Here is a 103,208-nt window from a genome sequence, read left to right as displayed (position 1 = left end):
CATTAGCAGAAGCGTTTGCGGTTGCACTTAGAGGGGATAAAAAATGTTACAATTGCGGAAAGCCCGGTCGTTTAAAAGCACAATGTTGGGCTAAAGGGAAACTGAGACAAAATCATTCGCAGTATCGACAACAAACTGTAACACCAGTTCGGGTTTGTGCAAGATGCCAGAAGGGTGGCCATATGGCTCGTGTTTGGCGTTCTAAATATCATAAGAATAGCTCTCCACTACCACCTATGGCGGGAAACGGCCAGCAGAGCGTGCCGGTGAACAGCACGACGACACAACAACTTGTGGGAACAAATTCACCTGGAGCCGTAAATCCACGAGGTTTGCATTCTTTACAGTTGTGGCAAATGGATGTAACACACGTACCTGAGTTTGGTAAATTTAAATATGTCCATGTGTCTGTGGATTGTTTTTCTGCAGCTGTATGGGCAACAGCGCAGACAGGAGAAAAAAGTCGACATGTCCAGCGACACCTGCGTTCAGCTTTTGCAGCACACGGCATTCCACTTCAGATAAAAACTGACAATGGGCCGTGCTACATCGCACAGAGAACTCAAAAGTTTTTTAGTCAATGGGGTATTGTACATACCACGGGTATACCACATTCCCCTACAGGTCAGGCAATTGTAGAACGCATGAATCAGACTTTGAAACGCCAACTGCAAAAACAAAAAGGGGGAGAGCAGATGGCTGCTACTCACGAACGATTGAACAAAGTTGTATATGTGTTGAATTACTTGAGATTGACAGATGGCGAAAGTGTACCACCAATTGTAAAACATGTGCAAGGCATGGTAGGAGATTAGTTTGACATTAATAGCAATGTTCAAGTTAGGGTTGAAAATGTTGAGGAAAATGTGTGGGAAGGACCATTTCAATTAATAACCTGGGGACGAGGTTATGCTTGTGTTGTTACAGACCACGGAACAAGATGGGTACAGCAAAGTGGGTAAAACCCTGGACAGTCGTTACATCCTTGGAAAAACGCTGAACCTAAAAGGACTCCTCCTCGCTGCATTCGGCCTGTTATGGGTGACACATATAAGTGAAGAATGGATGATCCAACAACCAAAACAGAATGTATGGGTAACTTTGGCGAACATAACGCATCAAGAAGCTATATGTCTTTCTGTCGCTACCCTTGAAAACCCTTTTTCTACCTGTTTGGTGGGGTTACCTCTAGACACCTGGCCAGATCCAGTGCCTGAATTTTCCCTTTGTACTAACCCACAATCCTGTGTCGATAATTGGGACGGTGTGTATGCACACCTGCCTCAAGTAATGCAAGAACCTCAAGAGTTAGAGTTGTTAGGATCAGTCATCATGAATGCCTGCGTGATGTTTAATTACACCTATAACACCACTCAAAAGGGTCAGAATGTAAATGCTATTTTGCCTGTATATAGAAATGCTACAGCTTGGTGTAACTATATCTATTCCAGAATATCACGCTCTTTTTTCTATTCCAGCTGCTTTACCTGTGGGGATGTTTTTAATTTGTGGGGATAGAGCATGGGGGTGAATTCCATCGAAACTTAACGGGAGGCCATGTAGCCTCGGACGACTTAAGTTACTAACACCCGATATCAATATGATTCACAGTAAAAGGCTCACGATAACTGACACAGGGTTAAGTGGATGGCTAGCAAGTTTGGGAATTACGGGATGGTTGAAAGATTTGCTTATGCATGGCTTAGTTATTTTAATTGTAATATTAGCAGTTGTAACGATTGTATCATGTATCATAAAAATAGTTGAACGTATGATTGCAAAAGCATTTCATGTAACTTAGCTTGCACAAAAAACAAAAAGGGGGAATTGTGGGAGATTTCATGGAAAATGGGGGACATTTCTTTGAGCCCGATTATTTAGAGTTAGCATAAGTAGGCCGCAGTTAGCATGAGTGGGCCAGAGTACGTGGCAGCTGCAGTATGAACGGACTTTGAACCACCAGAAAAACAATGGACATGAGGAACTTGGACAGTGGAGCAATTAATAAACAAGATAACAGAACTGCAGAGGCAAGAAGGAGCTGCAAGAGCTTTAACGCAATTAAGAAAGCTGTCATTTCGGCTTAGAGCATTTAGCTGCGGGATGGGGACTTAGGAGTTGGTTTGTATCTTTGTTAAAAATCAGGGTTTCTTTTATTCTTATGTATTTTATTAGGTATAATGTTGCTTTTACCATGTTTGTTTAATTGTGTTCATAGATCTTTGCAAAGGGCAATACAGCAGGTGTTAATTGACGAAAAACAAAAAAAGGGGTAATTGTGGACACATATTTAGCTAACGGTCGCAAGAGCATTCCAGATGCCTTTAGAAGACCTTGAACAGAATAAACAAGAAGACAAAAAAAGAAAGATGCCAATTAGAAGAACACAGGTGCGCATTCCACGATAAAGGGAACTTGGCACAAAGAACCTCAATTTGGCAGTTTATCTTGACCAATTAGACTGAGACAAGTTTCGCATGTTTTAGTTGGTATAACCAATTATGTCCTACGTTTATGCACGTGTACAGAGGTGGTATAACCAATTATGTCTTAGGTTTATGCGCGTGTACAGAGTTGATATAACCAATCATATTTTATGCTTGTGCGCGTGTACAGTGACTTTGCAGAATATGTGATTATAAATATGTGTGTGTTTTAGCAATAAAGGTCGTCTGCTTTCAACTTCACAGGCGTCCGTTTATTTCTACCTCCTGCACGTCCCCACTGTCCGTTTGTGCTTTTTGCCATCCCACCAGAACTGGTCTGAGCTATCTTGCTTTTGTCTCATTTCGCAGATCTGCAGGTTATCAAATGGTTTCCAGAGCTGTGTGAACCCTCTGACCCTGACAGAGTGGCCGTCTGTTGGGCAGCGATGGTCCCAGGGCTGCAGTTGTCCTGTAACAGGACAAGTGGGCTGAGCCGTCAGATTGAACTGTGGGCTGGTACTTCTCACATGGGTTGCAGTGGATGGTTGTGTGACTTATCTGCTTCCTGTTAGTGCATGATATATAATAGTGCTGGCTGTTCATCATGCTGGCTATCTCTGTAGGATGGAGAAAGAGGTAAAGCACAATTAACGGCACTAGTAAGTACAGCAGTTCTTATATACTTTATATGTTAGCATGTGTATCTTTGCGTGTATGCAGGGGGCATAAAAATACTAATGCTCTCAATTATTTATGTAAACACAAGAATAGCTTCCTATCCTGGCTTCATTTAGGCACCTTCACGTACTATTAATGGCTCAAAAATTCAAAGATCCCTCATTGCTCAGTAGGATTTGTTACTAACAGAAACAGTTCTTGGACTGTTCAGTACAGTGGGTTCTCTTGGCAGCACAGGGAGACAAAGTCCATGTAAAATCTGTCGATAATCAATTCTTGGTTGTTTGTAATGTTCAAAAGGAGAAAATAAATTGTAGACCATACCTCAGGCTAGCAGGTTTTTTTTTTTAATCCCATTTTGGGACTTTCTTATTTTCAGTGCTGTGGAAGTGCTCCTTGGATTCATCAAGCTGTCAGCAGAGTGTTTGGAAAATGATGTATTTTGCCATTGCTGCCATAGCACCTGCAAAATGTGATGCTTTTCTTGCTGAGAAACTCAAATATTTTAAATAATTATCAAAGCCTACCCAGAGTGCTTGATTGATTGATAGGATGTGCTTACATTATTGCTCTGAAACACAGCATGTCACTTGCATTGTTTTGTTCATGCATACTTTGGGATAGGCAATGGTCTGGTCTACCTTCTGTTTGAGGTGTTGTGGACATATTAACATCAGTGGTAAAAGGAAGTTATCTTACCCTTCATGAATTCATGGTATTTAAGTTTGCCCATTGGATTTGCCTTCAGTTAAGTATACAGTTAACCTCTTTTCATTCCAATTAGTTGAAAACTAAGGATTTCCTTCCTTCTGTTTTGAACTGATATGTAAGAGGAAATCCGTAGATGTTCCTGTTTTGAGTAAACCTTTTACTAAGGAGTTCTGCTTGTGCATTTAAAAAAGGAATAGAAAGAAAGAAAAAGGTGGTATTGATTCAGACGTAACACTAGAAGTAGCAGATCCACTTCTGAAGGTTTTGCAGCCAAAAAGCACAGTGCAAAAATGCTCTGTCCCTGTTTACTTTTAACCTCTGGTTTGTCTTGGATCTGATTCTTAGTAGGCGGTCTTATCTTACAGAAATTGCAGCCTCTATCGCCACCCCTTTTGTGGAAAGGGTCCTGCCTGTAAAAGCATGAAAATGCATCCTCCTGGGTTGCTGTTTTTCTTCTTAGCAGCATGCTTCACTCCTACAGCTGACTGCCAGAGTCAGAAGGTAAGTCTGTGAGTCTTTGTTTAAGTGTTCGTTGAACAGTTCTTCATATTTGGATGATTGTGTGTTATGAAATAGTCCTCCCCAAAACTGCCTTTTTTATTTACATTTAGTTAGGTGCAGAATAACATCCATAATTAAACTTTAGGACTGTAAGGTATCTTCTCTGCTTATGTATGGGTATGTGTGTAGTCTAAACTGAGGAACTAAAAATAGGGTTGAAGGGAGCTGCTTGAGTTTTAGATCAGATTAAATTTGTATTTATGTTCTGCACTGAATGCAAAAGTAGCAATATGAAAGGGATATACTCAGCATCTTTGTCTTCTGCTATTTTCAATATGTGTGATGGGAGCTTAGCATCTGGCAGGACAGGTCCATAAGTTTCCTAGGAGAATTTTATAAAGAAAAAAATTTTAAATCTCATCAAATTGTTGCTTTGCAACAGGGTAGATACCTTTGTTTCAAGTACATTTCCCAGCAGCTCCCCAATGAGGAGTGTGGAATAATTTCCATTTTGTTTTGATTTTGTTTCAATTTTGTTGATTTTCTGTTGATTCCTTTATCTCCATTCTTGTGTTTAGCAGCAGCATCCAGAAGAATGTATGATGCCTTTGTAAATCTATTCTCTAGGCTCCATGGCGAGGCATCCCATTTTCTGCAGGCTAGAATTCACACTAATTCGTGCTATATTGTCTTCTGCCATCGCCCTTCTTGTGTCCTGCTGTTGGAGGAATGAACTGGCCTACAAAGTCAGAAGTTGTGTGGGGCATTTGGAAATCTTATTCCCTGGGGATCGGAGCTATAGAAGGGTTGTCTTGTCTTGAATGACAAAGAGGGGCCTTGTGGGGAGTGGACAGACCTGTGCTAAGGAAGGTGCGTGTGAGTCTGAAAGACTTAATTTAGAAAAAGCCAGAGCACTGAAAAGATGCTTCAGTGTCAGAACTTGGAGTGGAAACTCTTGTATAGACCCTTTCATAAAAGGGCTATAAATGACTAATAAGCATACAAATAAGGTAAGAACCTCATGAACCTTTAGGCTTGTACGATCATTAAGGTGACTTGAGCACAAACATGAAGAAGTGTCTCTGCTGGTGTTTTTTGTTTGTCTGGAGGCATGGGTTCCAGGCAGATGGGTTCCAGTATAGTAGTGCATTCAGAGGCATGGGCTCACATCTTCAGCTGGTGTAAGTGGAAATTTAGGTCTCTTCACCTTGAGACACTGTGTTGATTTCTATAATCGCTGAGGTGTCTGGCTTGGTGTGAAACAGTTAAAATATCAGGTAATGAGTACCCACTCACAGAGAAGTGAAATATTTTTAATCACCTCTGGAGCAGTTTATTTAATCCAGGAAAAATAACTCCCTTTTAGAGTTTTTTCCCCAAAAGGTTCCCTCTTTGGAGAAAGAGAAGAAACATTTGGAAGGTTATAATGGGAGGTAAGGAAAACCAAGGGTCTGATGAAGTCTTCTCTGATAGTTTAGGATGGCCACTGGATCCGATTGCAGTAGAAGTGCTGTGATTCCACAAGAGGCCTCAGTTGGCTTGCAGGGGCCATCAAGAGACAAAAGAGAGATTTTGTGCCAGCTGTTTTTCAGTGAAGTTGCCTCAGGGCTCTGATTTGATGGCTCAAATATGACAGCATATCTATTAGCCTGATTTGGGTTTTGTATACCTCTTGGTATGGGCTGGGGTAGATGCAGCAGATGTGAGAACCGTGAAGGTTTTTCTGCTGGGCGGAGGCCAGTCCCAGGCTGTGCTAGAGGAGGAATGTAGGCAGGTGGGAAATGAGGGGAGTGCTCTCTGCATCCATGTGCCTCCAGTGCTCTGCAGCTGAGATTGGTGGGGAACACCCAGGGCAATAGTAGATCTTGTCTTATGTGATCTCTGAGCTTGATTGTTCATCCTCGTGCTGAAAAGTGTCTTCCTTGGACAAAGGCGAAGGGTTTGTGTGTCCAGGAGCCACTGGTCTGTTCAGCTAAAGTGTTATTGAGAAGTTCTTGGGGAGGTGCATCACTATAATGACTCAAGCATGTGTCTACAGCTCTGTTTTGTAAAGGGCAAATGCACTGGAAACTTGGTGATTCATTAGATAATGGCTGTTTCCAGAACTGGCTCCCAGGATTGTTGGAGCCGAACACTGACGTCCAAATGTGTTTTTCTTTCTTCCTTGAGATTTTGCCATGCAGAAGGATTTGTGTTACGGTTTGGAAGGAAAAGATAAAGGGCGAAATGAGGGGAATTAAACTAGCCCTTAAAAAACCCTCCCCAGCTTATTCTTTTGAGAATGGAATAAGAGAAACGTGAGCACTTGAGAAGTAAGGGACATCTGTGTCAGAGTGAGAGGAGGGAAGGAAACACTGCAGCATCCAGAAGCTCAGATATGTCTCAGCTTAGCACAGAGGGCAGTGGCTGCTCATGCACATGCATGTGTTTGAGCACGGGGAGAGAGCACAGTCCAGCCCCAGCAAGATAGAGCTCAGTGTGGACAGAGGCACCCTGGCTCTTAACTTCTTTCAACTACAGCTAGAAGTTCTTCTGCTTTAAAAGCCTCCTTTAATTTTGGAGCTGTTTGAGAGCACCAGTCTTCCTTTTCTGTTGTTTTGTACCCAAAGTGTGATACAGTCCAGGCTCACAACATCACCTGATCGGAACGGTGACTCTTTTCATCCCTTTTCGCTGGCATAGCCATCATGCACCTCACTGACTCTCAGCCCACCAGGCAGCATTGCTGCATCACAGGGACAGATATTCCCCCTCGCTGCTTCCTCTCCAGTGTCTTCAAACATAGAAACAGCGGTCACAGATGAGCCCAAGGGAGCAGTGCATCATTGTTTTCCATGAGGCTGTGCCCCAGGAGCCACCTCTGACTCAAACTCCTGTCTATCTTTCATCCTCTCCAAAACCTAAGTATCCAAACTGTCGCATTTATGTCCCTTGATTCCCTCTTCTGCTTTCCTAAGAAGCAAAACACTCCAGAAAATGACTGCTTCATCAGTTCTGTCACTCAAATAAGAAGGGAAATTTTTTTTTTTATCGTTTTCCGCACAGCTGTTTTCTTCCTCTTTCCTCCTGCCTGTTGCTGCTGACACAAGCGTATTTCCTTATAAAAAGGGGAAGATCTTACTGGAAAGCTGCCTAAAGTTCATGAAGTGTCCCAGGAAGGTAGGGTAGGGGGAATTCTACAATAACTATCTTGTCTTAGAGTCCTGCAAGTAATTAAAGATGCCAACAGGGAGGAGTAACAGCCCTTCTCCTCTCCCAGTGTCCCTCTCCATTTAGAAAGAGAGCCACATTGGTGAAGGAAAGAGAAGGAAAATGGAGCAATGTGTGAATAATGGTGTCTTCTTCCACCACCATGACGGAGAACACATTTAATGGCTCAGCTGTGTCTGACAGCTAACTCCTGATGTCTGGAAGTAAAGATGAAATAGAAGATTGGAGAGTTTTAATTTAGTGATTTGTGCTCTATTGTTTGTGTGGTCTTTTTCATACAGATGGGGTGCCTCAGACACCTGATAAAGGTTTGTGGGGTAATTCTGACAACATTAACATCATAACTCATGGGAAGATGTCCACCTCTGTGTTTCTTCCTTGGGCATCTTCCCATTCCTCTTTCTGAGGCATTGTCTCAGTGAAGGTTAAAGCTGGGATTTGATGGGACTAGAAAGGCAGGAGATGTACCATTCTGTCAGAACCATGTGCCTGGCTTCAACTGGCTCCTTTCAAAAGCCCAGCTTTAATCTGGAGTCCTAATTTGTACTTGAATCAGCTGGTTGGATGGACTTCTTCCCTACCCCATCAATGGCACTGCTGATCTTTTGAGACAGAGTACTCTGGAGGTAGCACCTCGTTTATTCATCCATATTGGCTGTCCTTCTGTTTTGAAAAAGGGGAAATCTCCTTTGGCTGCACTGTGTGCCAGTGGGGTGGAAACATAAGGAACAGCAAAGCTGATCTCTGTCCTGCTGGATAAAATCAGTAAAGCTGGTGCTCACAGGACACGGATAGGTGGATTTGGTGGATGTCGGATTGGTTTTCAGCTGTTGATAATGCAAAGGAGTCCTTGACATAACAGGTTCCTTTGGTGGGGATTCTGCCACCAAAGGAAGTGGAGGCTACTGTATGGTAAAGCAAGCCCTAGATGCACAACTAGAAATTAATATCCATGTGAAGGGCAACAACAGACACAGAAATCACTTTCTTCCTTGGGCAGCATTTTTGCATGTGTGGCTGCAGAAAATGGATCCATGAAGGTGAGAGAAAGCTCAACAACTCCAGGCAGGGGGAATGTGGGTGTGAGTCAGGAAACCATTCCAGGGCGATGTCCCTGTGGACCTGGGACTTGAGGGTTATCTCTCAGGAGGTTTTCCTGACAGGGTCTGCTGGCTACCATCTGGGAGGGCCTTCCTGAACTGTTGATAACTGATGGGAAGCCATGGGTTTCCTCCCTTGCCTTGAGGCAAATGCATGCATTTGGGCTTAAGTTCAGAGGAAGCAAAGCTGAGATTGCTGATGGGAATCCAAAACAAGGAGTTCTGGGCACTGGAGAGCTGCTACATTAACAGCATTGTTCAGGATTGGCTTAAAAAATCCCAGATCAAGGCCTCCTCCCAAAATTTGATCTAATGTTTTTATTTTTAGAAAATACAGTGCCTGTAGAGGCACAGTAGAGGTGAGCTGTGTGGTTTTTCCCCAGCCAGTGACCTTCTGGGGCAAACACAGCTCATGCCTCCCAGCTTTTCTCTGCCATCGTCAGTGGCAAACATTGTCTTTTTTTAAAATGAGCAATGAGGCTTCTGTGCAGTTGCTTGACTCCAGGAGTTTAGAAATTCAAGGAAACACTTTTGGGGTAAAATCATGAGCTTTAATGACAAGTTGGCATATGATGATGGTTATTGACTCTGAGACTGTACTGTTTTCATCTGCTCTGGCTGTGTTCCATTTGGAGAAGCAGGATTGCTGGATACAGGGGTACAGAAAAGCCCTGTGAGGAAACCTGAACCCCTGAAGTTATTCTGGTTGGGTGGAAGGACTCGTGCTGAATTTATCACCAGCCATGTGAATTATCCAAGTCTCCTACCTGATCTTCTTGCCAATGTTTATGGAGTCTTCTCACCTAGGGTCAAAGCATCAAGGGCCATCCAGGTGGTCAGATTGGTGCAGAGCACCTTTCCTTTTAATCCACCCCCCTGCACCTTCTTGAAGACAATTGCCATGAGAAATGTTTGTGTGAGCAGCTCCTGGGCTCTGGGAAATAGACTGAGCTAGTGCATTTGGTTCTTTGGACCTGTAGAACAGCAATGAAACCACCAGTGAAAAGGATCACATCAATGGCATGGAAGAGAAATGTTGTGTTGCATTTTAATTCGGTGTCTTCTGGCAAAGAAGCATTAATTTAGGGCTTGTCCTCACATACCACTACCACATGTTTATAAAAGATCAGCTTAAATTAACAGTGCACAGTTATGATTATTTTAGAAATGGTTAGAATTTTTGCTGTGAGGCGTAGGGGAAAGATGAGATAGCTGTGATGTGCCCTATTGCCTTCTAGCTGAGATCCAAGCGGAGTAGCATACAGCAGCACGACGTGATAGTTTAGCCCGTATGAGTGTGTGGTGTACACTGGTGACTGCCCTCCCCGGTGGTATCTAAAGAATGGTGCAATGTTGATAAAGATATTAAAGGTTGGCAAGATGAGTGGCTAGGGTAACAATTTAATTTTGGGCTTATTTCCATTCTGTTTTTTCTTTTTTAAGTTAAAATCCATGCGATGCAATATCAAGACGATGTTTACCTTGAATACAGCATGTACTGCTTGTGCCGCAGCACCTAAAATGGTGTGTCCAAAAGGCTGGTTAAAGACCACCCAAGGATTAGGAGTGAGGGACTGCAGGTAAGGCCTATTTCCTAACCATGTTAAGGTGTTGGTGCAGCTCTGCTATGCAAGGAGTAGTGTGTATGCTTTCAGGAGAACACATATGGTTTTTGAGCTCTAAAGCTCCAAGGAATTTTGATTTTAGATGTATAAAAACAGATTTATGGCCCCTATTGTTGTTGCTTTTGTCTCCTTGCAAATCCCATGGACTTTTTGCTGGGCATAAGGTTGTATATCCACAGAACAAATTACATGCTAATTACCTCTAACTTGCCCTAAACAACCTGAGTTTGCTAATCCTGATGTAGCAACTTAACACAGGTCTGTCTAGCATAGAAACCTAATTCAGACTCAGAATTCTGTAGTGGATTATTAGGAAAATAATATAATGATAGTTCCCCTTGTATATCCTCCCAGCTTCCAGCAATAATCCTCTGAACTTTTTACCTTCCTAGTTCGCTTTATGACAATTGCTTGTTCATGTGTTCCTTGCTCTTATTCTGTTGAGCTTGGCTCTAATAGGAAAAGAGTGAAGGAAAACTGAATTTACCAGGAAGTTTTTAAAAAATGAAACACTATAGATCATTGTTTGTGTATCTATTCAGTAGTGAATGTTAACTGTTAAAATATAGCTCCATTGTCTACTGTTTTCTGTGATTCACTATTCTGTCGAAATACTTTAAAAATAGCTGTAGCAGTTTTGCAGTTTATAGCAGTTTTTGCACAGACATGCATAGGAGTCAGATTGAAGCCAAAGCGGCAGTGCTATTGAGACAATTTCCAAGTTCCTTTTGGGAAGGATGTTGTGCCAAAAATAAAATGAAGCGTAAGAATAATGTGAGTGTATGCAGCTTTTCTGAGTGTTATCTGCTGTCATGGTGGTTGTTGGACAGAGCCAGGAATAGTTCTGTACTGCATACATGCCGAACAAGAGACACTGCCACCAAGGGCTTACCCTGTGTGTAGAGGTGATGGATGAATGGTTGAAAAGAAGATGCTTCTCTTGGGGTTTTAAGGGGTTTGTCCAAGATTGAATGGAGAACCTGTGAGCAACACAGCTATTAAATCCAAATTTCCAGCATCCCAATCTGGAATCTTTAGTGCAAGACAGAAAGGGACAAGTCCTGCAAGGAGATTTTGTTCTTTCAAGGTCATTTTAGGTGTGAAGTCAAATGTTGAGTCACCCTGGAGATCCTAACTTTGTTTCTATGCTGTCTAACCCTCCAGCATCCAAGGTTTCTGTCCTGATGCCCTCAGACTGCCCAAGGTCCTGTCTCATGTCCAGTCCCTGGCAGATTTCTTGTAACCGATCTTTGAGGCTCAAATCAATGGGCATCCTTAGAGAAGACATAACCCAAGTGCAAACTCTTGTGTGCATGTATGGCAGAGGGAATGAGTGCCCTTCTTCCATTCAGAGTTCAGTGCACTGCAATGTGATTGCTTAGAAACCCTCTAACAGGCGTTTGGTATGTTTGTGTTGCAATTATGAATCTTGGATTGTTCTTTTTAAGATACACTGTCAAGTTAGGAGAAAATACACTTTCCCAGCCAGGCTGCCATCACATATGTAAGAAGGAAATTGAGGAGAAAAAGTGCTGTCCAGGATTCTGGGGTACGGAGTGCTATGGTAAGTTTTTCATCTTTTTACGACGCTCTCTAGCTGTTGAGTAAGTCAAACCAGTTTTAAAAGGAAGCATTAAATCTGCATTGAGGTGATTAATTTTCATTATTCCTCAAACACTTACAAGACCTCTGTTATCTGTCTGGGAGGTTCAGAATATAATGGGGAAGGAATCTCTTTGCTTTGGATGAGTTGAATCCTCTTACATTTAACATATAACATAACCTCCTTTGGTGGAACTTCCTTTTGTCTCTTCTTTAAAAATAAGCTTTTGGAAAGGGATGTTTTTGTTCCTCTTTAAAAAAGTTTCCAAAGGAAGAGGAAGATATTTCTTTCTGACGTCCCTCTAGTCTGCAGTGTGTGTGCCACGTGTGCTTCTGTATAGTCTGGAGTTAGGCAGCCATTCAGCCACAGAAAATACTTAGCAATTCCAACCCAAGGTGAAAATAACCATCCCAAAGCTCCTACTCAGTTTTATGCCAAGTAATGAGAATTTGTTTTGTCTTGTCTCAGAAATCCAAAAGCAAGACCTACCAAGCTAAACACTTCTCATATGACTGATTGCTGGAATATGGAAGGACACTTTCCAGTCCTGCAGAAAATGGGAGATTGTTTGAGTGCTTGAGCCTGTTCTCACACAAAGTGGTTTGAATAAGCAACTGGCTTCATCTGAGGAATCACATGCCTAAAATTATCAGAAATAGTCCCCAGAATTTGGAGGTACCCCACTCCAAAGATGTGTGGACCATGTTTTTCTGAGCACACTTCCAGCTCTTCATGAAGTCAGGGAGAGCTGAAAATGCTCAGCATCTTTGCAAAACAGGCTTCTGTCTGTCCTGAGTTGCAAAACTGCCCTCAGGTGTTTGATACCGCCTCTCGCTGATGCTAGCAGCAGTGGCTCAATCTTAAAACATGTTTCAGTGCCTTTGCTGAAATTTAGTGAGTTATGGGCCATTGGGACTTTTCCTTAGACTTTCAATAAAAGGCTTTTCTTAGCTAGCAGCCAAATTGCTCCTTGGTGCCACTCCTGGCCATATTCACCAGCTCTGGGCCAGTGTTAGGTGTATTGGATAAGCAGGCAGGGACTTTGATCAGGAAGAGGCCATTGCTTTTGCACAACTGGAATGCCTGGGGGAAAAGGAGATGGAAAGGGGGATACAGTGCTGGTTGTTCAATCTAATCTTGTCTGGCCTGTCTCTTTGCCTGCTAGAGTGTCCGGGTGGCTTTCAAAATCCCTGCAATGGCCATGGGTCATGCTTGGATGGTATGCAGCAAAACGGGACCTGCATCTGCAAGGTCAGTGCATGATTTATTCTGAGGGTGATGTGCTTTTGTCAGAGGGAGTTGTATAGCATCTGTGCAGATGCTTTGGACGAAGGCTACCTTTCTGCCTGGAAGGTCATTAGCAGCTTCTTTCATTCCAGTATCAGTGTCTATGGTTTTCCTGGAGGGTTGGTGTGGTCTGCAGTAGCACTAAGACACTGATGGTGAAGGATCTCTAGGGAGAAATGAAGAAAGAATTGCATTAATTTAACACTCTGATCAGTTGAAATGATCAGTGTCTGTCTGTGGCTGCAAGAAGCCCTGAGATACTTGGCTTTTAATGAGCTGCACCTTTTCCAGGTTTGGATGATACACTTCCCAAATGAATTGGTCCTGCACCTTGGCAGGCAGATCCTCCCTCTCTCAGGAAAAGCAGGAGAGAATAGAAAGAGAATTTAGGACAGGTGTTTATTGTTTTCTTTACAGCTCCAGACTTAGTACAGCAAAAGCATAAACAATTCCTGCACATTTGATTGGTACAGAGTAATGTTTCTAAAATTTTTAGCTTAATGGGTCAGTGTCAGACTTGAAACTTTCTCTTATGAATTGTATGTTTTTACCGCTTCCTTAATTAATAGCATTGTGAGCTAAAACCCTACCTCTTGGGACCTTCTTTGAGAAAAGTGGGGTTTGGATTTAACTCAAAGATACCTTATATCAATTAAAATATATGCTGAAGGTGCCCAAGCCCTGTAAAATCAATGTGAAAAGTCCTATTGGCATTAGTGAATTCCAAATTCCTTTTTCAGAGAGATATCAGAAGCCAGCTGGTACATTCCTGTCTGTCTGTGATCAGGACATTGTTTCCTCAATGCCCACCAGAGTTTTGCTGGCATTTTGCATGCCCTTTGTGTGTCAGCTTACACTGTGATCTTCTTTGCCATGGGGGCTGGTTAATACTACTACAGCACTGGACAGATCAGTTTTTTTCAATGTATTGCTTCAGCTGTCACAGAAATCAGAAATGGGGAGAGACTTTGAACTATAACAATGTGTGGAACAATGCAATGATACAGAAAAATAACGTCTGGGACATTTTGGGGCCCTTCTAGGAGCAATACGGTGGTTTTGCCTGCCAGAATTGTCGAGGTGAAAATCGTTTTGGCCCAGACTGTCAGTCAGGTAAGGATGAGTAATTCAGGTGAAACCTCCACAAAAATAACTGAGAGCAAGGAAAGAGGAAGGGGAGGTTGAGTGAGGAAGGATGCTGGAGAGGAGGAGAAGGTGCCAGCTGGCAGTGTTCAATACCAGGTGTCTTGGCATTTTGTCTTTGTGCCCTTTTCCACTGTCCCATTAGACAAATGATTCTCAGTCTTTCACTCAAATCAGTCCATTTTTCCTATTGTAAATCTCTCTGTCCCCTTACCAGGCCTATCCCAGTTTCCTCTCTCATTTTAGCCAGACTGTTACCTACATCCCTGAAGCGACCCCCACTCACTTCACGACTGTTTTACAGACTTCTGTAACTGCTCCACTTGTCTCCCAGCTTCTTCCTTGTTGCCCTCCCTACAAAATTAAAATACACAGTGTTTCTTCTCATGTATGGCATTTTTGGAGGTGATTTGTGACCAGTGCAGCCTGGCTGTTAAAGGTGCCCTTTTTGCCCAGCCCCTGGTTCCCTTGTATCCATGCAGGTGAGATAGGTGTGATCTCGGTGGTTGTGCTTACACAATGACATTGATGCTGGGATCACGGATGTGTTAGGCTCTCATAACACTGCCTCTTTCCACATTGGCTGCAGGTGACTTAGAGGAGTGGGAAGTTAAAACACGTGCCTGAAAAGCTGGTCTAGATCTTGCATTCGGGGTTGCTCTTGCAGGGCTGCACTTTGTCTTCTTGACCCCAGGACATGCAGTTTGCCCTCTGTAAGCTCTGACTGGCATGGCCTTATTTTTGAAAGGAGCTATGTTTGCCGCGGATTATTGGTGGGAAATCAGGGTGCCAAGTCCCAGGGCAGTTGGCCAATGTATGCCTGGAGCCCTATGCACTGCCTTGTAGCTGAAGGTCAGGTTTGTCTGGACTTTTCTTGCAGTGTGTGACTGTGTGCACGGGGAATGCAACAGTGGCGTCGCTGGGAATGGAAGCTGCACGTGCTATGGAGGCTACACTGGCCCCAGGTGCGACCAAGGTAAATACATTGGTAGCTGCAGAGGGGCTGTTAGAGCTAGACGATGACATGGGCTTGGATGCATGTGTCCCAAAAGGAGCTGGGGGGGTAATTAATAGCTTGGGAATGTAGAGGGAAGATGATCTGAGCACTGGAGATCTAGAGAGAGGGAAAAGATGGGGTCTGTTCCCCACTCTGTGATAGTGGCTGAGATGTACCATCTCTTTGTGCCTCTGTTCTTTCTCTGGAAACCAGATAGATCCTTTCTTCTCTCTAAGCCTTGTGGGACCTGACTACCTGTAGGCTGCCAGTAATTTAGAGCTGTCCGCGCTACTTATATTCCCTGGCTTTTGTGCCAGCTTGGGGGCCTCTGGAAACCACATTTGCCTTCATTTCCAAATATTTTGTAAGGTAAGTTTTATCTTCCAGCAGTACCCTGCATTCTCAAAGGGAAACTCTCTTTGCTGTGTGATTCCAGAACTTCCCCTTTGCAAAGGCGTGACATGCGAGGCCAACAGTGAATGTGTGGTAAGGGATGGGACAGCAATGTGTGACTGCAAGCTGGGCTACAGAAAAAGTGGGAACACTTGCCAAGGTGAGAAACTTCTCTGTAACCCTAAATGGACCCCTGTTTGGAAAAATCTTATTGCACTGATATCTCTGGATGAATTTGAATATTGTGAATACAATGCCTACTTCACTGCGGAGGATTAAGAACCTGGTTTTTAGGAATCCCTTTAAGATTAAGGGCTAAGTTTTTGGCTCTCTTCTCACTTGGTCCTGAAAGCAAGAAATGAATTAGAGTGGCAGGTTCCATCCAGCACTCGCTATAAGTATGTACTGAATAACCATGACAATGGGATATTGGTGAGTCTATACCAGTTTAAATAATAAGGCTTGTAACTGGAGGATTTCTTCACTGATTTCAAATTTAAGTTTGTGAATTTGTTTTGTTAAAAGAAAGTCAATAAAATGCATGTGATTAGCTAGCTATGGATAGCTCTATTTTCACTGGCTTTTTGCAGTTTTTGCTGACCAAACTGCAGTTTCATACATCCTCAGATGATGGAAATTCAGAAGTAAATCCAAGCATCCTCTGTCACTCACACTTCTGTTACTGAAGTAACATAAAGAATGTGTCATCCAAATTCCTCAGATTAAAAAACCCAAAACATCTGCTGTCTGAAATTATTCTGTTTTCCTGGGAAATTTTAGAAGTTTAATAGTATAAATTCCTTATGTCCTGTTCTTTCCAGGCCTTTTGCATTCTGCTGTGCTGCAGTAAGTGCTGTTTTGAAAACAGAAATTTGGTTACTCTCACCTCTCGTCTCTTTAATTGCAGCTCTGGATCCTTGTGCTGCTTCTCCATGCTCCCCCTTCGCTGTATGTAAGGTTCTTGGACCACGAAAGTATCAATGTACCTGCAAAGATGGATTTCAAGGAGATGGGAAGATTTGCCAGCCCATAAACCCTTGTGTTGACAGCAATGGAGGCTGCCCAGAAAACTCTACCATTTGTGTTTACAGACGTCCAGGAGAGGTAAGGGCAGTAACAACATGTCAGCAACCTGTAAGGGTCTGAAGAATGGCCAGGTGAGAAGTTCTTCAAATGAGCTCACCATCATGTTGGTCAAATCTGCTCTTCTCACCTTAGATTTTGCAAAGGGAAACCAGACAGCTCTTTTGTATGGTGACTTGTTGGGTAAAAGGTGATGAATGCAAGTCTATAATCACTGTGTTGCCTTCCCTTAGGCATCTTGTGTTTGCAGGCCTGGGATGAGTAGGAGAACTCCTTCATCCGAGTGTTCTGTATTTCCCAACGATTGCCGGCAGTATTTTTGCGACTTGACTTCCACGTGTGAAATTAATTCTCAGGGGAATCCTAGGTAAGCCAGTTTAAAGGTTGTTATTAAAGAAGCTTATTCTGCAGCTAGAATGGAAACTGAGTTTGGATGAGCTGAATTTTGAAGAAACTGAGAGCTAACTGAGGAGAATGGGCCAGAGTCACCTTTTGAGAAGATCCTGTTTGTAACAAGCCCATTGAAAGTAGAGAGTTTTACATCAGTCATTGTAAATTTTGGCATGTGGGTCACAAGATGCTTTAAATCTGGGTCAGCAGAGTCCTGTGATGTGAACTGGAGATACAGCTCCCCAAGCTGGTGGTGGTAGTAGGGTATTATCACTCAATAATCAATTATTAAAAGGGAGATGTGTGACTTGTTTGCTCCCATTTGCCCACATTTGATTCTGAGGGTTAAGTCTTTGGCTGTCCTCCCACTCAGGCCTGTAAGCAAGAAATAAATTAGAGTTGCAGATTGACAGGGAAGGGGGAAGTTGACGGAAGAAACATCAGACCTTATTTAGTCCTCTGGAGCAGAACACCTAGAAGTTGATACCCCTTAGATGGGAAATATTGCCAGATCTAGGATTATTTTTGCATAATGGCCTCCCAGACACCAGAGAAGGCTTCACCGAGAATTTTGTGTGTTACCAAGAAAAGGTGGAGCTTCTCTGAGAGACTGAAGAGGGAAAGAGCAGTCCCATCTCCTTGACCCTTCCTTTCCAGTGCTGCTAAAACTGTTAGCATCCCCCTGCTCATTGTCTGCTCCAGGCCAGAACTGAAATACAGTGGCTTCCCTTTCTGAAGATACGCTAGCAAAGTGCAGGACCCGGTGTTCAGCATGGTCCCTGCCTTAGTATGTCTGTTCCCCAACAGCTGGCACTCAGCCCTCTGAGGCTGGAGTAATGTCAAATTCCTCCCGTGTCGCATGTCTTTGCATCCCTGAAACAGAAAGAGCTGAGCCGATACTTGGACAAAACCCAAACGGGAAAAAACATGGTTATCGTCCAATGATCTTAAGTAATCTCTGAGTAATGACTATAAATCCGTGTGAATCAGGACAGAGATTTTCACATGTAGATAAGCTTTTCTGGAAAAGTCATTAGCCTTTCTGGGGCCCTCATTAAGTCTAAGACGAACCGTAGCTAACTGATGTGCTTGAGCTGGCACTTCTCACTGAAGCCGTGGGGTCACATAGGAGAAGTTTGCTAGATTTTCACTTAACCTGTGGTTTTTACGCATTACCTAAAATTTTCAGATGCTGTAATGACTGGTACAGACTGAATATCTAGTTAGAAAGGTGTCGATAAATATATTGTGCCTACCTGTACCCTGAACTCTAGAGCAGACAATCCTTCTGTTGATTGTATCCGAGAAAGCATCTTCATTCTCGTTGGGTAGGTCCAAATTTGCTTGCACTCCAGCAGTATGCATCTTTTCTCCTGTCACTTAGTTTAGGCAGAAGTTACTAAGCTCTTACCTACACCTTAAAGCCGGGGTTTGTCTTTCAAGTGTAGATATTGAGATGTTGTTCTGATCACATTTGTTGAACGTGTTGCAAACTGTTTTTTAATGGTTTGTTATGTTTCATTCTTGTCTCTTAGCTGTGTATGTAAAGAAGGGGAGATTGGAGACGGGAGAAGTTGTTATAAAGATCTCTTGAGCGAGATAAATCAGCATAATTCACGAGGGAGGTTTGCTAGGAAATTAAACGTCGCCAAGAAAATGTTTGGTAAATGTCTTTTCAATTTGTTTGGGAAATGGAGCAAATGTGGGGACAAAAGTGTGTCAGAAAAGGTTAAAAGCCTTTCAGCATGATAGATCTATTTTGCAGTGTATGACCATGGGCTGCAAAACTAAACACATCACATCTCTGAACTCGTATTACCAGTTCTGGATTGTGAATTGAGGATACTGTTGCAGAGAGCACTGTGGACGAGTATTAGGTATTTGGCAGTCCTGGTGAAGGATGTACCATATCTGCAGAAGAAGGAAAACATGCCTTGGGGGTGTGATTCAAACCTGTTTGTATCAAACCAGCAGTGGGCCTCCACCTGCAGTATCTATGTTGAAGGCTCAGCAATCTTTCAGCTTTTGCTGCGTTTTCTAGCAGTGATGCTTGAGGCTGATGTGCCGTGGGTCCTCTGCTTAGTAGAACATCTACTAAGCCTTAAACAGCCTCCTTGCCAGCACGCATGTGTGAGTGGCTATTATAGAGATGAAAAGGCTTTATTCTATGTACCGTGGTGCTTTCTGAGTGAGGAATTGCTTTGCAAAGCATAGGCTGTTTTAGAACCCGTGTACTGCAAGTGTGGGGAGCGATATCTGCAAAGGTTAATTTTTGCCCCACTGTAATCCAAGGAAAGAATGAGAACCCTTTAGCTCATGCCAAAGCATATTTATGTTAGATCCCTTCTCCAACTCATGCTCTGCACAGTCTTCTCTATCTCCACTAACTTAAGAGAAGCATAGAGATAGGGCTCAAAGCTCAGCTTAGCTTTTGTGAATACCCTTCCCTGCTACGTATCAGTGTTGCCAACACTCATTTTTTGCATGTTTTCTGTAATGATTTGTGCTATGGGCAACCGCCTGAAAATCTATGGGTTCCTAACTCCTGTGCGGTGGGACTTAATACCTAATGACCTTTGTTGATGTGGACTTTGTTGATGGGCCATTGACGACTGAGTGGAGAGTGACAACTGTGGGTTCGTAGCAGCTACTCAAGAAGTATTTAGTTTCAGTAAATCCTGATGACACCCAAAAATTAGTTGTTTTAAGGGGAAGACAGAGGACACTTGGCCCAAGAATAAGGTAGTAAGCATGTAGGAACAAAATTATTATGAATATTCTGCAAATTCCAGTAGTGATTCAAAGTGGACCAAAGTCACCAGCAATCCTTCAGAAATCTTGTGGGCAACTGCTAAAACTAACAGCAACCAAGCTGGGCTGTGGTAGCAATATCAGACTCCCTCTGGTTCCTTGTAAACAAGTACTAGTTACTTGTATCAGGCCAAAAATGTCTAGATTGAATTGTGCTGTTAACAAGAGGAATAATTATTGCTGGAGTTAAATCATACGCCAAGTAAATACTTCTTGTTGCCACTCTTTTTACAGCTTCTGGTTGCTCAGTGTTGCTGACTAAATACGGGCCTTTCACAGTCTTTGTACCATCCCTTCTTCCGATTCACGATAGAATGGAATTTAACGTAAGTTTTCTTGGTTTTAGCAAATTTTTGCTGTCTTAGGCTTCTTTCCTGCCTGAGTTCTGCAGCCTGTAAAAACTGATTGACACATGAGAGAGGAACTTTGGAAGGCAGTATTTATAGAAGCAATCTCTTGGGAAGACTCTTCATTGTCTGGTTAAGTTGCAGTCTCATAGAGGATGTTATATCCCTCTCATTATTTTTAAAACCTCTCTCTCTCTTCAATATTGACAGAGTTTGTTTATAATGTCAGGAAGTGTAAGTTTTTCTGGCCATTCTTCATTTAAAGCTCGAACCTCCTGTGTGTGACTATTCTCATAACTTTAGGTGGCTTTTCACTACTTGAGGGTGGGGTTTTCAAAAGGGGCTGAGATTTGCATCAAAGTATTGGATTTTGGGCCTGTGGCCCTAGATGTGGGTATGGTATCAACTTCTTCAGAAGAGCTCATTTTATTAATGGAGACAGCACATATGGCAGTGCTGGAGAAAACTGCTATGGGAGCCAGGACAAGAGTTTGAGAATTCTAGGCTTCAGCAGGTCCTGCAGGTCATAATTTTTTTTTTTTTTAATAAAATTGTGTTCATTTGCAGTAGGTTTTGCACAGTTAAGCTCCCAACCAGGCTATTCCTCATGAGGATGAGAAGGTATATAAGCCATTTCTCCAGGACAGAGCTAAAAATTAGCACACGAGCTACAAATGTGGCTCATACAAGGTGCCTGTTGTGTTTCAGGTGGCAGCTAGCTTGCAGGTAGCACTTGGATATGAGAAAGTAAATGTCTTAAAAATAATCCAGACAGACCAACCCCACTTGAACATTACATTTTCAACTGGTTTAGAAATATCATTCCTTTGCTTGATAGCAAAGCTATCTATGCAGCAGCAGTAACTCATATATAGTCTAGGGAGCAACTCCTAACCTACAAATGCCAGGAACATTAGCTGTAAATTTACTAAATGTAAATTCAGCAGCTTAGACCACCTACGTGGTCCAACATAAACAAAGATTGTGTATGGGGAACTTCGGCAAGTTTTATAATCTGAAGCATGCAAGGATGGTTTTTAAATTGTCCAAATCCAGTAGGTTTCTGTCTAGGAGATTCCTCTGAAGTCACTTGCAGGTTAATCAGTCTTCTTGTGTTTGAATGTGCATACAAACAGAAGCAAAAGATTTGCCACAGTGCTACACCAGTGAACCAAAATGAAGAGGGAAGCTCAATCTTGTATGCTAAGAATTTCTCTGTGTGTATTAGCTGGGAGAAAGGTAATGTCATGGGTCTTTCAGTAAATGAGGTTCTTGAAAGAACATGTCATTTATCTTCTTTGTGTGGTCTTTATTCCCCAAAGGATACCACTGCTGAGCATTTGTGCAGAATGCACATCGTTCCTGGTCTGCATTTGGTAGAAGACATGATAAAAGCTAAGACTGTGTGGACCTTGTCAGGACATCGGCTAACATTCAGTAGCCAGGTAAAGGATCTCATGGACGGAAGTCCTGGACCGCAGCTTTCATGTAGGACAGACTGGAGCTTGAGCATATTTTCCTTGGTGCGCTTTCTTAACCATAAAACCTTTTTCTCTAATCAGCCTGCCTGTGATCAGAGCAACAAGCTCCTTTGTGGATTCCAAAGCAAGGTGATTTAAGACCTGACACCCCAAGCAACAACTTCTGTCTTGCAGGCAACCAATTAGCCAGAATCCATCTTGTGAATGGTCTTTCCTTGGTTTGTATATGTATTCTGGAGAAGAGACCTTTCCTCTACACTGTTAGCAGCCACAATGTTCATGTGGCTGACACGGAAGAGGCAGCAAAGTCTCTTCTCAGACTGAATGCTTCACCTTGGAGATTGTGTGCTTGGACACAGCCACATGCTGAATATTTTCCTCTTGCAGTTTCCCTTTTCCCCTCTTCCTATTTTATTTTTCTTAGTCATCCTAGCAAAGAGTTTTTCATCACTATGTTCTGATATGGAAGGCTTTTTTTCCCTTTTCCCTTTTGCAATTGACTCATATTTTCCAGCATCCACTGTTCTCTCTCTATCCTACACTTTTCCTGCACGCGTGCTCACAGCTGGCCAAGGGAGGGCCGTATGTTTCCTCTCTGAGGATCCAGCCTTGGCCTTGAGGTCTGGGTCATAATACACGCACACTGCATGCATCAAAAGGACAAAGTATTTGGAGCCAGGGAATCTGAGCTGAGCTTGTCGATGCTCCTTTTAAATTTCTTTCCTGTTTGTTTACTCAGGAGTCTTTTGATCTGGGAAGTCTGCCCTCCCTTTCCTTTGTTTCGGCCAGAATCCTCAGTGATGTGAACTGAAGTTCAGGGCAGGGAGGAGCAGTTCAAGAAATGCATGTCATGAAATGAAAAGCATGGGGAAGTTGTGCTTGCCTGAACTTGGATTATGGCTGCAGCACCAATATCTTGATGCTTAGTTTGTAGGTTACCCTTGGAACACCTCCATATGCCCAGCTTCAGTGCGTGGTTGTATACAATATAGAAGGACCAGATATGTGCCTTGTAATTCAGTGAGCCTGTCTGCTTTGGCTTTGTTCTGAAGACTCCTTGTTGGCAATATGAGCCAATAAAACTTGCAATCAAAGCTGTAGTTCCAGGATTGCCTCCAAATTCTGTACTCCGGTGCCCAGGAGGCACTGTGCCCCTCTCCTTGTACTTGGCAGACTGATGCAGCAGCTACTTTATGGTCAGTGCACCCTTTTGTGATCCAGAGCTGGGATCAGGCATCATTCACACTCAGACAAACTTAATTCTAGACCTGATTGTCCCAGATTAGGTCTTCTTTCTGTAATAAGACTTAAAAGTACTGCCCAGGAGCAAAATATTACCCCAACTCAAGTAGAGGTGGGATGTTTGTTTTACACCCAGGCCACCCCTTAAATTTACTTTTTCCACAGTAACTCGAGTTGTACCTTCATCTTGCTGATCCATAGGCAGAGAACACCGAAGGGAACAATGATTTATAGATCTATTGTGATAACACAGGTATACCACAAGAAAATAACCTTTTATTATTATCCAGATGTACAGCAAATCATTTCGATATCAAGACCTGCCGGGAGAACTGTACAATGTTTTGCAGTCGAACTTACCAGCAGCCAATGGCATCATGCATATCGTTAACACCCTAAGGAAAAAAACCAGCACTGACAACCTCAGAAACCCACAGGTACACAGACATTCGTATTTCTTCTGTTTTATGGGACAGTAGAATAAACACTTTAAAAAAATATATTTTCATCATTAAAATTCCAAATCTGTGAGGCTTTTTTTAAAGTGAAAAGCCTATTTATTTTGTTTTCAGCTCCTGATAAGACCTGCTAGGCACTATTATGTCAGCATACCATTAAAAGTAGCTAATAGCACTACATAAGCCAGATGCAGGCCTCACAATGATGCTTTTACAGTGCTTGGATGAGTAGAGGGTTCTACTTTCATGAGTAAGATCATTCATAGCAAATGAGCTCTTTTTCAGTCGTATCTTACAGAATACATATTTTACAGGTTAAATATTGAAAAAGCATTTTTCACATAATCAAATGAAGATTTTCTTTAATCAGTCTGTACTGCATTTTGAAATTAGAATCAAAAAGTTGTCTTTGCATTAAAAATATTTAAAATGAGGACAAATAATCATTAGAGTTTTGCATTTTGAAGTCATGTCTTGAATTTAAGACACTGAGCAGGGGTTTCAGGTTCAAGCGGCTAAGCACTTTTCCCTGTTAGCTGGGAGAAGTTTTTGCTGTAGCTACTACATTGCTATGCCTGAGCATTTTTATATTGTTTCTATATGCAGAAAGCAGGCCCTGTTACCTCCTACCTCCTTGCAAAAAAATTTCTCAGAGAATGACACAAGCTCTTGGATTTAGTAGGAGTTTGGTAGTAGTTTGCACTTACTTTACACCATTGGTAAAGATCACAGGTACCTGCAGGGAAGGGTTTGCAGCAATTCTGGGATGGCAGGACAGTAAAAGTGCTCCCTGCAGAGTTTGTCTTTCCCGGGATTCCTTCAGGCATTTGTTTCCCATTGTGATTGCAATGAAGGCTAGTCATCACCTCAGCCATTTTTGGCATCAAATCCCTTTGTACCAGTAGTGTCCCTTGGAAATAATGTTCTGTGCCTCTGCATGTTCTATGGGAAGCAGTTTCTGCCAAAACAACATGCAGTTTCCTGCAAATAAAAGTCAGACAAGTCCCTTCACAAGTTTTGATACTTGAAGGGACATTCCTCCTGTTACCTTTGTCTTCATGGGCAACGTGGCAAAAAGGCAGGCATCCATTTCCTCTGTGTTTTCAGGAATATGCATACGTATTGTATTTTCTCAGCATTGGGGCTCATTTGCAGGTGGTAGAGTGAACTCTTGTCCTCAAAGCACAGGGATACTTGAGATGACAGAGCAGCTCCACTGCCTACCAGCCCAGAATTTATTTGTATATCGCTGGAAGTATGTCTCCACTTTAATGATAGTGAGCAATTGCCTCTTCATTTAATTTAATCTGCAGATGGGAGTAGGAAAGCAGAAGGATGCTCAAGTGCATGGTACCTTGGAAAATCTAGTTTGTTGTGCATGGGAAAGACTTTGTGCCTAAGTTACTGCAGGCTCAGTCCTTGCTAGGTCGACTGGCCAATACAGAGGGTTTAAAGACTGTGAGGATGATGATCCTGTAGATCTTTACATGCAAACCACAAACATAAACTGGCCAAGCGCATTCCAGTACGTGCTCAGACCTCACTTCAGCCCCAGCCATTTTTCTCCTCTTTGTATCTTCTTGCAGAAAACCATTGGTGAGATCCTTGCTTCAATGGAGATCTTCAGTAGATTTGAAACTATACTGGAGGTAAGCATGTTTGTGTCTGCTCCAGGAAGGTGTGGCATTGCTGCTGTTGCAAAGCCTGCTGCTGTTTTTGTGGGGATTTTGAAAAACATTTAAATACATCTCAGTAGTTTGGCTTGCTTTCTGGATGCTTTTTTCTGTGTCATTTCTTATTTTGTGTGTTTTACATAAGCAAATGTAATGGAAAAGATCAGAGTTTTCACACCTATAGAGGATCTGGCACAAGCAGCAAGCATACACGCCTCTTTCCCATCTGCTTCCCCACCACCTCTTCCCCTCTCCCCTGGAGAGTCTGTTCTCCAAAGCATGTTTAGTTCTTGACCACTGTCAGGACAAAGAATGAAGGTTTCATGACTGCCCATGCCAGGCTAGATTGTAGCTACCTGGTTTTGCGGTGTAGATCTTTAAATAAAAGCAGTCCTTAGGTTATAAACCCTTGAGGCTGCTGCCCAGGATTTATTTAGTTACTATTTTCACTAAGGACATTAGTTCACTGATTTTCACTGATTTTCCTTTTACCTCCATCAGAGTCATCTGGATCTGCTCTAGCATTGCTCACAACAATCTTGGCCTGCTTGTTTTCAGCTCTGTGGCTGTTAGTCATTTACAAAATTCACCAACTGCAACTGTGATTATAGACTTGATCCTCTTTTTCTTCTCTTCAGGCAAAAAGATACAGTTTTAGTCTCTGTATGTGTCCTGTGTGTTTAAAGCACGCAGGGAGCATTAGCCAGTACTCCCTTGTACACATTAGCTGCATGCACATCTGTGGCTTCATTGTCCAAGCTATGTTTTTGTGGCATTTATACCTCTGTTATAGTTCATACCTATCCTTGGTGTCCCGTTGCCTCTTGTATACGTTTGCTTTTCAATAGCTCTGCCTCTAGTGGGTTGCTTAGCGTTTCCTCTCCCTTCCTGATAGACCCCCCTCACTAACTCATGCTAGATCCACGATGAAGTCTTTTATTGTTTTTGCAGAACTGCGGCCTGCCTGCAATACTGGATGGACCAGGCCCCTTTACTGTATTTGTACCCAGCAATGATGGTGTGGATAAGTTGAGAGATGGAAGGCTCATTTATCTTTTCACAGAGGTGAGAGCTCATAGAACTTTAAGACATCCTGAGCCAACTGTGTTGCACTAGGCTGTGCTGGAATGGTTTGTGCAATGTATCTGATCGTTGCTGAAAGTTGCTCTTCCTGGAAATGGCTAAGCCATGTCTCTGTTTCTGTAAGGCTTTGGGAGAGAAGTGAATGCTGTTGGAACCTGCAGTGAGAAACATTGTTAGCTAGATTGTTTAAATCTGACGTTTGGCTTGCTTTCCTCACCCTGGCTTTGGATGGGGGAAAATGAAGGAGCTTACTCGCTATAGTACCTTAGCATTGTCAGTCACGGTTAAAAGAAAATGTAGTTGCCTCCTCTTACTCCTGAGCATTGAAGGGGTATCTAATTCTTATGTTCTCTTCTTTCCTTAGGGCATAAATAAGCTTCAGGAACTTGTGAAACATCATATCTACACTTCAGCAGCGGTAAGGCAGGCAGCTCTAATTCCAGATAATTGGGGTCCTTCGGGCCAGCATGTTATCAACTGTGTGGTTCGGCATAGAGGTCAGAGTGTCGATGACTTCAGCTGATACTTTTTGGACTTCCCCTGGAGGAGCAGAGATGTGATTCAGGATCTGATGAGGCAAAATGTTTACCATGAAAGTGGTTGTCAAAAGGGACAGTTTGTGCTCTTCCATCACGAAACTCTGAGTTTGCTGGGAGTGATGGTGCTCCTTAGTTGGATGGCCTTTACAATGAAAATATTGTCCGGCAGAGTCTGCTGCAGGCAAATGTTCTCTTGTTATCACTTTAATTTGTTAAACTATTAATTAGGAGCATACCTTAATTCTGAACTTTCCAGCCTACAGTTTCCCTAAAACGCTAATAGCAGTAACACAAAAGTTATCGCCAAGCGAAGAATTGGTCCAAACTCCCTGCTCCTTTTCCTCTCTCCATGGGCTCCACTAGTGGCTAAAGTTAGAGATGGAGAACTGGTGCAAGTGAGCCTGTGATCTGACCTGGTACCGCCAATTCTTGCACCAACGTTGCTGTGTACTATTAATGGCAGGGTAAATAAAATCATTACAGTGCCTCAACAAGACATTTTCCCTTATACAGTAAACAAGAGAAATGTTTAAAGTTAGACTCAAAACCTGTGGAGGAAGTGAATACTCAAGCATTATGGTACAATGTCATGTCCTTCATTAAGAAATATCAATATTATTTCCATTCTTTACTGAGAAGCAAATGTCAGTCCTTGTGATTTTCCTAATACCAGTAAAGAAAATGAGCAGCACTTTGACAAAACAGCAAAACCTAGTTTTACTTGCAACTGATGAATAACAACATGGTAACAAGCTGAGCTACTCTTTAATAACCTGCTGGACGCAAAAGTAACAATTGTCTTGGTTCTCAGAACTTCTTACTTCTCAGATCATTAAGTTTCTCAGTACACTAGCTGCAGTTTACATTTTTTTCTGCCTTTAGAAATAAGCTTATTTATTAAGTCAAAATATGTTCTCTGTTATGCTTCTGGCTGAGCTTTCATTGTTTATTGAATACGTCCTGGAAAATCTCCTTATTAGTCTGACCCTACTTGCAGCTGTATTAGTAAGAGACACTGTTAGTGAGACTTGATTTCAGCTGTGCTCAACTGTTACTTACACAAGGAATGAAAACCAAGGCTGCAGCTGCCAGCACCGCTGTGTTTGTGGTATTGCAAACAATTCACACGAAGTCCTGGCTTTCCCTCTGACCCATTTTTTGTGTTTTAAGGTATTTCATGAAATGTAAATGTTAAAGACAAGTCCCCTTTAGAAGGTTTTTTAACTGATGGGAATCATGGAAGCATTCTGTAAGCTGTACTGAAATGACCCTGCTTTTTCATGGTACTGTCCCCTTGTGTTTTTATTTCAGGTGACTGTAGAGAAACTGATAATGATGCCACACATTGTTACTATGGCTAACCAGATACTTACCATCAACATCAGTGCAGATGTAAGTATGAATCAAACCCGTTTCGGGCAAACCCTCCTGTGTTAGGAGAGTGTGTGGATGTGGTTCTGAACAATGTGGTTTCAGCCCATCTCTGCTTCCTCCTCTGCTTAAAAATTAGACTTAAATGAGGTCATTGAATTAGTTTGCTTCTTATCCAACCTGTGACTCCACTAAGAGGCTTGACCATTTGTGTGGTTGCGCTTGCTATCGTGTACCACCTGTTTCCTGCATTGGCTTTTTGTAGTTGATACAGTCTAATGGGCTAAAATGCAGATAAATTATTTGTGTTTCTGCATCAGGGAAGAATTCTGATGGATGAATCGGGGATCCCCTTAAACATGCGAGACATTGTGGCATCAAATGGTATTATTCATACCTTGGACGGCATCTTCATCCCTCCTTCAATAATTCCCATTTTGCCTCACAGATGCAATGAAGAGCAACATAAAATTGTGACAGTAAGTCAGCTTCTCCCATTCTCACGCTAGCGGTTGCTGTAGACCCCACACTCACCTGGAAGGACAAAAGCAGGCTGTGTAAATTGCATTTGGGAAATGCGTTCTCTGAGAGGTCCCCTGATGTGAACTTAGGTAGTGTCAGCACCGTCAGTGTTTCTTCTTCTAGCACTTGGCACTGCTTTCCTGGAAATCAGCTAATGTTCCTTGCAGGCTGTTGTTCTTTCCTTGCACCCATCCTACCTTTGATTCAGAAGTACATTTGCCTTTTGATAAGGCCTTATATGATCTTCTTCACACCACAGCTGCTATCTCAGCTGACATTCATTTGTTCCCGTAGCTGTCAGCATTGGTGTCCTGTAGTCTGGACAGGAAGCAGTCATTCAGTAGCAGGAGCTACAAATGCTGTGCAATATTCTCACCTGAACAGTTTTGTATACCTTACTTTAGGTGCTTGCTCCATAATTTGATCATCGGTAGGTTCCTAAAGAAAGAGGATGAGGCTCTGAATAGGCAAGAGGTACCTGATTTGGAGAGACGCAGTTAATCCCAAGTGGCCAGAGGGTCCACATAACTTGCTGACTTAGTGAGGCCTGCTGCATGGATGCCCAAAGTGTTTTCCAGCATAGCTGCATGTCTAGTGGCTGATAAGGCTCACAGGGTGGAGACAGACCCCATCTCGCAGTCAGGTGCAAGCACCTCCTCAAGCCAAAGGAGTCATTTTATTTAAGTGATAAACTTACCCCATTTCAGAGTGTGGAAACGCCGTCCTAGGAATGTTTCTGATACATGTTGTGAAGTTTTGGATATATACCGGGAACAGTAGCTCTGTAGCATTCTTGGCATGGGGAATGGGTTCCTTTTGAGAAGATTAAGTTTTCCCCTTTTGTTTTCTTGACAGGGCTCTTGTGTGGATTGTGAGGCCCTCAACAACAGCGTTTGCCCACCTGGCAGCAGAGAAATGGTAAATATTTGTGGTTATTTCAGTAATTTCTTCTTTGCATGACATACAGACACTGATAGACAGTTTCTAACCCAAGCCACTTTCAAATAAATAGAAAGCAGGAAAGGCAGCCACTAGAGAGGCTTGTTAGAGGATACATACTCCCCACACATCCATGCTCTGTGATCCCAGACTGTCACCCACTAACTGCTCTGTGCTATTTCTTATTCTGAAGTCTGATTGCTGAATCAATGGAGAGAACTGTGAGACAGTCTGGGCTAAATGTAGACTTGCAGCTTTTAGGCTTTCCTGCTCACATGCTCAGTCTGCCAGCTCCTCCAGACTGCTAGAACCAAGCCTGATCCCACTAATACCATCCAGTACTACCACTACCTATGTCATGGCCAGAGAATGACAACAAGCTTTCTGCACTGTAGAGGGTGAGAAACAATTTTTTCTTGGCCTGTGCTCCCTGTTGATTCAGAGGTGAGCAGAACAAGCTGAAGGTGGAGTCAGGAGGAGGAGGCTGGGTGCTGGTGTTTGAGTTATCCCATGCTGAGTTTAGCAGAACAGCAAGTTCCAGGAAATCCTCATGTAAAGGCAAGGCCCAAGATGATGTTTGTGAAGGCCAGAGAGGTGTTCACCACTGTTAACTGTTGGGTGTCTTCTGAGAGATCTGACTTTCAGGAGAACTTGCTGATGCGGTCTCAGCATGCGTGTCTGAAGTAGGGCTCTGCAAAATCGCTAGCTGCTCATTTTCCTCTGATTGAGGCAGGTGAAGCCAGAATCATCTGGGGCCCAATTCTGTCCCTGTCTAATTCCATGACAGGTCACTGAGCATTGTTCCAAAATTATTTGCAGTCCTTTCCCCTCTCTCCGTCTCACCTCCCTCCCTCTTTTTCCTTCCCACCCTCACTCTTACACTCTCTCTGCCCCACTCTCCCTCCCTCCTGCCTCCCCCCCCCCCCCCCTTTCTCTTTCCTTCCCTCTTTCTTACCCTCTATTTCTCACTCCGGCCCTTTTGTCCCCCTTGTCTTCTCTCCCTCTCTTCCTCCCCCTCTCTCCCTACCCTCACCCCCTACTCTCATTCTCTCACTTATCATAGATACTATTATTTGAACAAGGGCAGCACCTTGGCTCAGACTTGGGGTCTTCTGGGAGCAAGGGGAAAGCGCTGTGTGCCTTCTTTCATGATAGGCATGCCATAAAGATATCTTGTTCACCTTGGCTCCTCTGTGAACTTCCTCAGCTCAGAGATAGGCATAGTTGCTCTCTGCAGCAAAAAGAGCAGAGGGGAAGCTTACAGTGCTGATGACTTGATTTGTTTGTACAGGAACCGACGCTTTTCCCAAAAGAATGTGTCTACATCCATGATCCACAAGGCCTGAATGTCCTGAAGAAGGGGTGCGCCAGGTACTGCAATCAAACCGTCATGGTGAGTGTGATGGAAGACCACATTCCCTTTGAAAGGAGCCCAGCTTTGCCCTTCCTCTTTCATCAGGAAAAGCTCTGACTCCTTGAGCTGAGAGAGGGCTGGATGGGAGCAAAAGGGAAGCTGTCCCATGCAAAGGGCTGTCCCCAGGACCATCACATGAACTGGCTACCTGCTTTTTCTTTGGCAAACAGAGAGAGCACAGGGTTACTAACCTGCTGCAAATGTTAGAAAGCAGGTCAGTTAAACCTGGGTACAATAAATAAATAAAATAAAGCACACCAGTTACAACCAACCAAGCTGGAGGAAGCTATGAGACAAATGATGCGGTGTTAGCCGTGGCATGTTTTCTCTGAGAGTGCCCTGGTTTTAGCATTTCACCCAAAGGAAGCTGAGCACAGGGAAAGTGCTGTAAGCTATGAAGTGATAGCATCCTGTTTATGAAAGGTTGTCAGGTGGTTCAGGAAAGTCGATCTTAGCAAGTTTATGGACCTCACATTTGTTTGCAGCTCCTGAGCTCTCACAGTGCTAACTATATGGAATGATTTGTGGGTGTCACATTGAATACTGCTGATTGTTTGTCTTGTGATTGTTCTTCCATTAGTCAGTTGTAACCTGCGATCCAGGACTGCTCCATCCCTCCAAAGGAACACAGTCCTCAGCAAGGATAAAGTAGGAGTGAGTGGGCCAGCTATTAAAGAAATAAAAGCTCATAGAAAACATGGACCCTATTTGTTGAAGTCTGAGAGCAGAAAATAGTGATCTATTCTGAGAAGAACAGGCTGTGAGCAGAAAGAAGGGTATTGTTGAAAAATAATTTAAGTGCAGGAGGATGCCAAATGAGACAGTCCATTTCAGTCCATGGCAGAGAGGAGGACTAGGATTTCAGAATTATGAGGGCAGGATGACTCCAGGCAATTCTTGTTAAGTCACGTTATACCTTACCAATTTTGCTTTTGTTTCAGAAACCTGGATGCTGCAAAGGATTCTTTGGTCCAGACTGCATGCCATGCCCAGGGGGATATTCCAATCCATGCTATGGCCGGGGGAATGTAAGTACAAAAGATCCTGCTGTGTTGCAATGAACAGTTGAAACACTGTGGTTAGAAAGTGTAGTTATGGATAAGTACAATTCAGAGTTTATGCTTCAGGGCTAAGCCCACAGCAGTGGTAGCAGAAGATCCAGGGAGAATGGAACGTACTCAGTGAGTTTTCTATCTTAAGCTCTAACATGAATCATGTCATGGCTCTTGGGGACAGCTCTGGCTATGTGGGATTTTGTATTACTACCACCACTCTTCAAAGTCCTATTTTTTACTGCAAGTATCAAAGTGCCTTTGGTAGATATCAAAGCCTTGGCTTTGCCTTGGTTCCCTGAGTTTCAGTCACGTTGGTTTTCTTTTTGTTTTCCTTCCAGTGCAGCGATGGCATACAAGGGAGTGGCAACTGTCAGTGCTTTGAAGGCTTCAAAGGAATAGCCTGCCACATCTGTTCAAACCCAAACAAGCATGGCGAGAACTGTGACGAAGGTTGGTAATTCCGGTAGAGAGACGAGAGGAAAATGTAGGGCAAGGATATAGTGCAAGTTCATAGTGGATTCCCTTCTGGCAAGACCAGCGTCACAAAAGAAGTGACAGAAATGTCATCATGGGCGTCCCTTCAAGCAACAGTGGAGAAAACATGGCTGTGGTGGGTTGACCCTGGCTGGATGCCAGGTGCCCACCAAAGCCTTTCTATCACTCCCCCCACCTCAGCTGGACAGGGGAGAGAAAGTATAACAAAGGGCTCGTGGGTCGAGATAAGGACGGGAGAGCTCACTCACCAATTACCATCATGGGCAAAACAAACTCAACTTGGGGAAAAATTAACTCAATTTATTACCAATCAACCAGAGTAGGGTAATGAGAAATAAAACCAAATCTCAAAACACCTTCCCTCCACCCCTCCCTTCTTCCCGGGCACAACTTCACTCCTGGATTCTCCACCTACCCCCACCAGTGGCGCAGGGGGATGGAGAATGGGGTTATGGTCAGTTCATCACACGTTGTCTCTGCTGCTTCATCCTCCTCAGGGGCAGGACTCATCACACTCTTCCCCTGCTCCAGCGTGGGGTCCCTCCCACGGGAGACAGTCCTCCATGAACTTCTCCAACGTGGGTCCTTCCCACGGGCTGCAGTTCTTCATGAACTGCTCCAGTGTGGGTCCCTTCCATGGCGTGCAGTCCTTCAGGAGCACACTGCTCCGGTGTGGGTCTCTCATGGGGTCACAAGTCCTGCCAGAAAACCTGCTCCAACGTGGGCTCCTCTCTCCACAGATCCGCAGGTCCTGCCAGGAGCCTGCTCCAGCAGAGGCTTCCCACAGGGTGTCATGACCCAGACTGAACAGACTAGGAAGTCGTGTTTAATTCAAAATTCCCTCAGGCTAAATTAAGGTGAAAGGACACCAAACGATCAGTTAAAGATTTTATTCATGATAGAAGTAAAGTGAACTGGGGAGGCGTGGTAGTAGGTGACAGGGTTTCTAACAACAGGAATTGGCATAACTACTTCTGTAAACCGTGTAACCCAGGGTAACCATATACATCAATTCAGGGAATAAGGAGATCCCTCCTGTTGAGTCAGGAGGTTCAGAGCAGACCCCTTTGCTTTCTAGACTCCTCCTCAGAGAAGGGCCTAGGGGCGGCTGGATGTACTCTTAGCCTCAGACTTGGTCAACATTTTATGTCTTGAAATGGATGAGGTCTAGGGATTATGGAAAAGGAAAAAGAAAGAGAGAAGAAGACACAGAGAGAAAAAGGAAGAGAGAAATATTTCACCGGTGCTGGGTCCAGTGTTGGTTCAGTCAGCCGAGGGGTCCAGTCCCAGTGGGCTTGCGCACCCGGGGCTTCAGTTTGTGTCCTTTTATCGTCCTTGCCCCTCCTTCGGGCGGGCACCCAAACTCGTCAGGTTAATGAGCAATTTGTGAGCATTTGGGCTTGGGGGTCATTTGTGGAGTAACTTCTTCCCTGCAGACATGGCCATTGTTTGATCTTTGTATCAGAACAGCTTATCAGAAGAGGGAGCTGCGCACCCTCCAGCACGCCCTCCCCCTCCTGTTGCTGTTGTCTGAGCTGATGGGCTTTTCATCTTGGTTCCTTGCTGTGCAGGGTTTGTCTTTAAGCAGAGCTTGCCCCACCACAGTGTTTGAGACATTGACTCTTTCAGTCTCTCACACGGGGTCACAGCCGCCTTCGTGCACCCACCTGCTCCGGCGTGGGGTCCTCCCCAGGCTGCAGGTGGATATCTGCTCCACCGTGGACCTCCCTGGGCTGCAGGGGGACAGCCTGCCTCACCGTGGTCTTCCCCACGGGCTGCAGGGGAATCTCTGCTCCGGCGCCTGGAGCATCTCCTCCCCCTCCTTCTTCACTGACCTGGGGGTCTGCAGGGTTGTTTCTCTCACATGTTCTCACTCCTCCCTCCGGCTGCCATTTCTGTGTGCCCAGCAACTTTTTTTCCTTCTTAAATGTGTTATCCCAGAGGCACTGCCACTATCGCTGATGGGCTCAGCCTTGGCCGGTGATGGGTCCATCTTAGAGCCAGCTGGTATTGGCTCTGTTGGACGTTGGAGAAGCTTCCAGCAGCTTCTCACAGAAGCCACCCCTGTAACCCCCCTGCTACCAAAACCTTGCCACACAAACCCAATACAATGGCTGATATGAAAATGGTGATGGGGGTCTTGGAAACATCAGCCAAATTTAGGTGTGGGACTTTGATTTAGATCTCTCTTTCTAGGAAAGAAAAGACAGTTGACAAGGACCTTGAGCTTGATAGCCTAAATTTGAGCCTGTCCTTACAGCCTATAAAAAACACATACCCAGGTGGTCACAGGATCTGTTCCATGGCCAGGTTTTGAGTTATGACAGATGTCTCTTAGCAGATGTCTCTCTGTCAAAAACAAATGGGATGATCATTTGGTGTCGTAAGAGGTTGTAAAGGAAAGTTGGGAATCTACAAAATGCCGTCACTGTGGTGGATGCTGGACTTTTTGTAGTTACTGATCTTACTCCATGTACTTGACAGATTGTGGCTGTGTCCATGGAATCTGTGACAACAGGCCTGGCAGCAGTGGTGTGTGTCAGTCCTGGTCCTGTAAGGAAGGCTATACCGGGAAATTCTGTGACAAGATGTCCAAGAACTGTGGCCCAAGCGGGCTGTCCCAGTACTGCCACCAGAATGCTGTCTGCAGCCTCAACGACACAGCAAGGTCAGTCTTTTGGCATGCACATTCAGGGGGGCACACTGTCATTGTACAGGCACACAGCGGCTCTGTGGCTGCCAGCCCTGTAATTGTGTATATACGTCTGCATACTTGTTGCACAGGATTGTTTGAGTAATGCAGCCAACCTGCTAGAAATCAAAGTCAGGTTCTTGCTTGCTTCAGAGGCTCAAACTGCCTTTTTGCTCTCTGCTGGCTTTCAGAAGGGACTGCTCTATCTGTGTCCCTTTTGTGCTTATACTTTTAAGGTGCATCTGCATGGATGGATACGAAGGTGACGGGTTTTCTTGCCAGCCCATCGACCTGTGCAGTCAGCCAGAACGAGGAGGCTGTTCACAGAATGTAAGTGGGGTCAGACTGTCAAAGCGTGGAGAAGCAGCTCCTATCAATCAGAGCAGGGATCCAGGACTCCTGGGACTGTTACGCATCTTGTGTGCTAACTTTCCCTGTCTGTAAGATGGGGTGGAGTAACAAGTACCTGGACACAGTCATCGTAAGGATGTCAATCATTTGGGTTGGTGCCAAAACGTGACACCCCAGGGAGAGTTTGGCTGGTTTGCACCAGATATTTTGGCACCTACAGAGATTAGCTGTACCGATTTTTGGTTTGTAGTGATTTTCCCCTCAAGCTCTTCTAATGTGTGTTAGTTTCTCTGTTGCTGCGTTCAGGCTGTAGCTGAGCTGTCAGCTGCAACTCATATTTCTAGTAACCATCAACGCTACATTATTATCCTTAGTAAAGAACTGTGGTGCTTTAGGATGGAAATGACTGCCAAACAGTCAGACCTCATCATAATTTAGACCCCTCATTGAGAGGAACACATTGCACTGTATAGAAGGAAATAGGATAGCACTGAGTACAAAGTAGGTCTTTCCTGAGAGAGATCTGCCCTCCATCATTGATTCCATCCCGCATGTCCAGGCAGGAGATTGTGCTCCTCCTCTTCAGGGAATATTTCTTCTGTAATGGAAGAGCTTTACAGGATGGTAGGGAATGCTCTGGGAATTCTGAGCCACCCTAGACACAAGCATCTGCCTCTCTGAAAACACTAAATGTTTCTGGAATCAATTTATTATGAAGTTGTCTAGGACTTTTCTGGAGAAGATACTTCCATCCCGCCCCCCCGCCCCCCGCAGTGCTGGAATCAGAATTGGTCATTCAGAAACTCTCCACAGTCTGACGAAGGAGATTTGTTGCTGTATTTGCACTGCACTCCCTCCCTTCTTCTGCTGAGTGTAATTCTTTTTCTCTCCCTTCTCCTGGAGGCCCTGTGCACCAGTACGGGCCCTGGCACCGCCACCTGCAAGTGCAACACTGGCTGGACTGGGGACGGGAAGGCCTGCGTGGCTATAGACAACTGCATGCTGGAGAGCAGAGGGAACTGTCACGTCAATGCTGACTGCATTTATATCGGCCCTGGCCAGGTATGATCAATGCTAAGCAGTCTGATAGTGGACTTATCATTTCCTAAGCTGCTCTGAGATGGCCTGGGATCACCAGAGGTAGAAATCGGGCTGGTCAGCAGCAAAGCCTTCTTGTCTGCTGCCAGAAACACCAGCTGCAGCTAAAACCACACAGTGTGCTTGCATGAAGTGAGATGCACTGATGAGTTTGAGGCTGCTGTGCTACTCTGAAACTTTCATGCAGCAAAGGGAAGAGACTACACTCCATAATACAGCTCAGTATAAGCCATCAGTTGCTGTGTCCTCCTTGTTCCCAGATCACAGCATTGTCTCTGGGCAATGCTAAAATATACAGAAAAGCATGTGCAGCTGTTCAGATAGTCCATGGAGGGAGCTGGGCTGGCAGTCGGGCATCTTGAGATAGGAGGAAGGCGTGCAGAAATGGCTTCTCAGGGTGCTGCTTCTCAAAGTGCTTCTCCCCACTGAGCCAGGGGAGCATTGGACAATGTGCTGAAAAAAGGTGCCAAATCTTCCGCAGATGTTAGTGAGGTGAGATGTGCAAGTGTTCTCCTAGCTATCTTGAAAGCAGGAAGCTTTGAAATTAACCCCTCTTCTCTTTCCGCAATTCACTAACTCTGTGTCGTTCCCCGAAAAGCTGGAAATAAAGAAGGAAACCGTCATCTTCAAGTGACCCTCCTACAGCCAAGCAGTGCAAGGGATCAATGCGGTTGAGTAATCAGGCAGCATGTGTGCCGTGATAGAGGATGATGCCCTGCTAAAGAAATATCTCCACATTTCCAGGTCTTGAGGGACCAGGAAGAAAACTTGGGAAAATATATTGAGAATAGGTTTTGCTGCCTTAGGCCTGTTTTGGGTAGCAAATGAGGACTCTCTGATAGGTCTGTAAAATTGAAATGTCTCTTTCTTGCAGAGCAAGTGTGTCTGCAAGAGGGGTTATGCTGGTGATGGCCACAACTGTGATGCAATCAACCCATGCCTCATGGACAACGGTGGCTGCCATGACTTGGTGAGTAGCTAAAGTGCTGTCCCGAGGCTGGCATGGCAGTTGAGGCTCCTCTGCTCCCTAACAGAGGTTTTTCAGCCACAGCATTGAGAGAATTGCAAGGATTTACGTTACATCATCTTCTTGGCATGTCACTGATGTGTTATAAAGGTTTGGTCTCTGATTTACCCAGGTGGATCCTCTGATTTTTGTGAGTTCACACAACCAAAGCCATCACCTAGGCTTTAATGCATGAGGAGGTATAAATTCAGTGCCACCCATAAAGGCAATAGGAGGAAGGTGCTTCTGTGTGCTCTTCTAGCCCAGGCCATGGGAGGCCAGAATTCAATTCCTAGATAGGTACAAGACTGCATAACCTGTGTTTGCTCCCTAATTTCTTCTTTCCTTGTATTTTCAGGCTATGTGTGTACCCCTTGGAGGAGGAGAGAGATCCTGCGCTTGCCCTCAAGGCTACGTGGGGGATGGCGTGACATGCTATGGGGACATTCTAAAAGTGAGTAAAAAATAAATGTCTGAGGTCTTCTTGAGATTGGAGAGAAATGGCTCTGCTCTTACTTTCGTTTTCTCTGTTACCTGAGTTTACTCCTTCTCCCAGTACCAGCCTGAGAGCACAGCACATGTGTCTGCCCAAGGCCACAGAGACAGAACTGGTGCCAAGGTCAATGTGTTCATGAAACCATCGGCAATAATTTCTAAGCTGTTTCACCCCTGTCTGTCCTGTGCAATAAGTGATCTGGTTTTTTTGTTGTTTGGAAGTTTTTCCAGGTCAGAGCTGGTAGGCCCATTTTCTGTCATTAGAAATATCAAGGGCCATTGTGGATTCAATCCCTGTCCCTGGTAAACATGAGCAGTTGCAGATGAGTTGAAAAGAGTTTGTTTATTTAAGAATATAGTTTTTTTTAATGGCTGGAGTGTTTTTAGGAGTGCCCATCGTTCCCCATGATACACAGTGCCTGTAATTGTTGTAAGGTGAGAGAGGAATGTCTAAGTCATTATTGCCAGATTTGATATTGCAAAGGGCTCCTTTCCCCCACCCTGAGTCCCCCAGCCCTGCAACGCCAGTGCTCAGCAGGGGTAACCCTTCTGTTGTTTCTATTTGGAAGGAGCTGGCCAGGAATTCCCACTTCGCAGGCTTCTATGACTGGCTTAAGGTAAGAACAGCCATGGGATGCCCGCATGGGTAAGTTCTGTAGAAGTGATGTCTCTGCAAACACTGCTGCTACAGAAAGAGCAACTCCATTTATCTTTTTCATTAGAGAAAAACAAAACAACAGCAAAAGAGAAATCGTTATAGAGCAGGTGTGTAGAAAAGCTCCAGAGTTTGTGATAGAGTGAGGGCTGTGAGTGTGTTTCTAGCACCAGAGGAAGCTGGGGCTGTGTTACACTTAATTTTCACGGTTGTATCATCTGTAACTCCTGGCCATCATAAAATAGCACAGAAGGGAAAGAAAAAGGGGCAGCTTTATAATAGCTATTTTTCAGAAGAGCATGCTTTGAGAAGTTAGACTGTGTGTTTGTTCCTTTTCTTGTTACTGCATCCCTGTCTCTGGTGTGGCAATAACAGAGACACTCTGCAGACTTGCAGCAAGCCTGTGGAAGCGTGCTATGACATATGGCATCTAACTGAGCTTTAGCTTACCTGTCCTGCTGCATACATTGTATGTGCTAGGAATAATCTTGGTCTCTCCCCTAAAACTGATGTTGAGGGTTCAGAAAGGATTTATTGGTATGATTGAATGGGTTTGAAGATTAATTGAAGTACAGAAGTAGGGCTTAAAGCAGCAGGTTTTCCCTTGGCAAATGGATGTTAGCTGTTTTGGCTAAACCACCTGCGGCATTCATTGATTGCCAACAGCACTTACCTGCCATGCCCAGGAAGCCTGCTGTGCTGCTGAGCATATGCTGTCTTTCTACACAACCCTTTTATGCGACTGCAAGAGTGGGATGGCTGTTGGTTATATTTTGTGGTATAGATGTGGCAGTGGCATGTCTTATTTGTTCATTTTTGTGCTTTGGACAACAGAAATCTCTCTTCAGCATCCCAGCAGGAACCAATGTCACTGTGCTGGTGCCATCAGAGGCAGCTATCAAAAACTTGAGCAAGACTGAGAAAGATTTCTGGCTGACCCCCTACATGCTGCCATTTTTAGTCAGGTATGAGGAGATTCCTGCCTTTGCTTTACTATGCCAAACAACAATAACAAAGCCGTGAACTGGATTTCTGCTTGTACAAGACCAATAAAGAGTTATCTTGAGATAAATCTAGAAGCAAGATTAAATATCTAGCAGGCAAAGAATTTAGTAGGCATTTAAAATGTAACAGACCACAGGCCATGGGAAGTGGGTTTATTTTTCATGTATTTGCAGAGGAAGATTTTCCCTGTCATGTAGATGCAGATGGCATCAGGACAAGTAATTCCCTCTATCGTTTTCTCCCCATGCTTAACTACTTCACGTGAGAGACATGAATGTTGGGTGGTATGGTCTTATCTCCCTGTTATTACAAACAGTGCCTAATCTTTTCTTTACCTGCCTTTGTTCCCTTCAGGGCCCACTTTCTTGAAGGTGTCTTCACTTCTGAAAAGCTCAAAAAATACGACAAGCCAGAATTGCCCACCCTCAACCCACAGACCAGATGGCAGATAAACACCAGGAGCGGCGTAAGGGTTTCTGACATAACGCACATGTACAAGTATCAAATTAAACTGCTCAAGAGCTGCTGCATCCAGTGGGGAGCCTGGGTGGGACACTGATGCCCTCAAACTCAGACATCTTTCAAAATTTGTACTCAGATCAATCATGTGCAACCTTGAACAAACAACATACTTGTTTTGAATTTGCTTGGCAATTTCTAAACCTTTTGCTTCTCCCTCTGATGCTTTTGCAGGTATTAACCATCCAGAATGCGAGTATAGTCGCCAGCGACATCCCTGCCAGCAACGGCATTATTCATGTCCTCAGTAAGGTACGTCAGTACATGTGATCCTGGGAAATGCTGCAGTTGTAGCAGCAGGTTTGTGTTGCAGCGTCTGTGATCGGGCCAAGGAGGAATACATGTCTGGACAGTTAGGAAGGGATATAATGTCAAGAATATATTTGGTTATCACAAGGTCCTGACAGATGTTTCCTGTGCAGCAGTGTTTAATGTTTAAAATATTTGTCTCCAGGACAAGCGGGAGGCGAGTTCCTCTTCTCTTGGCTGACAGAAGAAGAGTTAAGGCTATTGCAGAATTGTGTAAAATGAGGTCTTTTCTAATTGCCTTTCTTGCAAGCAGGGCAGGAGTCTAGTGTGATTTCCCTCAGAGCCCCTTGCCCAACCTTGCTTATGAACTCACTTTTTCCACAGGTTTTGTTGCTGCCTTCAGGAGATATCCCACCAAGTCCTCCAGGTCTGCAGAAACAGCTTGAGACAGTTGCCTCATTCAGCACATTCAAGGAGTTGCTACAGGTAAGCAGCTGAGGTGAGCACTGTTGTGGTTGTCAGAACTGTGTTTTGAGCAAATGCCCACCTTACCTTGTACTGGGGGACCAAAATTTGGACTGCCTGGTGAGACAAGGGAGACCGCCTGTTTCCTACCATTCATGAGGGATCTTCTTGGAAAGCTCTTTTGAGCAGCCAGAGAGTTATATACTTGGTTAGATCTCTATATCATTGGCATGTTATTACAGTGGAGGACAACCTGTCTACCGCAGGCGCTGTCATGCTTATACAGGGCAGAGAAACCTTAGAGGAAAAGGAAGACTTGTTCATAACTGAGAAGCTGCACTTATGTCAGCCCAGGAGGAGGAGCAAGCAATTAGATGTGTGTGACTGAGTAGAAGTTGTATATCCCATTTTCAAGCATTTCTTCTAGCGCTCTTGTAATTGATTTCATGCGTGGTCTGGTTTTTAGTAAGTACAATTGTAATAGCTAATATTACTGCTTGGACATTTTTTAGCAATACCAGCTCATTGGAAAAATAGAGTCCTCTGAAAAATACACAGTTTTTGTTCCTGGAAATAATTCCATTGAGGAGTACTGCCATGCTGCCAATGTGACCCAGTTGGTAAGCTCACTGCTTCCTTTCAGTTTGAGTATGTATTGTGGTACGTGTAGGGACATGTACACTGTCAGATCATAAACTTGAGTTCAGTGGATTTGAGCATGGAGAGGAGAAGCATATCTGATGCTAAAAGCTGGGAGAAATGTGGCAGAGAGAAATGAGAGGTTTTCCTGGGGTGTTGCAATGGGATATGAAAACAGTATTTGGACTCCAGATGCAAATTTCTGAGTAGATTTGTGTGTGGATAGATGACATGACATGTTGCCCTTCCTGGCTGGCTGTGGCATATTTGTGGCAATTTTCGACCTTTTGAAAGGTTCCAAAAGCATTTATGGCTTCATCCAGTAACAGGCTCATCAAGTGTGATCAGTCATCTGTGATAGGGAGTTAGTAGGCTCTGTGGGCTTAATTAGCCATTACAGATGCTTAGGAACTCTTCTTATGCCATACCTCTGACTGAATTGTAGTCTAGGAAGTCAAGAGGGTCCTAACATTTGGTGGTTTTGTGTATTTAGGACAACGAGACAGTGCAGTACCACATTGTACTGGGAGAGAAGCTCTTGCCCACGGACTTGAGAAGTGGAATTCATAAGAACAGCATGTTAGGGCTCTCCTACTGGCTCATGTTTTATCAAAACAGTACCCAGGTAAGGAAGGAAGACTGTTCTGCCATTTGAAGATCTGGCTTGACCTATCACTTTCTAAGGCTGGTGGCTGGATACATCCATTTCTGTTTTGCACACCCTCACAAGTTTACTGTGACTGTCTGACAACTGTTACACAATCCATGCAAGAGGTGCCGAAGGTTATCGTATCAGCCATTGTCTTCTCCTTTGCAGAAGTTCGTCAATAATATTCCTTTGGATGGAAAATTTCTTGAGACGAAGAATGGCATGCTGATCGGGGTTTCACAGGTCCTCCAGATACAGAAGAATCGTTGCACTGCCAATACCACCACCATACAAAAGGTAATGGTGATTACCGAGGAGCTGACCACCATTTCACAGGGTTTCTCCACCTGCTGAACCAAACTGATGAATAGGAGACAACCTACCTTGTCTCTTCCACATGGATGAGACAGTAGCTTGTGGTCTGACCCCAGATGAGCGTCGTGTGAAATGGGACATCCTGGAGACTTGGCACCTCCTAGCCTCAGACTCTGTGCTTCTAATGCAGCAGATCTGCAGCTCTTGTGCAGATCACGTTCAGTTCACTTGCTGGGGCTCCCTCACAGTGCCAGCCGTGGGGCAGGCTGGTGCAGGGACTCACAGATACTCAGCTGTGGAAGGAGAATCCAGCACAGTTCTTGCATGGCATGACCACAAGGCCCCTAGGAAATGCTGTGGTCTGCCTGGGAGTCATGGCCAAAGTCCAGGCCACATGTATCTTGTGGCTCTTGGCCATCTGAAGATTGCAGGGTCAGACTGAGGTATGCCTGCTTTGTTACAGATCAGAAAAAAAGTATCTGCAGCCTTGCAGGAAGGAACTTCAGGCCTACAGAAAGCCCTATCCCAGCTTAGAATCTCAGGGAAGGTGTAGCATGTGATCTCTTCTGGTTTGTTTTGTGGTACAGTCTCTGGAGTGCAGAAGTAAGACCTTGTGTACACCACTGGAGTACAGGAATAAGACCTTGTGTGAAGCCTTTGATAGCAGCCAGGACCTGAGGATCATGCATCATGATTTTTCGTCTTTTGGTGTTTTGAGCCACAGAGATAAATACATCTTTGTCTTTGTCCCAGCCAGCAGCCTGTACAGCACCATTTGTAATCAAGATTAGTGTCTTGGTGTGACGTTGGTAGAGGGCACACATGTGACTTGTCCTGTTCTCTGTGCCCTAGTCAAGATGCGGCAAGTGTGAGAAGGGGATCAAGTGTCCTCCTGGATCAGTTCTTGTGGTGAGTCTTTCATTCGTGTGACATCTCACAGACTGTTTGCAGATACTGCTTTGATGTCCTTTTACTGCTCTACAGATGTCATCTCAATACCTGAAAAAATGTGCCCTTGAGTCCTCTGTGGCTCATTCATTAGCAAGGTTTGTAAGAGGAAGCAGAAACCAAGGGAGGCTTACACAGGAAAAACACAAACGTAAACCATGAGGCTCCTTACAGAGCTGGCACCAGGCTTTGCCTGAATTTCAGGAGAACTTTAGAGCATGCAGTGTGAGGAGTTTCCCCCCTTAGCAGTGAAGAAGAGATGTCTTTTTTTCCTCTTTTACTCTTTTGACATTATCATCAAGGAAAGCCTGTTTAGGGGTGCCAATAGCAATTTCCCAGCCTGGACAATTGATTTGTTCACACGGGTGGGCTGGTTGGGCCTGCAGCTTGTTTGTGAGTGAGTGACGAACATTCCCGGAGAGGAAAACGGCTAAACATTTCATCTGCGTGCTGGCTATGAATTGCCTAGCAGCCACATCTGGCTTCTTAGGCTTCATTACTTTATGCCAAAAATTTTCCAGTTGCTTTTTCCCAGTATTCACACTGACATGTATACCATGAATTTGGCAGGTAACAAAATAGACTCTGTGTGGTGACCTCACGTCTAGAGATGCCTCATTGGTCTCAGCTCTGGATAGTCCAAATTTTTAGAGCTGTTCCTGTAGGATAAAAAGCATTATTCCTCTGTTATGCAAGAACGCTGCCATATGCACCAAAATGTACAATGTTTGTCTAAATATTGTAATATCTTCTATCTGTATCTATGTTAATTATATCTGCAGGAATTGCCAGGAAGCAAGAATCTCGCTCGCTGTGAATTACGCTCTGCAGATACGGGAATACTTGGCTGCCATTTCACCTGTGCAAAAGTTTCTCTAGTAAGAAAAACATTTGCCTTGCATTCATTCTGACAAAAGCAAGATGTGTATTAGAAATACAGCCATGGAAATACAGCCTGTGCTGAGGTCCTGGCTGCGTTTGTGTCATTGTGTAGCTGAGACTGGGCTTGTCTGGCAGTCGCTCTCCATCCTGGAGATAGAGGGCACTGGAGAAAAAACTAACCTGCGGAAATGTCTGCACAGTGATGGATTGTGGTCTGCTGTTTTGGTATTGTTGCTTTGGGTTTTGTCCTGCAGAGGAAGAGAAGGAGTTGAACATTTGTAGTCTGGTTTCCTAAGGAAATGAGGCATGAATGATGGTATTTTGCTTGTGCATGTGCCTTCCCAAATAACTGATGACTAATTGGAGCCAAACCAAAGGGAGGAGCAGAAGGTCTCACAGCTATTATGGCCCCTGCCAGTTTTGTGAAAATGCGTGGTTGGGGAAAACATTTGAAGAGGAAATGGTAAAAGAAAGACTTGTGTGAATTTGAGCTCTTATAGGTATTGAAGCATCTCCCTGGAAAGTTTAGTGGGAATGGGAGATTGAGGAGGAAGGAGAGGGGGAGTTGGACATACAGTACTCACATGCAGAGCTTCAGTCAGCACTTGTACCTCACTGGGCACTTCTGCATCCCTTCGTTAGACAATGTTTCTCTTCATCTGTACTGTCCAACTTGGTCCCATCATGGTTTCCTCGCTCCATGGGTAGATGCAGAAAGAAGTGAAAGCAGTTAAATCAGGCTTCTGAACCAAATCACCTTGTGGCAGAGCCTCTCTCTGACAAACAGAGTATCTTACTGGTGGGACGCACTAGGGACACAGGCAGGAGATAGGCTGGGTGGGCGCAGGACTGAACATTTGCATTGCTCACCAAATGGCCAGTGTTGCTCAAAGGCAGTGCGGACCTTTACATGAAGTTCTGGGCAGCAGAGCACCCCATTTTAAGGGGTTCGCTCTGTCCTACCTGCGCACATCTGGCCCTTTCATGCGTTGTCAGAAATTATGGCTATCGCATAGTTAAAGGAATAGAGTAGCTTCCACAATAAAGCTGTACCTTGTCTGTGCTGCACAAGATGGCTTACCCCAACTTGTTCTTGTTGTTCTCCAGAGGTCCGTCTGCTGCCCCGGCTACTACGGACACATGTGCGATATGTGCCCAGGGAAGCCAGGACAGTGGTGCTCTGGGAACGGGGAATGCCAGGACGGCATCGAGGGCAGCGGAGAGTGCCGATGCCTGGAGGGTTTCCACGGCACTGCCTGTGAAATGTGTGAAGTGGGCCGATATGGAGCTGACTGCAAATCAGGTGACACTGATGGCTATTGCAGCTTGTTGCTACCATCCTGCTTGCAAGGGGAGAAAGCGGCCACGTCTCAGCTCTGGGGAGGGGTCGTGGGAGGGAAGTAATGTCCCAAGACCTCTGAGACAGGGAAACAGCTGGCAGGCCACTGAGAGGAGGACAGCGGGAGTGAGCACTTGTGGTCAGCCAGAGGAGTGGCCCCATTTTTCATCCTCAAACCAAGGCATGACTGACTGTGCTATGCTGCTCAACTTGCTGCTACCCAAACTACAGAGAGTAGAGGTGGGTGGTCTGTTCCTGGGCTTTTTGGCCCGGTAGTGAGGGAACAAGAGCTGATACTCCTGTGACATTTTCTTTATGGCAGTTTGATGCGTTGGATTAGGAACAGAGCAGCCAGCGAAATGGCAGCAAGACTCTGCTTGTGAGACCTGGCTGGTTTGACAGTGATGAGTGTTTGTATTTCCCCTGCAGAATGTGCCTGCGACAACGGCATATGTAACGACGGACTGCAAGGGGACGGGAGCTGCGAGTGTTTCCCAGGGTGGAAGGGCCCTACCTGCCAAGAAAGTACGTGAGTGTGAAGGGGCCTATGGTGTAATATTGCCTTTTTGGCAGAGAAATCTACGTGATCCTCTTCAGTTGCCAGAGCAATTCTGTGTTAGCTGAGCAAGGTGACCACAGTCGCATGTACTTTGCATCCCCCTGAAAGCTTATCAGACTGTGCTAGCTCATTCCTGCACATAAGCTGCATATGCGGTGTGACTTCCCCAACAGCACATGAGCTCTTGAGTTATTTGAGTGAAATTCATATAGAGAAAAGCATAACCCCTGCTTCCATCTCTGCTGAGATTTGAGGCACCTCAGGAACAGCCCCTTGCCCTGGGAGAGAGAGATGGAAGCTCCCAGCCAGATTGGGTTGACCATGACTCCTGTTACTTGCCTAAGAAGGTGGCAGGGCTTGTTTTGAAGCCTCTGAAGGGCCCCAATATGTCTGCTGAGTTGCTTTTTCTGCATACAGATGCACTGATTTAGGTGAGCTCAGGCCATGGTCTGCAGTTCTCAATAAATCTGTCATTGTATGTCAAAGTAATATGTTGGAGATGTTTGTTCCTGGGATTTGGGATTATGATTACCATTGGGGTGGGGAGGAACCTGAGCTTCTAAATACTTTGGGATATTAAAGGTTTGCACACAAAGATTGATTTTGTAGTGAAGTCAAATATTTTGGGGGCATTTAGAAATGGAAAATGAGTGGAGCTGTCCTATCTAGTGTAAATGTAAAGCATGAAAAAAGTTCATCTTTTTGCTTCAAAAGAGGCAAAGCCAAATGGCCCTGTATGTCTGGATTAACAAGGTTTTAGTCCTTGTTTCATTCCTAGCAGTGTGGAGGCCATGCAGATGGGATCAAATTGAACCATTAGCTCAGACAGAGAACATCAAATTCACTCCATTGCAAAGTGCCCAAACATAAATCCCATGACGTTTTCCTGCTGCCACGTAGGACAGGAGAGTTAGCATAACTGCTGGTGTGTCCCATCATCAGTCAGGGCACCACAAGTGTGGCAGTGAGGCTGTTTGCAGGGTCCTTTACTCTAGATGGCAGAAATGGCCCCAGCAAGTGCTAAATTGAAAATGCCAAGTCACATTTGTGTTTTCTCTTGCAGGAATTGAGGTTGACTTATGCAATAACACTTGCCATCAAATGGCCAAGTAAGTAGAGACAAGGGGCTGGGTCATTCTGAGAAAGCCGTGTGAGTTTGTATGTGTTTTACATAGAGGTGATTCTGTGTTTAGGGCTTTGCAGAGGGCTGGGAGAAGGTGCCTACTCATTAAAGATGCATAAATGTCAGTTCCATTCTGGGAACTCTCTTTGGTGCTAAGCTGCATCCAGTTTCCCCAAGGATTTTGTCTGTCTGAGCATAAATTCTTTCCAAGTTCCTTCTGCATGTGTGGATGGGAGAGAGCAGATACTCAAAGGTACTCCAAGTCTGGCCTTATTCATGGAGCAAATCAACCACCCATTTACAAGCCCTTTCTGCCTCGCCTGCCCCCACCAAGGAATTAAATAGGCTGATGGGCTGTGATGACTCCCTCTTGCTGCCTTCTCCATCCGTGATCTAGTCTCCTATTTTGCGGTACCATGACCCAGGCATCTGCATTGTACTATGCAGAAGCACATGGGCATGGTGAAGGTGCACTGTGCGAGGTGTGAAGCCTGTGCCTGGATGCCAGCTCCCTGGCCAGCGTGACTTGAATATTGTTCTGTAAAGAAATACACAGCAACTTCAGGCATGTTCCTCCTGTGGTCATTGTGGTCTCTAACTTGCATGTGCCAGACTTGGATAGTGTTTCCCAGGGGCTGAGTAAATCAGGAGGTGTCGTCAGTGATTCTTTACCCCTTTCTTGTTTCAGCTGCCTCAATAGTTCCGCAGATTCCCCACCTACGTGCTTCTGCTCTGCTGGATACACAGGGAATGGGACCCATTGCACAGGTATGTCCAGCAAGTGTGGGCAAGATTCAAGGCTTGCAAACACCTGTTGAAGCTATGCAAAGACAAGGGGTTTGTTTGTGAAATAAATGGCATGATGTTGCCAGGGGAAAGATCATTCAAATCCTTTTTGTCTCAGCCATCCGCCATGAACTCTGCCATGCTCTGGTAGAGATGTTTTCCAGTCCAGAGCTTTACACAGGATGCTCTTGATATTTATAGAGCCTGCAAGAGGAGATAAAAAGGCAGACAAGTGTAGCAGGGCAGTTCTTATTGTTTGTGGAGAGAGATGCACATGAATGGGTTGTATTAGTTCTGATACAAAGATACAACAATTTCGGCCATGAATCCCTGGAATATGGGTGCTTCAATTCCCTAGAATTTTGTGCTCCTCCTATTTGCTGGCCATGCCAAAATCAGGTAGAAGCAGTGCAGCAGTCGTGGCAAAATGAGGTAGGATTTTGGGATACTGCTGTAGAGCTACATACAAACACAGTCTATGTGAAAAGCAAACAGACAAGAAAAAGAACTCAGAGTGATAAAATTGTAACAGTCATAATACTGGTAGACATCACAGTTTCTTTTCAGTATTTCCCTTGTTTGAAAATGGGGGGGGGGAGGAGCAAAAAAATAATTTACATCATGCAGGAAAATATTTTTTTCTCGTCTAATCATTAGTCCTCAGTGAGCAAATGTTGTGATGGAAAGAATTCTTAGTCCAATTTGCGGTTACTTAAGCTCAGCATGACTTTTGGACTGGCCTCTCTCAGATGTGGATGAGGCCCCATGCCTTTAAAGGACCTACAGTTTCATCGAGAAACAAAGGGATTTTAATAAGATGTTGTGATTTTTGTTAAGATAGATGATCATTCTGGCACAGTTCATCTTTCCTAGATGCTCTGAGCTGATTCTGCTTCTCTTGTTTGGGGTCACAGAAATAGATCCATGTACTATCGATCATGGTGGCTGCTCCATACACGCTGTATGTACTAAAGTGTCTCCAGGAGAGAGAACCTGTGTTTGTAAGGAAGGCTATGCTGGAGATGGGACGCTCTGCATGGGTGAGTGCTCAGTGCATGTTTTGGTGATAGTGGTGAGGCATCATCCATGCAAAGGGGAATTTCAGACTAAAAGCATTAAAATTTCAAGTTAAAGTGTTGAATAACTGAATTGTCCTTTCACTTTGTTCATGCAGTGATTATTTCAAAGCAAGTAATTGCTGGTTGATCTTGATTCGACTGTCATTCTGGTTTTTGTTGAGGTGTATGCACACATACGTGTATGTGTGTACATACATACCTGTAGGTATGTGCCCAGCATTCTCCCAGATCATGTTTAGTGAAGTGGTCATCACTGTCCCAGCACAGTGCCACCCAAAACTGGGCAGAGAGCCCACACTGCCCTTGGCACCTGTCTTGCTGGATGGCCTCAGACCACTGTTTTGGTCTCAAACCAAAAGAGCCCTGAGAGGTTTCTTGCCCTGACGCCTGTCACGGAGAGGTCCAGAGACAGAGGGTGAGAGCAGTCTCCCACAGCGGTGCTCCGAAATGAAGACGGAGCTGTGGGAGAGTCCAGTCCTCTCATATCCTTTAAAGCACACCCAGGCAGGCGTGGGATTTTCTGTGGGCAGATTTATTACAACTGAGACCCACATGCGGCAGTAGAACTTGCAGTTGTACCCTTTTCCTTTGCTATCACAAGTCACTTTTCCACCAAAATGTTTCCCAAGCTGGGAAGGTCCTCTCTGTTGCTTTCCCAGTACCTCTTTGGGTTGCTAATTCCCAGCTGCCTTGAGCAGCCCTCAGCAATAACGTGGCCTTATTGTTTTGCCGCAGAAATTGATCTCTGTCTCGAAAGCAACGGGGGCTGCCACACCAACGCAGAGTGCGTTAAAACAGGCCCACGGAAGGTGAGTATGTAAGATAGATGTCAGGGCAACATTATTATGGAGGTTGTCACAGCTGTGTAATTTTCTTAGAGACAATCCTTTCCATTGCAATGCGCTGCCTCATGTTTATTACTTTCCACATAGAAAAGTTGCCTGGGAAGGGCATGAAAAGATTGCTGTTTCCTTGAAAGCAGATGCCTTCTGTTGGCTAGAGGCTGGACGCAGTCTCAGGTTATGTTTGTTGTCGACACAAGCATGGTTATTCATGAATAGCAATGAGTGCTATACCACAGACTTTCCACCCAGCTCAGCCATTGTGTATTTTCTTTATTGGGTCCAGGTTTCAGACAGAGCATCTGTTCTCCCTCCAGGTTGCCTGCAACTGTCTTCCTGGTTACAGTGGGAATGGCGTGAGCCAGTGCAACCCCATCAACTTGTGTGAACAGGTACATCTGCATTTTGCTGTTACCAGAGGTGAAGGCCACAGCCTTGAAGCGTTCCTTCCTCCCAACAGTTAACGGCAAGAACAGGGTTAGCCTGCTTGTTTAGAGCTGGCTGTGTTGCCTTTTCACATACCAAAGGGATTTCCTGGTGTGTTTGGTTTCCATTGCCTCTCACAATGACCTGCGAGTATGCGGGCCAGCTGGCACTCCCTCTTGTGGGAGAAGCAGTGTGGAAACAGTGACATAGGGTTGGAGGCATCTGGGTTTCTTTCTCTGCATCCATTTTGTGTGGGACATGCTCAAAAGCTTAAGAGTAATCTGTGGTCACGGCATCGCTGCCATGTCAAAATGTCTCTCTGCTTCATGGCTTTTGTCATCACTCTGGGTTCCGAAGTAAGGTGCGAAAGTCTTGTTTCATGGGAGGATTTGGTGCTGAAAAAGCCCTTGAGGATTTGGGTGAGGTTTATTCTAAGGCACTAGGCAGATGGGAGGAATGGTTTCCTTTTCACTGGGCTGGATGTAGTTAGCAGCTCCTGCATGCAAGCGGCCATTCAAGCTGTTGGTGACGCCCCTCCATGCAAGCCTTTTGCTTTTCTTGCTAGAACAACGGAGGCTGTAGTCCATTTGGGCTCTGCAAGTACACGGGCCCTGGCACTCGAAACTGCTCCTGCTCTTGGCACAGTATCGGAGATGGCTTCACCTGCCATGGCAAAGTGTATCAGGTGAGAAGCATGCGCGGCATCTTTCTTTTGTGCTCGGGCCCCTGCCCTGCAGCAAACAGCTCCCTCCCCTCCAAGCGTAAGCTGCAGGTGAGCAGATCTGTAGTGTCATATTGACACTTGTGTGGTGTAGGAGTGGAGACAGGTGCTTTGAGGCAAACTATCCATAAATTGTAGGTGTATTTGGTGTGCCAGCTGTGGGAGACAATCACAGTAAAGTGACTGCTCCAAAGGGAGTCATGATGTGAACACTGCTGCTCTGTCAGCAATGTTGGCCATACCTCCAGGGTGCTGTTTTCTTAATGTTGTAAGCAAATGGGAGTAATTTATTTTTTTTTCCCCAAGTGAACCCACTTCTCCTAGTCTGTGGGATCAGGGCAGCTGTACCCTGTGGCCATGCCAGGACTTGGGATCCAGTCTGGAGGGCTGGTCTATCTCTGGCTCTGTTGCCAATACAGCAGCTGTCCTTGGGCAAACTGGTGATCTTTTCTGGTAATGGCAAATAAAAGCTGTCATCCCCACAGCAGAGCCAGGAGAAAAGACATGACTCAGTTCTGTGCTTCTGCTCTTACTGGAAGTTAGTGTGGTAAGAAGAGGGAGTTTGCCCTGCCAAGGCTATGTCTGCCACTCTGGACAGCATCCCAGAACTGGTAGTGGCAGCACTGTAAGGTTAAAGTGGAGAGATTGTGAAGCACTTGAGGTGTCCCATGAGCACAGGGGCAGTTAAACCTATGAGACAGCTGCTGCAGAAGCAGCCAGCTTTCATCTCTCTCTCTGCTTCATCCTGCAGCATCCTTGATGTAAATGGTCCAGGCAGAAGTCACTGCCTGCTTTGTAACCTCCACATCTTCCATGCCCACAGTGCTGGGAAGGGAGGGAGGGAAAGATCACTATGGTGTGTCAGGAGAACCAGTGTCTCATTGGGGTGGGAGAATGACCTGGAGTGGGAGAATGACCTGGAGTGGAAGCACAGGTCACCGTGCTGACTGGTGAGGAACAAGTGGAAGGGACTTTGCTAACACCAGCTGTTTCTCTTTGTTCAAGGAGCTCGGAAGGATCGAAGACGCATCCGTGTTCTTTAAGATGATACTGGTTGGTGACAAACAGCTTGTCTCTGTGTAGTAAATCCCACTTAGGGTTTTCTGCGAAGGGTCTTGCTAACTGGAACTATGTTTTCTGTTTCCCTTCCCACAAATGCTCTTCTACCACAGGCAGAAAACATCAAGGAGCTCAACGGGGCAGGGCCTTTCACTGTCTTCGTCCCACGGGCAGATTTCATAGGCAACACCACAACGGTAAGTGTCCTCCCATCCCAAGCACTGTCAGGTGTTTGGCAAGCTCCAGTTGTGGCAACGTCCCCTCTGGGGCTGTTCTGTCCAGTAAATTGAAGCAAAGGGGCTGCACTGCAAAGGGTTAAAGGCATCCCCCATTCTCCATCAGTGTAAGAGCAGAGGTTTGGAGGCGGACTCACTGCAGAGACAGTCTGGGCAGGGGTGGACGTGGCTCCTGTTGTAAGGAGACCGTTACTGGAGACGCTGTCTCACGGTCCTCAGAGGCGCTGTGCCAAATCAGTGATGCGTGGTGACTTTCGTTGCCCATGGCTGTTAGGGGCTGGTAACAGCAAGGCTTCAAGGCATCTGTGACAAAGACTTCTTATTCCTTCTCTGTGCCCCAGGCCCTGCCATTCCACTTCCATTAGGCCCTTCCTTCTAGTCCCAACAGTGGGATGTTTGGGGCAAGTGGAGACCTGAGGGAGGAGAGATCCTTATTCATGACTCTGTGAACCAGGTTCTTAACCAACAGCTTTTTGGTGTCAGCGTAAAGGACTATCTTAATACCATCACTGACAAGTCCTGTTGTGCAGCTTCACATCGCTAGTCCCAACGGTTTTCTCATGGGCCCCCCATACACCCGATAAAGGAACAATTCCCAATGACTGCATATCCCAGGTGTCACTTCCTCAAGGCCTATGTGGTCATTTGTCCTCCATCAGGGGACCTGAATGCTGGTTTTGCCAAGCTGGTTGAAATTTCCCAAAGCTCTGAAATGGTTTTGGGCATTCACTGCGTTTTGGGGGGACTGGCTTTCCTGCAGGGATGGGTCAGAGGGGGCCTTTGCAATCCAAGTCTCCCTCATTGGGTCTGGGGGCCTCGCCTGCAAGGCGAAGTACCCCAGTGTGTCCTCATTCTTGTTTTCCGTCTGTAGTTCGAGGAGTGGAGGAGCAGAGGTCTCCTCCGGGACCTGCTTCGCTACCATATGGTGGGTTGCCAGAAACTGCTGTCCAGTGACCTGGAAGCCCAGGAGTCCCTTACGTCTTTATCTGGTCACAAAATAAAGATCACAGCGAAAGAGGTAGTTCTCTGCCACAGTTCCCTTCCCTGTCCCACTTGTCAGGATGTCACTTTTGCTGTCATTTGAAGGCCACTGTGGCTGTGGCAAGTGACTTGCTCATAGGGCGGTGCCGTGGATGTGAATACCTCATCGCATCCCTTCTCTCTCAGAATAGCATCTATCTCAACGAGGAAACCAAAGTGGTCGCGAGTGACATCATCGGCGTGAACGGCATCATTCATTTTATCAACAAGATCCTTATTCCAAGTGACCTGGTGGACCGTAACATTTCCTTAAAGATCTCACGGGTAAGGCTGAAGCAGTGACTGTGCCCTGATAAGCCCTCAGCCCAAGGCCACATGGGGTGCTCTTCCTCCCTGTTCCTAGCTGTGTAGGGCTTGTCTGAGGGCACAGATTTGGCTTGTGAAGGTGACTGCATTTGTGGCATAGCCATATTTGGGACAGAGGGAGCCTTATCCATCACTAGGGAACAAGAGTACTGGATGTAGGTAGGGGGATCACGTGCCATGCCAACCATCACACTCTTTTTCCAGTGCAGAGCAGATTGCAGCGTGAGATTGCCAATGTCTCTCTGCTACTCCTCAAACAAGCGCTAGGAGCTTATAGATCCTGCGTTTTACAGAAGATAACACATTTTCTGTACAGCACAACAGAGTGCTGAAATTCATCCCAGCTCTTGCCATAGCGGTGTCTACCCAGGATGAATCAGAAAAGTGGCGGCTGCTGAATGCCAGCGCTCGCCAGGCCAAATCCATCAGTGTGATGATGACAGAGAGAAACTTGTGTTTAGCTACTGTAGTTGTTAACCGTCTGGTTTCTCCCCTGCATTGCTGCTCCAAGTCCTGGAGGGGGACCTCTTAGTGACAGTTGTTTGCTTTCTTCCCTCCGCAGCAAAATATCACGCAAGTGGCAGAGGCCTTTGGGTACACCATTTATAGCAAGCTGCTGCAGGTGAGCGACCTGACCCCTGCTGCTCTGTGGGGAGGTGGTGTGTACGTGTGTACGTGTGCACGTTTACTTTTGGCTTGTGGCTTTTTCTTTGTATCCCGTCTTATCTCGGACAGGACGCGGAGCTGCTGCCACTGGTTAGTGACCCCCGGCATAGACCCTTCACCATGCTGTGGCCCACAGATGCTGCGTTTAACGCCCTCTCAGAGAAAAGGCAGAAGTGGCTGTACCGCAGAGAGCATCGGGACGTGCTGGCCTCCTACCTCAAAGCACACATGATCAGGGACACAAAGGTAAAAGTGACAACAAACAGGGTTATACCTCCTGAGGCCACATGTGGTGCCACCGCCTGCCTATGGTTACGACAGAGCGACCTTACCAAATATTTTGCTGCTGTAGAACATACAGCATATTAGTTGTCTTGAGAAGACCCAAAGCTGTTTGAGCATTTGAGGCAACTACCGCTTCATCATGAACCTCTGGTGCAGCGTGGCTGAGCTGAAACCTTCTGTCATCAGCTTCTTGGAGAGGCCACATCACCGCCAGAGTGCCACCACAAGGCTCACAAACAGGCTTTTGTCCATAGGGGTAGTGAACAAAGGAAGAGTCCAGATGAGCAAAACCAGGGCCTGCTCACACATGCTGGTGTCTCAGTAGTGGTTCAGGAATCTGGGACTAACCCAGCATAGTTAACACCATTCCACCCACACCGGCTTCACGTGCTCCCACATCACAGTCCCTCTCAGTGTGGCTGCTGACCCCTGTCCTCACCAGGCAGCATCCCGTTAGAAGTATGAACTGCCAGTTTTGCCTGTCTCTCCCTTCACATATTTTTTTTCCCCTCTTAGATTGTTGCTGGTAATGTGCCCCAAATTGAATCCATACGGACCATGCACGGCTCCACTGTCTCGTTCAGCTGCAGCAAAACCCACGTGGTGAGTGATGGCAATGCTGGGCTCAACTTTCCACGGAGCAAGCGTCCCTGGGCATAGCCACGGGGCAACTGATGCTCCATGTTGGTCACCAGCAGAAAGCGAACACAGAGTCGGGGTGCTTGCAGGCTGAGACACCCCATTCCCCTGGCTACAGCTGAGCCTGTAGAGAGTCTCCAGACTCTGGCCAGCTGGGAGGGAAGTGTGGAGGCATGTGGTACCTGCACATGCGCTTCACGATGACCACGTTGCAAAGCCAACCACATGGTGCCATGGCCTTTATGGAGCACGTGTTGCATGGACAGAGGCCATTTCTTAGGATCCTGAGATGGCCATGAAAAGTGGCAATCGGGAAAAGTGGTCAAGGACATGAGCACGGAGATTTTTGAGAGTTTTTGGGGTGGTTGAGAAGTCGTGGCAGCCAAAAGGGCAATTTTTGGGTGGTGCAACCAGGGTGTAGGGTGTGCCAGGATCACAAGTTGCTTTCTTCCTCTGGTAGGGGGAGCTCCTGGTGGGGAACGGCGATGCCACCATCATCCAGAGGCACATGGAATTCAATGGGGGCATTGCTTATGGCATCAATAGGCTGTTGGAGCCACCGGATCTGGGATCTCGGTGTGATGAGTTCAGCTTTGTTGAGCTGCAGGTGAGCACTTGCGATGAGGCCGATGAGGATCTGTGCCACCTGTTGAGCCCCATGCCTGGGAAGAGGGATGTCAGGAGGGCTTGCTGCTTTTCCTCGGCAAAGCTCCGAGCAGCCGAGAGAGGCAGAAGCACATATTGAGTTGTTGTGAGGTTTCTTTCTCCCCTCTACAGGGATCTACAGAGAGCTGCGGACTCTGTGGCTTTGAGCCACCCTGCCCTGCTGGCTCCGTTCAACGGGTAAAGCTCACAGCTTTGTCACCAAGGAGGCCTGTTACAGGGCTGATGACAATACCCACATGCCCCTCGTGTTTTAGCAGCAAAATGAAGGCACACCTGCACGTGACGAGTCCCTTGACGCGGTCGCATTGTCCATGCCTGGCCCCAAGTCTCGTGGTCCTGTAGGGCAGGAGCTGGGCTGGGCAACGTGGGGTCAGGGTCTCCAGTGGTCTTTGCTTAGTCAATCCGTATATGGGTGACAGCGGCTGCAGTGGTCCCTGCAGCAGCACTGGGGGCTTCCCTGGGTGATTTATAGCAAAAGAGCTTGGCCTGGCCGCTGAAGATGGACCAGGGGTCGGGTGGTGAGCAGTCTTGGGGGGCAGTGGTTGTACCCCACTCTCACTGCATCGCCTGTTGTCTCTCTCTGCCGGGCTTCTGGCATGTCCCTGAGGTACATCTGTAGCTCCTCTGCCACCAGCCCCATCACATGTTAGGAAGCCTCTGTTACTTCTCATAAAACTGAATGAGTGGCAGAAGAAAAGTCAAGGTGAGACGTCAGTGACCAATGTGGCAAACTCTGTGTTTTGCCTGTTTCCTCACAGGGGGAAACCAGGCGCTGCTACTATTACGGAAACCACCTGTTGAGAAACACTTTTCTGTTTCACCGCAACTCTCTGTTGCGGCCATCCTGGCCACCCTCCCCGTGGGACCCCTTCAGAAGACACTTCTCTTCCAGGGGGCCTCTGAAACGAGGCTGCAGGAGGAGCTGCGTTTCCACCCAGTGGGTCCCTCAGTGCTGTGCGAACCACTATGGCCGTGACTGTCAGGGTAAGGAGCCGCGCGACCCTTTCCCACCCCGGCCCTTTCTCTTCTGGGAAGACGGCATTAGTGGTTCAGCGCAGACGTCTGGCGTCCATGAACGTGCTTCCCTGGACAAGGGTGGGCAAAACCTCAGGCAGGGAGCTACAGTCTGTAGAGGCTGCAGGGAATGATTCCCCTGGGAGCGTGCGTGTATGGTATCCTAACAGGGAATTCTCTTTCCTTGGAGAACCCTTTGTCCCCAGGGAGAGCCCTGGGCACAGGGCTGCTGGGGGTGGCTGTCAGACGTGTCACTCACCCCTAGATGTTGCCGATGCTCAACCGTCCCCTGGCATCTGCCCTCTGCGCTTTGTGCATGGGCAGCTTTTGTGTTCTTGGATGAGTCTCCTGCCAGGTTAGTGTGGGGCGGGCCAGCACAGCCTCAGCACATTGCAGCAGAGGGTCTTCCCAGGCTGGAAGCTATGCTAAATTTGTCCCTCTTGCCCCTGTTCCTAAGGTTTATTGTCATGGGCTGTCCCCAGCACTCACTCCCCAGACTGCCAAGCAGGCTCTGTGGTCCGAGCACCCCATAAGTGGCAGCTCACGTGGCACCTGGTGTGCAGGCTTTGCACGGGGGCAACGGGTGGCTTCCCTCCAGCGCAGGGTCACTTTGTCACTGTAGCCTCACTAAGGTGCCCCATTTGCAGCATGCCCGGGAGGGCTGGAGGCACCGTGCGGTAACCGTGGTACCTGCGACGACAAAATCAGTGGCTCGGGGAGATGCAACTGCAGCCAGGCTTACATTGGGACCAGCTGTGAGCTGTGTGCGCCGGGCAGATACGGGCCAGAGTGCCGAGGTAAGGGGGAAGCTGTGGGGTGCCAGCAATGCAGAGGGTTTGTGCAGAGGTGGCTGTGGCACATGGTGCTACTTGGAGAGGAGGTGGGTGCTGAGCAGCCTACAGCACGGGAGTCAGCGCTGCCACGTTCGCACCAGTCCCCACAATACTCGGGTTAGACTTCTGGGGCTGGGGACATCCCTCCCTCGGCTCTTGGCCGGGCAGCCGTTAATCCACCTATAGTTTGAGAAGGCTGGGTGGCACGTGCCAGGAGCTGTGGCCAGTGCAGCTGTGCTGCTAATGGCCTCACCTCCGTGCCAAGGCTGCGGGGTCAAAGACCCCTTCTCGTTTGTCAAGCACAGCTGAGCGCCCCAGTGTGGCAGAAAGTATTAAGATGTATTTTTGAGCTGGGGTACAAATCCGTAAGTAAGTTGTGATGAACCCTGTACAGAAGGAGCATCTGCTGGGACATGATCAGCAGGGACCTGTGCCCCTGTGAGGCAAAGGGAAGGAAAAGGGAGTCCCCCATCCTCCCATCCCAAGCTGGGCCTTACAGGGTCTCCAGGAATGTTTTTGATGGCTGTATGTTTGCAGGGACTCAGAGTGAAAAAACGCATCTCTAGAAATGCCCAGGGGAGGGGAATGATGGGGGTTTGTGGGTGCAGAGAGGTTTCCCCTCCCCTGTGAAGGGTGCGTGTTGCAGAGCCGGCGGGCCAGGGCTGGCAGCGGCAGGAAGGGATGCGTGCGTACTGCCGTGCTTGCCTTCGTGCACTGCCCACACAAGCCACGTTTCTGCCACGTGGCTGTCCTGTGGCCTTTCACTGCCACCAAGGCAGGTGCCGTGACAGTGGTTTTATCCATTCTTCACAGAGTGTAACTGTACTGAGAACGGCGTGTGCAACGGAGGACTGCATGGCGACGGCTTCTGCTTCTGTGCCGAGGGCTGGGCTGGAGACCGCTGTGAAATCAGACTAGGTGAGGGATGCCAAGCCCCACCACCCACTATTCCCTGGGACCCAGTGCCATATGGCCTCTTTCCCAGTAGCTGCATTGTTCAAGCAGCCAGTCAGAAATATCTCCAAAAAGGAGCTCTCAGCTGCAGGGCTCATCCTGAGATCTGGCCCTTGCTGTCGAATTTCACGAGGGTTGGGGTGGTGAGGAGGAGGAGGAAAGCACCGCTTGATCACGAACAAGTCCCTGAGCTCAGAGATGCTCCACGAAGAGCTTGAGGGTGAGGCGAAGGCCTGAGGTGTATCTATCTGATGGAGTAATGGTCCTCTGTATCTGGGCAAGGCATCTGCAGAAAAGCACAGTGGGAGAGAGGGGCGAGCGTGGGGCAGGTGGCCTGGGGCAGAGGCTGGCCATGGCAGCCATGCCTGTGTTGCAGCCCTTAGATCATTCCTGACCTGTGCGTGTTCTGGTTTCAGTCACGACGCCCACCTGCTCTCCACCGTGCCACCCCCAGGCCGTCTGCCGCTCCAACAACCTCTGTGAATGCAACCTGCACTACGAAGGAGATGGGAGAACGTGCTCAGGTAGTGGGGGAGCCACGAGGGGCTTGGGTGGCGGGCGAAGGGGAAAGCAGACAACATAGCAAGACAACAGGTGACCATCTCCTGATGGCCACATTGGTGTGACAACTGGCAGGACAGACCGACCGACCACCAGGACACCTAGCAAGATGTTTTAGTTAACCTAACGCTTTTATCCCTGCAGTGATCGACATGTGCAGCCAGGACAACGGGGGGTGCGCCAGGCATGCAGAGTGCATGCAGGTTGGTGTGAACGTCTCCTGTGCCTGTGCTTCTGGGTACGGAGGTGACGGCTACGTCTGCGACCCCATAGACAGGTGTGCGGACGGCAGGAACGGGGACTGCAGCCAGCACGCCAACTGCATCAGCACCGGGCCGGTGAGTACATCCCCTAGGTCTGGGGAGATCTGCATGCCTGGGAGAACAGTGCAGGTGGATGCTGTGGGATGCTTCAGGCTGCTGGAGGACAGTGACGTGACAGTGTCCCCTGTCACTGCAGTCCCCAGGCCCGCCCCTCCTCTCCAGTCCTCTCAGCTATTGCGCTCATCCTGCAGGTCCTTACTGCCAGGCAGGGGCCATGCCCTTGGTCTGCTGCCATGCCCTCAGTCTGCTGCCTGGCTCTGGTGATGGTCCTGCTGATGTTTATACTAAGGCCATTTTTCCCCATCCCTCTGTCTAAGGGGCATAAGCTGTGTCAGTTGCGGCATTTCTGGACTGTTTTGGGGGGCTCTGGGATGGTCCTTTGAGGACAATGCCAGCCATTTTTGCAGAGGAACCAGAGCTGCTCACTGCAGGCCAGAAGATGGGACTGGGAGCATGACGTAGTCCAAGAATCACAAGCCGCATACCTCAAAACTCAGCTGTCTTTCAAACAGCATGTGACAAGGATTCAATGTGACATTTTTTGGTTTGTGTGCGGTTGGATGTGGGGTAGGACAGAGGCCATCCGGCCTTTCATAGCTCTGTCATAGTCCTCGCAGGCTGTAGAGGCTCATCCCCACCTTCACAGGGATACAAGGATCCCCAGTTGGCATCTGTGTGTTTGTACTCACACAAATGCCATCCTTTCTTTGTGCTGCAGAATGAGCGGCGCTGTGAGTGCAAGCAGGGCTACGTTGGTGACGGGATCCAGTGCCTGGAAGAGGCCGTGCCCCCCACAGACCGGTGCCTGGAAGACAACGGGCAGTGCCATCGGGAGGCCATTTGCACCGACCTGCACTTTCATGGTGAGTGTGCGCAGCCCTGCAGTGCCGGGGATGATGTTCCATGGAGAAGTCACACTCCCTCATCCTTCACCTTCTGGTTGGGGCACCCCTCGGGAGAGCTGGACGGTGGGACAGCCAAGGGGCCGGGGACTCGTCTCTAGCTTTGTCTGGTTTTCACAATCCCCTTTTCCCCTACATGTCATACGGGGAGGACGAGCCGTCCTTGTCTGCTCCTGTGTGACGCATAAGATGGCCTCTGGTGGGTTTACACGGCCAGTAAGCACTGACTACCTCGTGGAGGGTGAGAAGCTCAGAGGAAGCCATGCTGCATCCCACCTCCTCCTCACTTGAGCATTGTCCACATCCCACCCTCCCATGCAGCACAGAGCACCCTCCGTTGGCAGTGCTGTCTGTGCTCACACAGGGGACCCACGCGACTGCCCTAGGGAGGCTGCTCGCTCTCCATACCACTCTCCATACTGTACTGATGCTCCCTGGCCTTGGTATCTTGCAGATAAGACTATGGGCGTATTTCATCTGCAGTCACCCCGAAAAAAGTACGACTTCACTTACGAGCAAGCTCAGAAGGCCTGTGCCGCAGAAGGCGCTTCCCTGGCCACTTTACAGCAGCTCTCGGCGGCACAGCAGGTCAGGGCAGGGATGCAGAGGTCGAGCAGGGGCTGGCTCCATCACCTCGTGGGGTGGGGACACGCAGTGCTTCTCCTTGGGGCTGGTCCAGTGGTAGCGAGCCCATGACATGTGGGTGGGTGACCTCTCGTCCCCTCGGCCAGGCCCTGTTTGCTCCATCTACATCCATGAACCCAGGAGGGCCAGTGGGTCTTGCCAGTCACATTGGGGCGAGAGCTCTGGCAGTGCCCAACTCTTTAGGTGTTGGGGGATGTCGGATAAGGCTGCACAATGGGAGCGTGCATCAGGGTGGAAAACCTGGGCCAAGGATACTATTTTTAATCTAATCATTCATTTTCCTCTGCTAGATGGGATTCCATCTGTGCTTGGTGGGTTGGCTGGACAATGGCACAGCCGGATACCCCACGGCCTACCCCAACCCCAGCTGTGGGGCTAACCGAGTGGGCATCGTGGACTATGGCTCCCGAAGCAACCTGAGTGAGACCTGGGATGCGTTCTGCTACCGGGAGAAGGGTAAGTGGCGCGAGCACATTTCCTGGGGTCGGTCCCGTTGGGCACAAGAGGCGTGTCGGGGCAGCAGGCAGAGAACTGCCCTCGGAGCATGAGGCGCGGGCAGGCGGGCACATCCCCCTCTCCCTATGCCTGTGCCAAGAGGGAACGTGATGAGCGGTATCCAGAAGCCAAGGGAGAGGTGGTCAGTGTAGCCAGCATAGGTGAGTCGAGTCAAGTCACATCTTGGCGTTCCTTCGCAGATCTGACTTGCACCTGCCGTGATGGGTTCGTGGGAGATGGGTATTGGTGCAGCGGCAAACTCCCTGATGTGCTCGCAGACGACACTCGCTTCTCCACCTTCTATTCTGTAAGCAATGGTCTCCTGGTTCTCTGGTACACCAGCAGCCAGCAACGAGGCAGAGGGAGGGATCGGCCATAACATGGAGAAGGGGTGGTTTGGTCTGCATGCGGCGTAGAGAATACAAACACAGAGGCATTTTCTTTCCGGGGCTGGGGGATGTTTCCTGGGCTGGGGAAGGTAACAGCACTGAGCTGCCGGCAGTGTGCTGATGGGGAAGATCTCCCATCTTTTCCAGATGTTGCTCGATTTTGCCAATGACACAGAAGAAGGACTGGATTTTTTCATCTATTTGTCTGATGACTCCGCTCCCAAAACTCTCTTTGTCCCTCTGAATTCTGGCTTCGCAGACAATGAAGTAAGCAAGCAGGGATGAGCGGCCGCTCGAGGGCGCATGGAACGAACTATCAGAGCCCCAGAGGAGAGTAGGAGCCCGCCAAAGCTGGCATGACGGTGATGTGAAATAGAGTCTGGGGAAGGAGGAGGAATTTAGGTCAGAGGGGACCGCTGGCGGTCTCAAGTCCAGCCCCTCACTCAGAAGAGCCATTTAGGTCAGGTTGCTCTGAGCCTTCTCCAGTTGAGCTTTGACTGTTTCTAAGGATGGCGATCCCCCCCTTCTCTGCACAGTAGTTTTGAGCTGTGTTGCCCATGAACTGAGCTGTCTTGTGGCCGTGGAGAGGGGCTGCACACAGCAGGAGGGAAGGGGTGAGAGCCAGCTCAGCCGCTTCTCACCCCTGCTCCCCGTTGCTTTTTCAGACGCTGACAGGAGAAGAACTGAAGCTCCACGTGTCCTCCAGCAATGTTGTCCTCTTCAGCTTCAACCTCACAACGGGCACCATCATCCCGTCCCAGTCAGGATATGACCTCCATATATCAGACCTCCCAGTGGGGAACAGTACAGAGCACTCAGTAGGTTTAACCTCGGCTGAGGTCAAAAAAAAACCCCGCAAGTTTTCACCACATCTCTTTTGAGACAGGGAACAACAGGGAGGCTTTCCTGTTGGGTGACATCATCTCTGTCCTGTGCTGTAGGATGCCAAGGGGATCAATGACACGATGATTGTGGAGTGGGACATCATAGCTTTCAACGGCATCATTCACGCGATTGCAGAGCCGCTGAGGATCCCACCGCCCATCGTTCATCTTGGTCAGGTGAGCGTCCGAGGGCACAGACGGGGAAGAAAGGTGCCGAAACAGCTGGCGCCAGGCCTGGGAGCAGGGACAGGGCGACCGAGTCATCCCAAGGACTGGCCTCGTCCTCCCTGCTCCCCCGGCACGGCTCGCTTTGGCTGGGCTGCCCACGGTCAGCAGGGTGGCCGTGCGGGAGATCCCGTCGCTCTGCCGTAACCGGGCCCCTGTTTTTCGCCGCAGGTGAACGGCGAGGCGCCGGCGGCAGCCTCCGTGGCCACAGGGACGCTGTCAGCGCTGTGCTTCGCGCTGGCGCTGGCTGCCGGTGCCGGCGTCGCCTACTACTGCGTGAAGAGGCGGCGGCGGGAGGAGCAGTTCGGGTATTTTCAGGTGAGCGCAGGCGGCAGCGGCCTCTCTGGGGCCGGGGCAGGTGGAGGGAGTCCGGGGGAGCGCAGGTCCGCCGCGGCACGGCGCGGTGCGCTGAGCTGAGGGACCGGCGGGCCGCGGCGGGGACGGGGGGCTCCGCCCGCGCGGAGCCAACCCCGCCCCGCCCCTTCCAGGCGGACCTCCGCGCGGAGGAGGAGGAGGAGGCGGGGCCTCACGCCGCCAGGCCCCGCCCCCAGCGGCCGCTCGTCGCCATCCCCAACCCGCTCTACGGCGGCCACGCCCCCGACTACGAGCCGCTGCAGGTGAGCCCCGGCCCCGCCCCCGCCCCGCCGCCGCGGGGGGCCGCCGGTCTGACGCCGCTCTCTCCCCCGCAGGACGCGCTCCTGGCGGAGGCCGGCACCGACCGCCCCGCCTGCCTGCAGTGAGCGAGGGGCCGGCCCCTCGGCCCCCGCCGCGCCCCGGAGGGCGCGGAGAAATAAAAGCGCTCAAGCGCCACCGCCTCTGCCCCGATACACGTTGCCCCCACGCTCCCCCCCGCCGCGGTCAGGGACGAGTCACATCAGTTCCTCACCTCCCCAAACGCCCCTTTTGCTCCATCCCCGTCCCGTCTCGTCCCCCCCCGCCTGGCACTGCGGCCATGAGGGGCACAAGCTGCTCCGCGCTGGACACCGCCGGCCCCGGTCTCTGGGACACCCGCCCCAGGCTCCTCCTTGGTCGTGCACCCGGAGCTGCACCCCGGGGCAGGCAAAGGAGTGGAGACGACCACCACACCCTTGCAGTGAGTTGGTTAGTCAGTTAGTTAGTTACACGTGCTGCAGACTTTTATTGAGCCTTCACACTACACACAGCACAAAGACGTCAAATGCCACGTGCGCGTACTACAACCATTTGATTAGAGCAGCTACGTTAACAGCAATCAATCGTTCAGGCCACTGAGTCAAGAGCAAGGCGTTCTGAAAGTCTGTGACAGGCTGGCACAGAGTACAAAGATGAGGCAGTGAGACACAAGTAACAGACTGACAGGCCAGCCTGGCGCACCGCAGGGGAGGAACATGCAGGAGAAGAGAGAGAGACCTGTGTGTGCGTGTATCTCACTGAGGGTTGCCGGCATTTACACCTTATACTTCAGCACCTTTCTCTGAGGAGTTTCCTGGCAGAGCGTCCCCTACACTGACCTGCTTCCTCTCCCATGGCTGCCCTCCACAGTGACAACACTCAGCCCATACAGCAATTGCCACAGCCTACAAGCAACCTGTGCCTGCCCCTGTGCTAATCCCCCAGCCTCCCCTATAAACCAACAGCCCTTACCTGCCACGCAGGCACACCGTGCATCCCAAAGACCCATCACGTATACTCTGCAGTTACCCATCCATTTCCTTGCCTGCTCACTGCCAGACCCAGCACAAGAAGTGCATCCATTCTCTGTTCCCTCTCGCTCCTACCCGTCACCTCAACACTCATTGCCCTGCAAGCAAGCTGGCACTGTCACCCTTGTTGCCATCTGCAAACGGTGCAGCAGTGAGAGGAGGAGGAGGTGGAGCAAGGCAACCAACCTCTCCAGAGCCTGCACCAAGAGCTCTGCCTTCAACCATGCCCTGACTGCCCCTGCATGTCTGTCTCCCGTGGGAGCAGCCACATTACTTACTTATCATCTCCCGCATGCTTTGGGGCCCTCAGATCATACACTCCTCCGAGATGCCTCTTACCCCTTCTTCATCCCATAGCCATTGGCTTCCCACACACCCGACTTTCCGATGGCATGACCTTCTGTTTCCAAGGGCCAGCCAGTATCAGGGTGGCACAAACTCTCAACAACCCCATCCCACCTGACTGCCACTTTCCCCCTCCCCAACACCCTGCCTGTCCCTCAGGGCAGTCAGAAGCCTGGCCAAGAACAGCATGGCCCTGAGCTGCGTGAAGAATCTACTTTCTGCCCCTCACATCCAAAAGCAGCGCTGACCTGTCTGGGCCTCCAGGCCATCACCCTTGTCCCCGGTCCTCTACGCTCTGGCATCACTACTATCACCTCTTTCCTCTTCCTCCTTCTCAGGAGGCACCACAGTGGTTTGCATGGCCATGCTCCCCTCTCTGACCCACAACACCCAGCAGCACTTCAAGCTCACATGGCCCCAGGGCATCCTCACCAGCCCCTCCATACACCTTCAGCCACATCTCAGCAAACACAGGTGGAAGGCCGGCACCTCTGCTGACAACCCTGCACATCCCTGCGCAAGTCACAACAGACACATCAATTGCCAAAATAGTGATGTTACATGGTACCAAAGCCAAAAAATACTGACAGCGGATGGCACTAAGCTCACTCAAAAACCAGGCGTGTCACTGAACACTTGGTTTTAGACCTTCTGACCTACTGCCACCCAGCTCTCACAGGACTTGCACGTCCTGCACATTTAACTAACAGTTACCTACAAGAGTCACCAGCTGGACAGACCAGTCTGGCGAGGAGCAGGATGGGGCTCAGAGCTGCTGGTACCATTCTGGGTAGGTAACACTGCTGATGATGCTTTGTCATCTGTGATGCATTCACTGATGTGCTTCACTGACTGCCCCGTTGGCAACCCTGTCCCCTCACTGTCTACCTGCAGAATCACTCACGCCATAGTACCCAAGGATACCGGGGAAGCTACAGCCCTGACACACCTTGTAACACCTCATGTGGGAGCCTGCGTTGTGCTCACCAAGCACCTGAGACTCAGGAGTCCATTTCTGAGCCACTTTTCTGGCACAGAGCAAGAAGCGGCAGCTTCCCACCACCAGCACTAGCTCTCCTTCTCACCTACTCCTACAGAGGACTCCCTACGGCTCACTTTTACTTACTTACTTACTTATGGCCCAGAACAAGCACCCATCCTCTGTCCAGCCTGCAACGCACCTCAGGGAAAGGGATGGAGCCAGTGAAGGGAAAAAATAAACACACCATCTACACACATACGTAAGTGTCAAACGCCCTTTAGTGGTAGACAGAGGTGCTGCTGGCCGAGCAGCCCGGCCCCACGTACAGACCCGCAGTGTGCTGTTGCCCGGAGTACCTGGCCCTTCACCGGATATGCACCATCTCCTCCAGGAAGGGGGTTTTCATGCAGCCTGTGCAGAGCTGATCCATCCAGAGCGGAGCCTCATGCTGCAGAGGGGTGCGCCGGGGGTAGAAGGTGAAATTCACATCATAGTTCAGCAGGCAGCTGATGGATGCCATGTAAATATCAGAGAACCGCACCAGCCGTCGAGAGAAGTACGTGGGGTTGTGGAAGGTGCGGAAGATGCTTCCAAACTGGGGGTTGAACAGGTTCTTCGTCAGTGACCTAAGAGGAAAGAGATGGTGCTCTAGATAAGAGGCCAGGGTCCCAGGTTCCTCCTCCAATCCCTTAGCTCTGGGCCACCCCATCCCCAGAACACATTTAGGGATCACCCCAAGTACCTTCCCACTCAGGCTGCAATGCAGACCAGCCTCTGTACAGTGAGACTGTGACGAATATTCACCACACTTCTTTTACTCTTCCTTGTTACCATACCTGTTACGGGCAGGGACCCACCCGCAGTGCCAGGACCTGCAGTAGCAGGCAGCCCATCAACCCCCCACCAGCACAGGGTGACACCAGCTCCCCTTTTCCACCCTGCCTTCAAACCTGTCCAACCTCCCAAGCTGCAGGGCTGCGCTGCTGCATCCCGCCCAGACATGGGACATCAGGGAGGACCACAGCCCAACAGCTGCAGCACCACTGTCCCCACATCAGGTTACAAAACAGACCAGTGCAGGCCTGGGAGCCCCTGAGAGACTTCATGAGCGAGGGGGACAGCGCTTACCTGATCTCTTGACGTTCCTTCATCCACTCCAGCAACACTTGCTTCGACTCCGCATCTTGATACATCTGCAAAGACAACAGCAGAAAGCACCACATTGCATCAATCCTGTAGGCTGCACCTCATCTCCCCCCAGTTTCCACCGTAACTCACAAACCCACAAGTCTGCTGCACCAGGAGGATGAGATATTTTTGAGAACACAGGCAAGATGGTACATCCCGCGATTCCCATGCTAAGCCCAAAGCGCAGACTCAGAAGGCAGCATATTACCTGCCCCTCTCAGACAGGAGCTGTTTACCTGCATTCTCTCCAGCAGCCCCGTCAAAGCCTGCTGCCAGGTCAGGGAGTGCATGTACTGCTCTGTGTTTATGATCCGAATCTCTGTCTCCAGTTCAGGAACAATGGCTCCAGTCCTCCAGCCGTGACGCAGCATGAGGTCCTAGAGGTCGGGGTGAAAAAACAACCAAGAATTCAACATAAAGATGGAAAGCAAAACACAACCCTGTTTCCTAGAAGAGTGGTCTGTTCCCATTATAGATTCTCAGGGGACAGGCACCCATGGCCCATGCCATGGTAACACCCATCTCCCGGCCACCAGCTGTGGCAAACGTTGGAGTCACACAAACTGCTCTCAAGTTCACAGACCAGCAGATGTTCTTTACCTGCAGAAAGTACTTCAGGAGCCCTTTTTCCACTGCTTGATTCTGTGTGACAGCAGAGTGGGGATGCTTATGCGTCCTATGTGTGCCCTGAAAGCTGCAGCCTGCAGAGCACCCAGTACAGCATACTGGAGACCTGAGCACTCGGCGCAGGGCCCTGCCTTATACTCCAACACAGCTGCAACCACAAGAGTCACACAGACTTGCTCCCACCTCACTGGAGAGTAGAGACCTTTTCACTTACTGCAAGGTCGCTGTACAGATGGTCACCGAAGTAGAGCACTTTGGACCCACGCCAGCCTGTCAGCCTCAGAAAATCAAAGAGGTTACCCTGCAAGTAAAAGGAGCACAGAGAGAAACATGGTTACAGGCCAGATGCCTCCATCCTCACCGCATGGTACTGGGCAGCCACCCCAACAGCGCTGTCAACGCAACTGGATGTGCCACCTTACTGCATGCAGATGTGAGCACTCATGAGATTTCAACCTGCTTGCTCCCCCACCATCTGAACCCAGAGGTTTCCATCCTTCCCTACCTTATTTCACTTTCTTCCCATGTGACAACCCTCCTGTACATGCCACAGCTTTTCTTAGGCTACAGAAAAAGGTGGAAACTCTTCCGAACCCAATAGGCAATTCAGGGCAAGTTCTATGCTCTAGAGCACAGCAAGCCAAGAGGACTACATGGACTAAAAAGGCAACAAAAGGAGGCAGTTTAGAGGCCAAAAGTGAAAGACACCTAAATTATTAGAAAAGCTTGAGCAATGGACAGAAAGAACCCCAGGTGTTCTGGGTTTAGAAGTTGTTGGGCTCAGGTGATAATGATTTCACCTCACCGAGTGCATCAGAGGTGAAGTGAGTGCTATCATGCAAGGCTGTTGGAGTCAGGAGCACTTGAGGCTGTTCTCACATCACTGACCACCATCCCAACCCAAAAGATTAACACCACCCACGCGTTCACAGGAATTGCTTAACCAAGCCAAAAAGCCAGGCAGCTTGGGCAGATTCACAGCTAAGTAAAACAAACCAAACCCCAAAGCACCAGCTAAGGCACCGCACAGAGCAGCTTTCAAGGCTTTCCAAACATTCATCTGCACACAGAGGAGACTTCAGGGACCCCCCTTCCATCTCCATGCAAGTTTTCCACATGAGTCACAATGGAAACAAAACCCACTAGGAAAGGAAAAGGCCCCACCAGCACCAGCAGACTAGACTGTCAGCACAAGCAGTCAATGCAAACCTGCAAACCACTTGGCAGCAATCTCTCCAGCCAGTCTCCAGTGCCAGGAAAGAACTAGCATGCCTACCCAACAGCACTGGCCCGGACAGAAAACCCCCAAATATAAGCCAGCTCCCACAACAGCCTGCAGCTCTGCATTTGGCTGCTGGCAACACGCTATATGGACTGCAAAGGGTGCCCAGAACCAGCATGCTGGGCCTCCTGTTGCTGCAGCATCACTGGAGTTGTGCAGACTTCCCTTAGCAGCACGGAAACACAGGGCCAGGCAGGCCTCTGCATTTCTTGGACACAACATTGCTGCTGCTTGCTTGAAAGTTGCTCACAAGGCCACTGGCAGAGCAGGGAAATGGACCCCAGCCTTGGGAGGAGGATGGTCCTTTTGCTGTGCTCCGGTCACCTCAAACAGCAGTGGGCCTGACAACCAGGAGACCTTCTCTTGGACCTCCACTGAGCCACAGACCTGTTAAATGACCTCCAGGAGCTGGCTGTCCTCCTCCCCTCCTGAGATCAGAGACTAGGGGAGGGATGGGAGTACATACATCCCCCACACAGAAAACACATCAATCAGAAAGGAGGGACTAGAGGGCCATCACTTGACCTTCCCAGTCCCCAGTGCAAAACACCAAGCCCTGAGGTCCCATTCGTATGAGATGCCCACAGCACAACCACCATACAGCTGTGCTTCAGGGGAGAGGAACAAGTCAGCTCAGAGGCCTCTAGCAACATCACCAGCACAGCAAGGTCCATGGTCACTAACACTTGGCAGAAAGAAGCATATTGTGGTACTCCAAGAAACCAGAAATGCTGGGGACAGGGTGGACTACAACCAGGATACACACTCTGTCACATCCCAAGAACCACAGTTAGGCAACAACCTTGATGCAGTCGGATGAACATCGTGGTGGGGGAGAACTGGAGATGAGCCCAAAATCCTACCCATCCCTCCTTCTTCCCTCATCTTTTCCCTTCCTCAGTGCACCATTCACTTGGGTGAGCAACCTGTCGCCACAAGATGTAGGTGGTCAAGAGCAGGATTTAATTCAGCAATAAACCCCATGGCTGAGGTGCATCTTTTCTCCTAAGGGAGCTGCTAACCCACTGGGAAAGTTTGCCTGTGTGAGAGAGACTTTGTATGAGCTCTGCTTGTATGTTCCCAGCTCCAAGCTCTTGGCAGAGGATGGGATGCTAGCCGAGCACTTTGACAGACCCACCAGCCAGGCCAGAGACTTCCCAACAGCACTACTCAGGGACATGACCTACTTTTCTACCACAGGTCAGGTCCCAGCTAATTGACTGCGATCTCACTAACAGTTTCTTCCTGTGGGACTGGACAGCTCACATAACCAAGAACAAACCGTCCTAAAGCCAGAGGCAACTTGTTCTCAGGGGACAGACCAGCTGCAAGGAGAACACCCCAAGGCAGCAAGCTCACCAGAGTAACAGCCCATCCTTCGGACATGCTCGTCCTTCAGGAAGGGTAGAGAGATGGGAGCCAGGCTTTGTACCCTATCTGATCACCCTTGTTTCTCTATTCCCTCCTCCACAAGTCCACCTTTTCCAACCTTATGGAAGACAATTTGGAGTGAGGTGTGGAAGATCTTTGCCTACACATCAGATTGCAGAGAGCTCTGCCTTCTTACCCTGAACTACCACACTCTTGGCAGCCCCTCCAGAACAAGAGTTTCAGGACCAGGTCATCAGAAGAGCCAAGGGAAAATTGCACTATCATCGGCCACACTGGACAATGTCAGAAAAGAGCTCTTAGGGTGAAGGTTTCATTGTATACTGGGGCAGGGGGCATTCACTGACCTCTGCCACACATGCAGAGGATGTTTCCCTGCTACCCCTTCTCACACAAACAGGGCAGCAGCAGGGAAAAACTCAGCCTGGAAGAGATAACTCAGCACAGGTCCTCCTGGGCAGAAAGGCAAGCACCCAACACCCTAAGTTAACTGGCCGTGCTTTGCCTTTTCCCTCCTTGTCCCTGTTGTCCGTCCATCTCTAATGCCAAGCCCAGCTGAGCTGGGTGGAATACATCACTCCTGTTACATGCCTTTCTGCAGCATGACCTACATGGAGCTGGGTAGAAAACTGTTTCAGAGCTGCAGACAAAAAGTTTTCCTGCCAGGCAGCTCTGTTATACTTTATTTCAGCTCTGCCTCGTGCAACTGTAAAAAGCTGTGATTGCCAGGAGAGCAGCCTTTTCTACACCTGGCACGAAGCATTTATAACCATTCTCAGAGGCTGGTTTATCACACGCTGACAGACAACACAAGCCTTGGCAGGGCTTTCCGACATAGGAAAAGACCCTTTATTCTAATGCTTACATCCCAGCGGAAGCTGAAAGACTTTTCAGAGGCATGCAAATCACAAGGCTATTGCTCCACAGCATGCCAAGAGACATGCTGAAAGCATTCAGGGGGACAGCGTCCTACCAGGCCAGCAAGGGCTCTCTGCATGTGGACAGAGGGCATCTCTTGCTACCACCAACCAGCGCAGCACAGAGAGCCTAGAGCATGTCTTCTTACAAATGTCCTCTAAGTATCACAGGTGCTCTTTACAAGGACTTCCATTTTTCACTTTTCAAACATCAGCCACAAATGACCTACAGAAGAACCCATCATTTTCCCCCATCCTGACTAAGCAGATTTTCCTGTTTTCCAGTGACTTCCAGGCTTTTCCAGTGACTCCAAAACTGGAGTCTTATAAGTCCCCACCATTTCAGCCTCTTGCTTCATACCCCTTAGGCACCCATTCACTTTACCTCTTTGTAGATCTTTCCTTTCTCCAGCTGGTTTATTTTGTCCCACTGCAGCGAGCCTTTATCATCCAGTTTTCGAAAAGGTCTGGAAAAAAAAGGGGGCAGATGTCAACTTCTTTTGATTTTTGGCGATTGTTACCCAGCAACCACAACATCTGAATTGGAAAACTTGTTTACCTATGTAACAACGCATAATAAAATCTCTACGTGAGAAGCGACCTTCTGGGCATTCTGCACTATTTTCTCAGGGGAAGAGAAAGTGCGAGAGGGAAGTATATTTTCAAAATGCTTCCATTGACTGTAACCATTTCATGCCAATATCCCTAACAACTCTTCTTGCTTTTCAGATACAGAGAAGAGGAAAAAAATAATAACAATAAAGACTCCCTCTGAAACGCTAAGACCAAGAAAGCTCTGCCATGAAACACTTTGTGTCCTGTTCCAGTCTGGCTATGCCCCAGCCCAGAGACTGTGGAATGTCTTAATAGGATAAAGCAGTCTGCAGAGTGGATGGAAATCAGTCTCCGTGCTGATCTCGGCAGCTGACAGGAGCTGGCTCCTGTTGTTCCCAAGGGCTTGCCTGGTTACCTTCCACTTGGACAGAAGAAGCAAAACAATGCTTAAGTTACTTGACCCCCATTAACATTCATGCTCGAGGGGAACATTGCTCCCTCTTGGGGTAGAAGTTCCAAACTGTGAGCTCCAGGATCAAAGCCTTGGTATGAAGCTGCTCCTGCTGCAAGCAGAGCACAATCTCATCCAGAAGTATGGTATGATCCTGAGCTGCCATAGGGCAGAAGGAATCCAGCCTCCCACCATGAACTCTACGTCCTACCCAGGCAAGGGGCTTCTCAGCCACAAGTGATCTCCAGTGCACACCTGCATTTTCCCTCAGATAAAACACTCCACAATTCACTACAGCTCAACATCAGGAGGTTTCCCTTACCTTGGATGTATGTGCCATGTCATTCCACTGGCCCACTACATGAGTGGACCTTAGGCACCGTGCAGGCATAAGGTTTTATATCCTAGAGGACCAGATCGTCATAGCTCCAGGCTACATTTGTAAGACACTTCACCTACATCCCATGAAGAAAAGCTTAACCAGGTCAGCACAGCTTATAAAGCCATTTCGTAGGTTTACTCCTGTTTATGCTAGTGGCCTGGGAAATGGGGGAAGAAAATACATAAAGAGGAAAGAATAGACCTCTCCCTCAAGAGCACTAATTCCTGGTCAGTCATAAGTTGAGGCAACAAAGCAGACGCAAGTTCCCAAAGCAAATAATCCAAAGAGCAAAGCAAGGGCAGCAGCTTGTCTATCAGCCAGTCCCTTGGCAACTCCTAACTGACCACAAAACCCAGCTGCCACGTACAAAGGCTTCCAGAGCTGCCAATTACCAAACAGCATGTATCCAGTAACTAAAAACAACAACAACCAAAAAACAACAAAACAAAACAAAAAACCAAACCACACAGATATTTGCTGTGGGGAACAGGAAAAGGAAAGATTTTGGCACACTCTCAAGACCTAGAGCCAAGAAATGGCCAGCTCTCATACACGCCATTCCACTCCTCTTTTCTTTCTGAACATTTTAGTACATTATTACCCCTAAAAATCTAAGTTAAGCCCAGACCATGACAAAACTGATTAGGCTTAAGACAGCCAATTTTAGGAACATGCTTTCTGCTTGGCACTATCCAGTCTATCCACTTATTCCCAGACTGGTCAGTTTTCATCTCCTCAGAGAGTATCTGAGAGGACAGTGGAAGGCTGGATGCCTACTGGACCTAGATTATGCTTAGAAAACCACTACTTTTTTGGAAGGTAAAAGGAGCCGTTTACTCCAGGGATTGGGCCCAAAACCTCAGGCCTACATGCAGCAATGCAGCATTGCCCCAGGACACGTACTTCCGCCGATCTGTGAAGAAGTTGGGCTTGTCAGCTTGCACAATGACCATGTCGAATAAGTCCCGCCAGTTCTTGCCAACCATGTGTTTCATTCCTTTATCCCTAAGGGCAAAGGAACAGAAAAGTTAACAGATCCAGTACTCCTGTTCACCCAACACTGCATCTTTACAACAGTCTGTCCTAAATTCACTCTCATTTCAGTAACAGAGAAGAAAGCTTAGAGATTTGTGAACCCCCCCCAAGGCTGTTTCATTGCATGGAGTACTGATGTAGCACTTTGACTGTTTCAAGCTGTCCCACCCTTTCTCCTGTAACATGGGAAGTCCAAAGAAGTCTGTGATGCAGAAAAAGCTGCTAGAGGTAATCCAAAGTGGCAGTTCTGTAACATTGGGGCCAGCCACAACCTTCTACCTTCTTCAAAAAGTGAGAGTGAGTCAATGATGTAGAGAGCGCTGTGGGGTGCAACATTTCACCACATCCGGTTCCCAGACAGCACTCTTATGACTATTGCCACAAAAACCTCTAGCATACAACTTTCAGATGCTCACAGGAGAGACTGCAATGCACAGCTCTTGCTGCGCTGTGGTGACCCATCAATGTGCAATAACAGTACTCACACAAAGCTAAAGGGACTGTTTGTAATGAGGAAGAGTTTCTTCTTGTGGTTCACCAGTCGGTTTAGCACAGCATAGATTTCATCCCCATGCAGAATATACTGTTCTATATCAGAATAAAACAGACATCATCAATTAAAAAATTTTGGCATAAGTCACAACCACATTTCTTTAAAAACAGAAACAAACCTAGCCCCTATACCACCAGGGATGCAAAAGGCCTGAGTTAGATCCACCCCAGACAGGCAGGTAGCGAAACACCATGGTGACAGAATGGCCTTCCTCATCCTCATCAATCCTATCTAGAGGGAAGAGAAAGACTGAGGAACTGAAAAGGCTGGTAAAAAAGGTTGATACCATACTGTCACATGGGACAGGCACAGCCACTCCAGGCCATGCTGCTACCAGGAGCTTGCTTTCCCCTGAATGACCAGGAAGCCTTCCCAGATGGTGCCTTTGCACGTTCACATCATGCCAAGGACCATCATACCTCGCTTACAAGCTGAAGGAAAACAGAAACACAAGCAATGAGGTAGCTGTTTCCTCCATTAAAATAGATCTTCCATCTGACCCTAAATACCACTCAGTCCTTAATGCTACTCTACCCCTCAGCTGCCTTTAAGCATGCCACAATCAAGTATTTCATTAAGTTCTGCGTCCCCCTGACTCCTGTGACTGTGTGTAGGGCCTACACAGTCATCTTACAAAGAACACCACATAGGACGAGACACATCAAAATGGATTTGGCACCAGAGCTCCGTTTAAACTCACCCAGATCTTTTTCAATCCATTTGTACATCACTCCTTTCACATGTACATCTCTAATAGCATCCTAAAGAAAAGGGCAGGGAAAAAAGTTTCAGTTTTACATATGGCATTCCTGTTTCCCAGCATGCAAACCTTATGCCACTACTGAGAACCAACAGAGTAATGACACATCCCCTCTTCTTGCTGAATGAACAAAAGCTACATTAATGCTAAGCAGAAGACCTTGTAGAGCAAGGCTCACCAACATGCCAAAAAGAACAACACAGTGGCTAGCTCAGCTGATGCAGTACAAGGGGAGAAACCTCAAAATCTATCCATGAGAGCACAACTTCCTTCCTGCTCCTGGAAACCAGCACATGTTAACGCACATGCTAACACACTGGTAGGTACCAAGGCAATCAAGACTGTGCAACTCCAAAACCGTTTACTGCCCCAAAACTGTACTGGCCCAGACACTAGCTGGCTTTTCTTCCTCCCTATGCCTGTGGAAGCTCTGCCAAACGTGACCCAAACAATGGGACTGTGGCCAAGGCAAACAGCAGCAGAGGTGAGCATCTGTAACTCCAAAACACTCCCCACAAGCCAAGGAGGGCCAGTGGGCACAGGCAGAGCAGAAGCTTCCACTAGGAGGGTGAGGGTTTTTTGCCAAAACAGAGCTGCTCACTTTTCAGGAGGAAGGCAAGTTAAAACAGGTATTGTCAAGGGCATCCAAATATCCTCTGTTTTCCAGGCCAGAGGCCAAGATGCAACACATTTTTGTACACACCCAACTGAGATTCTTCCCAAGTCTCTATCCAATGAGATACGTCAGATACACAAAACCATTTCAAGAGCAGCAACATATTTTGCAGTGTTTGCACATGCAAATGCTTGTTTTAACGGTACCATTTTCATCCCTAACAATTCAGACAGGTAAACAAATGCTGCCTTTCCCCAGGACCCTTAAATCCCTGTTACACTACGTGTGCTCCTTTGGGAGTTGCCCTTTCAGACTGGATTCCCACACTCGCCACTGACATTGCTACAGTGACACTTGCACACGATGCCACAGAGTCACTTGGTCTCACGGCAGTGCTGGTGAAACCTGCTCGTCACCCCAAAAATTATTTCCTTCAAAGCTGGGAGAGAACCAGAATTTACAACTTTAGATGGGGTACAATGAAGGAGGAGGCATTACCTCTTCAAAACAGAGTTTTAGGAGTCTCCTTCCACCATGTAGATTTGAATGGTAAAAAGGCAGAGGTCACATCTCATTCACCAAGAGAGTGCCTTATTGGAAAGAAACTGAAAAAAAAGCAAGAGCACTAGCAAGATAACAACTTTCTCTTGACCAGCACTGGCACTAAAAACAAGCAACACCTGGATTTGTGTAAAAACTACCTTTGCAGGACAAAGAGATTACAGTGTGCTCCTTCCCTAAACTCCTGCCCCCCAAAAAACAAAAGAAGAAAAAAAAAAAACAAAAACAAAAAAGAAAGGGGAAGAACTATAAGGTTCCTGCAGGTAAAATCGTGGTAGCCTGGGGAGGTGTCAAACAGGGCTCACAAACTCCTCCAAAGGAAAGCAGGGTAAACTGTACGTTCTTACTCTCAAATACAAAGCGACAAAACTGTCGTGACTGAACTACTTGGTTTACATGTCAGCTTCAACTTTTACCATTGCTTTAGGGTCTGCCCTTTTGACTCAGTGCAGTGTCTCTAGCACTCAGCCTGCTCCCAAACACACAGCGATGCAATTAGGATTACCACTAAGAATTACAGAAGAGTGTCAGGTTTAGACAGGTCTTAACCCACTGTCAGCCTGTGTTGTAATAATGGTCAGGGCTATGCAAGTCCTCTCGGACACATGTCTGCATAGGCCCAAAAGGATCTCTTTGCTCATGTCCACAAACAATTTCTTTGCACTTGCATTTGGGTACTGCAAAGGGATAAGTTTTGCAAAAACGTTTGTGGATCCTCATTGTACAGAAAAAGCAAGAACTCTTCTGGTGAGAGCACAGGACACCCCCCAACTTTTCAGTATAGATTTCAGGCACTGGCACAGATTTTCTGTTGTAGCTCTCTTCTCTGCCTACCTCAGTGACTTCTCAGGAATGACCACATCCCTCAGCAAAGGATGCAAAGACAAATGCCAGGATTAGCACTCAGTAGTTTTGGGCCTTGAGCATACCATTTTCCCTGTATTGAGTATGTATTAGGCTGTGGCAACCACCCACCCGCTCTCAAGATTTCAATTAGGAACACATCCATTTTGACCTCAAAAGAAGGTTCAGAAGACACTCTTGACAAAAGGCCTCAGGAGTCAGCTGTATCCCCTCTCCCCATTTTCCCCACCCCAAGAGCGAAAACAACTACAATAACTAACACCCTAGAAACATGTTAAGCTCTTGTGGGAAACTGGCTGACATGCTCTTATCAAGCAGTAACAGAAGGTCAGAACGTAAGCTGTAATCCTTGGCTGCAGCAAAGCTGACAAGGTGGATCCTTATCACAAAAGCAGCAGCACAGATGTGGAGCTCCATTTCCCTCACAAGAAGACTGAGCAGCATACGTATGGGCTTCTACCAGTGGATGAGCATAAGATTCCCACAAGGTACGAATCAGAAACCCCTTTCCATGGAAAAAGGCACGCGATAAGACTTGGCTACCAAGGAAGATGCATCATCTGTCAACAGAAGTCACCCAGGGCAGCAATCTCAAGCAATTACATCTTGCCTACAGCATTAACTAAGAAGTCAAACAGTACCCCCAAACAATGCTGATAATCCCACACAGCCCTTTCAAATGCCAGGAGTGAAGCTGGAAGGCACAGTTGGCACCTTGGAGTAACTGGCTCTTGAAAGCTACAGTCACCCACTGGAAAACATCCCAAAGGATCAGACTACTCTGTAGCTGCAAAGGCAAGGGGTGGATTCTCAGAGCAGGCAAGGGCAGGTGTTTCACAACAATCGCTGTAAAAACCAAACTGTTTGGTACATGGTCAGACCAAGCCTCTTTGAAAAATGAGATATTAACATGAAAACATAGAGCTTAAAAGTCTGCAGAACCAGAAAACATTTACACAAGCTTTGTGACGTATTTCCCACTGAAGGACCTTCAACCTAACCAGCCTAGGCACTCCTGCAAGAGAATGTACAGTAACACCAACTTTGTACTACAGACAGACAGAAACCTAACATGTTCTGAAAACACTACAGACAGAAACCTAACATGTTCTGAAAACAGAACTTTGAATATTCCCTGGTAATGCTTTAACCTAAAGGGGCAACAATGCTGTCATATTAGGCTACTCAGTAATAGCCCCTTAGGTTTAGGTGCTGCAGAATTCACCAGTGCTCACAAGCCAAAGAGCTCACAATTCTCATGTAGTACGAGCTATGGGACAGTCGACATTTTACTTACAGATATATCCTTGTAAAGATGCACCTGGTCAAACTCAATGCCATGAGTTATGAAGTAATCAATGACTGAAGAGAGCAGCGTCATTTCAGGAAGAGAAAAAATGTCCATAAACTGCTTAAGTGATGGACCCTGGAAAGCAAAAAAATGAAGGAGACACATTAAACAAAAAATACTTTAAAAAAAATACTTTAAAAAAAAAAAAAAGCAAAGCCAACAAACAAACTCATATCATTCAGTACCATCTGGAAGACATTCTAGGCTAAAAAAAGAAAAACACTCAGCAAGTAGCCCTCCCTTCTCAACCAAAACACTAACCTAATGCATTAACACTTGACAAGAGAGAGGTTTCTCCTTCACAGGAATCATTGAACAAACCGAGAATCATTAACACCATGGGGTGAAGGTGGAAGAAGCGGGGAGTCAGTCCCAGACATTAACTTTTATCTCAACCCCATGCCCTCTGTTTCCCACCTGGCCTCTTGGCTTTACCACAGGTGCCAACAGACAATGCTCTGCTACAGAAGCAGCTATGGCCCTTGCTGGAGGTGCCCCGTTGCTCATCTAAACCAGGCTGTGACACTGAACACATGGGCACCAAAGCTGCTCTAACCACTCCAGTGAGGTTTCACACAGCAATGCAAGTATCACTCCAACAAGCAGTTTGTCAATGCCTGTCTGCCCTTGAGTCACTACGGAAAACCCGGAGTGGGCACAAAGAACAACTTCAGCCCACCCAGCAAGTCAAGTGGATATGGACAATTAAATCCTGACCAAGGAGTAACTCACTTTGCGTTAGGCAAGGTTGCAGCTCACCCATACATTTCCTATTTTTATTGCCTATCAATCACAAATCTATCAGCAAGTCAACAGCCAACTTTGGCTCCAGAGAGGCCTTCCAGTATAATAAAGCTTGTTTATTCAGTATGTACCACCTGTGCAGAGGACTATGGTGAGTCTCGCTGGTAAGCTGAAGCTAGAATCAATTTTTTCATCTTTCATCACTGAAGTGCCAGATCAGCCAAGGGGACAGTTACTAAGGTGTATTGGGTTTGTGTGGCAACGTTTTGGTAGCGGGGGGAGGTGGCGGTTACAGGGGTGGCTTCAGTGAGAAGCTGCTGGAAGCTTCCCCAATGACCGACAGAGCCAATACCAGCCGGCTCTAAGACGGACCCACTGCCAGCCAAGGCCAAGCCCATCAGCGATAGTGGTAGCGCCTCTGGGATAACATATTTAAGAAGGAAAAAAAGTTGCGGGACACACAGAAATGGCAGCCGGAGGGAGGAGTGAGAACATGTGAGAGAAACAACCCTGCAGACCCCCAGGTCAGTGAAGAAGGAGGGGGAGGAGATGCTCCAGGCACCGGAGCAGAGATTCCCCTGCAGCCCGTGGGGAAGACCACGGTGAGGCAGGCTGTCCCCCTGCAGCCCAGGGAGGTCCACAGTGGAACAGATATCTGCCTGCAGCCTGGGGAGGACCCTATGCTGGAGCAGGTGGGTACACGAAGGAGGCTGGGACCCCATGGGAAGCCCACACTGGAGCAGGCTCCTGGCAGGACCTGCGGATCTGTGGAGAGAGGAGCCCACGTTGGAGCAGGTTTTCTGGCAGGACTTGTGACCCCACGAGAGACCCACACCGGAGCAGTGTGCTCCTGAAGGACTGCATGCCATGGAATAGACCCACGCTGGAGCAGTTCGTGAAGAACTGCAGCCCGTGGGAAGGACCCACGTTGGAGAAGTTCATGGAGGACTGTCTCCCGTGGGAGGGACCCCACGCTGGAGCAGGGGAAGAGAGTGATGAGTCCTGCCCCGAGGAGGATGAAGCGGCAGAGACAACGTGTGATGAACTGACCATAACCCCATTCTCCATCCCCCTGCGACACTGGTGGGGGTAGGTGGAGAATCCAGGAGTGAAGTTGTGCCCGGGAAGAAGGGAGGGGTGGAGGGAAGGTGTTTTGAGATTTGGTTTTATTTCTCATTACCCTACTCTGGTTGATTGGCAATAAATTAAGTTAATTTTTCCCAAGTTGAGTTTGTTTTGCCCATGATGGTAATTGGTGAGTGATCTCTCCCTGACCTTATCTCAACCCACGAGCCCTTTGTTATACTTTCTCTCCCCTGTCCAGCTGAGGTGGGGGGAGTGACAGAACGGCTTTGGTGGGCACCTGGCACTCAGCCAGGGTCAACCCACCACATAAGGTCTTGTATATGAAAAGCAATTTGGGAAGTGCATAGACCTCTCAATAAACCCAGTCACCAGAGGTGCCCTCGCAATCCAGTCACATGATGCCTGTGCATGTGAGCTTTGAGCAATCCATAACTGATAGCCACAGAGTTGCAACTCTCTAGGATAATACTGGTCCACATCAGAAAGAATTTGTTATAGCTATGTGAAAGACAGACATGAAAGCAGTATCCAAAAGATCAGAGAGGGTACACATGGTAGAAGCTGACAGAGGGCACACGCTGCCAAATGACAAACATGTGCCACTGTCACATCAGGATGTAACAACAGTAACATCTCCCATTTAGTCTGGTCTTGTAAGGGTAGAACAAGAGACTAGCGCTCTGTTTGTAGCACTATCTGAAGGCAATATCAGGACAACACAAATTGGGCTCAAGAAAAGATGCAAAAGGGCAAAGGAATAACCACCAGCATTTTGTCTGAGGTCTGTTACCAAAAATGCCACAATTGAAACCTATGTTGGTGTGCTGAAGGCTATAAAATTTCTATTCATCCATCCATCCAGCACAGGACAGCTTGACCTACAGCAGAAGAGAACACGAAGAACACCCTCTGGTTTGGGCCACATATGGCACATGGTGGTGCTGCTTAGCAATACTTGCTGAATCCTTTCAACAGACTTTTGTCCATTTTGATGTATGGTTACTAAGGGAACATTTCTCCCACTAGCAAAACCAAAATTTCCTGAAAACAGCCCCTACCTTTTTTTCCTGTTCAGGGATTCTGGGAAAGAAGCAAGAGGGACACAGACAGGCAGTTCCTACTAAAATCACTAGGTATGGGATTTAGCAGAGCACAGCAGAGCAATGACCTGTCCCACCAAGAGCTTAAGCACAGAGACGACAGTTAAATGTTCAATGTTAACAGCAAAGACTTACCTTGTAGGTAGTCAACTCTGATTTAGTTTTTGTGCCTTATGCCATCATTCTACAAGGCAAGTCCAGCCTCCCCCCCTCCATTCAGTGGCCTCAACTTCCTTACAGCAGACATATTGACACAAGTCAGGATGAAAACTGGACCATAGTTTTAGAAAGAGCGCTACATATGCTTTTTCCACAACACCCATAAGTTCCCCACCTTCATTACAAGTCCTGCCAGCGAAAGCCACACTAGTTGCATTGTCTAACCCTGGGCAAGATCTGTGCCTACCTACTGCAGGTGCTGGGATGCTGGTAGCTGTCCACACATTCCTGCCAACAGAGGATCAAGAAAACCCTTAAGGAAGAATATTTACACACTTCAGCTACATCAGTCCCACTTCTCTTATGTCTTATTGCCTAGAATCACTGACCTGGCAGACCTTCCTGTTACCCATACAAGTAGCAACATCAGTGTGGCAGACTAAAGAGGACAAGGTCAAAGATGCCTGCTACAGTCTCACTCCACACCAGTTGCACTGCACTTGCTCACACTAGCAGTCATCATACCTTAGTGGGAGAGCATCTGGGTTGTTAGTGGCACAGGTTGAGCAGAGGTTGCTGGATGCAAATGCCATTAGTTGTATATACTTTTGTTCTCTTTGGGATCCACCTGTTAGTTTATGGAGTCCATTACATTATTAGGAAAAGAGATTCACCTCTCTGCAAAGAATAAGCTGCTATTCCTACTTCTGTGGCTAAATGTTATACCGAATTTTTCAGTACTAAACTACTAGGAAAGAAGAGGTATGCACTAGGAAAGAAGAGGTATGCACAGGGTATACCCTGGTATGCACAAAGCAGCACAGAAAGGCACCTTGGCATGAGCACCTGGTCCTACAAAAGGCCACAACTTGAAGCAGATTTCATGTTTACAATTATTTAAAAAGAAAGGTGAAATCATCTCAAGTTTGTCAAGAGTGAGGACAGTTATACAGAGGGAGGCTAATCGAGTGCAGTTTACAGGCAGATATCAAATTTGAAACAGAAACATCCTATTTCAAAGCTGGAAACAACACTGAGCTATAAACAGAGTATATACGTATCCAGAAAGCAACCATGCAGATTAATCGTTCCCAAGAGAGAGAAAGAAATCAAAAAGTGACCTTGCTAGAGACTTCACACAGCAGACTCAAAGGGGTATTACCAGAGGAAGCCTAGCCTTCTCCTTCCAGCTTCCCCTAAGGCTACTGAACTGACAAAGGGCAAGAAACAAAGCAGTTCTGGGGGGAAAGGGATGTGAATGGCCCCGCTTGCCCACTGCACCACACTAGGCACTTAATGAAGAAAAATGTCTCCTAAATTCTTCTAGTTCAGGCAACCAAAGGATTCCTACAGCTCCTATAGATAGAATTTCAGTCCTTTACTGTGACTGTAAGCTTTTCCTGCCTAAAAAACACCCCCCAACACTCATGGATGCCAACCCTATGAATAATATCCACCGAGTAGGTCTGAAGAGGTGTGTAAGGGGGATCCCTTTCATGAAGGAAAAAGCCCCACCCAAAACCAAAAAGAGAAAGGCATTGCAAGCACCCTGCTGCTACACACACATACCCCCTTCCACATAACTCACGGCAAACACCATCATTGCAGGCTGCCCTGGTAGCCTGGGAGCTAGATTTGGCCAAGGAACAAGCAAGGAACATCTCCCTATCAGTCTCCAGAACCAGTCAGCACTAGGCCAATAGCCCTGATGTTTAGGAAAGCTTCCCAGATGGCTTTCACATGCTAAACTGCTAAATAACCTCCGGGGCAAATTCCCACTAGAACAAAAACACAGGCTGCAGCTCACTAGGGACTGAGCCTTTTGGAGTCCAAGAGAGGCTGGAGTCATTTACATGCTCATATAATTCACTGTTTCCCTAGCTGTTAAAAGAGCTGCTGCATCATAGCATTAAAGGACTTACAATACCTTGCCATAGAAGTCACTCATCTGGTACAGCGGGATGTGCTGCGTACCACCATAGAGTTCGATTACCTCTTCATCAGGCACTGGTTTGAGCCCTCTAGACACGAAACAACAGAAATAGTTTGTCAATAATCACCAGGCTGCACAGAGCTACAAACTGCAGAGAAAGAGAAGATAGGACAAACAGCCTCCTTTCTAAAACTCACACATTTCTCTTGCACACAAGAGAGCCAGACAGCCTGACAGCTCCATGGTTTCTTAAGATTCACATAAGATCTTTCCCGAGACATTTTTCAGATACCTTGTTTGCTCCTTCAAGTTAATTGAGGGGCTTTATCCACATTCCAGCAGAGTTCAGACAGAGGCCTCCCTCTGTATGCTATCAATCTGCTGACAGGACTGCCCCACCAAATCGGCCCCATGACCTGACTTTGGCAGCACTGGGTAAATGTAGTTTTGGAGAGGTTGCTTCCACAAGGTGTATCACCATTAAATGCAAAGGTGTAGGAAAACAGCTTTCTGAAAGTGACATTTCCTTCCTATTCAGTTTTCCTAAGCAAAACAAGTTCTTTGCTAAGACCATTCAACAGATATTGCTGTTTTTCCCCAAAACACTGTAATCACAGGTATGGCTATGAGCTGTACCATTCATGAACATCAGGTTGTCCGACTGCTGCAGGTTTTGCCTCTCGCACAATTTTTGATGGCTGTTTAGTCAAGCAGTCAGGAACTTTCTCTTTTGTCGTAGTTTAAGCCCAGCCAGCAACTAGGCTGCTGCTCACTCACTCCCCCCACTCCCAGTGGGATAGGGAGGAGAATCAAAAAAAAAAGTAACTCGTGGGTTGAGATAAGAACGATATAATAACTAAAGTAGAATAAAATATAATAATGAAAATATAATAAAAAAATATAACAACAACAACAATAATAAAAAGGAATATAATTTAAAAAATAAAACCCAAGAAAAGAAAGTAATGTGCAGTGCAATTGCTCACCACTTGCTGACCAATGCCCTAGCAGTGATCCGCCCCTCCTAGCCAACTCCCCCCACTTTATATATTGAGCACTACATCCTATGGTATGGAATATCCCTTTGGCTAGCTCAGGTCAGCTGTCCTGGCTATGGTCCCTCCCAGCTTCTTGTACACCTGCTTGCTGGCAGAGCATGGGAAACTGAAAAACCCTTAACTTAGGATAAATACTACTTAGCAACAATTAAAACATCAGCGTGTTATCAACATTATTCTCACGCTAAATCCAAAACACACTGTACTAGCTACTAAGACGAAAATTAACTCCATCCCAACCGAAACCAGGACACCTTTCTCCTTTCCTATTCAGTCTGAATAGGAAAAATAGTCTGGACAGCCTCTGAGAAGTTAAAAGTTGCCTCAGTTCTGCTCAAAAGCAAAGGACAGTTTAGGAAAAGGACACTCCAAGAAGGATAGCTACAAAAGGACACTAGGGAAAAAAATGTTTAAATGTGTTTTCACTAAAAATCTCTTCATGAAGCTGAAGTGAAATACGGGGCAGCACTAAGCCCTTCTTCCTGCACCCTCCCCCCAAAAAGCTAGCACTCAAAGAAGCCAGTTCTCTCTGATTATGAAACTCCCTTCTTAATATTCTTAGAGTGTTTACTGTAACTGAAGCTTAACAGCAAAAGGGCAGAGTTCAAGAAAAAAAAAAACCCAACATTGGCTTCCATGCTCAGGAAACACAACACAGATTTACAGGAGCTTTGCTACCTATATCTAGGAATTACTACTTATTACACACCAACCCCACCCCACTTTGTGGCAAGGTTTTCTCCCAGTCTCCAGTCTCACAACTTTTTGGAGAAAAGTTTGCTCTGCACTGTTTCAGCCACGTCTTCCAAAGCACACCCTGCTCTCCCTGGAGAGCAACAGAAGAGAACGAAAAACAGGACAACCTAGGCCTTAAACTGAGCCCAGATTCTGATGCATCATTACTTTATTGACATGTCTGCACTGCTTTAAGATTTTATTTGCACATCCAGACCACTCTCCTCTTAGCTTTGTGACAAGGCACAGCAGACTACTGCTGGGATACACTCCTGCTTGGAGAAGACAGGCACATATCTGGACGACATACGGAGGAGTCCTTTCCTAGTTGCAGTGTTTGCTCAGAGACATTAACCCAGGCATGCTGTAGCTGCAACTCAGATATCACACAGAGTACGTGACCAGCTGTGTTATTAACCATTACAAAAAGCTCCAGGTCTTCCCACCCACACTTGGCTTGAAATGCTTGAGAAAAATAACTCCTGCAATTATATGCCAGGTAAGCATTTGAAGCAAGTGCAAACAGGATAAGCCAGATGAGACTGTGCTCTGCTCAGAAAAAAAAAACCCATATGCCATGAACAGACACTCACATTTAGTAATCCACCTTTGCACATATAGACATTTAGAAAATTATTTTCAGAACTGACAGACCTATATGCCGTCCCCAGCTGGACATAATGGAAAGCATCGATCTTCATGAGAAGACTCTGTGATAAGGGATAGATATTTACTGTTAGAATTGGGTAGGTTTACACTGAAATGTTATTTAAGTTTCAAGTTCCACACAAATGACATTCAGAAAATAAAATTCAATATAAACACCCCACATCTATGTACTTTAAGCTGCACTTACTCTTCAGCCACTTTTACACACACTTACTCATACTGTGACTTTTTATTGGCATCTCTGGCAAAAGACCATCTTTCTATGAGATGAAGTACCACGGCCTATTACACTCCAAAGTTTGTGGACAGGGATGCAGTTGAAAAATGAGAGAACAATGTTTCTGTGACTCAGACAGTCTCTTATCTCCCTTCCAAAAGCACACACTTTCCAAAGGAGCTTTGGGTGCACAAGAGATCTATTTCTTGTCACATTTATCTTAAGCAGAACTAAGTGGGCAAGTTTTGGTTTAGAGCGCAGCTGCATTTTCTTCACACAAGAGCTCTCCCCTCCACCACTTCTCCCCCTCCCCAACAGACATTTAAGCAAAGATGTCCGGGAGCACACCAGGCTGGTAACATTAGAGCTTTCTTTGCATTTTTTGTATCAGACTCCCCTATTTGTGAGTCATCCCTTCTCCTCCATCCATCATTCTGAAGCATAACACAAGTTCTCTGGGCACAGAAAGCAGCCTTACATTAAACCCACATTGCTCTGCAACTTGAATAAGGACACAGCATCAAACTATTTGTCCTGTTTCTACCACAGTGCAAGGTAATTGATTCCACAGAGCATTCACAACCTTCAGGCACCTTCTTTTATCACGATACCATATCAGTGCAGCTTCTTACACCGTGGGCAGACCTCCCACTAGTTTGGAAGGAGTGCAGGCAAATATGCTGAACGATTTACTTAGACAGGCACTACCCAGTTTTTTGTGTGTTTTGCAAACTCTGATCCTGAGAAAACAGAGTTCTCACCTCCTACTCACTCAAAGAGTGTTTTGCCTGGCTAGGCCAGTTGCCTCTGTGTTTCTCTGATACATCAGCCAGAGATTTAAACAGAGAAAGAAACTTCAGTTTCTCACAGACCTACTTCTTACTTTTGTAAAGTCAGAGGCATGAGCAGTCTGCTGCCGTGCTGTCACTGCAGTTAGGACAAAAGACACATGGAAACTCTCTCTGTATTTTTTTTCTTCATTCTCTTTTTTTTTTTTCCCCACTGCTGGAGAACAGCACACACACTCCAGCCTGTAGTGCCTGCTTCCCTGAATTTGCTCAAAGCTCAACGTAAGAAAAGCTACTACAGTGAAGCAACTTTCTCTGCTGTGCTCCCACCTGACTGCAGCAGCCAGCATGACATCACTGGGCAACAGGCTTTCAGGGAATCAGTCCAAAGCACTGAAAAGGGTTAAAGCTAATTCTTGCACTTTGCTTGCCTGTGCTCCTAAGAAGCATGCATCTCAAGTAGCTTGGATCTTTTTCCAGGCAGTCCTATTATTCGGGGTGGGGGGTGGGGAAGGCTTCCTAAAGCATTCTCCTGACAAGTCATTTTTATTATTAGAGTAAGACATAATGCCTCTGCTCCTGGCAAGTACTTGTAGATGCAGGATTGAGGTTTGTTGTTTAAATTTCCTGAAAGACAGAAATGATCACACAAACAAGCTGAGTTTTCTATTAATTAGCTTGTGGAATTAACTGACTTTTAAATTGGCAAGGCTGTTCACCAGAGGTCTTTGCTAGAATGTCTCATTCTGCTAGAGGTTACGCAAACACAAGACATCTTTCCCTTGCAAGGTTTATAAGCAAGAAGAACCTAAGCAATGAAAAACACAGCCACCCAGACTCACTGACAGTTTGGTGATTGATGTTATTGCAAGCAATGACAGATAGTATTTCCACTAAAAACATAACATAATGGAAGACAAAGCCCAGGAGACTGAACTTTGTACAGCTTACCTTTTGTACATCATAGTGAAGTCCACGTATGGCAAACCCTGGAATGTAGTCATACTTCCCAAGCCCTTCTGGATACTGGGAAGACAAACAGTGACATCATTAGAGGCATAAGCATTGGGTTATCAACAAAATTATTTCACCTGTTGAGCTGGCTTAGTCCTACTAGTTGTCTCACCCTGGGCATAAACTGACCAAGGAAGAGGTGCACTTCATTTTGCCCCTTCAACAAAGAAAGTGGATGAATACAGAAAGATATAGAGGAACAGGATCCCTAAAACTAGTTTCTCTCGTGTAAGGGACACTAGTGAAAATGTAACAGGTTCACTCAGGTAGTGAGGACACTTCCAGTAAGCTCCATTCAATGCATATATTTAGCAAAACAATGACACTGCAGAGCCTCTCTACAAAGACAGACATGACGAGAAGAAAATGCACCACCAGTCACTTATTGCAAACAGGGTGTCCATTATTGGACATGCTATACAGCGTCATCCATATTGACTTGCACATGTCAAGTCCTGTATGGCTTCAGTGTTGGCCCATGGTTCATGTTTATCCACCATGTGCACCTCGAACTAGCAATTCTGTGGGCATTATTTCCATAGTTATGTAAAACAGACCAGACCTTTCTAGACTAAGGTTCCTGTTCCATATTTATAAAACCTCAGGAATGTAGAGCATGGTAAATTGTCTCAAAGGAAATTAATTCCACATACAGACAAAACTTTCTGCAATCAAAGATTGTGAAACAAGAAATTTGTCTCAATAAAACAAGTAATTGACACATGCGCACAGTGTGGCATTTTGCAAGCACGTCTGGGGTGTCGCAAAGACAGCAGTAAGCTTAATTGAGTGGAAATTCTTAGCACATCATTACCTTGAATTGTTCTATTAGGATGTCTCTGGCAGTGTTGAAAATCATAGAGTGTAGTAAATTAGAATACTGTGCTAATGTGTAATCATAGTCAAAGCCATATATCTCAACATCGCCCAGGCTGATCTCGTTGTTAGCGTAGATAGCAGCTGGGTTGAGGAGATTGCAGACTCCTGGTGGAAGGAGATCTAAGAGAAGGGAAAGGGGAGAGGTTAGAGAAACTGCGAGAATCCCTGAAATTTCAACTTTTCGTTCTGGACCTGACAGCAGCTGCAAGTACCACACAGCAGCAGCAAAGGAGCACAGTGCTGCTGTCGAAGGCTGCTGCTGTTAACTCACTCAAATAATCCTCCCCGTGAAAAAACACACTGTGAAACCTCCGGCTGTGTCTGGTGATGATGCTAACCACTCTCACAGTAAGACTGACCTTTTGCGTCAGGAAGCCACAAAACAATCAATGTCCTCGGGTCTCTGGCCTACATGAAGCAAAGCAGACCCGAGATTTTGAAGTGTCAGATTTCTAGCTCACAGCAGCTGCAGTTTCAGCAGGCTCACCAACGTGAAAGGTAGCTGCAATGTATGACCACAAAAACACGTGCCCCTCACTTAAAACTTGAGCAATACAAACAGACTAACTCTCCTCTTTGAGAAATCTAGATTACTTCAAATTAGAAATTTTGAGGTTTGCCTTTTAGCATTTTTTATTTCTCACAGAAGCAACCAGACTCCACAGAGCAATTCTGCAGGTACCGTTAGGGCTTTTTTTTTATTATTATTATTAATGGGCAGGATAAAACAAGGTTTTGTACAAACACCAACAAAACGTGAAGAAAAACACACTAAGCTACGCTCTTAGAGCATGTAATGCTGATAGCAACAAGTTATCTGCTTTCCTCTGATGAACAGCTGTGGAAACAGCTCAGTCCTTGTGTGTGGTTTGTCACTTCAAAACAGGGTTACTGTTCAAAATGCTTATGAATAACACTTTGCTCCCCAGACCATGGGGAAAATGGGGGTTAAGTGACCTAGCAAGCAAACTACCTGTACATCCTTCTTCAGAGCTAGTCTAGAGTGAGGAGAGTTTTAGTGGTACCACAATGGGAGAGACAGGAACAGACCCTCCCCAGGCTTCCTGCTCCATGAGAGCTGTCCATTGCAAGATGAGAAGGAGCAATAAAAATAGTTCCCTGTAGTAGGTTGCCCAGTCACATCCACACTGGGGGACAGAGAGGGGAAGGAGACATTTCCTCCCTCCTCAAAGACGTGTAATTTTCTCTTCAAATGATAGGAAAAGTGCAGACATTTTTCAGATCCTACACAGCATCAGTGGGTAGGATTTTTTTTTTCCCTTCCTACCTTAACTTTTGGCTTTTAGCAAGAACACCTGTGCCGGTTCTTTAGTGCTTCCTTGCTATAAAACCAAGTTTCATCTGAATCTAGAACAAAAAAAATATTATTAGAAAGACATACCAGCCATTCCCAATAAAGACTTTGTCTGGAATGATTACAGAATTTAGGTAAAAGTCCAAAGTACATTTGTGAGTGCTAATCCAAAGAGGTGACCAAAGAAACAGGATTCAGATATATCATAATATTTATTTTTCAGGGGAGAGATGCATTACAAAACATACCCATCCCTCTCTCCTAACTCACTTTCCTTTGGCCTTCAAATGCAATTCACCAGATCAACTAGAGAGGAATTACTAGAAAAGAAAGCCATATTTTAAGGCAGGAAGGCTGACTTACTGACTACACAGCAGGAACAAGAGCTCTCTTTCAGTGACTCTGCTGGTGGCAAAGTTCCTGGAAGAGGCTGAAGAGAGCAGATGCAATCAGAGTACTTTCCACTGGGATTGTAAAAGATGGGAAACGTAAATAGGATTCAGATGATCACAACTTTCATCCTCCCATCATAAATGCTCTTTGCACCATAAACAAACAGAGCTTCACTTCCTGTCCTCACCTCCAGATAACTTGTAGGAAGATCTTTTTCTAAGCATACAGTGGGATGTGCAGGGTGTTAGTGTTATTTTTCTTCCTCACACGGAAAATGACACAACCCTAATCACATCACAGTGCAAATATGCTTCTAATGAAAGCACTTTTTTTTTTTTTTTTTCAATGACAGATGCACCCCACTTGCTGCTACCATATCCCTACAGAGAGGTCAAGCTCTTCCAACATTCACCATTTGCTAACAGCTTTATGACAACGCATTTTGATAGTCTGAAAGCAGCGCAAAATACCATTGCCTGAACCCCATCTCTCCTTTCACAGAAGACATGAGACCCATCTAGATTCAGCAACATATGCCAGCCACAACTTTTGCAAGGATACAATCAGGAAAAGCTAAGGGAGCGATATGATTTTGTAACAAGGAAAGGGTAGTCTGAGATTTGGAAGTGCATGAAGCGAGTCTTACCTGTGATCAGGAGCATAAGCAGTAACTGTGCCACAGTATAATTTATGAAGTATATTTTGACCCACTAGATGAAGTCATACTCCTCCCTGCCAGCCTCAAACGTACAGAGCCTCTCTGCTGTACTCTGACAGCCTCCTGCCCACATCATTTTACCCCACTCAGACATTTTGTCACTAATTTACACAGCGTGTTCTCTCTTACCTCATAAAGGCCAAAAAAAAAATGCATACTCTAGCCAAAATGCTTTATCACCATTGCCTCACACATACCACATTCCCTATGCACACTTCCTGGAGCACCACACATCTCCTTGCTGTGTTTCCTATCACACACACATCACCATCACCAAAGCAACTCACAGCAGCTTGCTCTTTCCACGCCATCACCCTCCATCTTAAATTTACAGTAGTTTAAAGTCACTGATCCCCTAGAGAGAAGGAAAAAGTTCTGGGTTTCAGTCCAGAGACTCATGCTACATTTTTGGCTCAGTGTAAATATCCATTTGCAGCGTCCTCCTCAATAGAGTGGTAGGTGTCCATCTCCTCTTTAAGCTCATGCAGACTCTCTGCAGGTTCAAACTACCACAGGGAAGAGACAGAAGCTGGGAGCACACGCAAGATCAGTTTCAATACAAAACGCCAAACATGCCTGGCTTACTGAGCCAGGTTTCAAGAAGTTTGTTTTTATGGTTTGGTTTTAGGTTTTGTTGGTGGTGGTGGTTTTTTGGGTGTTTTGGTTTTTTTTAAAGATAATCACCTGGGTGGTTACAAATTCTGAGTGCTTAATCAAGTCCTGGGCTGCAGACTTGGGCACTGCTGCTCTGCTGCCACTCAGCACGTAATCTGCCAGGGATCTTTGCCTCAGTTTGCGTGGCAATCCTCGAGTCAAAACAAACAGATGACACCCTCCAGAAGCCCATGAAGATGCCATTTTTCCAGGAACGATAGCTTTTGCTTTTCCTCTGCTAAGACACTGAAACAGATTGCTGGACAGATATGATAAATTACAGCAAGAAAAAACCAAAATGAAAACCAGTTTGGGTTATTAAAAAAGAACGATAATCCCAACTACTCTTTCCATCTGGGTCCTAACTGGAAAGGGAGACAGTATCACAGTTAGTCACTGTCTACTCAGCATTTCACCCAGGAAGTATGATCTAAGGGAAAACCGCTGTGCATACATCTGAGGACAGTGGGGAAAAAGCAGCTCTTGCAATAGATACAAATGCCTGGAATCTGCATACTTGCACAATTCGCTCCCATTTGCAACTCTGATGGTTTTAAGGGAAGTGTCTGCATATCCGTAGCACATGATGAAACTCAGCAACAAAGGCAGACCACAAGAAAGTGTGTTTGATCTCATGCATTTTTTACACCTGGATGTAAATGCAAGGTAAACACACAACATCTCCTTTATTTTACCACTATGAGGCCCTGAACAGCTGCTTAAATTGGAATATCTTCATGGCTGCACAAGTGCCTCTTCCCAGGCAATAGCCCACATTGTTAGAAAGTAATAACACTCAATCCCCAACATGAGAGCAGAAATGGAAACAAAAGCAGGTAATTAACTGTAAGCAATGGTTAGGGATGCCACGACACCATATGGCCCCTTCTGATGTGAAAAACGCTCTGGTCAGGAGATGCCAAGCATGTCCTGTGCTTTTCTGAGCTCCCAGGAGTACCAATGGCATCATGCAGGAAACGCTCCTTTTCTCTCAGCCTCAGATCCAGCACGTTAGGGAAGAACAATACAGAAAAAAGGCAACTCACACCCATCTCACAGCCTTTGTACTCCCAGAGGTCCAACACAGCAGACAGCTGCGCTAATTTCTTTGTAAGACTAGTAAGGAAAAGAACGATACTGAAAAGCAGATGGCCACCATCCTCCACGTTCTTCATGAATGAAAAAGTTCCCTTTGCTCACACTGACTTGCTTTCTGAAGACAAACTGCCAGTTTTCCTCCCTTCCAAGTACCTTTTTGTCCTTTTGAACTGTTGTTTTGTACCATTTCCTGCAAAGCACTCCAACCAGCCCAAGTAGATGCCTCTACCAAGAGGGCAGGGAGAGGGAAATATTACTTAAAGAACATTAAAGGGCAGAGGAACCATGTTAAAAGAGTACTGAAAATTACTCCGGAGCATAGTCTTAAATTTATGCCATTATGCCTAAATATTGTGGGATTTATCACCAGTGAAATCTACATGAACCAAAAGCAGTATTAAAAAATACTTTTTGATTCCAAAATGACATTTTTTATATACACTAGACAAATGCTGCTATAAGAGCTCTTTACAAGAAAAAAATGTTTACATTTAGGAAAGCAGAACTGGGAGGTTAACATAACTGGTCGCACTTCCAGTTCTGGCTGCTAATTGTCATTCCCAGTCCCAGCTCAATCTGTAGATGCCACAACTCGTGAAATGTGCATACTCCCTAAGCGATTCACAGGGCATTTATTGTCATAGCACTAGACTCATTTCCTGGTTTGGCAAAGAGTGAGGCCCTTAAATTTTTGTGCCTGCTTGAGATTAGCGACACAAGCAGAATCAAAATGTGCTAGATTGCAAAAACCACCTCTGCACCACACCAAAATCACCAATGCAATGATCACACAGGGGTGTTGTCTTTTCTCCCATTTCCAAATGTGGTGGGCACACGTTGCTGACTGCGGCTTGCATTATTTAGATGCAAAGGTATCTCTTGATTCACACAAACTAAAGAGAGCAAGGACTACCTCTGAGCTACACCCTCAGTGTTATCAATGCCTAACCATGTTCTTGCTGCCTGTAAACTCGTCTCTGTTCTTAGTAGTTCTCACGTTTAACTACACTCAAGCTTGTCATGCAGAGGCAAGAAGTTAACAGTTGTTTTAAAGGTTCCTTAGGAAAGCTGATTTATTATAGCCATGCTTACAAGTTTGAAAGATCTAGGAAAAACACATACACACTTGCTTACAGCCAAATCCTCACCCACTTGCCAGTTCCATTCAGTTTCAGGACTGGATGTTTCCTAGAGTGCAAGACTTCAGACATTGCTTACTGAGAGAGCATATCAGCCTTCCTTGACACTTCAGATGTCATTAAATCAGAATACAGCAAGTCTTGCTCAACACCACCCCTCTGACAAATGCGATTATACTTTTCCTTTTAGCAGAGAAAAAAAAAAAAGCAGCACATTAAGTGGAAGTAGTAGCCTCAAATTATTACAGGTAATGAAATTTGGTCCTAAGAGTCAGTGTTGCAAAAAGTAAGGGGGAATAATGAAGAGAATGGCTTCTCTTGAGCCAATGCTAAGGGGAGACTTTACCTCAGCAGCACCTTTGTGGGCTCTAGCCACCAAACCCGTACCACCACTGAGCTTCACTGCACAGAAGCTCTCATTCTACAGAGCCTGCCCCATCCAACTCAGTCAGCACTTATCATTGGAATTCCCCTCTGTGCAAAAAAGCAACATTGCTCTATAAATCAGGTCCTAAGCAAGAGCTGGTTTGAAAACGCACAAGAAATTCTCCTGGCAGAGACCTCTCTCCAAAACCAATAGCAATAACTGACAATACAGGACAAAGGACTTCACAAAGGTGGAGTTTCAGAGAAGGAAGGAGAAGGTGGCACCACAGGAGTCTTCTCAAACTCAATGCTGATGAGTATTGAGATGTGACGATGTTTTCAAATCCATAACCCAGCCACAGACATTCACTTTTACATCGGAGTTAGAAATCAAGAACAAAGGAACAGACCGATGCCACGTTTTGCACAACTCAGTTTAGTCGTCAAAGCAACAATTAAAACCGATGTGGACCAACTCTGTTTATGTCTCTTCTTGACAAGACTTGAATAACAGCACAGTCTTGAAATTTTGGTTTGGGGAGCTATTCTTTAAACAAACGAGGGCCTTCTTATTCAACATGTCTAATAGTTACCTGAAGGTTTGCAGAGTCTGCTCTGTAACACATGGGCTACTTCACTGAACTTCATTTTGTATTTAGTCCTGCTGACTAGTTCTCCACCTCAAGTAATAACTGTATCTCTTGCATGCCAACAAAGTGCAACTGTGTGAACACAAACTTCACAATCCATCACATAGTGAAGTGAGCATTTTCCCAAGAGACCATGACACAGCCTATTAACATATCTACATCTACGGTTTCAATAGCATTATGGAAAAGAAAAAAAATGCCTTTGAGGATATTAACGTCCAAACACTATTACATGTCTTGTGAGTTGGAACTTCTTTCAAGTAGTGGGGCTAAAACCACAACTCAGTCTTGGAGCAGGGAGTTAACACGAAGCTGTTGTCCTCTGGCAGCACCCTGTACTGCCTTCAACAGCTCAGGCAAAGGAGCTCACATCCTGCAAGAGCTGGAATGCAGCAGGCTGAGCACCCAATGGATCGGCAGCCAATTCCTTTACATTTGTGCATCATGAAGGACTTCAGATTTTATGTCAAATCTCATGTACTGGAAGGCGGGGGAGGAAGGAATGACAGAACTTGCCAATCTCATAACAGTGAGATGGTTCTTCCAGATGCCTATGGCTGGCTGCCGTCCTTCTCCAAACCCTTAGATAAACAAAAGCTAACGGAGAGCTATTTAACACCAGACGCAAAGTCATGCTTCCTAGCTCTCTAAGGTGCTTACCTTCAGCATTCCAAGAATCAAGAAACCATCAGGGAAAAGTCCCCTGCCCTTATGCCATGAAAGCTATTTTTTCATATTTTTAGGAGAGTTTAATACAGTGGAGGTCTGCTGCTGCGAAAAAGACCACAATCCTGTTTTACACATGGACAGATTTGGCATGAGTTTTCTCCTCGCTTAGCAAGATTTCAATGTACCTGATGGAGCCAGGTAACTTCTTGGTCAGAGGAGAAAAAAAACACACGTGCACGCACGCACACATGAGTAAAAGGTGTTTCGCAAACTGAGCTCAGGATCAGGAGACATCCTAGCAGCTGTAGCATCAGTCTTCTCCACGCTCACCCTTGTGCCAATGGAGATTACAAGTTGGACCCTGGACTCCTCACCACATCAGTCAACACGACTGTCTATTTGTTCTAGTCTAACCACATTTCGGTATGCCAACCAACGGCAAATTAGAGAAAAATGCAACAAGCCCTTCATTTAAACCATTCACCATGACGATATCCATGTTAGGGCGGCCAGTTGTTTAGAACCCCACGTACTCTGCGTGTCCTGAAATGCTGAGACCAGCCGAGGGATGTTCACAGAGGGAAGCCCACGATGGGGAGAGGGAGACCAGGGCCAGATTTCAACAGAAATAAAACCGTCCCGGAGGCCCCCGGGCGATGGAGGCATGTGGATGGCATTGCCGAGGGGAAGGCTTCTAACCCCGGCAGCGGCACAGCAACGGCACATCCCCAGTTCTGCAGCGCGGGGAAAGGCACCAGGATGCAAAGGGAGAGAGGGGAAAGGAGGAAAAAACAAAAAAAAAAGAAGGAAAAAGGCCAATCCCGGCAGGACGTGGCAGTCCCAGCGCCCGGAGGCGGCCCTTACCGTAGACCAGCTTTTTCATCTCGTGGTACCTGGCCCACAAGTAGGTCCTGGTGTCGGCTCCCTCGGCCGGGAGGGGCTGGCTGCCCGCGGCGGGGCCGGGCTCGGCGCCGCGCCGGGCTCTGCCGGGGGCCGCCGGGTGGTGGTCCTTGGGCTGCCCGTGGCCGCCGTCCCCGGGGCACTGGCTGGCTTTGGGGCGGCAGCTCTGGCAGGAGACGGCCACGGCGAGGAGGCGGGGGGCCGCGCCGCTGCCTCTCCTCAGTGCCGCCATGCCCAGCGCCGCCATGGTCCCGCCGGCCGCCGCCGCCGCCGCCTCGGGGCAGCCCGCACACGGCCGGGGCTAGCTCCGCTCCGCTCCTCGTCGCCCCGGCCCGCGGCAGCACCCGCCGCCCGGCCAATCCCCGCCGCCCGGTGCGAGGGGGCCGGGCCGCGCCACGCCTCGCCGCGAAGGGAACGGGGTGGTGGTGGTGGTGGAAGGCGGCGCGCAGCGGCTGCCCGCGGAGAAGGGCTGGGGGCGGCGGGGGGCCCGGGCGGGCTCCGTTGGCCGCGCTCCGGCCCCTCAGGCGGGGGCGGCGGGGGGAAGGCGCGGGGGACGGAGAGTGGGGGGCGGCGGTGGTCCCTCGCTGCAGCCCCGCCCCCCGGCCCCGCCCCGGCCAATCAGGCGAGGCGAACCTCCCCTCAGCTGGGTCACGCGGGCACCGACCACGTCCTTCCGTTCGGGCTGCTTGCGGGCGTGGGGAGCCCGCGCGGGAGGTGAGGGGCGCGCGGCACCGGGGGGGCGCGCGCCAGGCGGCCGCGCTGATTGGCTGCTCCTTCCCCGCCGGTGGAGGGGGGCGGAGGGGCCGCCATGGCCGCTCCGCCGCGGGGGGGGGGGGGCGAAGCTGGTGCCGGGCGATCCTCGTGTGACCCCTCCACCGGCGTAACGGGGAAAACCGGGGACCGCGGCCCCGCGCCCGGGGCTCTCCCACAGCGGGCTTGGCCTCCCGGTCGCGGTTTGACCGCGGGGGCGCTGGGCGCCGTTGCGCGTCCCGTTCCGCCCCTCACACGCCTCCCCCCGTTTTCTTCTTTGTCCGCCAAGTGCTGAGGGCGCCGGTCCCGCCCCGGTCATGCTGGTGAGCAAGAGGGTGAAGCGCCTCTTGCAGCTGGTGCCCGGGAAGCAGCGCTTCGGCGTGTACAGGTTCCTGCCCTTCTTCTTCCTCCTCGGGGGAGCGATGGAGTGGTTCATGATTAACGTCCGCATCGGCAAGGAGACCTTTTGTAAGTGAGGGCCGCGCCGGCGCGGCTCATCCTCGGCGGGGGGCGGCGGGAGGAGGCCCGCTCCCTGCTGAGTCATCACTGCCCCCCCCCCTCCTCTTCCTCCTCTTCCTCCTCTTCCTCCTCTTCCTCCTCTTCCTCCTCTTCCTCCTCCCGGCGGTCCCGGACCGGCCCCGGGTCTGACCCGGCACCTTGTGCCACAGCACCTGCTAGTGGTGAACGCACCGGAGCTCCGGTTCCCCTTACCGAGAACAACAACGAGTTAGCGGGGTCTGGTGCGGGGTGGGGGGGTCCTCACCTGGAGGACTTCAAAGATAATCAGCAAGTCAGCCGCTTCTCTCTTTAGTACGGGATGGGACACTCCAGACTCTGCCACCCTAGCAGAAGACACTGGGCAGAAACAAACAAAAAAAAAGGGTTTAGAATACTAAATTAGTTTCGTTTGGTTTTTTTTTTTTTTACGTTGGAAAAAGACTTGGGGTCTTTTGAGGGGTCGTCAGAATTTAAATGTAGGTGTGGGTTCATCTGAAACGTGACTTTTTTAATTAGGTAACTGAAAAAGAAGTATGAAACTGAGTGCCATTAGCTAAGTTCTCATGACTCATTTTCTAGAAGTTAAAGCATTTAGTTTTAACGTGGCATTCTTTCCTTTTAGAAGCCTTGCTAGAAATCTTTGTGTACGTCAGAAAAAGGATCAGCTCTACTGTATGTTATATGGTAATATTCTCATTTTCATGGGAAATTTAGCTGAGTCTCCTGTAGAATAAAACAGCTTGATACAATTTCCATAGCTGACAGACTCGCTGCAAACAAAATTGCTTCGCTGCTCACTTCTGAAGGCGTGGGTTTGTTCTGTTTTTTCAGTTTAATAATTTCTGAGGCATACCTGTATAGTAATAAAGTCAGGTTAGAAACTAAAGCACACTTGTGTAGCAGCCGTTATATTTCAGCTTGAGCCTTATTTTCCTGAAGAAAAAAAAAAAAAGCTATGCCTAAATGATACTATACTACAGTAACAGTAATTGTGCAGTTTAGCTTTATTACTGCTCATAATCCATGCAAAGTGACAAGGTACAAGACTGATGAGCTTTTTTTTTTTGTCAGTGAGAGATTTTATTTGGTGATGGATACTTAGGGGTTATCAGGGTGAGGGGAGGCAGGAAGGACAACTAGGAAGACTATGAAGGTGGGTATATTCCCGTGTCTTGTTTTGGTTTTTTTTTTTTTTAAAAAAAAAAGGCAAAAAGCTAAAATACTGAAGCCATGCTGGCAGTCCTCAGGTATTGACTTTGTGCCTATAATTTCCATTTGGCTTCAGCTAGTTTGGACATTTGTATTTTTAATCACCCTCATGGGAAAGTAGACAAGAAATGACTGTATCACACTGGAAACAGTTTTCCTATAAAAACATTTCATCAGGACTGATGGGAAGAACTTTAGCCTGGATAGGAGGGAGAACATTGAGCTATTTTTAAGTGGTAATAAGGATTTGTGTTGGCTTGAATTTTCAGTTGCCTGTTAGTGTCTGCAAGAGAAAATTGGATTGAAAAGTTTAAAAAGAGATGACAGGCTTCATACACTTAATATTATCTTGCACTTGGAAAACGCCAATATAATAAAATCTTTTTCTGGCAGATGACGTTTACCGTAGGAAACGATCTGAAAGACAGTACGAGGCAAGGATGGAAAAAAACAAATTTTAGCTGAAAGGTTTCAAGGGGAAGGTCCTGGATGCTTCAACTGTATTAATACCAAAGAAGCATTACTGCCACATTGATGGTAGGGGAAGATTTTGTCTGCAAGATGAACTGTAATTGTGAAATACGCTCTCAGATGGTTGTGGCAGTTTGTTCTTCCTCCATCTACTTCGTATCTTTAATATTTTGTATTTAAGCCAAATACAATAGTGAAAAGTTCATTGTACGTAGGCCTCTGCCACTTATTTCATGTTTGTTTAAGTACTTTTAAATAAACTAAACTGAGTAAACAGAGTCTGGCTACTGCTTTTCTTTGCTTGATGAGACACTGTTCTTGTGCCAAGACCAATGGGAAAGAAATGTTACATATTGCATCCAGAGCATCTTGGCACAATGCAAATAGTAATTTTTAGTTAGTTTCCTTTGTACTGACAGAAACTGCTCTGGCATCCGATTTGTTTTCTTTCCAGTGTGGCATAATTTTAACTAGATAAAAAGAGGACGGACTTACTGCTCCATGTTTACTCAGCCCACACTGTTTGGAAAGTCATCCGTGCATTCAGGCTTCACTGCCTACAAGTGCTGTAATACCCATTGTTGCTACTCTAACAATTAATTGAGCTGAGGGCTTTGGGGGGAAAAGTCTGATGTGTTTATGTGGTAACAGGCACAAGCTTAGAGGAATGTGCAACAGTAGTCCTAGCAAACCTGAATTCTGTTTGCAGGACTCCTGTATCCCCAAAGAAGGAAAACAGAGCTAACTGCTATATCCTGGACAGCTTTTAAAGTTTTGTTTTACTCCCTTAACACAGTGACACTAGCTCTCAAGTGTGTGGGAGCATGTCAGTGGCTGCATTAGGGTGACTGATGCAGTACTATCAGTGAGGATCATTTATTAATGAAATTTGTTTCATTTCTGATGGTATGTGTATATGTTGAGGGTTCCACAAAGAAGCCAATTCTTAAGTTCAGCCTAAAAACAAACCCAAGGGAGTTCATATGCTTACATGCATTCCTGTGCTAATTTCTAACAGCCGTTTTCCACAGAACTAAGTTTTCATCAACTAAAGAGACAGTGGCTGTTGTGAAGATGTTACGGTGCAGGTACACAACTTGCAAGTGGAGGGTAACCACTGTACTTTGTGTTGTGTCTTCCAAGCACTTGATCTGGAGGACTAGTGCTACTTGTGTTTTCAGGAGATAAAAAACTGACAGAGAATTAAAGATGTGACCGTGCCGCTGCATATTTTGACTGGACAGCAAATGAATTACTTGGGGAAAACTTCTATTTCAGAAGTAATAAGAATTAGATTTTGACTTTGGTTCCGAGGTAGAGCCCAAGTTCGAACACTCACGCACAAGCGTCTCTTTGCAGTCACAGAGCATTCCGCTGAACTAAATCCTGACTGTAGCAATACAATAAAGAATAAAGCATTAATAAAAAGCCAGATTTTGAAAATTATCACGCTTTAGCTCCATCTGCCTTTACTTCTTGAGCCTTTTGGAACTCTCTCCTGCTGGTTCTTTGCTTCCATAGAGCAAATAAGTTTTTCAATATCCTTGCTTTTTTTTAAGAAAAAGCCTCGTGCCCTAGTTACTTCTCAGTCCTCAGGAGCCTGGTATGAAAGTGTCCTGTGGCTTCCCTTAGCACTCCTGTAATAATAGCAGAGTGTTTCACAGACATCGGTGAGTTGAGGCCCAATTTTTCACATCAGAGCTCTTATTTTGCAGCACTGTTTCCCATTTGCAGCTGAGAGCGCCAAGCATGTCTGGAAGATATCTTAGGTGTCTCCAGCTAGGTAAACAGAAAGAGACAGGCTGCAGTCACTCACAAGAATTGTGGTGTCAGGGAATTCTGTGGCACTGGTCTTCGTGACCAGTGCAGGAATAAAATCGTCCAAGTTGGCATTGTACGATTTCAGGCAACACAGATCTGTTATGACAGAAGATGAAGCTTGACATTCAGAAATCTGAACTGTATTCTTGGTTCCACAATGTGTTTGCTAGTGCTGATCCTTCTGCATTCGATTTTGCCAGTCTCTCGCTAAGGCTGGAAGTAAGAGTGGCTGTAAGGCCCCAGTGCCCAGCCCATTCCAGTACCGAGCCCACGTTGGGATTTAGTATCAGTTTTAATCTACACCCAATCTTCAACAACCAAGGTCTTCATCTGGTTTCTCAGTTTTATCCCTGCTGACACCCAGTTCTGTCGTCTTTGCCTTCCCCATCTTCTTTCCGGCTCGCATTTCCCTATTTCCTTCCCATCCTCCAGCTTCCCCCTCTATCTGTCTGCTGTGGTGGTGGGCAACTGGGAGGAAGTGAGAACTCTCCTTCGGCTCAGAGCTCAGGCTAGCACTGGGAACACCGCTGCTTCTGTTATGCACTGCGGGAGCAAGCCAGGAACACAGCTCTCATTTTAAGTGCTGCTGAGCCCCTGCCAGTTCTGGAGTTCAGCACGTCCATTCCTTCTTCAGGGAGTTCATCTGGTGTCAGCCCAGAATGCAGCTTAGCATCTACGAACAGCGGTCTCTTATGTTCACTTTGCAGCGGCCACAGTAGGAAAATCTGAGAATTAGCAAAGCATTTCTGCTGAAAGCTTTCCAAATTGCAGAAGTCAGGCCAATATTGGTATCAAGCATGGAAAATTTCAACTTGGTATAAGCAGCAGCAGCAGTAAATAGTCATCTGTGAACAAACAGTGATACTTGTGTACAAGCAATGCTGCTCACCACTCCAGCATTAGAGAGGGAACCATTTCACAACCGATTCAGAATGATTTTGTGGAAAGAATGGATGTTCGTTGATTTGTTTCCCTGCTGTTGTGCACCCAAAGATGCTGCCTGCTGAAAGACCTGTGGTGAGCCAGGGAAGTACTGAAAAGAAGTTCTGGTAAAGGAAGTGTGTATGTGCCCAGCCTGTACTCCTCCCTGGC

The 103,208-nt window shown here is 47.0% G+C and overlaps 3 protein-coding genes across 7 annotated transcripts; 2 read left to right on the top strand and 1 right to left on the bottom strand.

Moving 5' to 3' along the window:
* The first annotated feature begins 2,802 nt into the window (after positions 1 to 2,802).
* STAB1 (stabilin 1) lies at positions 2,803 to 64,353 on the top strand. Of its 5 annotated transcripts, none has more exons than XM_052777149.1 (70): positions 2,803 to 3,085; positions 4,181 to 4,316; positions 10,070 to 10,206; positions 11,700 to 11,815; positions 13,020 to 13,105; positions 14,185 to 14,254; positions 15,165 to 15,260; positions 15,718 to 15,834; positions 16,582 to 16,778; positions 16,991 to 17,124; positions 18,683 to 18,810; positions 20,193 to 20,284; positions 21,628 to 21,750; positions 23,319 to 23,465; positions 25,073 to 25,135; positions 26,111 to 26,224; positions 26,607 to 26,660; positions 28,093 to 28,173; positions 28,473 to 28,631; positions 29,530 to 29,592; positions 30,905 to 31,006; positions 31,969 to 32,055; positions 32,421 to 32,532; positions 35,062 to 35,245; positions 35,506 to 35,599; positions 36,524 to 36,682; positions 37,593 to 37,688; positions 38,083 to 38,178; positions 38,789 to 38,836; positions 39,709 to 39,839; positions 40,234 to 40,345; positions 40,573 to 40,650; positions 41,032 to 41,133; positions 41,625 to 41,732; positions 42,245 to 42,376; positions 42,569 to 42,697; positions 43,568 to 43,624; positions 44,446 to 44,541; positions 45,653 to 45,848; positions 46,314 to 46,409; positions 47,507 to 47,552; positions 48,255 to 48,334; positions 49,267 to 49,392; positions 50,167 to 50,240; positions 50,591 to 50,665; positions 51,265 to 51,384; positions 52,426 to 52,473; positions 52,593 to 52,676; positions 53,587 to 53,733; positions 53,883 to 54,020; positions 54,625 to 54,684; positions 54,798 to 54,974; positions 55,530 to 55,616; positions 56,113 to 56,259; positions 56,430 to 56,495; positions 57,077 to 57,302; positions 57,980 to 58,129; positions 58,979 to 59,083; positions 59,536 to 59,643; positions 59,825 to 60,018; positions 60,722 to 60,866; positions 61,360 to 61,493; positions 61,841 to 62,006; positions 62,246 to 62,352; positions 62,582 to 62,701; positions 63,100 to 63,252; positions 63,376 to 63,495; positions 63,715 to 63,861; positions 64,032 to 64,160; positions 64,233 to 64,353. In XM_052777149.1, the coding sequence occupies exons 2-70, from the start codon at positions 4,236 to 4,238 to the stop codon at positions 64,281 to 64,283; spliced, it is 7,803 nt and encodes a 2,600-aa protein (XP_052633109.1). In that variant the 5' UTR covers positions 2,803 to 3,085; positions 4,181 to 4,235; the 3' UTR covers positions 64,284 to 64,353. The 5 variants fall into 5 exon arrangements, with proteins under 5 accessions (XP_052633109.1, XP_052633110.1, XP_052633111.1 ...); XM_052777150.1 differs by having other exon boundaries at positions 4,164 to 4,316; XM_052777151.1 differs by lacking the exon at positions 2,803 to 3,085 and having other exon boundaries at positions 4,025 to 4,316; positions 63,376 to 63,501; positions 63,727 to 63,861.
* Positions 64,354 to 66,812: 2,459 nt separating this feature from the next.
* On the bottom strand, positions 66,813 to 97,832 carry NT5DC2 (5'-nucleotidase domain containing 2). The gene is made up of 14 exons (XM_052777435.1): positions 97,332 to 97,832; positions 89,401 to 89,585; positions 88,524 to 88,598; positions 86,553 to 86,608; positions 84,100 to 84,193; positions 79,030 to 79,158; positions 75,632 to 75,692; positions 74,864 to 74,966; positions 74,247 to 74,348; positions 72,341 to 72,422; positions 68,582 to 68,668; positions 67,977 to 68,117; positions 67,681 to 67,745; positions 66,813 to 67,178 (listed from the first exon to the last, which is right to left on the bottom strand). The coding sequence occupies exons 1-14, from the start codon at positions 97,612 to 97,614 to the stop codon at positions 66,917 to 66,919; spliced, it is 1,725 nt and encodes a 574-aa protein (XP_052633395.1). The 5' UTR covers positions 97,615 to 97,832; the 3' UTR covers positions 66,813 to 66,916.
* Positions 97,833 to 97,959: 127 nt separating this feature from the next.
* On the top strand, positions 97,960 to 100,573 carry LOC128136970 (small integral membrane protein 4). The gene is made up of 3 exons (XM_052777447.1): positions 97,960 to 98,081; positions 98,407 to 98,585; positions 100,218 to 100,573. Exons 2-3 carry the CDS (start codon positions 98,435 to 98,437, stop codon positions 100,283 to 100,285), a joined length of 219 nt encoding a protein of 72 aa, XP_052633407.1. The 5' UTR covers positions 97,960 to 98,081; positions 98,407 to 98,434; the 3' UTR covers positions 100,286 to 100,573.
* The last annotated feature ends 2,635 nt before the right edge of the window (positions 100,574 to 103,208 follow it).

The sequence above is a fragment of the Harpia harpyja genome, chromosome Z, assembly GCF_026419915.1.
Source record: "Harpia harpyja isolate bHarHar1 chromosome Z, bHarHar1 primary haplotype, whole genome shotgun sequence".
NCBI classification, from domain to species: domain Eukaryota; kingdom Metazoa; phylum Chordata; class Aves; order Accipitriformes; family Accipitridae; genus Harpia; species Harpia harpyja.
The sequence above is the reverse complement of the archived record's forward strand: the minus strand, read 5'-3'. Positions and strand labels throughout refer to the sequence as shown.

Excerpts from the sequence above, each read along its gene's own strand:
- STAB1 (XM_052777149.1), top strand. The coding sequence starts at position 4,236 with ATGAAAATGCATCCTCCTGGGTTGCTGTTTTTCTTCTTAGCAGCATGC. Across the intron at positions 53,734-53,882 it reads TAAAGATCACAGCGAAAGAG|AATAGCATCTATCTCAACGA; the intron begins GTAGTTCTCTGC and ends CTTCTCTCTCAG. Across the intron at positions 59,084-59,535 it reads CCGCTGTGAAATCAGACTAG|TCACGACGCCCACCTGCTCT; the intron begins GTGAGGGATGCC and ends TTCTGGTTTCAG.
- NT5DC2 (XM_052777435.1), bottom strand. The coding sequence starts at position 97,614 with ATGGCGGCGCTGGGCATGGCGGCACTGAGGAGAGGCAGCGGCGCGGCC. Across the intron at positions 88,599-89,400 it reads TCCTAATAGAACAATTCAAG|TATCCAGAAGGGCTTGGGAA; the intron begins GTAATGATGTGC and ends TTGTCTTCCCAG. Across the intron at positions 86,609-88,523 it reads TTCACTATGATGTACAAAAG|AGTCTTCTCATGAAGATCGA; the intron begins GTAAGCTGTACA and ends CCCTTATCACAG.
- LOC128136970 (XM_052777447.1), top strand. The coding sequence starts at position 98,435 with ATGCTGGTGAGCAAGAGGGTGAAGCGCCTCTTGCAGCTGGTGCCCGGG. Across the intron at positions 98,586-100,217 it reads CATCGGCAAGGAGACCTTTT|ATGACGTTTACCGTAGGAAA; the intron begins GTAAGTGAGGGC and ends TTTTTCTGGCAG.